This window comes from Schistocerca gregaria, chromosome 1, assembly GCF_023897955.1.
Source record: "Schistocerca gregaria isolate iqSchGreg1 chromosome 1, iqSchGreg1.2, whole genome shotgun sequence".
Taxonomy (NCBI): domain Eukaryota; kingdom Metazoa; phylum Arthropoda; class Insecta; order Orthoptera; family Acrididae; genus Schistocerca; species Schistocerca gregaria.
Genome location: NC_064920.1, coordinates 136,638,949 through 136,783,127, shown reverse-complemented (window position 1 = coordinate 136,783,127; position 144,179 = coordinate 136,638,949). Strand labels below are relative to the sequence as shown.

At 43.2% G+C, this 144,179-nt stretch overlaps 1 protein-coding gene across 1 annotated transcript; it reads right to left on the bottom strand.

Moving 5' to 3' along the window:
- Positions 1 to 42,047: 42,047 nt before the first annotated feature.
- LOC126284981 (class A basic helix-loop-helix protein 9-like) lies at positions 42,048 to 99,996 on the bottom strand. The gene is made up of 3 exons (XM_049984273.1): positions 99,363 to 99,996; positions 73,220 to 74,349; positions 42,048 to 42,561 (listed from the first exon to the last, which is right to left on the bottom strand). Exon 2 carries the CDS (start codon positions 74,247 to 74,249, stop codon positions 73,239 to 73,241), a length of 1,011 nt encoding a protein of 336 aa, XP_049840230.1. The 5' UTR covers positions 74,250 to 74,349; positions 99,363 to 99,996; the 3' UTR covers positions 42,048 to 42,561; positions 73,220 to 73,238.
- Between the last annotated feature and the right edge of the window lie 44,183 nt (positions 99,997 to 144,179).

Here is a 144,179-nt window from a genome sequence, read left to right as displayed (position 1 = left end):
TCACAGAATTCACACAAGGTTGCCGTTGGTGGCGACACCTAAAACGTGCTGACATAAGGAGAAATGCGTACGATCATGTTTCCGATTTTGATAAAGATCGGACTGTATCCTATCGCGACTGCGGTTTATCGTATCGCGACATTGCTGCTCGCGTTGGTCGAGATCCGATGACTGTTAGCAGAATATGGAATCGGTGGGTTCAGGAGGGTAATACGGAACGCCGTGCTGGATCACTAGCTGTCGATCGCGACTGCGGTTTATCGTATCGCGACATTGCTGCTCGCGTTGGTCGAGATCCGATGACTGTTAGCAGAATATGGAATCGGTGGGTTCAGAAGCGTAATACGGAACGCCGTGCTGGATCACTAGCAGTCGAGACGAGAGGCATCTTATCCGCATGGCTGTAACAGATCGTGCAGCCACGTCTCGATCCCTGAGTCAACAGATGGGGACGTTGGCAAGGCAACAGCCATCTGCACGAACAGTTCGGTCACGTTTGCAGCAGCATGGATTATTAGCTCGGAGACCATGGCTGAGGTTACCCTTGAAGCTGCATCACAGACAGGAGCGCCTGCGATGGTGTACTCAACGACGATCCTTGGTGCACGAATGGAAAAACGTCATTTTTTCGGATGAATCCAGGTTCTGTTTATAGCATCATGATGTTCGCATTCTTGTTTGGCTACATCGCGGTGAACGCCCATTGGAAGCGTGTAATCGTCATCGCCATACTAGCGTATCACCCGGTGTGATGGAATGGGGTGCCATTGGTTATACGTCTCGGTCACCTCTTGTTCGCTTTGACGGCACTTTGAACAGTGGACGTTACATTTCAGATATGTTACGCCCCTTGGCCCTACCCTTCATGTCAGCAGGATAATGCACGACCGCATGTTGCACGTCCTGTACGGGCCTCTCTCGAAACAGAAACAGAAACATACTGCTGCCTGGCCAGCACATTCTCCAGGTCTCTCACCAACTGAAAACATCTGGTGAACGGTGGCCGAACAATTGATTCGTCACAATACGCCAGTGACTTGGTGAACTGTGATATCGCCGGCCGGAGGGCCGAGCGGTTCTTGGCGTTACAGTCTGGAACCGTGCGATCGCTATGGCCGCATGTTCGAATCCTGCCTCGGGCATGGAAGTGTGTGATGTCAAATGGCTCTGAGCACTATGGGACTTAACATCTGTTGTCATCAGTCCCCTAGAACTTAGAACCACTTAAACCTAACTAACCTAAGGACATCACACACATCCATGCCCGATGCAGGATTCGAACCTGCGATCGTAGCAGTCCCACGGTTCCGGACTGAGCACCTAGAACCGCTAGACCACCGCGGTCGGCTGTGTGTGATGTCCTTAGGTTAGTTAGGTTTAAGTAGTTCTAAGTTCTAGGGGACTGACGACCTCAGCAGTCAAGTCCCATAGTGCTCAGAGCCATTTGAATCATTTGAACTGTGGTATCGTGTTGAAGCTGCATGGGCGGCTCTACCTGTACACGCCATCCGAGCTCTGTTTGACTCAATGCCCAGGCCTATCAAGGCCGTTATTAAGGCCAGAGGTGGTTGTTCTGGGCACTGATTTCACAGGATCTATGCACCCAAATTGCGTGAAAATGTAATCACAAGTCAGTTCTAGTATAATTTATTTGTCCAATGAATTCCCGTTTATCATCTGCATTTCTTCTTGGTGTAGCAATTTTAATGGCCGGTAGTGTATTAAGCAACGGGGTTTCATGAGATAACTTCACGAAATCAAAACAAAGACAAATCGTAAATGGGAAGTAAGCACATGCAACGTAAACACGATGTCTGCCAGCGAGATATCAACCGACTTAACGCGAAGACCAGACTGCCTCGTTGAGTGAGATGCAGCCACCTAAATACACGACGGGCTATGTCACTATTGGCCGCTTGGACCACGTGCTCCACAGTGGCGCCCTCACGCTAGACTCTAGGCCAGGAGCGCGCGCAGCCACACTTTACCCCGCGACTGCTGCAGTGTCCTCTAGTGGTCATCGAGTTCCATGCCATCCGGCGCGGATTCGAAACCCGTGGCGCTCTATTCCTGAGAAACCACGTCCAGACTTCGTGATGTTGCGCAAATACCGTCAACACAGATGTCGGCAGTCGTAGGGTGGGCAGATTGGTAAAACGGGACAGTTTGCGAAGTATAGCGGAACTAACGTCAGCCTTTAATGTTGGCAGAGTACAAGAGTTTCTGATCACACAATGTACTGAACCCACCTAATGACGGCCTCCGTAGCCGACGACCAATGCATATGCCAATGTTAACATCACGACATAAGCAACTACGATTGAAATGGGCAAGTGGCCATCGGAATTGGAAGTTGGCAGCGACAGATGAATCCCTATACCGTCTTCATCATGCCGATTGGAGGTGCCAATTGGTCGTCTTACAGGGGAACAGCTGCTTAACACCTATACTGCGGGACGAAGATAAGCTGGCAGCAGCAGAAATATACTCTGGGGAACATTCATGTAGTCATCCATGGGTCCAGTGGAGCTCGTGCAAGGCACTGTGATGGCCAAGGAGTAACGTACATTGGTTGCAAACCACGTAAACCTCTTCACGACGATCATGTTCCCTGAAGACAGTGGAATATTTCATCAGGATAACGCATCATGTGACAAGGCCAGGAGTCTGATGGAGTAGTTCGGGGAACGCAGAGACTATTTCCAATTGCCAATTGATGTGCTGGCCCCCCAACTCGCCAGATCTGAACCCTATCGAACACATCTGGGATGTGGTTGAATGTGGCATCAGATGGCCTCCCCCCAACTCCCTCCACCGACCAAGCAAGGTCGCTGCAGTTATCCGTGCCAAAGTTCGACATAGCGGTTATTCGGTGGTGGACGACAGTGGGAATTTTCAGGAAGGTAGTGTGAGATATCACACTGCCTAGGAGTGTGATGGAGTGGTTCGAGAAACGCAGTGGCGATTGGAGAGTCGGTGAGCTCCAATTTATATACTGGCTTCCAGCTCGTCAGATCTGGACTTGATCGAACACATCTGGGATGTGATTGATTGTAGCGTCAGAGGTCATTGCCCTTCCCCGGAATTTACATGGAATTAGATGACGTGCGTGTGTAGTTGTGGTGCCAACTCCCTCCATTGGTTCCATACCACGGCGCGTTACCGATGTTATCCAAGCCAAACGTCGATATACCAGCTTTAGGGAGGGGGTCATAATGTTCTGGCTGATTAGTGTGTATGGTCCACATTTCATCGAGCTATGTTAGTTGGCAGCGACACTTCATGCAGAAGTTAGTTTCGTGCAGTTTCTTCACTTTCTGTACGTAACTTTTCCTCGTAGAGGAACGTGTCGCGTTATAGTGTCACGGCTACTGCAAGCGCACTCGCGCCCGTGTATAACCGGTGGCGGGGTGTTGGTTGGTACGCGTGGCCGGCACCTGCCGGCTGCAGGGCGTCGCCTTATAGGGCGGCGCAGCTAATGGCCGGCGACCGCTTATCGCGCAGATATCTGGCGCGGGAACACTGCTCCCGAAGGCTGATTACATCGACGGCGATTATCCACATGATTAATGGACGGCGGCGCGCGACGCTTTTTAGTGCACGAGTGTGACCGGGCGCGCCGTTACACAATGCGTTACGATAGGACCGGCGACACAAATTACGCACCGCTGTTCGCGACAAATCGAAAACCCAACCAGATAATTACGAAAGCTCGCCGCTACAACGAACGACCGCCGCAGGAACATTCGTCTGGCTGCGGTTCCAGGGCGCTCTTGCAAGACATGGGGGACTCAGTCTCACTCGCTTTAGCTTCCAAACTGGCCACCTGGCGAGTAGGGGCAATCAAAGGATAATAGCTAAAACGAAACACGCCCCATGCTCTCTATAAAAGAAGTTGGGAGGTGGGGGGGGGGGGGGATTTTTAAATGAGCTCTTCTGCTAGGAAACAGTAAATCTCCTTCTGTATCACAATTCAGCTTAGTCAGTCTGGCAGAAGGCGACCTCGGGGATGATCAGTCTGGATTCACTAGAAATGTTGGAATAAGTGAGGCAATACTGACCCTACGAATTATCTTATAAAATAGATTAAGGAAAGGCAAACCTACACTTCTAGCATTTCTAGACTTGGAGAAAGCTTTTAACAATGTTGACTGGAATACTCTCTTTCAAATTCTGAAGGTGGCAGGGGTAAAATACAGGGAGCGAAAGGCTGTTTACAATTTGTACAGAAACCAAATGGCAGTTATAAGAGTCGAGGGGCATGAAATTGAAGCAGTGGTTGGGAAGGGAGTGAGACAGGGTTGTAGCCTATCCCCGATGTTATTCAATCTGTATATTGAGCAAGCAGTAAAGAAAACAAAAGAAAAATTCGGAGTAGGAATTAAAATCCATGGAGAAGAAATAAAAACTTTGGTGTTTGCCGATGACATTGTTATTATGTCAGAGACAGCAAAAGACCTGGAAGAGTAGCTGAACGGAATGGACAGTGTCTTGAAAGGCGGATATAAGACGAACATCAACAAAATCAAAACAAAGATAATGGAATGTAGTCGGATTAAATCGGGTGATGCTGCTCGAATTAGATTAGGAAATGAGAAGGTTAAAGTAGTAAATGAGTTTTGCAATTTGAGGGCAAAATAACTGATGATGGTCGAAGTAGAGAGGATATAAAATGTAGGCTGCCAATGGCAAGGAAAGCGTTTCTAAAGAAGAGAAATTTGTTAACGTCAAATATAGATTTAAGTGTCAGGAAGTCGTTTCTATAAGTATTTGTATAGAGTGTAGCCCTGTACGGAAGTGAAACGTGGACGAGCAATAATTTAGACAAGAAGAGAATAGAAGCTTTCGAAGTGTGGGGCTACAGAAGAATGCTGAAGATTAGTTGGTAGATCACATAACTAACAAGGAGGTTTTGAACAGAATTGGAGAGAAGAGAAATTTGTGGTACAGTTTGACTGGAAGGAGGGATCAGTTGGTATGGCATATTCTGAGGCACCAAGGGATCACCAATTTAGTATTGGAGGGCAGTGTGGAAGGTAAAAATCGTACAAGTGGAGCAAGAGATGAATACAGTAAACAGATTTCAGCAGTTACTGGGAGATGAAGAACCTTGCACTGGATAGAATAGCATGGAGAGTTGCATCAAACCATTCTCTGGACTGAAGACCACAACAACAGTCTGGCAGTGAAGAACGCGTTGTTCAGGAGATCAAAGTTTCAGCAGAGAAAGAAACAGAAAATAAGTGACAAACGTGATCCTTCCTGTTCCAACTGTACAGTGAGGCGACAAAAGTCATAGAATACCTACTAAGATCGCGCCGGACTTCCTTTTGTCCGGCGCAGTGCAGCAATTCGAAATGGCGTGGACTCGTTGGAAGTCCCCCGCAGATATGTTGAGCCATATTGCCTCTAAAGCAGTTCACAATTCCGAAAGTGTTGCCGCTGCAGGATTTTGGGAACGAACTGGCCTTTCCACTATGTTCCATAAATATTCGATGTGATTCATGTCAACGATGTGGGTGTCCCAATCATTTGCTCGAATTCTCCAGAGTGATCTACAAATAAATCGCCAACGTATGTGGGCCGGTGAATACTGCGCATTATCACTCATAAAAATTTTTCATCCTTGTTTGAGAATATAAAGTCCATTTCCAGTCAGTTATCGTTTCAGTTTGACCATAGGACCGACACCATTCTATGTAAACACAGCCCATTACGTTATGGAGCCACCACCAGCTTGCACAGTGCTTTATTGACAGCTTGGGTTCACTGCTTTTTGCGGTTTGCGTCACTCTCGAACCCTACCGTCTGCTTTTACCAACTGAAATCGGGGACTTATCTGATGTCTTTCCAGTCTTCCAGGGTCCAACTGACATGGTCACGAGCCCAGGACAGGCGCTGCATGCGATTTCGTGTTGTTAGCAAAGGCAATTGGGCCGGTCGTCTGCTACAGCTCATTAACGCTAAATTTCGCTGCACTGTCCTAACGGATGCTTTCGTTGTAAGTCCCACATTGATTTCTGCAGTTATTTCACACAGCGTTGCTGGTATGTTAGCATTGAGAACTCTACGCTGTTCACGTTCGTTAAGTGAAGGCGGTCGACTACTGAATTGTCCGTGTTGAGAGATAATGCCTGAAATTTAGTAATCAAGGCATACTCTTGATACTGTGAATCTCGGAATAATGAATTCCCGAACGAATTCCGAAATGGAATGTCCCATGTGACAAGATCCAACCTCCATCCCGCGTTCATAGTCTGTCAATTCCGTCATGTGGGCACAATCACCTCGGAAACTTTTTCGCATGAATCACGTCAGCGCAAATAACTCCACCAATGCACTGATTTTTTATCCCTAGACTTTTTGTCACCTCAGTGTACAAATTGCATGTCACAGAAAGTCGAGACCATTACTCGTATTTCTTTAGAAGTTCATTACTTTTCCAATAATATACATGATAGACAGTTTTCCACATTACCTAATAATGTGAAAATTAATTACTTTAAACTGACACTATTACAGCTAAAGTAGTAATAACACTGACATTGAAACGAAGACGAAAAATAAATTTGTATGCATGTTAAATGTCTGGTTAAATACTACGTATTTTGTCCAAGACCTTATGGTCGCAATTCCATCGTTAAACACATTCTATGTGACAGAGCTGTCCACATATTGTAGACATTCGAAACTCATAATTACAAGAGTACTCAAAGACAAAAGGATTTTCAGAAGAAATGAAAAGATGAAACATGTTATCTACACAGTCAAAAGCTGATGACTAAAGACACAATTAAATTAATCAGGATAACACAAAAATGCACAGGATAAGAGGGAAAATAGCAGTAGGACGGCGTGTTGTACCTAGGGCACAGAGTACTAAGGAAAACATGATGTATTTTGGTCGGTTCTTCAGTCAAGTGACAAATTTTAGCGTAACATGGAGGAATATGCCCTAGAGGCCGCCATAAGCCGTTTCGACACTTTCCCACACTTTTTTTTGTTTCTAGATATGAGGTTCTGTTTCGTGCAGCATTTCCAAATACTTCTAGTTATACATATTTAAGTGCTTGCTATATTTTAAAGCCGTATCGAACATATTTACGGAGTTTTATAAAAGTAAATTCCTTATATTTTAAAACTAGTTAGATAACATGGAGACGCTAAAACCATACTCGTTGGTCGTGTACTATTTTGTACGGTGAAACAGAGGTAACTTTTTGCCATTTAATATGGAATATTTGCAACTTAACTGGGTTTAATTAATGTCTTAACCGTTTTACCTGCCTCCAGAATGGAAATTCGTGTTAGTTTCCCATAGCTTCCACTCCAAGCTGTATTTAACTTGTAAAATGGTTTTTGGTAACGCTTCTGCTTAATTTGATTTCACGCACTGATTCTTGGTGTATAGTAAGTAATAATGTAACAGAAAGACGACTAAATATAGCAACAACAAGATTTTCTCGACTACAACGGTATTAAATTTCATTAGAGTGTTTGTTCATAGGGACATGACTGTTTTGTACTTTAGAACATGTTATTACATTTAGGAAAAAACTTAAACGTCCATAGTAATCTTTGTAATTTCAGAGGAAGACTGCAACATATAAAAAGGGAATGCCATGATTTAAAAATGGAATAAGAAAATATATTAAACTTCTATTACAGAACTCGCTAGAGACGAACGTCTGCATAGTGTCCCAAGGTGCAACACCCAATGCCATCATTTAAAAATGGAATAACAAAATACGTTAAACTCTCGCATTCATGTCATTTAGAAGCTAATTCTACGGAAATGTAAGGAAACAATCAGAAACGGACTTTTACTTCTAATTACAATAGAAAAACAAATTTTTGTATGTAAAACTAATCGAAGTGCAGAGAACTGAAACGATATACTCGGAAAATTAAGAGCGTAACCTGTAGAAATCCAGATCGGAGATCACTTAGTATACAGAAAATAAAGAGGGATACTGCAATTGTTGCAAGGTGGAAGAAAGTTGATCCTCATGTGGTAGAAGAAAAAAAGAAACTGACATGAAAGATATGTGTCATCTAGAACATTGGGCAAATTTTAAGAGACTGAAAAATGATTAGATTGAAAACATGACACTAGTTATTGGAAGGGTAACGATGTCGAAAATTGTCTTCGGTCTGCCTATTTTATCGGACACGAAATTCCATGTACTAGTCAGCATTATTTACAGAAACAATTACCTGCAATGAATCAGCTAACCGACTGATGAGGAAAAACTTGGATGGCACAGGACTTTCGTTCAGTAGGCGTGGAGTTCAAATACCCGCCCAGTCATCACGATGCAGTTTTTCCTCGGTTTTCCTGAGTCTATGAATGCAAACTTCGGTACGATTCAGTACGTTAAGCAGTATTATTCTTTCTTTGTTTACGCTTATCTATTATCGTGGAGCACCAGGTATTAACCTAGTGACAACGGCGACGTTCGTTAGACAGACTCAACGAGTTCCACAAGAGAAATTGTCGTTAGGCGTGACTGCCCAGCCAACACTTATATGTCAGGTTGGGTCCTCGGAGAAGTGCCCCAACTAACACTTTTCGCTTGGTGATACGCACATACGCTCAGAGGATTTGAGGTCATGTCAACTAGAGAGCCACAGAAGAACATTGTATTCAGTTTACGATAAGTACTCCAGGTCAAAAAAATAGCTCTGAGCACTATGGGAATTAACTTCTGACGTAATGAATCCCCTAGAACGTAGAACTACTTAAACCTAACTAACCTAAGGACATCACACACATCCATGCCCGAGGCAGGATTCGAACCTGCGACCGTAGCGGTCGCGCGGTTCGAGACTGTAGGGCCTAGAATCGCTCGGCAACCCCGGCCGGCATATCGTTAATTACACAATGCCGGAAAACATGCAACACCCCGAGAATGAAACCATTTTTATTGACAACTGATGTGACGTACAGTTCATCATTATAGTACTAAATATTGGGTTGGTGCATAAGTCTTACGTTTTATAGCAAGTTTAATAAACAAAACAGATACACTTAACAGAGACCTTAGTTATCGACATTATTTTCTCCTTCACTATTCACAACGGTTTGCCACCGATTGGACAACTTTTCGATTATGCTACTTGAGTGGTGACGAGCTGGCGCCAGTCTTATTTTGTTCATGCATGGCTGAAATCGACTGTGGTTGAGGTAAGCTATCGTTGCTTTTCGCGTGTCTTACCTTGCGGCTTCGCAGGCGAAGCGGGTTAGTTGTCAGCCTTCGACGGGAACCGTCGAGATCTCGCGTCATTCGCGGGGGAGACGAGTGACAACGGCTGCCGAACGAGTGTGATGACCGTTACACGTTGTGGTGTGAAACTGGTTGGGCGTTTTGCCGACATGGGCAGCTTGGAGATACAAGTTCTGTGACTTCGCTGGGAACAAAATGTGAAGGGAAGAGGCGAAGCCGTGGATCCGCTCCCTCGTATTGTGTACCTGATATGTAATAAGCCGTCGTAATTGTTTTTTCACCGTCGCACTCAGAGATTTTAAACTTTACTGGCATTATGGGAGATTTTCTTGGCCGTTATTTGAAAATTTTCTGAGAAGTTTTTACGTCTCTCTTGCAAACCAAATGATTTTATGTTGCTGTTTTTAAAGCCTGCGCTATGTTAATACAGTTGTCCATGTGCAAGTGAGTCAAAGGTTCTGCCCAGTGTTTCTACGTTTTTTAGAGTTATACGTATGTCTTTGTGATTCGGGCTGAAACTTTTAAGTGTGCCAGCGCCTTGGCGGGGAGTGAAATGCCATCCTAGGTCTAGGCATGGCAGTGTTTAAGAACCTGGCCACAATCGGAGATGGTCACATATACCCTTCCAAAGTTTAGTATTCATCTTCCTTCCGTCAAGGCGGGTTAATCTGGTAGACATATATTTTGTATGTAACCTGTTTGTATATGAACTTGCTTTCTTAAATATTACAAACTGACAACAGGCTAAACCTTAAACTGCATAGCATCCGCTGAGTTCCTTGGGCAGCTTTTACTAGTAATTTTTTATTAACACGTCTGAGTACGTAAACAGTAAATTTTTAAAGAACAATGTCTCTCTTGTAGTTTTTTTTTAATTTAGTGATTCTATCATGCTATGTAACGGCATCTTAGTTTGGCACTAGTTCTCAAGTGTTATTAAGTCACCCTTAACTGTTTCATCATATCCATTTTGAGGGAAGTCCTATATGGGAATTCGAAGTTCTCAAGTTCAAGTTTATCAGTAACCCCCTTTTCTTAGTTTGGAATTGTTTGTTAGAGTACTGAGTACGCTGGATTTCTAATTTTATTTGCAAAGTTAGATCTAGTTGCTCGTCCACAATTTGTAATAAAAAAAAAGAGAGAGAAATGGTTCAAATGGCTCTGAGCACTATGGGACTTAACATCTGATGTCATCAGCCCCCTAGAACTTACACACACATCCATGCCGAGGCAGCATTCGAACCTGAGACCGTAGCGGTCGCGCGGTCCCAGACTGTAGCGCCTAGAACCACTCGGGCACCTCGGTCGGCTTTGTAATTCCCAAATTATTTTCTTTTAAGACGTAATGCCAATAAAGTGTCTTCATTATAAAGTGTGACTACCAGCCATGATTCCATCCAGCTTCCTCTTTTATGGTATTTAACATACTGTGCAGGTGTGGTACGACGAAGGAATCACGTATCAATACTTCAGAAATCAGCTCGTTTTGAGGCGATGAACTCGTCGAACAACGGTATGAAGGCATTTTAATCCGAACGGAAGTTCCTTGAAAACTGTTCCGTTGAGAGCGGAAAAGATGAAAATATTTGCGAGCAAGGTCAAGTTAGAAAGGTGGGTACGGAATGAGTTCCCAACCCATCACCTGTATAGCGTTTTTTGTAAGTCTAGCAGAATGCGGGCGGACGTTATCATGAAGTACCACAACTTCACGCATTTTCCTGGTCTTTGCTTTTGGACTGCATCTGCAAGACGTCTCAGTTGTTGACAATAGTGTCAACACTGATGGTTACACCTCGCGGAAGCAATTCGTCGCTGTTCCACCAGATGCACAATATTATCTTTTATGAATGCCCTCAGGTCTTTATATGAGGAGTTACTGCTTTGTTTGGGGTCAACAATTCCTTCCTTTTCCTTACGTTAGTATAAAGTCACTATTTCTCGTCACGAGTAACGGTACAGAGAATAAATGGTTGGTGTTGTTCACGAACGAATGGATGATGAGCAAGCATCAGAGCTCATATGACCACCTGCTGATTTTTGTACATTTGGTTTAGAACATGCGGTACTCACACACCAGATTTTTGAACTTTTCCCATTGCATGCAAATGCCACACAATGGAGGAATGACCACAGTTCATCACATCCGCTAATTCTCGAATACACTGACGTAGATTATTGTGGATTAACGCGTTCAAACTATCTTCATCACACCTCGAAGGTCGTCCTCAACGTGAAGAGTCACAGATGTCAAAATAATCTTCCTTAACACCAGAAAACAATTTTATTCTGTCCTCTGTCCAATGGCATTATCCCAATAGACGAAGCAAACGTTTCTATCGATCTCCGCTGTTATCACCCCTCTATTGAACTCAGACAGAAGAAAATGTCGGAAATGCAACGATTTCTTCACTTAACCTCCCATTTTCTAGCGCCCACAGTTCCACTCACTATCTCCATATGGCAAAATAACAATATCTAAACTCAAATAGCACAGTAAACTACAACTAAAAAATTACAGTCGATAAATAAACCCATAGCAACGAGAATAACAACAACCAAAACGAAAAATCTACCAACTATTGCACCAACCTAATAATAACTTCAATCTACACTCCTCGAAATTGAAATAAGAACACCGTGAATTCATTGTCCCAGGAAGGGGAAACTTTATTGACACATTCCTGGGGTCAGATACATCACATGATCACACTGACAGAACCACAGGCACGTAGACACAGGCAACAGAGCATGCACAATGTCGGCACACAGATCCGGAGATCTTGCTGGCCAGGGTAGTTGACTTACACCTTCTAGAGCACGTTGGGTGGCACGGGATACATGCGGACGTGCATTGTCCTGTTGGAACAGCAAGTTCCCTTGCCGGTCTAGGAATGGTAGAACGATGGGTTCGATGACGGTTTGGCTGTACCGTGCACTATTCAGTGTCCCCTCGACGATCACCAGAGGTGTACGGCCAGTGTAGGATATCGCTCCCCACACCATGATGCCGAGTGTTGGCCCTGTGTGCCTCGGTCGTATGCAGTCCTGATTGTGGCGCTCACCTGCACGGCGCCAAACACGCATACGACCATCATTGGCACCAAGGCAGAAGCGACTCTCATCGCTGAAGACGACACGTCTCCATTCGTCCCTCCATTCACGCCTGTCGCGACACCACTGGAAGCGGGCTGCACGATGTTGGGGCGTGAGAGGAAGACGGCCTAACGGTGTGCGGGACTGTAGCCCAGCTTCATGGAGACGGTTGCGAATGGTCCTCGGCGGTACCCCAGGAGCAACAGTGTCCCTAATTTGCTGCGAAGTGGCGGTGCGGTCCCCTACGGCACTGCGTAGGATCCTACGGTCTTGGCGTGCATCCGTGCGTCGCTGCGGTCCGGTCCCAGGTCGACGGACACGTGCACCTTCCGCCGACCACTGGCGACAACATCTATGTACTGTGGAGACCTCACGCCCCACGTGTTGAGCAATTGGGCGGTACGTCCACCCGGCCTCCCGCATGCCCACTATACGCCCTCGCTCAAAGTCCGTCAACTGCACATACGGTTAACGTCCACGCTGTCGCGGCATGCTACCAGTGTTAAAGACTGCGATGGAGCTCCGTATGCCACGGCAAACTGGCTGACACTGACGGCGGCGGTGCACAAATGCTGCGCATCTAGCGCCATTCGACGGCCAACACCGCGGTTCCTGGTGTGTCCGCTGTGCCGTGCGTGTGATCATTGCTTGTACAGCCCTCTCGCAGTGTCCGGAGCAAGTATGGTGGGTCTGACACACCAGTGTCAATGTGTTCTTCTTTCCATTTCCAGGAGTGTATATGAAACACACATGTCACAGTAAAGGGTACACAACCAGTTGTATCAACACAGTGTAACTCGTCTGGCGGCAATTCAGGTCCGTATTCTCGCATGCAGACGATCGTAAAGGAGCACCTGGCACTTTTTGTTGCATTTAGGCACTGGTTCTTGGGGGCTCTGGAGAACGAGGAAGATGCTGCTTCACCACGTCCGATATGTGACCAACTGGCTAGAGATGTGGTGATCTTACTGGTCGGGCCAGTTGTTGTACAGTATGAACAGCACGTTGCGTCCAGCAGCCGTATGTGGACTTGCTTGTCCTGCTGTAAAAGCACATCACCTTCCTCTGAAAGTAAAATATAGTGTCTTCGTGATGGTGCAATGTAGTGAGCACCTGTTACTTTACCCTCCAAAAACACCAAATGACCGCGAGTTCTAGCTGATGTCCTCACACGCCATGGTGCGTGGGATGAGCGTTGTGTGTCGTGGGTGAATGCACTCGGGAACAGGCCACTTATCAGGTCCACTCCCATTACTAAAGACAACCGAGCTGCATTTCACTCTCCTGTCGACTCGTTCGGGGGTGCAGGGTACCAACACTTGAAGTTATCCCTGGCCAGAGGCACCACCGGTCTTAATCCTGCTGCATTCAAGACGTTCCCAACAGTCCCAGATGACAAAACAGATGAGACATGTGTCCAGAGTTCTTCCCTGAATGATGTTCGTCGCACTGGCCGGTGTGGCCGTGCGGTTCTAGGAGCTTCAGTTTGGAACCGCGTTATAGCTATGGTCGCAGGTTCGAATCCTACCTCAGGCATGGATGTGTGTGATACCCCTTAGGTTAGTTAGGTTTAAGTAGTTCTAAGTTCTAGGGCACTGATGACCACAGATGTTAAGTCCCATAGTGCTCAGAGCCATTTGAACCATATTTGATATTCTTCGGCTACTGCTGCTCTCTTTTCGTGCATCTGTTCTGCCCGGACGTCTATAATCTGGTCTCCAGGTATGACAATGTTACGCAGACGAGTGCTGTGAACACCGTCATACTGCCCACACTTTGTGCCCAGCATGTGTAGCAACCTGTCAGTACATCCATCCAGTTTCCCGCAAGCACATACTACGACTGTCGTCAAGTGACTGAAATTGGGCAACAAAATACACTACTGGCTATTAAAATTGCTACACCACGAAGATGACGTGCTACAGACGCGAAACTTAACCGACAGGAAGAAGATGCTGTGGTATGCAAATGATTAGCTTCTCAGAGCATTCACACAAGGTTGGCGCCGGTGGCGACACATACAACGTGCTGACATGAGGAAAGTTTCCAACCGATTTCTCATACACAAACAAAAGATGACCGGCGTTGCCTGCTTAAACGTTGTTGTGATGCCTCATGTAAGGAGGAGAAATGCTTACTATCACGTTTCCCAACTTTATAAAGGTCGGATTGTAGCCTATCGTAATTGCGGTTTATCTTAGCGCAACATTGCTGATCGCGTTGGTCGAGATCCAATGACTGTTAGCAGAATACTGAATCGGTGGGTTCAGGAGGGTAATACGGGACGCCGTGCAGTATCACAACGTATCATTGGCAGTCGAGTTGACAGGAATCTTATCCGCATGGATATAACGGTTCGTGTAGCCACGTCTCGATTCCTGAGTCAACAGACGGGGACATTTGCAAGACAACAAACAACTACACGAACAGTTTGACGACGTTTGCAGCAGCATGGACTATCATCTCGGAGACCATGGCTGCGGTTACCCTTGACGCTACATCACAGACAGGAGCGCCTGCGATGGTGTACTCAACGACGAATCTGGGTGCGCGAACGGCAGAACGTCATTTTTTTGGATGTATCCAGGTTCTGTTCACACCATCATAATGGTCGCATCCGTGTTTGGCGACATCGCGGTGAACGCACATTCGAAGCATGTATTCGTCATCGCCATACTGGCGTACCACCCTGCGTGATGGTATGGGGTGCCATTGGTTACACGTCTCGGTCACCTCCTTTTCGCATTGACAGCACTTTGAAGAGTGGACGTTACGTTTCAGATGTGTTACGACCCGTGGCTCTACCCTTCATTCGATGCCTGATAAACCCTACATTTCAGCAGGATAATGCACGACCTCATGTTGCAGGTCCTGTACGGGTCTGTCTGGATACAGAAAATGTTCGCCTACTGCCCTGGCAGGCACATTTTCCACATCTCTCAGCAACTGAAAACGTCTCGTCAATGGTGGCCGAGCAACTTGCTCGTCACAATACGCCAGTCACTACTCTTCATCAATTGTGGTATCGTGTTGAAGCTTCATGGGCAAATGTACCTGTACACACCATCCAAGCTCTGTTTGTCTCAATGCCCAGGCGTATTAAGGCCGTTATTTCGGTCAGAGATGGTTGTTCTCGGTACTGATTTCTCAGGATCTATGCACCCAAATTGCGTGAAAATGTAATCATATGTCAGTTGTAGTATAATATATTTGTCCAATGAATACCCGTTTATCATCTGCATTTCTTGTTGGTGTAGCAATTTTAGTGGACAGTGTACTAGATGGTGCGGCATGGTTGTAGCGTGGAACGAATGTCGCACACACTGTTTTAACTCACGCCTGTTACCACTTGCAGAATCAAAACAGGGGTCACAGAGACAGGCTTCCAGAGTATCAACTGATAGCCGAAGACCGTGACAAATGAATCACTTACTCAGCAACACCTCAGCAGGCATATATTATACCCACGTGCCACTGAACACAGTGTACGAGAGTATTTTCCGTCAGTGTGCACTACTCTATGAAGCATTAGTCCAATATTTATAAAACTATGGGGAGACGTTCATTATGTACCGGGTATTAAATGACCAGCGGAAAAATGCTCTTATCGGAGCAAGAAAATGCAAACATGTCCCTTTATCTTCAAAAGCCTCCTACTGAAAAGTAGGGTACCAGCTACTTCATCCTACCTTCTTCAGCTCCATTTTCCTAAATATTTTGGCATGCGAGCAATTTCGTGCCTTTTTTAACATGGAACTCACTTCAAATTTCCACAAGCTCTTTTAACTGTAACTTACACTCACTCACTAATCGATTGCTGTAAATCATTCATACCCGTTCGCTCCCAGTTGCCCTTTCTCACTCTCTCGTTCAGCCCAACTCACTGCCATTATCTTTCTGTGTCTCTCTGTCACTGTCTCCTGTGTCACAGCCACAGTCAACTTCTTTCTGTCCTACTACTACAGCGTCTTCTCACTGTCACGGGCTCCCTCTTACTCTCCCTTAATACTCATATCCCATTCCTTTCTTCTTATTGCTGCAGTCTCTTCTCTCTTTCACTATCTCTCTCTTCCTCGTTGTCACTGTCATACACTCTGTCTCTCATTGTCACTCTTTCTTATTCACTTCCACTTTCTCTTTCTCTTTATTCCTCCCCACTTGCCACTGCTTCCATCACTCTTCTGCAAGCACTGTTCTGTCACTGTCAACTATGTTGCACTGTTATTGTATCGCTGTTTTTCTCTCACACTGTCTTTGTCTCCTTCGTTCTTTTTAACACAACAAGGGTATAGCCTTTCCGTCTATTTACCCCTCCCACTGTCTTTTTATCTTTCAGAGTAAAAAACCGCTAATATATTCGCAAGCCAAAATTTTTGGGAAAATTTTTAAAGGTGCTGTAGAAGGTACAATGAGACAATTGATACCCCACTTTACAGTCAGTGTGTTTTAAATAAACAGGAACATATTCGTACTTTTTGTGCTCCATTAGGATTATTTTCCCTGATGCAGCAAGGCATGTAACTCATATGAAAACAATTCAATTGGTCAGTAAAATCCAGATAGTTTACTCATGTGAAATTGAAACAACGAAAAACTAATTTCACGCCTCATACCGGATTTTATGTACAAAAGAACTTTGCATGTGCTTCAGCACTGCAACATGGAGTTTCGAAATGATAACGGAGACATTTCACAACATACATATTTGTCCGTGCTACGTGACTTTATAAATACATCTTTGTCTCACACCAGGAATTACGCAAACAAGTAGGGTAACGTTGAACCTCTGTATCTCGGAAAAGATGAACGACATGGCGAAAATTTTCACGATTAATCTAGATGGTGAAATTGAAAACCCATATAAAAGTTACTGTCATTTGCTGCGTCCAGTCGTCTCGAAATCCGTGGCTGGGTTTTGGTACCCAAGAAACAAGCTTTTCCCGTGTTTCCCGATAACGGACAAAGATTATTCAAAACGGGCACATGGCTGGTCTACATAAATCCGAAGACAACATACCGTTAAAATTTCAGCAGTTTGCTGCAGTTATTTATTATTTAGATTTCACTAATACCGGATTTTACGTGTTGAAGTGGGGTAACTCTTAACCTCTGTATATTGGAAATGGATAAAGATATCAAGAAAATATACAAGGTTGTTCGAGACCGGGATGTCAGGAATCTATTGTAAAATTTTCAATTATTTACCGTGCATAGGCATCTTAGAATCATTGGGTGGTTTTTGGTCCGCTGGTGACGGCGAAAATATAGTACAAATACCCTTTCCTTGGTGTAACTAAATTTTCGTTGAGACATTTGAGTCTCATATTTATCTACGATAATGACTAGTAAGCAAGGAGACCCGGGTTCAAGTTCCGGCCGTGGCACCAATTTTAATTCATTTCTTCAGCTTCTGTCGTTATCTTAGATAAAATTGAGACTCAAATGTCTCAAGGAAAATGTTATCCGGGGTCCACCGTTCGTGGTCTCGCGGTAGCATGCTCGCTTCCCGAGCACGGGGTCCCGGTTTTGATTCCCGGCGGGGTCAGGGAATTTCACCTGCCCCGAGATGACTGGGTGTTGTTGCATCGTCTTCATCACCGTCGTTCATCCCCATTACGGCCGGAGGAGGGCAACGGCAAGCCACCTCCATTAGGACCCTGCCTAGCACGTCGGTGCGGGTTTCCCGTATCGTTCGCTTACGCTCTGTAAAGCAGCATGGGACTTCATTTCCATTTCCATGTAATGCGGACAGCTGGCTCAAAATGACTTACAAGTTCGTGGCGCACTCCATCAGTAATGCTGTAATTCAGTACGGTGTTGGCCCAGCTTCCACTCTCGCAGGCATACGTTCAGTCAGGTGCTGGAACGTTTCTTGGGGAATGACAGCCCACTCTTCACGGAATGCAAGACTGAGGAGAGGTATCGATGTCGGTCGGTGAGGCCTGGCATGAAGGCGGCGTTCCAAAACATCCCAAAGGTGTTGTATAGGATTCAGGTCAGGACTCTGTGCAGGCCAGTCCATTAAAGGGCTGTTACTGACGCGTAACCACTCCGCCACAGGCAGCGCATTATGAACAGGTTCTCGATCCTGTTGAAAGATGCAGTCGCCATCCTGGAATTTCTCTTCAATAGTGGGAAGCAAGAAGGTGCTTAAAACATCAATGTAGGTCTGTGCTGTAATAGTGCCACGCAAAACACTAAGAGGTGCCAGCCCCCTCCATGAAAACCACGACCACACCATAACAACACCGCTTCCGAATTTTCCTGTTGGCACTACGTACGTTGGCAGATGACGTGTACCGGGCATTCACCACACCCACACCCTGCCATTAGATCGCTAAATTGTGTACCGTGATTCGCCACTTGGCACACAATGGTTTTCAACTGTTCAATCGTCCAATGTTTACGCTCCTTACATCAAGCGAGGCGTCGTTTGGCATTTACTGGTGTGATGTCGCTTATGAGCAGCCGCTCGACCATGAAATCCAAGTTTTCTCACCTCCCGCCTACATGTCCACTTGCAGTTGATTCTGATGCAGTTTGGAATTCCTGTGTGATAGTCCGGATAGATGTCTGCCTAATACACATTACGACTCTCTTAAACTGGTGGCGGTTTCTATCAGTCAACACTCGAGGTCGGCCAGTAAGCTTCTGTGCTGTACGTGTCCCTTCACGTTTCCACTTCACTATCACATCGGAAACAGTGGGCATAGGGATGTTTAGGAATTTGGAAATCTTGCGTACAGACTTACGACCCAAGTGATACGCAATCAGCTGACCACGTTCGAAGAGCTTGAGTTCTGCGGAGCGTCATATTCTGTTCTCTCACGATGTCTAATGACTACTGAGTTCGCTGATATGGAGTACCTGACAGTAGGTGGCAGCACAATGCACCTAATGCGAAGGATGTCTGTTTCTGGAGGTGTCCGGATACTTTTGATCGCATAGTGTATATCAGATCTATAGATCACCTGCGCCTGAGATAAACACAGGATTTCCGTATTATGTCCAACACTGGGGTTCTATTCCAGTACTGGACAGCATCGGCAATAATGAGGATGTAACGCGGAGATAAACTGAAGACGTGAATCAAAGTATGTGCTATGGATAGCACTGGACTAGGGTCGTCCACGCAGGTATATTAGCTAGTTTGCTGCAGTAGCTTAATGGCTAGCACATGTGTGTAGTAAGCAAGAACATATGTGTTCAACTCTTGACTGTGGCACAAATTTTAATTCATTTCTTCAGTTTCTGTTCTTTTCTTAGCGTTTTCCGAGGACCGCCCATGAACTAGTGGTGGCTCCGTAAGTCCCACCAAGACACATCAAATACAAAAAGATGAAACCAGTGTGCTATATTTGCCTAAGCAGGAGGAAGTGTACAATATTTACAGTTTGACCCTGTACTGTAGGATATTGATACTAGGATGATCCTTCTGCCGGGTACTCAAATGATCCCTAGCCCAAGAGCTATCCAGAACACTTGACTCTACATTTTTGTCACCAACAGAACCCTAGGTATGAGCACCGGAAAATCCCGATTTTATATACGGTGTTTTGAAACATACACTGTCGGAATAAATTAATACGCCCTTTCAGAGGTTTTCGATTCACTCAAAAATTATGAAATGATTACGTTTACAGATCGATAGCTCAGGTTTTTCTGAGGTACCATGTATCGACCCATGTTGAAATACCCATATTAGAACGTGGTGTAGCCCACACTGACGGCAATGATCCTCTGTAACGTCTTTGGATGACATTTCCGGACGTGGGTTCCTATTAAAACTATTATTTACTCACTCCGCTCTACAAGTAACGGAAATTTCCGAGCACACTTATGCTACGTAGCGTGGGATGTGCGGGTATATACGCACCTACATGTGTCCCAAAAAGAATGACCCGATTTTAACTTGTAATCACACTAAGACAAATGCCACTAGGTAACTGAAACAGCCATAGATGTAATCGGCATTGTCTAGAGTTTCAGAAAAAATCCGCTAGATGTCGCTACGAGCACTGACCTGGAGCGTGCAGCCAGTCTCGCGCAATATGGCGTCCGCGCAAGAGAAGGCGTATTGTGTTATTGAATTTAGTCGTACTCAATCAGTGATCGCAGTTCAACAGGCGCTTCATATTCGATTTCGTGCAAAACCACCGTCACCAAAGAGCATTTGACGGTGGTATACACAGTTTCAAGAAACGGGGTGCCTCCGTAAAGGCAAAAGTCCTGGCAGGCCACTCGTTCCTCAACAAAGAGGGGAAGAAATTCGATGAGCATTTCAGCGGAGCCCCCGCCAGTCTACGCGTCGTGCTAGCCGAGAACTTCCGTTACCGCACTTGACAGTGTGGAGTGTGTTATGGCGTCGTTTAGGTCTCAAACCATACTGATTACAACTGGTACAAACTCTTCGAGATGCTGACAAAGTGAAGCGAGTGGACTTTAGCAATGCTATTCTACAGACACGGTTGATATTCAGCGATGAGGCAACTTTCCATATTAGCATGAGGTTCACCATCATAATGTGCGTATATGTGGGCTCGAAAATCCTCATGAAACAATTGAACACGCACGAGATTCACCAAAACTGATTTTTTTTGTGCTGTTTCGCAAAGAAGGTTTATGGACCCTACCTTTTTGAGGAAGAAACTATAACAGGACAATCATGTCTTGTAATTCTACGAAACTGGTTATTCCCACAACTTGACTCTGGCTATTCCATCTGTCAGCAAGATGGAGCACCACCGCACTGGTACAACAAAGTGCGCAGTTTCCTCAGTGCCAACGTGACTCAATGTTGGATAGGGCGTACAGGACAGTGAGACCAAGCTTTACACTCTTCTCCTACTAAGTCCCATGACTTAATACCATGTGATTTCTTCCTGTGGGGATATGTTAAACAATGTGTTAAGCACTGTGTTCCTCCCTTAACTCGTGACCTTGGTGAACTAAAACCCAGAATATCAGCTACTGTACCTTTAGTGACAGATGACACCTTACGCTCAATTTGAGATGAATTCGGCTATCAGCTAGATGTCGTCCGTTCAGCCAATGATGGATTTTTATAATCTTCTGTATTTAGTATGCAATTTGTTGGTGTTAAGCCCTTCTTCCTAATAAGTAATTGTATTTAAAATCTTGTCATTCTTTTTGGGACACCCTGTAGTGTGGCATTTTTGTCTTCCAGATACATGTGCAGTAAATGCGGAAATGCGAACTGTGGAGACGCTACCACCAAAAGCGTCCAAATATTACCAATGTGCTGGTATTCGTTTGTTGGCTACCGAAGGAAAATCACCGGCTGACATCCATTGGACAATGAAGGATGTTTAAGAGGCAGAATGTCTGCCTAAAACCAGGAAAACGGAGCCAAGAGGTGCCGCTGGTTAGTGATAACGCACATCCCCATATCACAAGTGTCGTAACGCAGAAATTACTCAAATTCAAGTGGCAGACACTCCAGCGGCTGCCCCTATAGTCGTGGTCTTTCCCCAAGCGATAATTGCGCCTTCAGTAACTTAACAACGTCCTTGAAGGGTCGACAATTCCTGTCGGACGATAATGTGCAGCAGCCAGTAACGGACTTCTTCAGGCATCAGGACACTGTGTTTTACCAGTCAGGTACCTCCAACATGGGTGTTGGTGAGATTATTTCCTCAATGCTCACGGCGATTTTGCCTGACAGGCATACCGATTGTAGGCTGTACGTTCTTCGAACAGAAACCTTTTGACCTCCCTTCTCACATTTGGGTGTATGTGTATTCTGTCTGTAAAGTGTGTAGCTAATAGAGTTATTTGTAAAGCAGCAACAAATTGAACTGTTATTTCTGAGCCGGCCGCGGTGGTCTCGCGGTTCTAGGGGCGCAGTCCGGAACCGTGCGACTGCTACTGTCGCAGGTTCGAATCCTGCCTCGGGCATGGATGTGTGTGATGTCCTTAGGTTAGTTAGGTTTAAGTAGTTCTAAGTTATAGGGGACTGGTGACCTGAGAAGTTAAGTACCATAGTGCTCAGAGCCATTTGAACCATTTGTTATTTTTGATGCTGAAGTTTTATTGCATGAACAGGGAAAATGTAGTAAGCAACAAACTTTGGTTCTTTTCATTATGTTACGGAGGGTTTTTAGCGAGCAAAAGTTAGGAAAAGTTTTGAACTAATGTGTTCTCATTATTTGAAGTTACTGAGTGCTCTCATTTTCAAATAATGCAAGAATATAGTGAGGTACTTTGAGTGCCATCAGTTTCGTTACGCCGAGAGACGTGCAATTTATAACTTTTATACTTGACTGACTGTTTCAAACCTTTACTGTAAGATTATACGTATTAATATTGTATTAAGGCTGCACTCTAAATTTTTAAATCCAGTCAATAATTATGTGAAATAACAAAAATCACAGTTTTGTTTGTCCTGGAAGTCGTCAGATAGGCAACTTGTCAATTGTGTCAGGGGAATGTTTTAGCCGATTAGTAATACAGATTACCCTCGTCAGGATACGAATCACCACAGGGATAGGTCGAACAGTTCACCAAATCAGCATTTCAGTAATACACTCCTGGAAATTGAAATAAGAACACCGTGAATTCATTGTCCCAGGAAGGGGAAACTTTATTGACACATTCCTGGGGTCACATACATCACATGATCACACTGACATAACCACAGGCACATAGACACAGGCAACAGAGCATGCACAATGTCGGCACTAGTACAGTGTATATCCACCTTTCGCAGCAATGCAGGCTGCTATTCACCCATAGAGACGATCGTAGAGATGCTGGATGTAGTCCTGTGGAACGGCTTGCCATGCCATTTCCACCTGGCGCCTCATTTGGACCAGCGTTCGTGCTGGACACGCAGACCGCGTGAGACGACGCTTCATCCAGTCCCAAACATGCTGAATGGGAGACAGATCCGGAGATCTTGCTTGCCAGGGTAGTTGACTTACACCTTCTAGAGCACGTTGGGTGGCACGGGATACATGCGAACGTGCATTGTCCTGTTGGAACAGCAAGTTCCCTTGCCGGTCTAGGAATGGTAGAACGATGGGTTCGATGACGGTTTGGATGTACCGTGAACTATTCAGTGTGCCCTCGACGATCACCAGAGGTGTACGGCCAGTGTAGGAGATCGCTCCCCACACCATGATGCCGGGTGTTGGCCCTGTGTGCCTCGTTCGTATGCAGTCCTGATTGTTGCGCTCACCTGCACGGCGCCAAACACGCATACGACCATCATTGGCACCAAGGCAGAAGCGACTCTCATCGCTGAAGACGACACGTCTCCATTCATCCCTCCATTCACGCCTGTCGCGACACCACTGGAGTCGGGCTGCACGATGTTGGGGCGTGAGCGGAAGACGGCCTAACGGTGTGCGGGACCGTAGCCCAGCTTCATGGAGACGGTTGCGAATGGTCCTCGCCGATACCCCAGGAGCAACAGTGTCCCTAATTTGCTGGGAAGTGGCGGTGCGGTCCCCTACGGCACTGCGTAGGATCCTACGGTCTTGGCGTGCATCCGTGCGTCGCTGCGGTGCGGTCCCAGGTCGACGGGCACGTGCACCTTCCGCCGACCACTGGCGACAACATCGATGTACTGTGGAGACCTCACGCCCCACGTGTTGAGCAATTCGGCGGTACGTCCAGCCGGCCTCCCGCATGCCCACTATACGCGCTCGCTCAAAGTCCGTCAACTGCACATACGGTCCACGTCCACGCTGTCGCGGCATGCTACCAGTGTTAAAGAGTGCGATGGAGCTCCGTATGCCACGGCAAACTGGCTGACACTGACGGCGGCGGTGCACAAATGCTGCGCAGCTAGCGCCATTCGACGGCCAACACCGCGGTTCCTGGTTTGTCCGCTATGCCGTGCGTGTGATCATTGCTTGTACAGCCCTCTCGCAGTGTCCGGAACAAGTATGGTGGGTCTGACAAACCGGTGTCAATGTGTTCTTTTTTCCATTTCCACGAGTGTAGTTTTGTTTAGGCCGCAGTTCTTATTCTATGATCATCGCTCTATGCATTTCGAACTAACCGTTTTCTTGTCAAGTGGCAACAGTGGAGGAGGAGGATCTTAGTGTTTAACGTCCCGTCGACAACGAGGTCATTAGAGACGGAGCGCAAGCTCGGGTGAGGGAAGGATGGGGAAGGAAATCGGCCGTGCCCTTTCAAAGGAACCATCCCGGCATTTGTCTGAAGCGATTTAGGGAAATCACGGAAAACCTAAATCAGGATGGCCGGAGACGGGATTGAAATGTCGTCCTCCCGAATGCGAGTCCAGTGTGCTAACCACTGCGCCACTTCGCTCGGTGGCAACAGTGAACAACGTACATATAGGAGTGTAAAATGTACAGACACAATTTTTAAACAACTTACGGGAATTTAGCCAGTTAATATTTACAGCGAACGCCGATATTTCGGCGGGAGTACACCCCGCCATTTTCAAGGCAGCTTTAGCCGACTGAATTCCACTAAGTTGTTTGAAAATTGTACATGCCAGGAGAAACTCAAGTCTCACACTGTGCAGATACACCATACACAACGTTCATCACGAATTACACTCTGCAGACATCACATCAGAAGTGTTCTAATTCGACAGTGAATTGACAACTTAATTAAATACAGATAATGATATAACAGCCCACATATTTGAAGCTTTTTAGAGAAAAATCACAGTCTAGCTTTGTTATACTTGTGATCTCGTACTGCAATAAGATATACGAAGTCTGATACTTTTACACTTTGTTCACTGATCAACTCACTGGTCTTAATTTCTACTGTTTTACGTATAAAAGCGTAAAGAACGACATGATTATGCAACTGGGGAATCTATTTTCTCTGTAAACCTTTCATTTTTTCATCAGTCTTTCGACTGTTCTGTCGCCTTATCCGAGAAGTTAATCGCTCCCCAGAAACGCCATCAAGTTTACGCAAAACCTGGCGCGATTAGTCTTCAACGTGATATCGCCAGTAATACACACACAACGAATATTTTTGCATCACCCCTGTTCCCAGAACTCCTGAAGATAGACGTTGACTGTTGATACTGTATCACAGACACAGTCCCTTTGACTGTTCAGAGACGTCACTAAACCCGCCCAAAGATGTAAGTAAACATACAGAAGCAGCGCCTGTTAGACGGAGGGGTCCGATAGCAGATCGCTTCCAGTTATTCGACCAGGAAGGAGGTACACGGCTCGTATTGTCAATAGTTCAACCATGACTAGATGGTCAATACCGCGGTTCGATCGCGTCCGCATTGTTACATTGTGCCAATAAGGGCTCCCAACAAGAAAGTGTCGAGGCGTCTCTGAGTTTAAAAAAATGACTCTGAGCACTATGCGACTTATCATCTGAGGTCATCAGTCCCCTAGAACTTAGAACTACTTAAACCTAAGGACATCACACACATCCATGCCCGAGGCAGGATTCGAACCTGCGACCGTAGCGGTCGCGCGGTTCCAGACTGAAGCGCATAGAACCGCTCCTCCACACCAGCTGGCTCTCGGAGTTAACCAAAGCGATGTTGTTCGAACATGGAGGAGATACAGAGAGACAAGAACAGCCAATGACACGCCTCACTCAGGCCGACCAAGGGCTATTAGTACAGTGGATGACAGCTACCTACGGGTTATGGCTCGGAGGAACCCTAACAGCAACGGCACCGTGTTGAATAATGCTTTTCGTGCAGCCACAGGACATCGTGTTACGACTCAAACTGTGCGCAATAGGCTGCATGATTCGCAACTTCTCTTACGACGTCCATGGCGAGGTCCATCTTTGCAACCACGACATAATACTGCGCGTTACAGATGGGCCAACAACATGCCGAATGGACCGCTCAGGATTGGCATCACGTTCTCGTCACCGATGGGTGTCCCATATGCCTTCAACCAGACAATCGTCAGAGACGTGTTTGGAGGCAACCCGGTCAGCCTTAGACACACAGTCCGGAGAGTGCAGCAAGGTGGAGGTTCCCTGATGTTTTGGAGTGGCGTTATATGGGGCCGACGTACGCCACTGGTGGTCATGGAAGGCGCTGTAATGGCTGTACGCTACGTGAATGCTATCCTCCGACCGACAGTGAAATTACATCGGCACCACATTGGCGAGGCGTTCGTCTTCGTGGACAACAATTCACGCCCCCATCGTGCACATCTTGTGAATGACTTCCTTCAGGATAACGACATCGCTCGATTAGAATGGCCAACATGTTCTCCAGACATCAACCTATTGATCATGCCAGGTATAGATTGAAAAGGGCTGTTTATGGACGACGTGACCCACCAACCACCCTGAGGGATGTACGCCGAATCGCTGTTGATTGGGAAAATCTAGACCAACAGCGCGTTGATGAACTTGTGGATAGTATGCCACGACGAATACGGGCATGCATCAATGCAAGAGGACGTGCTACTGGGTATTAGAGGTACCGGTGTGTACAGCGATCTGGACCACCATCTCTGAAGGTCTTGTTGTAATGGTGGTGCAACATGCAATGTGTGCTTTTCATGAGCAATAAAAATGACGTAAGTGATCTTTATATTGATTTTTATTCCAATTTTCTGTTCAGGTTCCAGAACTCTCTGAAACGAGGTGATGCAAAACATTTTTGATGTGTGTGTTTCTGTAGTCCTGTGCACATGTCAACTTCTTCGTTTTAAACTGAAACAGTTCGTAGTTTTATAAAATCCCAATGGATGCTGCGTAACTCCACAAATTGATGATCGTCTCCTGTTATATACGGCATGTCCGATACAGAGTCGCGACAGGTCCCCACCTAGACCCAGAGGACGTTTCACAACCTAAGGATTACCGTCCCTTTTTTATTCCAGAACCATTTATCTTTGCATTTGTGCTTTTCTATATATGTTTTTGCACTAAAATTCTCCAAACGATTGTGAAATTGCAGTGCTGACAACAAGAACTTTTTTACTGGTTAGTAAAACTTCGGCTTTGTTTGAAATCTGTAATGCAACACGCCATGTTTTCGTAGTAGCTATCTATCATTGCTATCCAATCATGGCAAGACTTTTGTTATTCAGACAAAAATTCACATAATAACTTTTTTCCATTTTTCAATACCTTACTCACAATGTATTTATTTATAGGGTGCCAAACAATACAGCTGATTTTATACCTTAAATTTTGCATATTCCCGTCTTCAATTCTGGATGTCGGTTACAGGTCATGTCAGGGCTACTGAACAGAAATTTTTCCCACCTGTGTATCAACTTTGTGAACACCATTAATCAATAATTCCATAACAGCCATAGGGTAATTGATTGTCTGTTCTGTGTATACTGAATAGAACAGTTCGCTTCCTTGCCAGGAGATATACATACCACTTAAAAACAGGTGTGGTATGTCACTAGCACCCCTGGAAGATTTCGTGAAGAGAATTTTAAATCAACGTCACAGGAATGCTCGGGACATCAACTATCCTAGTAAACAAAGTGTTGAAAAAGCATTTTACATTACTTACGTATATGTTCATGGCAGACAAGAAAAGAGAGACTATACCTTATCGAATTAAAAAAGTAACTCGAATGTGGAGTATACTACATGACCAAAAAAAATGAAGTACAGAGAGAATATGGTCAAATGTCAACGTAGCTTCGTACACGCACACATCGTGCGCGGTTATGTAAATGAATGAAGCTGCAATTCTCTGTGTAGAACGGACACCAGTGTGCATTAAAGTTAATTATTTCTAGTGTTATTGCCAGGCTTGGTGCGATGTACGAGGGGAATCCCAAAAGTAAGGTCACCTATTTTTTTTATAAGTACATAGACCTGTTTATTTCTACACTGATTTACAGCAGTTTACAGCTTGAATATTTAGCTATTTTTCGACATAATCACGATTTCTGTTGATGCATTTTTGTAGACGCGGTGCCAATTTTGATGTCCATGTCATACCAGCTCTCCGCCAGCTACGCGGCAGCCGGCCGGTGTGGCCGAGCGGGTCTAGACGCTTCAGTCTGGAACCGCGCGACCTCTACGGTCGCAGGTTCGAATCCTGCCTCGGGCATGGATGTGTGTGATGTCCTTAGTTAGGTTTAAGTAGTTCTAAGTTCTAGGGGACTGATGACCTGTTTCATAGTGGTCAGAGCCATTAGAACCACTAGCTCCGCGGATTTGGCGAAGAAGGATGCCCCCACTGACGTGATTGTTGCTTGGTCTCAGGTGTACAGAGGTATGCTCAGATTTCGTCACCCGTGACAGGAAGTTGTCCTGTTCGGGTGCAAGGCGGTGAAGAAATGCGCGGGAAGCATCAACTCGTTGTCGCATGTGGTCCTCGGTAAGCATGCATGGTACCCATCTTGCGCACCCCTTCCAGTAGTTCAATGTTTCCGTTAAAATTCTGTGAGTGGTGTTTCGTGAAACCTCAGGAACCAACGTGCAGAGATCATCCAGGGTGATCCGCCGATCTTCACGCATGCTTTGCTCAACCTTCAACACTGTCTCCTCAGAAACTGATGGTCTCCCGCTCCTTTGTTCGTCATGAATTTCGGTCCGACCAGCTGCAAATTCTCTACACCACTTACGAAAATTTTTGACATCCATGCACGACTCACCATACACGTCCGTCAATTGGCGATGGATTTCAATCGGCGCTGTGCCCTTTGCGTTCAAAAACCGAATAACTGCGGGCAATTCGCACTTGGTGGTAACATCCAACGGGAGCTCCACTCTCAACGGCTGCCAAGTCAAGACAGCGCCTCAGTGTGGCGTGCGCATGTTTACACTCTGCGCGTGAAACACTCTCCATAACAGTGTAGCCAACTGCCACACAAAGTTCTGTACTTATAAGAAAATGGGAGACCTTACTTTTGGGATTACCCTCATAGTAGGATATATAGGGGCGGGAACAGCGTCAGATTATCACTTTGTAGGATACAGAAATGGACTGTACTCATGTGACACAGCGTTATCAGAAACACTTACAGAATTGGTGGGACTTCATTGTGGATCTCAATTTGGATGGATGATCGAATCGTGCAATGCTTAGATTTGTGGAGCATTCGTATGTGACAGTGGCTCGATGTAGCCTACACGGAAACCTGCAGGCAGATACACTCATTGTCGAAGATCTGTTTGGCCACTTCATCACCATATTACGCAACAACCCTCTTCACATCAGCGCCTGTCATTCCAGAGGAAGTAATGGACTCATTGCAATGTTCTCTATCAACCTACACCATTGGCTAGAGACTAGCAGTAGGAGTTATTGCCCTTTGGGTAGGTCGCCATTAAAACCACAAACTGCTTGCCACGACCGTGGCGCACAGACTGATGATGAATGGCGTCGCATCGTCTTCAGTGATGAATCGCAATCTCTCACGAGTTCAGTGGTCATATGCCGGGGGTGGGGGGGCATCCTTCCGAAGTTTGGTGTGGGGCGCCTTCATATATGTCGCAAGTACGTTCAGCGTCCTTATGTTTTACCTCTCAATACAACACTACTGTGGTGACATATTTCAAAAGGGTAATGCTCGTCTGTACGTGGCAAGCATCTCTGTGAACTGTCTGTGTGACGTTGAGGTATTCTCATGGCCAGCTACGTCCCGAATCTGTCCTCACCATATCACACTCTTCATAACCGAATCAGTGCACGCACACAGGCCATAGCGGGCACAACATCATACTGCCAAGTTGTTAGTGAATTTAACTCTACTTTGTAATCACTGAGTTAGCATCACACAACTTCGCCACACATAAATTACATTTTGTTTCCTCCATCCCTTCTGGTCGTATTATTTTTCTTGTCAGTCAAAATGGTTCAAATGGCTCTGAGCACTATGGGACTTAAAATTTGAGGTCATCAGTCCCCTAGAACTTAGAACTACTTAAACCTAACTAACCTAAGGACATTTCACACATCCATGCCCGAGGCAGGATTCGAACCTGCGACCGTACCGATTCCGCGGTTCCAGACTGAAGCGCCTAGAACCTCTCGGCCGCACCGGCCGGCTCTTGTCTGTCAGTGTAGTAACAAAATAATATATTAAACAGAGAAAATCTATGCACCTCCGTGTCATGAAAATCTATTGCTCGGAAACATTCAATATCCTATTGTTCAATCCCGTTGAGACATGAAATACTAGGAAGCTTCACACAAACTGTCCACGCAGAGGCAGAGACGTTATTGTGCAATGCTGTTCCATTCCTCAACGGCCACTCTTATTTGTCCCTTACAGTATGTGTAAGTGGTATCAGTCAGATTTGGTCTTCTGGCTGTCAGTAGATATCGCAAGCCGTTCCATTCTTCTGGAGGAAGGCGTTATACATAAATAACCTTGTGGATGACATCGGAAGTTCACTGAGGCTTTATGCGGATGATGCTGTGGTATATCTAGAGGTTGTAACAATGGAAAATTGTACTGATATGCAGGAGGATTTGCAGCAAATTGACGCATGGTGCAGGGAATTGCAATTGAATTTCAATGTAGACAAGTGTAATGTGCTGCGAATACATAGAAAGATAGATCCCTTATCATTTAGCTACAAAATAGCAGGTCAGCAACTGGAAGCAGTTAATTCCATAAATTATCTGGGAGTACGCATTAGGAGTGATTTAAAATGGAATGATCATATAAAGTTGATCGTCGGTAAAGCAGATGCCAGACTGAGATTCATTGGAAGAATCCTAAGGAAATGCAATCCGGAAACAAAGGAAGTAGGTTACAGTACGCTTGTTCGCCCACTGCTTGAATACTGCTCAGCAGTGTGGTATCCGTACCAGATAGGGTTGATAGAAAAGATAGAGAAGATCCAACGGAGAGCAGCGCGCTTCGTTACAGGATCATTTAGTAATCGCGAAAGCGTTACGGAGATGATAGATAAACTCCAGTGGAAGACTCTGCAGGAGAGACGCTCAGTAGCTCGGTACGGGCTTTTGTTGAAGTTTCGAGAACATGCCTTCACCGAGGAGTCAAGCAGTTTATTGCTCAAAAAAATGGCTCTGAGCACTATGGGACTCAACTGCTGTGGTCATCAGTCCCCTAGAACTTAGAACTACTTAAACCTAACTAACCTAAGGACATCACACACATCCATGCCCGAGGCAGGATTCGAACCTGCGACCGTAGCAGTCGCACGGTTCCGGACTGCGCGCCTAGAACCGCGAGACCACCGCGGCCGGCGTTTATTGCTCCCTCCTACGTATATCTCGCGAAGAGACCATGAGGATAAAAACAGAGAGATTAGAGCCCACACAAAGGCATACCGACAATCCTTCTTTCCACGAACAATGCGAGACGGGAGTAGAAGGGAGAACCGATAGAGGTACTCAAGGTACCCTCCGCCACACACCGTCAGGTGGCTTGCAGAGTATGGATGTAGATGTAGATGTAGATGTAGATGTATAAAGCGTTCTTGGGCTGCCGCGATGTGCTCGAGCACTGTCGTCTTAAAAGACGAATCCATCGCCGAGGCATGACTGTAGGACTATCGCTTGGTGGATTCTCTCCTGACACTTCACATCCCTCTAAATGCCTTCGACCGCCATGACAGGCGTCCAACATCTCTGCGTGACACCGTCGTAAAATGTAGATGGCCGACCTTCCTGCCCTAAACCTGTAACTAATTGGGAGTCGTCCAATCGTATTTGGGCATCTTCACACACTTCTTCGACTTTAGTGAGCCATCAGATAAATCTTGAACCAGGCGAAGAAGAGAACGTGATGCCAAGGATACAGCTGACGCATCTCCTTCGCGTACCATGGTGCTCGGGAGGGATTTGAGGTGTTACACCTAATGGATACCAGAGACCCAATGGATTGTGTGCATACGGCTGTGTGCTGTCTACGTCGATACAGCCCTCACAGTTCTTGCAGAAAGGCAGAGCAAACTTATGTTGCATTGAAGACCTGAGACGTTTCTGCTATGTATGATTTACTTCCATACGTGGAGAATATCTGCGGCAGTATAGTCAAGTCCCCTATAAAGGAAGAATATCTATTTAGTAGACTAATAATGTTTTAAATTACAGGCTCATACAGCAGGCGAAATTACGATTCCCACGACAGTATCAACAAGCTATTTACGTTAGTACTGAATCAGTAAGAAAACGTAATAGGCAAGTATCGATAATATAATCAGCTATGTTAGAATCATTTTACTTTTGTGTGGAACTACAGGCATGTAAAACATTGTGAACGAAATAAATGTTATTCGATTGTATAACAGATTTTATTCCACAATCTAGATTTCGGCCCTAGCCAATTATTACGTATTACAAACATTACAACTCATTGTACTTAAGTAGAACACAAGTCATCGTCGAAGCATCTATCTTCGGATATATAAATCAATTCTGTCAAAATTAAATGCGAAAACATTTGTGTAATAGGCTAATTTACTGGCAGTTAGCATGACTTCTTCACTTAATACGATTATAGAATGAAATAGATGACCAAATCAGAAGTTTAAAACTTTGCTACACAGTGCAGCAAAGTTTAAAACTTGTGATTTGGTCATCTGTTGTATTCCACAATGACATGTTTTGACAATGAGTTGTGTTCTCCTCAAATCTAATGATTTTTAGTGTTTGTAACACTTCATAATGGCCTAAGGCCGAAATCAAGATTGTGGAATAAAACCTGTTGTACTGTCAAATGGTGGTTACATCTTTCAAAAGTTATCTTTGACCTTGTAAGCTCACCAGTGCAATGCCTAGATCCTGGACCACTGGTAGGAGCGATCCAGTTTTAATATCAGCCGAATAATTAAACTGAACAAGTGAGAAGATGGTGTAAATTGGGTAAAGATGAAGCCGTTGCATTCAAAGTCGTTATGCAGACACAATAATGTAGAAGCAGATCGCCCTATCACGGGAGTAACCCACCTGGTGCTATTGCAGAAAGGCAAACTTTAACGCCAGTGAGTCTTCGCCACCCCTCCGGTCAAAATGTGTTGGAATGGTCAGCGCTACCTCCCCAGAAAGGTTTGCTAAAGGGAATAGTTTTGTTCAGGAGTTCAGAAGTAGGCACTCTACTGTGTTTGCCCCGAGATAATAAAATCTTGGTGACCTGCTCTCCCAGCTCACTCTTAGACAGACTTCGGACGGAGTCTGTTCATTTTGTAGATACACGACGGTGTTGTTTATTCATAAGCATGGACGTCGCCGCCATCTATAGTTAACATGAAATAGTTTCTGCTTCACTGGAATCAGTCATGTGTAAAATCAGGTATCTCCTTGCGTCGCGGGGTATGTACAAACTTACCTCACCTGAAGAAATCACGATCGCTCGCTTCTTACCTTCTGAAATTGCTGGACATGACTCATTGATGCTGAGAGGATAAGAGTTGTCTCACTCATTGCTCTTTGTATCCAGATCTCTCGTCCCAATTGTCAGTCACAATTTCTACAGTGTTTCTAACAATGGTTTATCAGGTTTCACTCTTTAGAAATTTCCAGGGACCGAACGTATTTTTATTTTTTGTTCTGTTGTTTTCTCCAATTACTATTCAATTCTCCAGAGGACGGTTAGTCGACTATTCGACGAATAATCCAGACCTGTGCATTAATGTCGTTCCATTTCTCACATTTAAATTTATTTTCGGAAGATTTAAACAATAAGGTCATGGGGTAGCAATAGACACATATACAGAAGACGGTAGTATCGATCTCACAAGGTACGAGTATAAAAGGGCAGTGCACTGGCAGAGCTGTCATTTGTTTTCAGGTGATTCATGCTAAAAGGTTTCCGATGTTATTACGGCTGCTCGACGGCAGTTAACGCGGAATCGCAGTTTGAGCCAAACAGTTGGGTAACTACAGTGCTAACATACAAGCAGCACAGCGTGGAATAACCGCAGAAACCAATGTTGGCGGTATTATGAACGTATCCGTTAGGCAAGTGTGGCGGACTTTGGTGGTAATGGGTTCTTGCAGAAGACGGCCGAAGCCAGTGCCTTTGGTAACAGCACGACATCGCCTGCAGCGCCTCTCGTGCGCTCGTGACCCTGTCGGTAGGACCCTAGATGACTGGAAGACCGTGACCTGGTCAGACAAGTTCCTATTTCAGTTGTTAAGAGCTGATAGCAGGGTTCGAGTGAGGTACAGACCCTACGCAACAGCCGAGCTGTCTCAGGCGCTGCAGTCATGGACTGTGCGGCTGGTTCCGGCGGAGGTTCCAGTCCTCCCTCGGGCATGGGTTTGTGAGTTTGTCCTTCGGATAATTTAGGTTAAGTAGTGTGAAGCTTAGGGACTGATGACCTTTTGCAGTTAAGTCCCATAATATTTCACACACGTTTGAACATTTGATTTTTTTGAACCCTACGCATCCATGGACTCAAGTTGCCAACAAAGCACCGTGTAAACTGGTGGTTGCATCATAATCGTCTGGGCTGCGTTTATATGGAATGGACAGGGTCTTCTGGACATTCGGCCAGTTGGAAACCATTTGCAAACACTCATGGACGTAATGTTCTCAAACAGTGATGGAATATTTATGAATAGCAATGTGCCATGTCACTTGTTCGCGATTGGTTTGGAGAACGAACTCGACGAAAGATCCGTACCCAAAGACTGGAAATTTGCACAGGTCACTCCAGTAAATTACAGTCCCATATCGGTAACGTCGATATGCACCAGTATTTTGGAACATATATTGTGTTTGAACAATATGCATTACCTCGAAGGAAACGGTCTATTGACACACATCGTTCCTGTGAAACACAACTAGCTCTTTGTTCACATAAAGTGTTGAGTGATATTGACAAGGGATTTCAGATCGATTCCGTATTTCTGGATTTCCAGAAGACTTTTGACACTGTACCACACAAGCAGCTCGTAGTGAAACTGCTTGCTTATGGAATAGCGTCTCAGTTATGTGACTGGATTTGTGATTTCCTGTCATAGAGGTCACAGTTCATAGTAACTGACGGAAAGTCATCGAGTAAAACAGAAGTGATTTCTCGAGTTCATCAAGGTAGTGTTATAGGCCCTTTGCTGTTCCTTATCTATATAAACGATTTGGGAGACAATCTGAGCAGCCGTCTTCGGTTGTTTGCAGATGACGGTGTCGTTTATCGACTTATGAAGTCATCAGAAGATCAAAATAAACTGCAAAACGATTTAGAAAAGATATCTGAATGGTGCTAAAAGTGGCAGTTGACCCTAAATAACGAAAAGTGAGAGGACATCCACATGAGTGCTTAAAGGAACTCGTTAAACTTCGGTCACACAATAAATCAGTCTAATCTAAAAGCCGTCAATTCAACTAAATACCTAGGTATTACAATTACGAACAACTTAAATTGGAAGGAAGGCATAGAAAATGTTGTGGGGAAGGCTAACCAGAGACTGTGTTTTATTGGCAGGACACTTAGAAAACGTAGCAGACCTACTAAGGAGGCTGCCTACACTACGCTTGTCCGTCCTCTTTTAGAATACTGCTGCGCGGTGTGGTAACCTTACCAGATATGACTGACGCAGTACATCGAAAAATTTCAAAGAAAGACAGCACGTTTTGTATTATCGCGAAATATGGGAGAGAGTGTCAGAAACGATACAGGATTTGGGCTGGACATCATAAAAAGAAAGGCGTTTTTCGTTGCGTCGGAATTATCTCACGAAATTCCAATCACCAACTTTCTAATGCAAATACGAAAATATTTTGTTGAGACCGACCTACATACGGAGGAACGATCACCACAATAAAATAAGGGAAATCAGAGCTCGTACGGAAAGATTTAGGTGTTCATTCTTTCCGCGCGCTATACGAGATTGGAATAAAAGAGAATTGTGAAGGTGGTTCGATGCCAGGCACTTAATGTAACTTGCTGAGTATCCGTGTAGATGTAGATGAACATTCTGGACAGTCCGAGCGAATGGTTTGGCCACCCAGATAGCCGGACAGGAATATCATCGAATATTTCTAGGACATAATACGTCCTCTTGGGTAAAATATTCCGGAGGTAAAATAGTCCCCCATTCGGATCTCCGGGCGGGGACTACTCAAGAGGATGTCGTTATCAGGAGAAAGAAAACTGGCCTTCTACGGATCGGAGCGTGGAATGTCAGATCCCTTAATCGGGCAGGTAGGTTAGAAAATTTAAAAAGGGAAATGGATAGGTTACAGTTAGACATAGTGGGAATTACTGAAGTTCGGTGGCAGGAGGAACAAGACTTCTGGTCAGGTGATTACAGGGTTATAAACACAAAATCAAATAGGGGTAATGCAGGAGTAGGTTTAATAATGAATAGGAAAATAGGAATGCGGGTAAGCTACTACAAACAGCATAGTGAACGCATTATTGTAGCCAAGATAGATATGAAGCCCACACCTACTACAGTAGTACAAGTTTATATGCCAACTAGCTCTGCAGATGACGAAGAAATTGAAGAAATGTATGATGAAATAAAAGAAATTATTCAGATAGTAAAGGGTGATGAAAATTTAATAGTCATGGGTGACTGGAATTCGGCAGTAGGAAAAGGGAGAGAAGGAAACGTAGTAGGTAAATATGGATTGGGGCTAAGAAATGAAAGAGGAACCCGCCTGGTAGAATTTTGCACGGAGCACAACTTAATCATAGCTAATACTTGGTTTAAGAATCATGAAAGAAGGTTGTATACATGGAAGAACCCTGGAGATACTAAAAGGTATCAGATAGATTATATAATGGTAAGACAGAGATTTAGGAACCAGGTTTTAAATTGTAAGACATTTCCAGGGGCAGATGTGGACTCTGACCATAATCTATTGGTTATGACCTGTAGATTAAAACTGAAGAAACTGCAAAAAGGAGGGAACTTAAGGAGATATGATCTGGATAAACTGAAAGAACCAGAGGTTGTACAGTGTTTCAGGGAGAGCATAAGGGAACTATTGACAGGAATGGGGGAAACAAATACAGTAGAAGAAGAATGGGTAGCTTTGAGGGATGAAGTAGTGAAGACAGCAGATAATCAAGTAGGTAAAAAGACGAGGGCTAGTAGAAATCCTTGGGTAACAGAAGAAATATTGAATTTAATTTATGAAAGGAGAAAATATAAAAATGCAGTAAATGAAGCAGGCAAAAAGGAATACAAACGTCTCAAAAATGAGATCTACAGGAAGTGCTAAATGGCTAAGCAGGGATGGCTAGAGGACAAATGTCAGAATGTAGAGGCTTATCTGACTACGGGTAAGATAGATACTGCCTACAGGAAAATTAAAGAGACCTTTGGAGATAAGAGAACCACTTGTATGAACATCAAGAGTTCAGATGGAAACCCAGTTCTAAGCAAAGAAGGGAAAGCAGAGAGGTGGAAGGAGTATATAGAGGGTCTATACAAGGGCGATGTGCTTGAGGACAATATTATGGAAATGGAAGAGGATGAGGATGAAGATGAAATGGTAGATACGATACTGCGTGAAGAATTTGACAGAGCACTGAAAGACCAGAGTCGAAACAAGGCCCCCGGAGTAGACAACATTTCATTGGAACTACTGACAGCCTTGGGAGAGCCAGTCCTGACAAAACTCTACCATCTGGTGAACAAGATGTATGAAACAGGCGAAATACCCGCAGGCTTCTAGAAGAATATAATAATTCCAATCCCAAAGAAAGCAGGTGTTGACAGATGTGAAAATTACCAAACAATCAGTTTAATAAGCCACAGCTGCAAAATACTAACACGAATTCCTTACAGACGAATGGAAAAGCTGGTAGAAGCTGACGTCGGGGAAGATCAGTTTGGATTCCGTAGAAATGTTGGAACACGTGAGACAATACTGACCTTACGACTTATCTCCGAAGAAAGATTGAGGAAAGGCAAACCTACGTTTCTAGCATTCGTAGACTTAGAGAAAGCTTTTGACAATGTTGACCGGAATACTCTCTTTCAAATTCTAAAGGTGGCAGGGGTAAAATACAGGGAGCGAAAGGCTATTTGCAATTTGTACAGAAACCAGATGGCAGTTATAAGAGTCGAGGGACATGAAAGGGAAGCAGTTGTTGGGAAGGGAGTAAGACAGGGTTGTAGCCTCTCCCCGATGTTATTCAATCTGTATATTGAGCAAGCAGTAAAGGAAACGAAAGAAAAATTCGGGGTAGGTATTAAAATCCATGGAGAAGAAATAAAAACTTTGAGGTTCACCGATGACATCGTAATTCTGTCAGAGACAGCAATGGACTTGGAAGAGCAGTTGAATGGAATGGATAGTGTCTTGAAAGGAGGATATAAGATGAAGATCTACAAAAGAAAAACGAGGATAATGGAATGTAGTCGAATTAAGTCGGGTGCTGCTGAGGGTATTAGATTAGGAAATGAGACACTTGAAGTAGTAAAGGGGTTTTGCTATTTGGGGAGCAAAATAACTGATGATGGTCGAATTTGAGAGGATATAAAATGTAGACTGGCAATGGCAAGGAAAGCGTTTCTGAAGAAGAGAAATTTGTTAACATTGAGTATAGATTTTAGTGTCAGGAAGTCATTTCTGAAAGTATTTGTGTGGAGTGTAGCTATGTATGGAAGTGAAACATGGACGATAAATAGTTTGGACTAGAAGAGAATAGAAGCTTTCGAAATGTGGTGCTACAGAAGACTGCTGAAGATTAGATGGGTAGATCACGTAACTAATGAGGAAGTATTGAATAGGATTGGGGAGAAGAGAAGTTTGTGGCACAACTTGACCAGAAGATGGGATCGGTTTTTTAGGACATGTTCTGAGGCATCAAGGGATGACCAATTTAGTATTGGAGGGCAGTGTGGAGGGTAAAAATCTTAGAGGGAGACCAAGAGATGAATAGACTAAGCAGATTCAGAAGGATGTAGGTTGCAGTAGGTACTGGGAGATGAAGAAGCTTGCACAGGATAGAGTAGCATGGAGAGCTGCATCAAACCAGTCTCAGGACTGAAGACCACAACAACAACAATATAGAGGTCTGTTAGTGCACAAAATTCAGCACCGGTAAAACTTTCACAGTTATCGATGGCTATAATAGAGGGTGCATGGTTCAATATTTGTGCAGGGGACTGCCAAAAAATTGTTTAGTCCATGGCACGTCGAGTTGCTGCGCAACACCCGACAATAGGAGGTACTACACAATATAATAGCTATCTATGACTTCTGTCACCTTAGTGTGTATTTCCACTGGTATACCCTTACTATGTAATGTCTTTTTTGCTGAAAACACCTCGTAAAGAGACGAACTCCGATGATGGCACGGTTTTTTGCACAGTAGACTGCTGGTAAGTCCGTTTTACTTGCTGGTAGGCAACTGAATCACATTAATTCTTTACACCTCGATTTGGTCAAAAAAATTCGCATACGCTACAGAATTCTCCTCAGGGTACCAACGAAGCAGTGTTTGCAAATAGCGGTCGTCATTTGGTGTTGTTGACGGTGGGCGGCCACCACGAAGTAGATGTGCAGTGTTTTTCAATCATAATAGTGGCTGAATGTTTGAATGACGTCACTGTGGTGTACGCAGGGAACTTCCATTGCCACTAAACCTTCATGCGCTCGGTATAAGCTCCATCCGACGCACCGAGAAAAGTAGACAGACTGGACAATATACACAAGCCACACTGTACCATCCACAATTGGAGAAACAGTACGCTCTGTCATCTGCCTTGAGAAAATAGTTTGATTTCCGACTCTACGACACATATTACTTTACGTTCTACAGTTAAATAGTACTAAGAGAGAGGTTTACCATTAGTAAACCATAGGCAGATCACGAAGCCACAGAAAAACCGTTTTTCCTTTTATTTTGAGCAATTTTCGAGTTCATCGGTTCTAAATATATCCAGTTTCAGCTTTTACTATCGTTTATTTATTTATTTATTTATTGTTCCGTGGGACAACATTAAGGAGAAGTCTCCATGGTCATGGAACGAGTCAATACATGAAATTGTAACACGATTGTAGAAACAGATAAAATGAAATATAAGAAACATATTCAGTTGTAGATTGTACAAACAGATAAAATGAAATATAAGAAACATATTCAGGCGACAAGTCGTTAGTTTAAATAAAGAAAATCAAGAATGTAACACTGGAATTTGCTTAATTTTTTAGATCTTCCAGGAGCTCCTCGACAGAATAGAAGGAGTGAGCCATGAGGAAACTCTTTAGTTTACACTTAAAAGTGTTTGGGCTACTGCTAAGATTTTTGAGTTGTCGTAGCTTATTGAAAATGGATGCAGCAGAATACTGCACACCTTTCTGCACAAGAGTCAAGGAAGTGCATTCCACATGCAGATTTGATTTCTGCCTAGTATTAACTGAGTGAAAGCTGCTAACTCTTGAGAATAAGCTAATATTGCGAACAACAAACGACATTAAAGAAAATATATACTGTGAGGGCAATGTCAGTTATTCATATAGCTGCACTCTCAATGCAATGGAGCAGCACGCAATACATGTGCCTGTTTCGTTGGGAAAATAACAGAAAGAAGATATAAAATTATGAAAACAGAAGAGCGAAAATCTCCAAGACATATTTCTCAAAACTTTAATGCAGCAGTGTAACAACAGTCTTTAAAATAGTATCGAATGAGTAACGAACGGGATTTCAAATGACGTCGTTCTGGATTTAAATAAAAATCGAAATACTTAGAGAAAAAGTTGGGGAGTCAAAAATTCAGGTTTTCATCTACATCTACATGACCACACTGCAGTTCACTCTTAGGTGCCTGGCAGAGCGTCTTGCAAACCATCTGCGGACTATTTCTCTGCTGCTCCGCTCTCTAGTAGCGAGTGGAAAAAATTGAACACTTAAATCTTTCTGTACCAGGTCTGATTTCTCTTAGTTTACAACGACGGTCATTTCTCCCTATATTGGGCAAAATATAATATTTTTATATTCAGCGGAGAATCTTTGTGATTGAAATTTCGTGAAATGATCTCGCCGCAACGAATAACGCCTTTGTTTAACAGTTGTCACGCAAGTTCCCATAACTTATGCGTGACACTCACTCACCTCTTTCGCGATAATACAAAACGTGCTGCCTTCCTCTGGAAGTTTCCGGTGTCCTCCGTCAATCCTATATGGTAAGCATCCCATGGCGCCCTGCAGTACTCTAGCAGACGACCGAAATACGTAGTGTAGGTAGTCTCTTTAGTGAAACTGGCTTGCCTTCCCCACAACATAATCTATGTGAGCTTTCCAATTTAAGTTGCTCGTAATTCTAATTCCTACATATTTAGCTGAATTGACAGCCTATAAATTTGTGTGATTTATTGTGTGACCAAAATTTAACGGATTCGTTTTCGAACTTACGTGGACAACGTCACACTTTTCATTACCTGCAGTGAACTGCCAGTTTCACACAGTACAGCTATTTCATTTAATCATTTTGCAGATGGTTTTCATTTAGTACTGACTTTACTCTACAGTAAATGTCATCAACATCTGCAAACAATCTGAGAGTACTATTAAATCACTAAATCACTGATTTAGATTAGGAACGGCAGAGGGTCTATAAGATTTCCTTATGGAATATCGGATATAAATTCCGTTTTATCTGACGATTTTTCGTCGATTGCTATGTACTGTAACATTTCTCACATTAAATCACGAATCCGGTTGCACACTAAGGCGATACTCTACAGTCACGCAGTATGATTAGAAGTCTCTTGGAACGAACGATGTGAAAGTATTGTGGAAATCCAGAAATATGGTACCAATTTGACACTCCTGACGATTGCGGTCATTACTTCAACATTACTGAAAGTTCTACAAAACAGTAGTTTCATTCTTGAAAAAGAAATACAGTGAAGAGCATAGTATGGAATAGCACTGTCATTTTATTGTTGTAACTGTTATCTGAGAAGAAGGAATGGCTTACTACATACTATGTAAGTCACGTGTGAAACATGTATTGTACTTTTTTCAGTAGTTAAATCCATGCAAAATAACTTAGTCAGCTTTACTTCAACACTTTAACCTCGCACAGTCTTATGAGCTACAAAACAGTATAAGAATAGAGTACGTTTCATAAGCTTACAGTTTATTGTTTCGAGTTCTCGTAATTCTATTGAGTATGAGTGCAGTAGAATCTTAAATAATCTCAAAAGGCTCGATTGCAGGAAACGTCACTTTGTACTGAGCAATGTCTGTGTAGCTATTCAGCACACGCACTAGACACGGCGAACGCAGTGCCATGTTCAGGCGAAGCACGCGGACCGCAGCACTCTGGTGACGTCACTGGCTCCCCTGCTGACTGTGACGTCATCCGCACGCCGCGGTCGCTGCTGCGGGACGAACTGGTTCTCGTGGCGCAGTTACTCGCATCACGGCTCTGCAAGAGACAAAAACACCAGAGCATTACGTGGAGGCATTTGTGTAACGGCAACTGTCCTGCCGAATACCTTGCTAAATTGTTCACAATTAGGTAATACAGCGAAGAAAAAATGATGGAATTTTCGGATTGAACCGCACGGTACTTCACCTGCTATGTCATTCAGCTGTTTAAGGTGAAAAAACTGATATTATGCGACGGAATCACAATCCTTGTAGAATGGCATGATTCGTTTGTATCCTACATTAGTAATAAAATTTGTTTTAAATTTATGAAAAAATTTCTAATATTTTTTCTTTACTGCCAAGTCAAAAATGGTTCAAATGGCTCTGAGCACTATGGGACTTAACATCTATGGTCATCAGTCCGCTAGAACTTAGAACTACTTAAACCTAACTAACCTAAGGACAGCACACAACACCCAGCCATCACAAGGCAGAGAAAATCCCTGACCCCGCCGGGAATAAAACCCGGGAACCCGGGCATAGGAAGCGAGAACGCTACCGCACGATCACGAGATGCGGGCCACTGCCAAGTCAGTTATATAATCTTAGAGACATTGTCGTTATACAACAGAGGGTAGCAAATAGTAATCCAGGTGTTCTCTCTAAAAATGTATTGAACTTGAACGGAAAGAACGAGAAAAGACAACTGAAGATTGGTCAGTTATACGAAGTAATGTTGGTTTACAGCTCTTTTCCACAAACTGCAGATGTCGCTTAAGTTTTATTGAGAAAATGATAAATATTTTACCTAAGTTTACAGCTTCCAACCTGACACTGTTCAACCTGTCTGCCATTGCGTTATTGTTTGTTACATGACCTGTAGCGTGAGAATTACGAGGAAGAGAAAGTTCTCCTTGCGAAATTTTATCGCGTACACACACAGACATACACACTTAAATCACACAACCCTCTCACACACACACACACACACATACATACACATACACAAAAATGTGCGCGGGTGTCTGGGGCACTGGATAACTCTGTCCCAAAAACAAATTTAAAATATTTCTTTGTCCAGTAGCCGGCCGAGGTGGCCGAGCGGTTCTAGGCGCTACAGTCTGGAACCGCGTGACTGCTACGTTCGCAGGTTCTAATCCTGTCTCGGGCATGGGTGTGTGTGATGTCCTTAGGTTAGTTAGGTTTAAGTAGTTCTAAGTTCCAGGGGACTGATGACCTCAGCAGTTAAGTCCCATAGTGCTTAGAGCCATTTGTCTAGTACATGCGTTATATTGGAAACATGCCATTCTTAAACGTTCATGGTAAATAGGAATAAATGACAGCTCCATCTGAATAAAATACGTTTTCTACGGCGACTCGTTTCGACATTTAGAACATTCACAGGTTGATAAGGACTGTTGAACAGAAAGTGTATCCACGAAGTCTAGGAGTGTTTACACTTTCCTGCCTAAAGACGCCATTTGATTCCGTTTTTAGGATACATCCCTAGGGCAGACAGGGATCCAAATCTCCAGGTGTGAATGCATTACAAAGTACCGTCCTCGTCCGAAAACGTCTGCCTGAGATCGGTATGATGTCGACCAAGTGCAACACTGTTACTTGACGTTAGCTGCACACCGACATCTCCAAGATAACATTGTCTGCAGCGCTAACAATAGCCGCAGTTCCTGCAAATTTCGTACATACTGCAAAGTGAGGCTCAGAGAAAACTGACTGGGATGTCAAGCATCTAGCATAAATTCACTCGCTCCTGAAAGTGAATAGTCGGGCTCGATTATCGTGCTTATAATACCAGTAGCGGCTGCTGTGTAAGAGGACGAGGGGATGTGAACACCCTAACTTTCGACCCCTTGTACAGCCAGCCCTTGTCACTCAACTAGAGTTTTACGTCAGTGCCTCCAGATCGTAACACACTGCGGCACAATTTTATCCCCGTTCGCTCAGCACAAATCCAGCTACACGAGAGCACTCTCCTGTGATATGCTAAGTCACTCACTATATACTGTAGTAAAATTAGATCGGACATCAGTATATGTTAAAGTTGTGCTGACAGTAAAATTATTTTGTGGGTTTCCGAATGAATTCTAGCATATTAAGCTATGAATTTAATCATTCCCATTTCAGGCGCTAAAAATCATAAGGGCCTAAAGCACATCACGTCGATTGTGAGACTATAAAAAATGATTCAAATGGCTCTAAGCATTATGGGACTTAACTTCTGAGGTCGTCAGTCCCCTAGAACTTAAAACTACTTAAACCTAACTAACCTAAGGACATCACACACATCCATGCCAAAGGCAGGATTCGAACCTGCGACCGTAGCGGACGCGCGGTTCCAGACTGTAGCGCCTATAATCGCTTTTTTTTTTAATCTCATTGTGTTCGCTTGTGTTCGTTGTACGTGCTCTGGGCGGACGCCGTAAGACATCCGTTGAAGTTCGCTGTTGATCGATCAACTCAGTTTTTTTTTATGACAGAGGCCATCTAACCCTCTGGCCGAACACACTGAGCTACCGTGGCGCCATTCGGCCACCCCGGCCAGCGTGAGACTGTAGCACTTATTCATACTTCTGAAATCTGTTGATATTACGCTGTGTCAGGTTTACCTGTGCTGTACGCCCACATTCTATATAATTTACGAAAAGCTGTATCAACTGGTTTCTCTGATATTCACTTAAATGTGGGATCGTCGGTGGCGTGCTTTTGGCCCTTATGGATCTCAGAGCCTCGTTTGTGTTCTAATCAAGTGACCAAGTTGGTAGACGTTACTACTTGAGTTTAATCATTTCCACAAACAGCAGTTTGGGTTTGAAGTTGTCTGTTTACTGTGCGGGGATGGGCTTTCTTGTGCAGTGTAAACATGAACTATGTTGAATCTCGTTAGTTAAAACATCAAGACTGAGATGCCGAACTCGATCTGTAAAACTTCATCTTCTCTAACAGACGAATTATTACTATATAGCAAAGGAAGCGACACCCGTGGCTTGTGAAGGAGAATGGCAGAGAATGAGCCCACCGGGACAATGGCTGTCTTTGTAGTAAACACTTGGCTGCACTTCCGTGACCTTTTCAAATGGAGCAGAAGATGGTAGGTAGTTGGTAGCCGCAATGGAGATTGCACAAACGTAAAATTTGCATCGAGGTGAACAACTGCTTCACTGTGAAAGTTAAATAACTCATATGTGCAGTTTTCAACACGTCAACATACATAAACCAGGGAAATGTATCGGATGGCAACAACAAGTAAAGATCTTGTAGTAGCTACACACTACTAAAACTACTCAAAATTACCAAGGAAAAATCATTAAAAATCAAGAAACATGCACGTTATGTTAGAAATCAATAACTCCGACAGCAGACTTAAGACTGAATGGAATGAAACACAACGAGAGACAGGACAAGAAGCGACACAAAAGGATAACATCATTATTAATATAAATGAAAGGATTATAAACGATCGTCACAGGCAGCAGATATGTTTAATAATCATTTCTTAAGTGTAGTAGAAAATTTTACAATGAAAAATCAGAAGAAAAGTCAGAAGATTGTGTTGAAATAGTAGCTTACATAAAATTAAATCTTATAGATGTCGCACCAACTGCTCCTTCTTGAATGAGGAAAAGCATTGTGGTCTCTCGAAGATAAAAGCTCATCTAGATATGAGGTGTTCCCAACAGACTATTAAAGACTTGTTTCCGAACAATAAGCACTGCTTTTCAGAAATATGTAATGCTTCACTAACTCAGGAAAATTTACACACAGACGACACGTCTCACTACTGTTATCATACCCAAAAGTTTTTAGAAGATCATGTGTTTAAGAATAATATCCCATCTCAGTACGAAAAAATCCTCATATATGATATGGAAATGTGATTCTGCCATCGACAGACATATACATAGTCTTGACTTAATACCGGAACAGGTTTCGGAGAAGGTTCTCATCTTAAGTCGGTTGAGTCATCTTGAGTTGACAAAAGTTATGGGATACCTCCTAATATCGTGTCGGACCTACTTCTGCCTGGCGCAGTGTAGCTGCTCGACATGGCATGGACCCAACAAGTCGATGGAAGTTCCCTTCAGAAATACTGAGCCATGCTGCCTCTATAGCAGTCCATAATTGCAAATGCGTTACTGGCGAAATATTGTATACACGAACTGACCTCTAGATTATGTTCCATGAATGTTCGATGAGGTTCATGTCGGGCGATCATTGCGGCCGGATCATTCGCTCGAGCTCTCCAGAGAATTCTTCAAACAAATCGCGATAAATTGTGGCCCGCTGACATGGCGCATTGTTATCCACAAAAATTCCGTCGGTTTTTGGGAACAGGAAGTCCATGAATGGTTGCAGATGGTCTCCATGTAGCCCTAACATAGACATTTCCAGTCAGTGATCGGTTATGTTGGCCCAGAGGACACAGTCAGTAACCTATAAACACAACCCAAAACATTATGGCTTGCGCAGTGGCTTATTCATAACTTTGATCCATGGCTTCGGGGATCTGCGCCACACTGGAAACCGAAACTCATCTGACCAGAAAACGGTTTTCCAGTACTCCAGGGGCTGTTAGCAAAATCACTCGCGTCGGTAGTCTGCTGCCATATCTGATCAACGCCAAATTTGGGCGCAGTGTCCAAGTGAGTATCTTTGTCGTACATCCCACATTGATTTCTCCCGTTATTTCACGCAACGTTTCTTGTCTGTTAGCATTGACAACTCTATGCAAACATTGCTGCTCTCAGTCGTTAAGTGAAGGCCGTGGGCCACTGCGTTGTCCGTGGTGAGAAGCAATGCCTGAAATTTGGTGTTCTCGGCCCACTCCTGACACAGTGGAGATCACAATATTGAATTCTATAATGATTTCTGAAACTAAATGTCATATGCGTCTAGCTCCAACTACCATCCCGGTTCAGATTGTATAATGACCTTTTTCAGAAGATCCTCCTTAAAACGCAAGGAAATTTCCGTATTCTGCCTGAAAAAAGCCTGTAGATTATTGAATAGCTTACGCGAGTTCTTGTAAGTTCGAACGCTGAATAATTAAATATTTGGTGTGTGATACGTCCCTTTTCTGCCGAGTGTTCTGACATCGATGGCGAAGACGAACAATATGAATTTCGCGCAGATTACGGTCCACAAGAAATTTCTGTTGTCTCGGTGTTGGTTTAATTTAGTAGGATCTACAATAACAGTCTGCTCTTTGATCAGAAGTAGTGGCACATTTGTTTCCACAACCTTAAATACATAATGGTAGGAAAATGTTACACTAGAGAAGTCAAGTGGACGACTTTGTTCCTCTATGGCAGCTAAACTAGACTTATATCTAGCTAGTAACATGGACGAGACACGTTGATTGTAGCTTTTTCATAACCTGTTGCCCGTCGTTGGCTGGAAAGTTGTGAAATAACTCGTCATTCTGTTTAGTGTTAAACAAGCGCTCTCTGATTCATAACTATTACGCTGCTCGAAAGACATTTCTGATGAAATTGTATCTTTATTAATAAGAAACTTGTCGCGTTGTTAATTTACAGCCGCTTGGAAATATACTAACCTCTCTTTCACATACTAACTGGATACCGATACGTAATTGCGCTTGCGAATGCTGTGGTGTATATCTTGTCCGCGGTGGTAAAAGAGAACCACCTTTGCAGAATGTAAAACGTGCAACAGAGGGAAGCATGCGCGCATAATGCAGCCCCTTGTGACGTTTACGATGGCCGTTAGTTATATCTGCCCTTCCTGTTCGACTGGAAGAGTGCGAAGGGAACAAAAATCAACGAAGTCGTGTTTGCAACTAGTGCATTACAAAAACACTAGAAACCTGAAGAATGTTACGAGAAAATATTGAAAATATAAGATAATAATTTTGTACGACTGCTGTGGCGAAAATTTTATTTTTGAAGATATACTGCATCATTTTTTCATAGTGTTGACACTTAATGTAGTGGCAGATCCTTCCTCGTGGTCACAAAACAGAAGAACGCGTTAGTTCTACAACACTTCTCTCTTCAGCTTGCCTTTGCGGGCACGTTCTCTCATCTCTCCGCCTCCTAACCTTGCTCAACTTGTGATTTAATGGCTCCGCTTACGTCGCATCGTTTATTCAGAGAATGATGGTGAAAGACTGTCTTATGGTTTACGGGGGAGGTATTGCAAGTATTCATAAATACGCTAGATAGAGGAAAAGGCAGAAATCATTAAATTTCGACTACAGTTTTATGGAGTAAGTCCGCTGAAAACTTCATAGCACATGGATGAATTGGGACTGAACATTCAACAAGAGTGTTGTGGCTTATGTGCATAAAGAACCATGACAACTGACGTGATAGTTTTCTAGTAAAAGTGAAGATCGGTAAGTGAGGTAGGTTTCCATAAACCTTGCTTTTTTCACTGATAACGTATAATCAACGATAAGGTTAAATCTAATTGAACAGTGACATGGCCTCATCGTAATAGCATATAAGGTGAGTCAAAAATGACTTTAAAACTTTGAAATTATACAGAAATTTATTGAGATAACATATAGAATCGGGAGATGTGTGATTTTTAGCAAACAACGTGAAGTTTCATTCACGTAGTGAATCATAACAACCAGCGTTAGCGCACAGTTGAAACGCCTCCTTTCACTGGAGCGGAGCGTGCTCGCAGTGTGACTGAATACCACTAGATTTCTTTCTCTGGACTTTCATTGCAGACTGTGTGTTTGTTCCTCCTCTGCCAAACAATTTAGCCGGCCTGCAAAATTGAAGCCGTTGCACAAGTTACGCCCGATTTGCTGCGACGAGTGTGGAAGATAAGTGCAGATATAGCAATGGAAAAAACATCTCTATTCAAATAACAGTGGCGCAAGCAGAGCTACTATGAAGATACAAATCAGGGTTGCTTTAAATACACACTGTAACGGTCGAGAGTTAGTTACCTTTGGGTGGGCGTGATGGGTTGATGTTAGTCAAGAATGCCTTTAAGGTACAAAGACCTCATTATCTACATCTCACTGAGTTTGATGAACGTTGTGTCGTAAGTATACCGGGTTCCGGATGGCAACGTGGCACTGTCGAGACGGAAGACCAGCGTGTTGGCGTATGGCTCGGGTGCACAGTACTGCACCTGCAGCAGTAAGTTGAACAGCTGTTGGCACCACAGTGACACAACGAACAGCTACGCATCGGTTACCTCAAGGACAGCTCCTATCCAGTCGGCCTGTAACGTGCATTCCACGGACCCCAAACCACCGCAACTCGAGACTTCTTTGGTGTCAAGCGATACCTCATTGGGCGGCAGGGTGTCGGTCTGTTTTCAGGTGAAAGCTGGTTTCTTTCTGGGGCCAGTGATGGCCATGTGTTGTTGGTTATAAGGCCGTGCTAGACACACTGGAGCTACACTTGGAGTTATGGTCTGGAATTCGATGTGGTATAACAGAAGGAAGACTCTTGTGGTTGTCAGACGCACCCTCACTGCAAAGTTTTACGTCAGTCTGGTGATTCGACATGTTGCGCTGCCTTTCAAGAACAGCATTCCAGGGAGTGTTTTCCAACAGAATAACGCTCGCCAGCGTACCGCTGATGTAAGCCATCGTTGTTCAGAGTGTCGACATGTTCCCCTGTATACTCGATCACCAGATCTACCTGTATCTGCAATCGAGCTCATATGGGTCACCATCGGACTACAACTCCAGAGTCATCCACAAACACAATGCTCCATCCACGTATCGACCGACTGAAGTCAACAGGCATGGAACTCCCTCTTAGAAACTGACATATGGCACCTGTACAACACAATACATGTACGTTTGCATGCTTGGAGTCAACATTCTGGCGGTTGCTTGGGTTATTAATGTACAAGCATTTCACATTTGCAATGGCTTATCTCTCTCTCACATTAACTTGTAACCTTGCAATGCTGACCACTTAAATACTTTACCTAGGCGAATGTATTTTGGAAATTTCATTACTATATATTAATTAATTTTTGTTTTTGCGATTTTTTTGCGTCAGTGTCTTTTTAAACATGGAAACAGAAAATATTGTAACAACTACAGAGGTATATCTTTAATTAGCGTTGTGGGTAAAATCTTCTCAGGTAATGTTGAAAGGAAAGTGCGAGTATTAGTTGAGGACCAATTGGATGAAAATCAGTGTGGGTTTAGGCCTCTTAGAGATTGTCAGGACCAGATCTCTAGCTTACGGCAAATAATCGAGAAGTGTTATGAGTGGAAAAGGGAACTGTATCTATGCTTTATAGATCTAGAAAAGGCATATGACCGGGTTCCTAGGAGGAAGTTATTGTCTGTTCTACGAGATTATGGAATAGGAGGCAAACTTTTGCAAGCAATTAAAAGTCTTTACATGGATAGTCACGCAGCAGTTAGAGATGACGGTAAATTGAGTTCATGGCTCAGAGTAGTTTCAGGGGTAAGACAAGGCTGCAACCTGTCTCCACTGTTGTTCATATTATTTATGGATCATATGTTGAAAACAATAGACTGGCTGGGTGAGATCAAGATGTGTGAACACAAAATAAGCAGTCTTGCATACGCGGATGACTTAGTCTTGATGCCAGATTCGATTGAAAGTTTGCAAAGTAATATTTCAGAGCTAAATCAGAAATGTAAGGACTATGGTATGAATATTAGCATCTCCAAAACGAAAGTAATGTCAGTGGGAAAGAAATATAAACGGATTGAGTGCCAAATAGGAGGAACAAAGTTAGAACAGGTGGACGGTTTCAAGTACTTAGGGTGCATATTCTCACAGGATGGCAACATAGTGAAAGAACTGGAAGCGAGTTGTAGCAAAGCTAATGCACTGAGCGCTCAGCTACGATCTACTCTCTTCTGCAAGAAGGAAGTCAGTACCAGGCTAAGTTATCTGTGCACCGTTCAATCTTTCGACCAACTTTGTTGTATGGGAGCGAAAGCTGGTTGGATTCAGGTTACCTTATCTACAAGGTTGAGGTTACGGATATGAAAGTAGCTAGGATTATTGCAGGTACTAGTAGATGGGAACAATGGCAGGAGGGTGCCCACAATGAGGAAATCAAAGAAAAAGTGGGAATGAACTCTGTAGATGTAGCAGTCAGGATGAACAGGCTTAGATGGTGGGGTCATGTTACACGCATGGGAGAAGCAAGGTTACCCAACAGACTCATGGGTTCAGCAGTAGAGGGTAGGAGGAGTCGGGGCAGACCAAGGAGAAGTTACCTGGATTCGGTTAAGAATGATTTTGAAGTAATAGGTTTAACATCAGAAGAGGCACCAATGTTAGCACTGAATAGGGGATCATGGAGGAATTTTATAAGGGGGCTGTGCTCCAGACTGAACGCTGAAAGGCATAATCAGTCTTAAATGATGATGATGATGAGTGTCTTTTTGTTGGCGACTAAGGACAGCGTACTTAGCAGAATTAAGCCGGTATTTACTTAACTTTCAAATATAATATAGCTATCAGGGGCAGTATCTTTTAGACTGGTTCATACCTCCGGGTACAGTAAAGCTGCAAAGTATTTTGTAGCTAAACTAGTAGGTTGGTAGGCGTTTATTTTATACGAAGAATCAAATCAAGCCAGCTGTTCAGACTGAAGATGGCTTGGCTACGTCGTGAGTCCTTGTATTGGTTGCTGAGTGCGGGTAAGCATGGAATCTAGCCATAAAAAGTATTTCCAAGAGGCTCATAAATATTTTGTAGAATGAGAAGGCTGTAAGAAACTTAAATACAAACAAATATAATTCTAATATATTAATTCACTTACAGCATACCTAAAACTACAGATAATTTAGTAGATTTCATAAGAACTGTCCTAACAGGCGTGAGTCGAGGCCGAACTCAGTCTTTCGTTGTGCTGGTGTTTGGCACCCCACAACAGCTTTTGAGTATCTGGACACAGCTGTGATAAAAAAAAGTGGGGGGGGGGGGGGGAGGGACGATAGAGAACACTGCCCGAAGTGGTCGCCCTCGGAAAACCACCCAAAATGAAGATAAGATCATCCGTAGGCAGTCGATGGCTGATCCCAAGAAATAGGCTCGGGCAACACGTGACGATGTACAGGTAAAACACTTAGTGGAGGTTAATGTTTCGATAATTATACATCGCTTAGCAGCTACAGATCTGAATGGCAGTCGACCTTCTCGAAAAACTACGACAAGAACGAGAAAGGCCAGACTACAGTTTGCTAAGAAGTGTGCGTTATGAACCACTGAAAATTGGAGTGATAAAAGGAAGTTTAATTTCTTATCCTGAGATGGGTCACTGTACGTTCGATGGCCGAGAAACATGAGAAAGGACAGGGAGTACCAAGTACCCACCATTACGCACGTAGGACGAAGTACCATGGTGTCGGGCTGTTTCTCACGAAGGACCTCGCGGAAGATGAAATATGCCTCGCAATTGGCAATTCTAGCTTGACAAAGGTGCGAAGCACACTTCTGGCTATTTGAAGACAGTTCTGAAAGAATACAAAGTAAAGGTATTCGAATGACCAGGCCAAGGTCCATACTTAAACCCCATAGCACATCTTGGGAGCGTGCTAGATAGACGAGTTCGCCAGTGAAACTGCACCAATAAGGAGGATTTCTGCAAAGAGTAGCGTGAGCAATAGAAGAAGAATCCTCAGGTGCGATTGGTCAAACTCGTGGATTCTATGCCATGCAAGTGTGATACAGTAATACACCCAAAGGACGATACAATCAAGTGTTAAGCCAAGAACATCATGGATCAAGTCTCCAGTATTGATTTTCTTCTGCTTGGTTTTAACAAAATACTTTTGAGCCTATGTAAGTTGTTCATTTGTGTTTGATTATTCATGCAAAGGTTAGAACTGTGTAACGTATGTAAGAAAATATATAGTAAACATTACAAATATTTGGTAATTTAGTTATTTCATTTTAATTTTCTCCTAAAGATTTTGACTTTCGAGTTTATTGTCTCTACATATTACTTTTGAGCGATACTGTATATGTGAAAAGAGCAAGCCATTAATTTTTATTTTCCCCTCGGCAGCAGGTCAGGTGATACACAATAGGGACGCATGGACGAAAAACGGTTAGTCTACACTGACAGACATAGTCTACTTAGTGGTGCAGTTACAACCACGCAAAATATTTTAGATAGTAAACTACGTGACGCGTTTGCGGGAAGACTGTTGGATACACAGAAAAAAACAATCAACACATTGACATGGGAATATATTAAGGCACCAATGATCACAACATCTCCAATTATATCCATAACACCCTGTTTATATAAGTCTTTGACTATATCGTCATCTAACTGGGCCTCAGATTGCATCTCTGATTCATGCTTGGGAGATGTGGTACAAGCACGACAAGCCAATATGGCATATTTTGCGCCAATGGGATGCCAGATTGATACTTTAGAAATGCCTGTACCCTGGCCTCCAAGATCTGGATTTTTCTTTCTGGGGCCATCTCAGGAGTTAAGTGCACAGAACTCCTGCTGACACTTTTAAAGAATTTAGCCACGAGTCATATAGTTATCATAAAATTCACAAGATCATTCTGGGTAGCTCATGGCATAGGCGAGTGCAGTATTGCATCCAAATATGGTAACAAAACGTGGAACACCTTCTTTAACCGTTCCTCACAAGCGTCTTCTAACCAAACTGAGTGCCTACGGAGTATCGCCTCAGTTGTGCGACTGGATTCGTGATTTCCTGTCAGAAAGGTCATAGTTCGTAGCAATAGACGGAAACCCATCGAGTAAAACAGAAGTAATATCCGGCGTTCCTCAAGGAAGTGTTATAGGCCCTCTATTGTTCCTGATCTATATTAACAACATAGGAGACAATCTGAGAAGCCGTCTCAGATTGTTTGCAGATGATGCTGTTATTTACCGTCTCGTAAAGTGATCAGATGATCAAAACGACTTGCAAAATGATTTAGATAAGATATATCTATGGTGCGAAATGAGGCAATTGACCCTGAATAAAGAAAAGTGTGAGGTTATTCACATGAGTACAAAAAGAAATCAGCTAAATTTCGATTACGCGATAAATCTCACAAGTCTGAGGGCTGTAAATTCAACTAAATACTTAGGGATTACAATTACAAATAATCTAAATTGGAACGATCACATAGATAATATTGTGGGTAGAGCAAATCAAAGACTGCGTTTCACTGGCAGAACACTTAGAACGTGCAACAGGTCTACTAAAGAGACTGCTTACTCTACGCTTGTCCGCCCTATTCTGGAGTATTGCTGTGCGGTGTGGGATCCGCATCAGGTTGGACCGACGGAGATAGTGTCACAGACATGATACGTGAATTGGATTGGCAACCATTAAGACAAGGCGTTTTTCGTTGCGATGGGATCTTCTCATGAAATTTCAATAACCAGTTTTCTCCTCCGATTGCGAAAACATTCTGTTGGCACCCACCTATTGAGGGAGAAATGATCATCACGATAAAATAAGAGAAATCGGGGCTTTCACAGAAAAATTTAAATGTTCTTTTTTCCCGAGTGCCGTTCGAGAGAGGAATGGTAGAGAGACAGCATGAAGGTGGTTCACTGAAACCTCTGCACAGGGACTTTATTGTGAACAACAGAGTAATCACGTAGATGCAGATGTAGATGTATAAACGGCTGACGAGTGTACAGCAAATTGTAACATAAACGTGTTGAAGGATTGTTGGATTTCTTGTCAGTGGAGGTTGTGGAAGAAATTTGAGCTCAATTAGATGGAGAGTCAACAGAAAAATCTACAATTAGACCACTTTTGTAGTCACAACTCAAACTCCTCCCGGAGACCCTTAGAAAAGTCCACGGATATCGAACGACCGGAGTGTCACCGTCAGCTGATAGGCGTCACTGGATGCGGTTATGGAAGGGCATGTGTTCGGCACACCACTCACCCAGCCTCGTCAGTTTTTCATGGCCAGGGCCGCTACCTCAGAGCCAAGTAGGTCCTCAATTGGTTTCACAAGGGCTGAGTGCACCTCACTTACCAACAGCATTTCGCAGATCGAGACAGTCAGCCATCCAAACACTAGCCAAGCCCGACTGTCCGTAACTACGGTGATCTCAAGGTAACTAGTGTTACCACTGCAGCAAGGCCTCTCTTGTACTAAATATATTAATATTTCATATGGATGTCAGTGGGGGTGTGTAACCAACACAATCGCTATTATATTTCTTCCACGCACTGAAGTGTATGTCTGCGTATATATAAATATATATAGCATATGGATGAAAAGACCTACCAACGAGTTATACCAACACACTGACAGATGGTCAGAAAACGCAGACTAAATTTCCATGGACACTTACAGAGAATGGACAACACCAGAATTCATATATATATAATATGTCGTTTCACAGTAAAACAGCAGCAATGCCATGGTTATAGTAAAAGTGTCACAGAAGGTGCCCATGTCAGAACTGACCAAAAGCCCAGTACATTAGTACACCAGGGGTACTAATGCACTGCTCAATGTCCACATAGGACTCCGAGCCAGGGGACAGTGACTCAGTATCTCTGATGCAGCACAAAAATGGGACCACTGTAGCATTGCCAAGCTAGATACTACACTTCAGTGCTACGTGGTTGGAAGAAGTGCTTCCGCATGAGTAGTAGCATCTCAGTCTGGCAGCACCATCTACGAGGGGACATCTACACTTGGAGACGAGGTGACAAGGTTCTGCGAGCTGCCACATTTGAACTTTGCCTCCAGCAACGACAACCCTATTGCTAGTTCTGTCTCCACCAACGCGGACTTTGCGCCTTCTAGCTGGTGGGCCACCTGCGGGCTCACACTACCCCACAGCCAGACTTCTGCCCCGGATGGCAGCCATTCGAGTTCCAGGTCTGTGCATCTACTTTATCACCTTCACCTCCAATGATGCTGTACTCCCCTGCAACATAAAAACGGGCAGCACTGCTGACAGCTGACTTCCTCTACCAGAGCAACGGTGGTCTACACGGAGCTGTGGAGCGATGATGAGTGGGTGAACGTGCTGCCACGGACTCCACGCGTCAGCATTCCTGCCCAGCCACCAGTGTCGAACTGGCCACTGGCTGCATGTTGCTTCAGCGCCGCCATGACCGCTACTGTCAGCACAGGCCCATCGGGACGTTGCCACTGCAGAATCTCGCCACGAGTATTGCAGTTTGTTTGCTAATAAAATGCATGCCTAGTATTGATTTTTCCTTCAGCCCACCGCGTCGATTCAACCCTTCAACCACGGAGGTCATCCCTCCCAGACCACTATATTTTGATGTCAGATGTGGAATCGACGTCTGCAGCTGGACCGGCAATCTCGCCTCTAGCGGTAACTGGAAAGGTCAACATGCACTTGGTTGAATACAGTGCTTTTTATTTGCTTTTATTTTTTCCTATTTACCTATTAGGACGAGGTACAACTTCAATTCCTCTTCTTTCCTAGTAGTTTTATGTTTTTCTAGTACGTCTTCATTTCTCCCAATGTTGTCTTATCCTTTTTCTGTCATTATTGTTCATAATTTCTTATTTCTTCTGCATTGACAATTTCTAAATTTAGGTTTGTTCTTAAAAAGGTTCCTGTCTGCTTTTTCCGATTCTTTGATGTTGTTTCTTTCTAGTTCTTTCCTTATTTCTGTAAACCACGCAACTGTCGGTTTGTCCTTCCAGATATACCGGAATACTTCTTTCGTGATCCTCATCTCATTTATTGGATGAAGGTGCCCAGAAAAGATTACTCTTGTTTCAGCCATTACTTCTGATATTTTCTCTATACTTTTGTAGTTCTCCTTTTCCAACCGGCTTACAGATCATCACTAGGCGTTCACATTCCCATAAACATTCTGGTCACACCACGGTGTTCTAGTTTTGTTTTGTAGATATGCATTTCTTGTTGTAAATATTCTTTCTCAAACCATACATTCTTTCCCTTTCATTAACTCTTACATCTACTGCAAATTTTCTAGTCCATTCTGTTGTATAGTTTCTCCAAGATATTTAAATTTACTTACTCGCGCTGTTTTACTTGTTTGTATTTCTGTGCACTTTGGTACATATTTTACATTTGTCACGAAATTTATTTTTTCAGCTGAAATTTTGAGAGCAGTGCTATTTGCTATTTGTTTCAAAAGATTTATGTGAAAAACTGCACCTGTCAGACTTTCTGGAAGTATTGCAGAATCGTCTGCAAAAGGCAGGTTTTCTTAATTTTATTATTTTACCATCCTGTAATTATTGGCGCAATTTTGCGATTTTTTAGCTCCAAATTCCAGATTGGTAAATTTTTTTTCTGTCCGCAGCTCGTGGTCTTCGGCTAGCGTTCTAGCTTCCCGTGCAAGGGGTCCAGGGTTCGATTCCCCGCGGGGTCAGGGATTTTCCCTTCCTCGAGATGGCTGGGTGTTGTTGTGTCGTCTTCATCATCATCATTCATCCCCATTACGGTCTGACGAAGTCAATGGCAAACCACCTCCGTTAGGACCTTACCTTGTGCGTCGGTGCGGGTTTGCCGCATCGGCCCCTACGCTCCTGGGACTATGGGACCTCACCATCACAATTTTTTCTAGAACGCAGCTGAACAACAAATGTTTTAAACCATCCCCTTGTCTATCACCAGTTTTTATTTAAAATAGCTCGGATAGCTCTCCCATAAACTTAACTTTAAATATTATTTCTTAACTTTATTTATTTAACTTCAGATGAAGGGCTTATTTCAATTGTGGTGCAAGTCCATTACCTCCACTACTCTGTCTATAATGGTTCTGAAATTAATGAGCCAAACAAACAGAAAGAAAGGATCATCTCTAGCACCAAGCCATGTGCTTGAATATTTCTGGTATCTCAACTGCAGATTTTTCAGCGCTCATTTAACTTTAGGACTCTGTATCTCAATATCAACAAAAACGGACTTGTACCACTATTGAAACAAGCCTTTCAGACGTCACTTATGTATTAATTTTTTGCTAGAGTGCAAGTGGCACGGAAAGTCAATGGGTCTTTTTCCAGACATAAAATTGTATTTTTAGGTGCAGTATGTGGAAAGTAAACTCAGGCGCATTAGGTGGACGTGTGAAGACAAATATTAGTTGATGTGGACAGTATGTCTTATGGTGGGCAAAAAACAATTAATCAGGCAACGCCGAGTAATCTGCTAGTGCAGTAGTAAATGGCCTGGAGTGCTGCTTCATAGTGGTCCTAAACTTCACACAACGTTAATAAATAAATTCGTTATGGTAGCGCATGATGTTCATCTTCATCTACGTCTAAAATAGCTCCATTCAATAAACGCGTTTGAAAACGAAATATTTACAAGAATCACGTCCACTTACAGTTGTAAGCTAATAAAAATTTACCACAGTTTCTTAGAAATTTACGAGATCTGTCACTATACTTTTATAATGATAGTAGAATTACTAGACGAAATGAGAAGTACAATATGATTTGGTTTGTAATCGTTTTATGTATCCTGGCAGCTAGTATATTATTCACTATAACCTGATAAAGAAGTTGTTGTTTCAGATTAACTTTCTTTCTGTTCTGGACTTTCTTTCTTTCCGCCCAAAGAGAACCACTGCCGAAATTTTGCCGATTATATTTTTATTGTAAGTTTATAAATCATTAATTGTTTCCCATTCGCACCAATTTTAATCAGCTTGTACAACAATAGTCGCGTATCCCTAGGAATTCCTGTTGTGACACGAGTAGCGTGTTACAAGCGTAACGCAGTAACCTCAAAACAATCCATCAGCTACAAATAGCCCTTCTCTGTGTATACTGAGCTAGCTGGTTCATGCTGCTCGAGCGACCGACTTTTGCGGTCGGTTGAGAGATGCCATTACGAGAAGCCTCATGCCGCCATCTAATTTCGCGAAATTGCACGGTTTTTGCTGTACTAGTTCCTTCACGTATTGCTTCATTTTCTCAGGGCACCTATTTCATAAACGTGTTTGAACATAGACAGTTGTAGCTCAAATATTTCCTCTAACAGGCGATATTGCAGGCTCGTTTACGTCAAACGGTTCGTATCATTTGTTTTATTTTTGTCCGTTCTATGTATAGCATTGCAGTGAAATGAGATTAATGGATACGTACATGACATGTGCTGTTCAAAGCAGGGCTGAAGCCATTCTACAGATGCAAGTCTTCAGTTTTTTGCTGCTGGAAAATAACAGCTGTTACTAGAAGCTTGCGTAATATTTCTCCCGTCGAATTACTCTTGATTTGTATGCTTCCTTCACGTTCATTATTAACTCTTGCATGCATTGGCGGCAGATGTTAAAAGGCGCCGCGCGTTGAAAGGCTGAGTGGTGGAAACACTCCCAGCTGACTCGCAAAACCCAGTGACCGCATTCCGATGTATCAAGAAGGTGCTCAGGCAAAGTTAGTCTACTGCCTCCACTCCTCTCTCTCTGCCGATGCTGCGTCCAGGAAAGCGAAGTGAAAATATTTAGTGCTCTATACAAAACGAAATTTTATGTCGTCGACGTTTATGAAGCACAATATTGCCCAAAATTGCTGATATTTTGTGCTAGGATGTTGATAGTTTCAGCGCTGAAACTGCTAACCTTCCGAATTAAAATTTTTTAAGTTTTTTTTTTTAATTTTCGTACTGATCAATTAGTATCACATAACAACTTCAGTCCCTCTTCTTTCCTAGTTGTTTCCCATTTTTTCTAGTACTGCTTAATCTTCTCCTCATGTTGTCGTTTCCTTTCTCCATTCCATATTGTTCCCGACTGCCTATTTACTCTGCACCGACAGCCTTCGAAATTTAGTTTTTATATTATTAAAATGTTTCTGTCTGTTATACCCGATTCCTTGACGTTGTTTCTTTGCAGTTCTTTCTTTACTTCTGTAATCTGTGCTACTACCGACTCCTTCTTACAGAAATATGGGAACATTTGTTTCGTGAGCCTGTTCTCATTCATTAGCTGGGGGCGTCCAAAAAAAGATGAATCTTGTTCTACCCATTAATTTTGGTATCTTCTTTGTATTTATGTAGATCTCATTACGTCTCATTTTCCAGCCATCTGTAGTTTGTATTGCGCCCGTTATTTTTCTGACAGTGCGTGTTTCAAGTGCCTCCGTTCTGTCCAGCTCGGCTTTCACATCCACACAATCGTTCTGGTCGTACCACGGTGGTACAGTGTTCTAGTTTTGTTTTCTACATTTGCATTTTTGTTTCATGTATTCTTTGTGAAATCATATGCTCTCTAAATTTTGTTAGGTCGTACGTCTACTGTAAATTTTTATAGTTCATTCTGTTGTGTTGTTTCTAGATGATATTTTAATTTCACATAAACGCTATGTTTTACCTGTTTCTGTGGCTATGAATTTTGAGGCCTTTTTATATTTTTGTCGTCAATATTGGATTTTCTGCTTAAATTTTGAGACCAGTTCTATTTGATGTATCTTCCAGAAGACTTATTTGGATAAGTAAGTCTGATTTTTTGAAAGCACTCCAAAATCGTCTCGAAAAATTAGGTAGTTTACCTTAACTCCATTGTTTTCCTTCTTGGAATATTGGTTCAAGTTTATGATTTTCTTAGATCCAAATTCCATATCCTTACAATTATTTCTACAACGCAATTAAACGTCATATTTTCTACACCAGTTTTGGTTTCAAATAGCTGAAATATTCCACCCATAAATTTAACATTAGGTTTAGTATTTGTTACAGTTTCATGAATTATATTTTCTAATTTTGCTTTAAAACCAAGTTCTCTAATGTTTTTATCTATTATTTCTGTGTCTACCGAAATGCCTTTGTGATATCAGTAGCTGATACCGCTTTATTATGAATTTTTATTTATTGGAGACGTGAGCATTTTACAAATCAAATGCTTTCATTCACGCCAATTGAGAAGGTACTATGTGGATAACTCTGGTCAGACTAGAAGAAATTATGTCTTGGTTTTAGAATCAATGCAAGGAGAAAAACTTACTGTTTCTAAGCTGCTAAACGTGGAGAAATGTAGAAAACCTATCATCGTTATTCATCATCTTACTTGTAAGGAAATAATTGCCCCGTAAGTCACAACGGAATTCTTCCGCAAGTCCTGTAGAAGAAATTTTCCTGTCGTTCAAGATCTCTTGAGGACCCCCAGAAGGATTAGATCGAGTGATTTTTAGAAACATCTGCAGTTCCAAATCTGTATTCTCGGTAGCCAATATCAGTTTAGTATTGGTTGAAGTCGACATGTGCCTCCATGCACACATAAGGATTTTTATAACACACGTTACTGTTTTAACATCCCTCCGCCTTTAATGACTTTTTCCTCGACGGGACACAGATACTTCCCCCCGTTTTAACAAAAATCGTGTCAAATATCGCAATGTTAAAACACACAGCATAGTCCACGCTATTACTTGGAAAAAAGCAAAATACTTAGGATCTAGCTGAAAATATTTCTATGAGAATTACAATTATACTGGTGCCGGAGAAAGTAAAGCGAAAAACGTGTGCAGTTGGTTAGACGATCTTAAGAAAAGTACAGCGGTGTTTTCATGACATAGTGCAAGTGATCACAATCATTTCATGTTTCTCTGCTAGTTGCGAAATGCTGCCACTAAAAATTACCTGGCGAAAGTCGTGAGCCAATTTAGCAAGTTTGTTTCTACTTTTTGCCGCTGTCACAGTTGACGTTAAGTGATGACTCACTGAGCGGACAAAAGAAAACGAGATACGATTGCGAGAGATCCGGGACGAAAGCCGGATGCGACTGAACCTCTCGGCCTGCAGTTTGAAGCTTTCAATGCGATGTATAAAACTCGAGAGTGCCGTCCTGTCCGCTGTAAACCAGGGGCGCTTCCTGTTCCTGGCTTTACTTGCACTTCCGAACATCTCTTTGTAGGCCCGGTTGATAATTACATCATTTCTTTGCAGACTAAGCGAAGCATTCACATTATTACACACATTCTGACACGCCGTGGATTACATCAACTTCCTTATCAGCAGACTTTGTGCAAATGTTCTGGAATAAATCCCAAACTTTTCGTGCACTGAGGACAGACCACACTGCTTAAAGTGATGAATTCGTCGAATGAAGACGTTGAGGGGGGGGGGGGACGTTCATGAAAAACGTACACTCTTTAATAGATGAGCCAAATACACAATTTTGAAAATACGGCAATGAAACTTTGTATCAAGCTTTAGATGAAATTAACACATGTACAGTTAGTTTCCTTGGATTAATTATATGGAACTTAAAAATTACATTTCAAAAAATTATACAGGGTGGTCCATTGATCGTAACCGGGCCAAATATCTCACGAAATAAGCGTCAAACGGAAAAACTACAAAGAACGAAACTCGTCTAGCTTGAAGGGGGAAACCAGATGGCTCTGTGGTTAGCCCGCTAGATGGGGTTGCCGTAGGTCAAACGAATATCAACTGGGTTTTTTTTTAAAAATAGGAACCCCCATTTTTATTACAGATTCGTGTAGTACGTAATGAAATATGAATGTTTTAGTTGGACAACTTTTTTCGCTTTGTGATAGCGGCGCTGTAATAGTCACAAACATATGGCTCACAATTTTACACGAACAGTTGGTAACAGGTAGGTTTTTAAAATTAAAATACAGAACGTAGGTACGTTTGAACATTTTATTTCGGTTGTTCCAATGTCTACATGTACCTTTGTGAACTTATCATTTCTGAGAACCCATGCTGTTACAGCGTGATTACCTGTAAATACCACATTAATGCAATAGATGCTCAAAATGATGTCCGTCATTTGGCAATACGTGTAACGACATTCCTCTCAACAGCGAGTAGTTCGCCTTCCGTAATGTTCGCACATGTATTGACAATGCGCTGACGCATGTTGTCAGGCGTTGTCGGTGGATCACGGTAGCAAATATCCTTCAACTTTCCCCACAGAAAGAAATCTGGGGACGTCAGATCCGGTGAACGTGCGGGCCATGGTATGGTGCTTCAACGACCAATCCACCTGTCATGAAATATGCTATTCAATACCTCTTCAACCACAACTGAGCTATGTGCCAGACATTCATCGTGTTGGAAGTACATCGCCATTCTGTCATACAGGGAACATCTTATAGTAACATCGTTAGAACATTAGTAGGAAATCAGCAAACATTGCACCATTTACATTGGGGGTGTTTTATCCTTCCTCCCATAATACCGCACCATACATTAATCCGCCAAGGCCGCTGATGTTCCATTGTCGCAGCCATCGTGGATTTTCCGTTGCCCAATAATGCATATTATGCCGGTTTACGTTACCGCTATTGGTGAATGACGTTACGTCGCTAATCTGTCGCTAATCTGTCATCGTCCCGTAATTTCTCTTTTGCCCAGTGGCAGAACTGTACACGACGTTCAAAGTCGTCGCCATACAATTCCTGGTCCACAGCAATATGGTACGGGTGCAATCGATATTGATGTAGCCTTCTCAACGCCAACGTTTTTTAGATTCCCGATTCTCGCGCAATTTGTTTGCTACTGATGTGTGGATTAGCCGAGACAGCAGCTTAAACACCTACTTGGGCGTCATCATTTCTTGCAGGTCGTGGTTGATGTCTCACATACGGCTGAACACTTCCTGTTTCCTTAAATAACGTAACTATCCGGCAAACGAACCGGACACTTGGATGATGTCGGTCAGGATACCGAGCAGCAAAAATAGCACACCCCCGTTGGGCATTTTGATCACATTAGTCACACATCAACATGAAATAGAACTTTTCGGCAATTGGTAAACGCTCCATTTTAACACAGGTAATGTATAACGAAGCAATTACCGTCCGCACTGGCGGAATGTTACGTGATACCACGTACTTACACGTTTGTGACTATTACAGCGCCATCTATCACAAAGCGAAGAAAGTGGTCCAATTAAAACATTCATATTTCTTTACGTACTACACGAATATGTAATAAAAATGGGGGTTCATATAAAAAAAACCGCAGCTGATATCCGTTTGACCTATGGCAGCGCCATCTAGCGGGCTAACCATAGCGCCATCTGGTTTCCCCCTTAAAGATAGACGAGTTTTGTAGTTTTTTCGTTTGATACTTACTTCGTGAGATATTTGTGCCGGTCACGATCAATAGACCACCCTGTATATCGATCTTTTCCTCAGAAACAATTCAAGAGACTACTACAAAATTTTCTGTGTTTAATCTCTTTGCACATAGTAAGCTTCCATCATGATATTTTTCTATATAGCGAATAGGAGAATTTTAATATTTTTTTAGGAATAACTCTGAAAGCTTAACATCAATTTCTTTTACAAAGTTCCAAGTACTTTGGCAACATTTCTCAGCTTACACTCAAAATTTCGTCTTGAGACAATATTTATTGGTTCTATATTCAATTATGACCGCACATCGTGGTCAATATCCGGTGACGTCAGGGATTTTTCACCTGCCCCCAGATGACTGCGTATTTTTGTGTCGTCTCCATCATCATCATGCATTCTCATTACGGTAGGAGAAAGGCAAACAACCTCCATTTAGATCTTGTCTAGTACGGCAGTTCGGGTATCTCACATCGTTCCCCTATGCTCTGTCAACAAGAATGGGACTTCATTTCCATTTCCATATTCCAACTTAATTGTCTAAAGGAGTGTGAATGTAATGTTTGTTTTACACTACAGTAGTGAAGCCGTAGTCACAGTACACAAAATTTTTCTTTAAAAAAGGGATTACATTACCGGTTTCAACCAACTACGTCGTCATTTTCAAATGTAAAACATCAGTTGGGGAATATATAATGGGAACTGTGACCATATAACTGAAAAAAAATTGCGATAAGTAATGCGATCAGGTAGCCGAAGCAATGGGGGCACAACTAAGTCACTACAAGAATGAGATTTTCACTCTGCAGCGGAGTGTGCGCTGATATGAAACTTCCTGGCAGATTAAAACTGTGTGTCCGACCGAGATTCGAACTTGCCCGCGAAAGGCAAAGGTCCCGAGTTTGAGTCTCAGTCGGGCACACAGTTTTAATCTGCCAGGAAGTTTGAAGTCACTACAAGCTATGCGCAAGCTTGCCCAATCGTTCATTCTACGTCTTGGAGAAGAATAGATAAAATCTACACAAGGGCAAAAATTGCCTATTTGCAATGTGTCCTGCTGTGACACAACGATAGTATGGCACTACTGAAGTGTCAAATAAACAATATTTACTGGGTTTATAGAAATAAGTGTATAAATCTTCACAGTTACAGTTCTCATAGATAATGAAGGAAAATACATAATCCTTAAGAAACATAATTTTCTGGAGAAGCAGTTTAAAGTACAACTTAGTGCTTTTTATTTTCCATCTCTTGAGAAGGTACCGGGTTTGAACTGGGGTCTTCTTTCCCTTAAAGGATTTTCTTTTGGTTCCATGTTTTTTGGCTTCTTTTCTTTGTCAGGTCATCAACTGATTTTTCAGCTACAGCGAGCTATTTTTCTCAAGATGTCTTGAGTGAAATTTCCTATCTTAATTCTAGTTCTTTCTAATGCCTTCATCCTCTCTCCGTTCTCATCATTAAATATAAGAACTCCATCGTAAGTTTCAATTCTGATAATTGCAGCAGATGAAAATGTGGTTTGAGGGAGCGTTTCCATATGAGTGAAATTGGAGACTAATTCGTATTCTACGTTTTACCACGAACACACCTTTTCAGAAGTTCGGGAAACTCCAGAAACCCGTAAGCGGTCCTCATAACATCCAGGATACAATTTGGAAGGCTCTCCTTTTGAACGTGGATGTTGTTATACAGCTGTGCCTGTAGATATTGAAATGTAGCTCCAAAAAGTGGGCGTGGCAGGAAGGTCGTTCATACATTTAATTATTTATCAGGCACTTTGTATGAGATTTCACCATTTGAACTTGGCGAATCCTCCCCCCCCCCCTCCTTCCCCTTAAGTTCGACGACCTCTTGTTTGCCATTAGAGAGGAGCGCACTATCTGCCGTACTTACAAGGGGACCGCGTCTACCTGAGTCACCGATTTCATCCAAATTTGTGGTATATGCAGGACTTGGCCAGAAGTGAAGGTGACGAAGTAGGAACTTCAGAGGGCCAAAGATTTAGAAAAATATAGTACTTTTGTCGACGATCGCGCGAGGCGAGGACCATTTATGTTGGCTTGGTTTCCAGAGAGCTGTTGGCGCAGAAGAAAGATTAAGGTAAAGGTTGTTGAGTTGACGCGCGAAGGAGAGGACTTTACCTTTACCTTTTCACCAGTCTGTTAGTAACCATTTAGTAGTTTTTGAGGACAGGCGTGTTGCAAATTTTGTAGAAATTATGAACCTAGTCCCAAGTTTCAGGAGTAAATTTTCTCACCTATTGGCCGTGCTATGCGTCTGAAATTTCACGAACATAGTGCAATATTTTTATACGAGAAAAATGGTTCAAATGGCTCTAGTACTATGGGACTCAACTGCTGTGGTCATCAGTCCCCTAGAACTTAGAACTACTTAAACCTAACTAACCTAAGGACATCACACACATCCATGCCCGAGGCAGGATTCGAACCTGCCACCGTAGCAGTCGCACTTTTTATACGAGGGTCGTCCACAAAGTAAGTTCCGTTTCTATTTCTATCCGTGGCAGCGCTACGATCGCAGTTCCGAGCATGCGCGGCAGTTACTCTGAATCAATGGGAAGACATTTGCGCCATTTTCAGATCGCTGCTGGCGACGTGTGCTTTGTAGTGCTTCTTTATAGTGTCAGCCGTAATTGGAAATGCCGCTGCGTGTGGAATCAGATCTGTGATTCGTTTTATAAATGCAAAGCAAGTTAAAGCAGAGGAAATTCATCGGCAAATCTGCAAGGTTTACGGACAAAATGTAGTGAGTGATTCAATGGGTAGAAGATGGGTCAGACTGTTCAATGAAGGACGTGATCAAGTGCACGATGAGTGTGACCAAACAACTCTTACAGGAATTTCACTGGGACGCGTTTGATCATCCTACGTACAGTCCGGACCTCGCTCCTAGCGACTTTCATCTCTCCTTACACCTAAAATCTGTCCTTGGTGGTCAACACTTCAACGACGATGACCAGCTGAAACAACATGTTACCACATGGTGGAACACACAGGTGGCATCCTTCTGTGAAGAAGGCATACAAAACCTTGTGCCACGCTATGACAAGTGCCTACAAAATTTCGGAAGGTATGTAGAACAGTAGCTTAACAGATGCAGATTTTTGTACAATAAATACTTTTTCTGTATCTGTACACGTTCGTTTTATATAACCAAACGGAACTTAGTTTGTAGAAATACCTCATATAATGGACATGCAAAGAGGGATTAACAAAAAGCCGAATGATGCAAGCCATAGGTAGCTTAATGATAATGGCGTGTGGCGTGTTGAATGCTAGTCAAACGTTTTTGCGCCGGAGACGCAAGGTGCGTCTTCTTCACTACCGCTTTAGGCCAGTTGACGCATCAAAGCAGTAGAAGAGACGCAGACCTAAAACGGGTATCAATTTAATGTGCGCTAATATCGCGCTGATAGTGTAATGTAATTTCTTTAAATCGCTTGTGTTGTACTCGCGCATTAAATACATCGTGCCGAATACCTATAACCGGGCAACGAATCGAGCACCTTGGACAGAAAATGATTTCAGACATGCGGCCAAAGCTGTAATGGCTCAGAGGCATTCAATGAAGATGAATGTGTTGAATGTCTGGAACTTTACTCTGAAATCCGATCTAAAGGTTACTGGTTGCGACTTGAAGTGTCTGAACGGTGGTTACATGGAGACTGTTCGAACATGTGTACCCTTTCTGGAAGAAATGAAAAAAAGAAACGGTCAACACTACAGTTACACAGAAGTTGAATAATACTCATTATCTTGTAATTAACTATTTATGAACAATTGAATTCAATTTTTATGTTTGTATTAGTTACTACAAGCATTTATGAGAGTTATGCGTTATTCTGACTCTGTCCTTATTTCCATTGGCTTAGAATTATAATAAGAGCTTCTTAAATCAGTTGTTAACAAGTAGGCTTGACTTGTCTTTATAACTAAATGAACCAGTCCCAATGTACAATCACGAGGCACCTCTCCTACCCACAGTCCAATACCTTACCTATCATACGAGGAGAGATGGAAACATGCAGTCTTATTATATACTGTTTAAAATTCTAGTTTCGTTGCTCTATTTACCGAAGCGATCTTTTTCTCGAATGCGAGAAACTTGTGTCAAATACTTGGCAAGCATTTATACTTTTACATGTCCACTTTCACGGGATTTAGACAATGTTTACGAAATATGCGCCATCTCTCCTCGCTGTACCGAACAGAAACATAATCTGGAGGTCGAAGAGTCTTGTCACTGTACGGAAACATTTATCTCTACTTTTATTTTCAATTTTTAAGTTACCTAGACTGCAAATAAACCGAAACAAAAGTCAATGTATTGTATTTATTAATATCTTCCTAAAAGGCATGAAAAGGAAAGACTAAGAAAAATTTGGAACTGCAGATAAATTTGAGCGAAAGGACTACAGTTACAATGTCAACGGGGGCTTTGCAAATAACTTTCCAAGAAGGGATTTTAATCGAAGTGTACAGGACTTCGTATTGCGTTAGTTTGTGTTTGACTTTCAAGCTGCCCTAGACAGCAGCACCAGAATACTAAGTTCCCGGTGCAAGATACCGTGAAAACTACTGCTTCCCCTGTTTCTACGATGAATATCACATGGCGTGTGTTAATCATCAGCTGTGCAATCATAGAAGTATCTAATTTTATGTACGAAGTTCACATGTGCACCTTACAATTCATTCCCTGAAACAGATTTGCAATCCCAAATTCATCTTTGACTTTCCTCTTCTTGACTCTTACGACAATATTAATAATTACACAAATGAAATATGTTTAGCAGTATTTCAGTTTATTTTCAATTATGTAACTAATGTAAAAATTTAAGAGAGAAGAAATGTAACAAAATTTCATATAGGGACTCGACTGCACAACCCCTGGATTAACGTGCCATACTCTTTCCTCTGCGCCAACAGCTTACCCCTCACCCGACCCGACCCGAATGAAAAGATTTTTTTTTTCTCTAAGTACTTGACCATCTGGAGCTTCAAACTATGTCGCTGTCATTTCTGGCCAAGCCCTAAATAGGCCATTAATTGGGACGAGTTAGCTTTGTCCTCTCGTAACCTCACACAGTAACACCCAAAACACATCATACTTTTCAAGCGCGTATCGCAGACATCAAGAAGACACATGTATTCTCTTGACATTTCGTAACAGCTCGGATGAAGACAACGGCTGAACCACCTCTACTATGAACTAGGCCAGAAACGTGATACAGAGTTTCAGGCGTCAGCTGCCAACGTTCATTTCCAGAGTATAGAGTAAATTTCAGCTTTTTCATATCCGTTGTGACCTCTGCTATCCATATTACAATATGATGCACTTGAACATTTCAGCGTTCTCTGCCGCAATAAGAGTTCTCACTTATACAAAGTTCAGAAACACGGGTGTCAAATGATGTCTTTGATATCTCCGAAGCTATTCTCGTCCGTTGTAAAACGAACTCAGTGGGGTCGACATTTTTTATACCATCATCGCTGTGCAAATTTCCTGCTTCTTTTCTTGCTCTTCATAAACAACGAGGAGTGTAACACCAAGCGTCATGCCAATCAGAAATAGAATCACTCACCCGAAATCTTCCAAACTGTGCTATTATCTGCCAACCTGGAATTAGTGACGCATCATAAGTACAGCGATCAAGTATTTGCTTGAAACTAATGAACAGTTTCTTTACCTATGGTAGTGAAAGTCAGACAACTATATATCATATAAATATTTTTTATTTACTGTAATTGTGTCTTTGCTTATTTGAAGTCCATTGTATCATCGACTTTCAAATAGTTCCGCTTATCTGACATTACACTGCCGCTAAGAATATTGCATGATGGTGTGAGTAAGAAGAGGAAGAGAATTCAGACTGCATTCCATGAGCAGTGACGGATTACGAACTGAGAATATTAAAGCATATCGCTTATCGTCATAAAGATCTCAAATACATTACAATGTAAACATCACGGTTCAGGTTGTGGGATACAGCATCATATCGAAACAGTCACTGACCCATACTGTTAATATCGATCAAACGAATACCCTGTGCCTGCTGATTGCTGTAAGCAGCATAGATCTGGGTTTAGAACATTGAACGCTGTTTCAACTAAAATTATGTTTATTAACCTCGGTTGCCTAAGATTCTAGGGTAAACATTTCTAAATGGTTCAGTTATCGGAATCTGTAAGTGATACTTTTTAGGGTACGTGACTGTGGTGAAGATATGAAGAGTGTTGTGTTGTTCAAAATCATCAGAGAAAAAGAAGAGAGTGAAATCCCGTGTTGGCGCATTGGTTACTCCTCTAGAACGGTAGGAATAGATTTCAAGGGCTGGACAGCTGGATACGAGTGATGGAACTTCGTCAGCAGTATGACACGCCCTCACTCTGCGAAACACTTTGGAGATGTTTGCGTGGTACAGTGAAGGGTACACTTACGAAATTGTCTCTCCTCTCATTGCTACCACGTCGAACGTTTGTTGTCCTAGAACATGTGCAAGGCGTATGCGGGTCGAGTTCGGGTTCCATTGAACAGTTAGCACCTCGTGCTGTTGTGGTTAGCCGGCCGGTGTGGCAGAGCGGTTCTAGGCGCTTCAGTCTGGAACCGCGCGGCTGCTACTGTCGCAGGTTCGAATCCTGCCTTGGGCATGGATGTGTGTGATGTCCTTCAGTTAGTTAGGTTTAAGCAGTCGTAAGATCTAGGGGACTGATGACCTCAGATGTTAAGTCCCATAGTGCTCAGAGCCCATTTGAACAAAATGACTGTCGCTCGCGGGACCCCAGCTGCCATTCCCGGGCGGGTGGTGTCTGTAGTAGAGGACACATGGCAGCCCCTAGTGGTTTGCACCTGTGTTGCATTTTATTTTAATTCTAACTTTCTCACGCTGTCTGGTATGAGCGCAGCTTGCGTATTTTTTGGTACGTTATGCTGTAACATTTAATTTTAATTTTGTCTCAAGAAGGTGTCCCTTGTGACACCTAAACCAAGGGTACAAATTAATTGTGTTCGCGACTGAGGGATGTGTTTTTCAAAATTTTGTATTATACAACAGTCGCTGATTGACAGCCACGTTAAAAACCTCATTAATTTAGCATTTTATTATTCCGATTTCGGCTTCCCCTTGTTGTCCAACAAAGTTGTTGTCTACTCCCGCCTGCTTTTATTTGTTGTTCCCCATTCACGTACGCAACAGATCGTTCTATTCTGCTACCACTCGTAGTAGTTAGCACACTGGACTCGCATTCGGGAGGATGACGGTTCAGTCCCGCGTCCGGCCATCTTGATTTAGGTTTTTCGTGATTTCCCTAAATCTCTCCAGGCAAATGCTGGGATGGTTCGTTTGAAAGGCCACGGCCGACTTCCTCCCCCGTCCTTCCCTAATCCGATGAGACCGATGCCCTCGCTGTCTGGTCTCCTCCCCCACAACAACCCAATCCAATTTCTGCTACCACTGATCACATCTTGGTGCGGTTCTAACAAGAGAACCTCCCCATTGCACCCCCCTCAGATTTAGTTATAAATTGGCACAGTGGATAGGACTTGAAAAACTGAACACAGATCAATCGAGAAAACAGGGGTGGTGTGGAACTGTGAAAAAAAAAAAACAAGCAAAATATACAAACTGAATAGTCCATGCGCAAGACAGGCAACATCAAGGAGAATGTAAACTCCGGAGCGCCGTGGTCCGGTGGTTAGCGTGAGCAGCTGCGGAACGAGAGGTCCTTGGTTCAAGTCTTCCCTCGAGTGAAATATTTACTTTCTTTATTTTCTCAAAGTTATGATCTGTCCGTTCGTTCATTGACGTCTCTGTTCATTGTAATAAGTTTAGTGTCTGTGTTTTGCGACAGCTCGGCAAAACCGTGCGATTGGTAGATGAAAGGACGTGCCTCTTCAACAATGTGGACCGAAAACATTTGATCGCAAGGTCATAGGTCAACCGATTCCTCCACATGAAAACACGTCTGATATATTCTATACGACACTGGTGACGGCATGCGCGTCACATGACAGGAGTATGATGTCGACCCATCTAACTTCTACACTTGGCGAATGGGTAAAAAGATTTAGGTTTTCCTGTGGATGTGACAGTCACTCCCAAAAAAGTGATGAAAACAAATGAGTTTGTCACATGACCTGCAACAAATGAATGCAACAGTTTCACAGTCGCACAGTTATCCCTGTGCTCTGTCAAATCATATGTTTTTAACGTTTTAAAATTTTTCCGTGTGTAGACCGTCAAATCCTGCATATGTCCAAGTAAGTCTGAACATGTCCTGGAATTTTGGAGAGCAAAGTTGATCTTGTGTGAGTGCTTGAACTTTGATAATTGTCTGAAAATAAAGAAAGTAAAAATTCCACTCGATGGAAGACTTGAACCGAGGACCTCTCGTTCCGCAGATGCTCACGCTAACCACCGGAACACGGCGCTCCTGAGATCAGACATCCTTGATGTTGCCTATCTTGCAAATGGACTACTCAGTTTGTATATTTTGCTTACTTTTTTCAGAGTTCCACATAACTTCTTCCTGATTTCTCCATTGATCTGTGTTCAGCTTTTCAAGGCCTGTGCCAGCTTATAACTAAATCTGAGGGGGATGCGATGGGGAGGTTCCCTTGTCAGCATTCGAGGTCACGTTCTTCCTATTATGTGATGTTTACTACTCCACTCACACTCACCAAGTGTGTACAGCCGTTGTCACCGGGGCGCCAGGAACGCGTCATCCAGCAGCGGTGGCGGCGTCAGGCAGAGGTCCGGGGGCGGCCACGCGTCGTCTAGAGCGGGCGCCACGCAGTCCGCCCCCAGCGACGACGACGGCGTCAGCGACGGGGGCGGCGTCAGCAGCTGCTCGCAGCCCGCCGCCGCGTCGCCGGCAAAGAAGCCGCCGCAGGGCGCGCCCTGCGGCAGGATCAGCGTCGACACCGGGGGCAGCGACACCGCCGCCGACACCCCCAGCTGCAGCGCCGCCGCCTCGCCGACAGTCTGCTGCTGCTGCTGCTGCGGCGGCGGCGGCTGCGGCGGCAGCTGCTGGGTGTGCAGCGCCGAGTAGGGCACGGAGAAGACCTCCGGCTGCTGGCTGCACGGCCCCGGCAGCAGCGCGGGCGACGGCGGCGAGTACGACACCGTCTCGAGCGCGCGCGTCAGCTCGGTGATGTAGCGGATGGCGAGGCGCAGCGTGGCCACCTTGGTCACCTTCTCGCCGGCGCGCTGCTGCTCCTCGGACGCGTCGTCGTCGTCGGACTCGGGGGCGGCGGGGGCGGCCAGCGGCGGCAGCGCGCGCCGCAGCGCCTCGAACGCGGCGTTGATCTCGCGCATGCGCTCGCGCTCCCGGGCGTTGGCCGTCCTGCGCCGGTACCTGCTGAGCGGCTGCGGCTGGCGGCGCCGGGCCCTCCGGCCGCCGCCCCCGGTCCGCCGGCGCGCGCCGCCCCCGCCGCCCATGCCCTCGGCCGCCGGCGACGCCTCCCCCGAGCACTTGCCGCCGTCCTCGTCCTCCGTCGAATCCTCCTGCGAGCGCTGCCGCCTCTGCGTCCGCGGCCTCAGAGAGTACTTGCTCGCCCCCGACTCGGCGGCGGGCGCCGCCTCTGCTTCTCGCTCCGCGTTTTCCTTGGAGCTGCCGTTCGCAGCAGCGCAGCCATCTTCGGTAACCTCGGGCGTATTATTATTCGAGTCGAAGATCGGCAGGGAGTTTAGGTACAGCAATCCGTCCATCTTACTGCTGGCTGGAGCAGGGGTTACTGGTGTGCCAGCACTTGATAGCAATCTTCCTGTTTTCAGTCATTCCCCGTCAGACTGCAGACCTCGGATGAATCTGTAAAATATTTTTAAAATGTGTATTGATACTAAGAGGCATTCTAAATTAAACATGTGACAGCGCACAAACGCCAGAAATCAGTAAAATAGGTAAATAAGACAACGAATTTTTCTCCTTGCACACGAAATAGAGAGGACAAAGGGGAAAAATTTGTGACGTAAAATTACAGTTCCGATTAGAAAGTTAGGCCGGCCGCAGTGGCCATGCGGTTCTAGGCGCTACATTCTGGAGCCGAGCGACCTCTACGGCCTCAGGTTTGACTCCTGCCTCGAGCGTAGATGTGTGTGATGTCCTTAAGTTAGTTAGGTTAAATTAGTTCTAAGTTCTAGGCGACTGATGACCTCAGAAGTGCTCAGAGACATTTGAACCATTTGATTAGAAAGTTATATATCATTCTCAAAAACGTCTCCGACTTGGGAAATGTGTGCGCGTAATGCTCAAAAGCATGAAGAACCAACATCGTAGGTAAGATCTCAGCTACGGAGGTCACTCATCTTGGGTTCGTTGTAGTGAAGTCGATCGAGAAAGCAAAATACAGTATCTTACAAAATCGGAAAGAGAACTATCGGAAAACTGTGTACCTCAATCAAAAACTAAGCTTGGTGTAGCTATGTGTACGATATAACGTAAATAGAGGCTGATAGGCATTCATACAATTTTTCAAAAAAAAACATAATTTCTGATAGGATAGCAGCAATCAGTGATTTTACAATGTTACTTATAATCCATCTTGATTGCGAAATTTTTATTCATATGACCGGTTTCGGTTAATCTAGAACCACTTTCACATGCTGCGTCATGTGATGCAGCATGTGAAAGTTGCAGGATATGGACGGGTTACTCTTGTAACCGAAATATCACATCTGAAGATGGTTCTAGATGAACCGAAACTACACATTATTTGTTGTTCTCCATCCCCGGAAGCAACAGATTGTCTATTCTGCTATCACTTATCACAATATCCTTTCTTCCAGGAATGCTAGTTCTGCAAGGTTCGCAGAAGAACTTCTGTGAAGATGGAAGGTAGGATGCGTCATGTGATGCAGCATGTGAAAGTTACTGGATTTGGACGGGTTACTCCTGTAACCGAAATATCAGATACGAAGTTGGATCTAGATGAACCGAAGCCGATCATTTAAATAAAAGTTTTGCAATCAAGACGGATTATATGTAATATTCCTACAATTTGCTGAGGGACCAAAGTCTTGTGATACCTTCAAATATCGCGTCAGATCTTCATTCGCCCGGCTTAGTGCAGCATCTCGACGTGGCGAGGACTCAGTAAGTCGTTGGAAACCTGATACAGAAATACTGAGCCATGCTGTCTCTATAATCGTCCACAATTGCGGAAGTGTTGCTGGTGCAGCATTTTCTGCACGAACCGACCTGTCTGTTATGTCCCATAAACGTTCGATGGTATTCATGTTCGGCGATCTGGGTGGCCAAATCATACGATCGACCTGTCTAGACTGTTTTGTTTTCACAAGTCCGTCTTGATCACATTGATTTCTTTACACTTTATGAGCGGTTTTGGCTTATCGCCGCCGGCTTAAGTGGCCGTGCGGTTCTAGGCGCTACAGTCTGGAACCGGGCGACCGCTACGGTCGCAGTTTCGAATCGTGCCTCGGGCATGGATGTGTATGATGTCCTTAGGTTAGTTAGGTTTAATTGGTTCTAAGTACCTCCAGAGCGCTACGCACTGCTTGTGGTTCCACGCTCGAAGAACTAGACGAGCAGATGAAGCATTCTGTTGGTTCAAATTACTCTGAGCACTATGGGACTTATCTTCTGAGGTCATCAGTCCCCTAGAACTTAGAACTACTTAAACCTAACTAACCTAAGGACATTACACACATCCATGCTCGAGGCAGGATTCGAACCTGCGACCGTAGCGGTCGCACGGTTCCAGACTGTAGCGCCTAGAACCGCTCGGCCACTTCGGTCACCTGAAAGTCTCCCTGTGTGGTGGTACAACATGCAATGCGTGGCTCCCATCAGCATTAAATAGGGTGGAAATGATGTTTATGTTTATCTCTATTCCAATTTTCTGTACAGTTTCTGGAAGTCTCGGAACGAAGGTGATGCAAAACTATTTTAGTTGTGTATATTTGACTACTGACCAACATGTTTATTAGAAACAGAAATATTAGTGAGACGTAGTATCCCAAATTATGTCAGTTATTAATGAAGATTGTAAAATATTATTGAATGTCTTATGCAAACAGTCTTCGTGGCTTTCTCTTCGAATCTACAGAGTTGGCGATACGTGCAGCTTCAACAGCGGGCATCTGTCACACGAAGTCGTGTACATAACGCCTGTAGAATGCTGGTACATTACAATACAAGTAATCAACGACCCTGGAATACATCGAAATTAATACGCAGCGTCCTTGTACGTTCGTCTGGCTGCAAGGACACACGATCACAGAGAATCCCAAAAACGGCTTAAAAAGTTGTGTGTTGGATTTTTTTGGTATAGCCGTGCTGCCTCTCGACCGTCCCCATCCGCTTGACCGTACAATAACAACATATCGGCTTGTTCCCGACATGAATACCGAACCATTCTGCTGGTTACAGTATGCTGCATCAATCCCACAGTCTGCACGGCCCGTGATCAGAGAAAATGTCATTCGTCAGCGCCATCTACCACGGCAGCGATGCATTTCCGGACACATCTTCATAGGACATTTCTTTCCTCCATTTACACTCAGGAATCTGTCCCTGCAATTTGTCTGTTTTATTAGTGTTCAACCTGTTCAAGGGGCAGTTAACTGAAACCACCAGTCTCAATGGGATCATGGAATGTTTCCGTTCAAAATTAACCACCACACGTGTTAAGACATTTATGCCAGTGAGAGACGAGATGGAAACAGACGTCAACTCTTGTATTTCTTCAGTTCGCCGAAGACGTGATAAGTCACACAGTGAAAGATCCGGGCTGTGAGAGGTGGCTGGTCGTCTCCATAAACGCCGTCATCGAGGTGAACGGCAGCTCAGAGAGGTGCAATGCGCCACGGGCGCAGGGTGGTTGGAGCAGTATTATGCTATGGGAGACATTCTCCTGAGCTTGAGTAGGACCTGTGACACGAATCGAAGCTGCGAACCATCTGCAACCCTTCATACATGATGTCTTCCACGACGGCGTTGTCGTCTTTCAACAGTATATTTGTCCGTGTCTGGGAGGCAGAACCGTTCTACAGTGTGGCATTGTAGAGAACTCACTTTGATGTCTTGGGGAAAAGATTCGCCTCATGTAAAACGTGTGGAACCCTCTGAGTCGCTATCTGGCGCCTTCAGCGCGTACGCAAATCAGTGGCCCGTTATGTAAGCGAATTACATGACCTTTTTGTAGACATCTAATATCATACACACTACAGGCCATTAAAATTGCTACACCACGAAGATGACGTGCTACAGACGCGAAATTTAACCGACAGGAAGAAGATGCTGTGATATGCAAATGATTAGCTTTTCAGAGCATTCACACAAGGTTGGCGCCGGTGTCGACACCTACAACGTGCTGACACGAGGAAAGTTTCCAACCGATTTCTCATACACAAACAGCAGTTGATCGGGCGTTGCCTGGTGAAAGGAGGAGAAATGCGTACCATCACGTTTCCGACTTTGATAAAGGTCGGATTGCAGCCTATCGCGATTGCGGTTTATCGTATCGCGACATTGCTGCTCGCGTTGGTCGAGATCCAATAACTATTAGCAAAATATGGAATCGGTGGGATCAGGAGGGTAATAGGTGCCGCCGTACTGGATCCCAACGGCTTCGTATCACTAGCAGTCGACATGACAGACATCTTATCCGCATGGCTGTAACGGATCGTGCAGCCACGTTTCGATCCCTGAGTCAACAGATGGGGACGTTTGCAGGACAACAAACATCTGCACGAACAGTTCGACGACGTTTGCAGCAGCATGTACTATCAGCTCGGAGACTATGGCTGCAGTTACCCTTGACGCTGCATCATAGACAGGAGCGCCTGCGATGGTGTACTCAACGACGAACCTGGGTGCACGAATGGCAAAACGTTATTTCTTCGGATGAATCCAGTTTGTGTTTTCAGCATCATGATGGTCGCATCCGTGTTTGGCGACATCGCGGTGAACGCACTTTGGAAGCGTGTATTCGTCATCGCCACATTGGCGTGTCACCCGGCGTGATTGTATGGAATGGCATTGGTTACACGTCTCGTTCACCTCTTGTTCGCATTGACGGCACTTTGAACAGTGGACGCTACATTTCAGATGTGTTACGACCCGTCGCTCACCGTACATTCGATCCCTGCGAAACCCTACATTTCAGCAGGATGATGCACGACCGCATGTCGCAGGTCCTGTACGGGCCTTTCTGGATACAACAAATGTTCAACTGCTGCCTTGGCCAGCACATTCTCCAGATCTCTCACCAATTGAAAACGTCTGGTCAATGGTGGCCGAGCAACTGGCTCGTCACAATGCGCCAGTCACTACTCTTGATGAACTGTGGTATCGTGTTGAAGCTGAATGGGCAGCTGTAGCTGTACACGCCATCCAAGCACTGTTTGACTCAATGCCCAGGCGTATCAAGGCCAATATTACGGCCAGAGGTGGTTGTTCTGGGTACTGATTTCTCAGGATCTACGCACCTAAATTGCGTGAAAATGTAATCACGTGTCAGTCCTAGCATAATATATTTGTCCAATGACTACCCGTTTATCATCTGCATTTCTTCTTGGTGTAGCAATTTTAATGGCCAGTAGTGTACCTTCACAAACCAACGAATAAACAGTCTGATCCCTGATACGCGGAATCATTGGTGTATTTCGTTCCAAACATGGACAAGCAGGCTATTAGACAGATGGTTACTATGTTTTCGCTCATTAGTGTATTCTTTCAGGGTTTAATTTCGTAAACGGACTGATAAACTGTCAACCAACTGTTAACCAATGTCTCAACCAGAGGCGTTCGCGCAGGAGCGTGCCGGATGGCAGATTCAGGGTGCCAGACTGCGCCGCCCCACAGGTGCGGACCCGCCTGTCCGCTGTCGCCGGCGGCTGAGTCTGCGGGAGAAAGTTCCGTTTTCCTTCCGCCTCCAGCGGCTACTGGCTGCCTCGCAAGTGGCCGGCGGCTCAGTTCTACCATACATGGAGATGGAACTCTTCCTGTTCTCTTCCTTACGGTTTATTACCCATGTTATCTTTTTTTTCCTCGTGAAGGAATTCATCTAGAGATGTTCCTTTCTTGTCAACGACTCCGTCAAGGAAGTGAATTTTCCGGTATTCCTCTTGTTTTGAAAACAGAGTAAAAGTGATTTTCATATACAAAAGAGCGTTAGGGAAAACGAAGTACTGGAAGCCCCAAACAAGCTGCTAGCTATCCGGCATGAGAGGCCGAGCGGTTCTAGGCGCTACAGTCTGAAACCGCGCAACCACTACGGTCGCAAGTTCGAATCCTGCCTCGCGCATGGATGTCCTTAGGTTAGTTCGGTTTAAGTCGTTCTAAGTTCTAGGGGACTGTTGACCTCAGAAATTTAGTCCCATAGTGCTCAGGGCCGTTTTGAAGCTGCTAGCTGTCAACAGCGGTCACTACCTGGAAGTGCGTTTGTACGATGGACCAATATGGAATGTGATTAATGGATCATAAGGAAAAGCTTACTGTCTAGACAGAAGTCACGCCTGCCACATACGGCCACAGGGAGAAAGATTAGCCACCACACAATAACTACCTCAAACACAGGTCATATTAGGCGACTGTTGCCGTTTGGAGTTGTGAGATGGACAGTGAATGCCACCATGGCGGGGCGTCAAAGTGCTATTGCAGGACCAGTCTATGTTTTCGCCAGCAGTAGTAATGCATGTAATTTGTAGTACTGAGGTGCTCCGCCGGCCGGGGTGGCCTACCGGTTCTAGGCGCTACAGTCTGGAACCGCGCGAACGCTACGGTCGCAGGTTTGAATCCTGCCTCGGACATGGATATGTATGATGTCCTTAGATGACCAGAATGAGATTTTCACTCTGCAGCGGAGTGTGCGCTGATATGAAACTTCCTGGCAGATTAAAACTGTGTGCCCGACCGAGACTCGAAATCGGGACCTTTGCCTTTCGTCGGCAAGTGCTCTACCATCTGAGCAACCGAAACACGACTCACGCCCGGTACTCACAGCTTTTGGAAGGTAGGAGACGAGATACTGGCAGAAGTAAAGCTATGAGTACCGGGCGTGAGTCGTGCTTCAGTAGCTCAGATGGTAGAGCACTTGCCCACGAAAGGCAAAGGTCCCGAGTTCGAGTCTCGGTCGGGCACACAGTTTTAATCTGCCAGGAAGTTTTGTCCTTAGGTTAGTTAGGTTGAAGTAGTTATAAGTTCTAGGGGACTGATGACCTCAGAAGTTAAGTCCCATAGTGCTCAGAGGCATTTTTTTTTTTTTTTTGAGGAGCAACTTAAAAAAGAAATGTAACCTGCCCTGCCATAACGCAGGGAAGCCTTCCAAGTAAGCCTTTCGTGAAGATAGAGAGAGAGAGAGAGAGAGAGAGAGAGAAATTGTAGTTATTAGTTTGGGAAAAGAAGGCATTGCGGAAAGATTACAAAATTTCTCGTTAAATAATTTGTCGTTAAATAGAAGCGTGGCCACTCTCGCCGGAGGTTATAGTCCATCCGCGGGTGTGTGTGTGTGTGTGTGTGTGTGTGTGTGTGTGTGTGTGTGTGTGTGTGTGTGTGTGTGTTGTTCTTATCATAAGTTAGTTTAAATAGTGTGTAAGTCGATGGACCGATGACTTCAGCAGTTTAGTCCCTTGGGAATTCACACATCTTTGAACATCTGAACATTTGGGGAGTTGAAAAACACGAGCTGGCAAATCAGACCACGACCACTGAAATCCTTACAAAACGCCAGGGGAGAAGTCATCGCAGTGTGTGCACTCTAACATCTTTAATGAGGAGCACCTATCAACGTCTCGAAGAACGCTCTAGGCTTTACTTCTGGGAGCAACGGCACCACGTACAAGTAGCTACTGCTAACACCCAACATCCACTACGTTCCAGCTCTGGCTGTGGCCAAGAAACTTGCAAGAGCTGCCGTCCGAGATTTGCTGCCAAAGGGCTGCCGCCGCCACGAGTACGACGTTAACTATTCGCCACGCACCGCCGCCTAAATGAAGCGCACGACAGCACTCCAGTGGCAGACCACCTGTCAGTTCCCTCTTCTCTTACAGCAAGTAATAAAAACACTTTTATGACTTGAGATGATTTCTTAATGCAATAGCAGTGATGGAAATGTATCCAGATTTTTATAACGTGCAACTAAAGCCAGTAGTCGTGGATCAAGCACAACGCTTTTTGAAAACACTCAGTTGTGCTACATTCTGTTCACATTCTTGCAGCTGACTCTCCAAACGCCTAATTCATTAGCAATCTATAAAATTCGCACGCAAGTGCGCTTACGAAACAAATGCTTCAAATGGCTCTAAGCACTATGGGACTTATCACCTGAGGTCATCAGTCCCCTAGACTTAGAACTATTTAAACCGAACTGACCTAAGGACATCACACACTTCCATGCCCGAGGCTGGATTCGAACCTGCGACCGTAGCAGCAGCGCGCTGCGGACTGAAGCGCATAGAACCACTCGGTCACCGCGGCCGGCGCTGACGAGAGGTGTTGAAAGAGTAATGCAACATAATTCTCTCTCGGACTATTTCGGTTGGAAAAAAATGCAGAATTTGTTGTCGGACATCGTGGAATATTCCCGCTTCACCCCCTACGGTTTCACGAATTGCCGATAGGTGGCGGCGTTATTAGTCGCCTTCAAAATAGCATCTGTGACGGAGGTGCGTATCAAGCAGAGAGCTACCATTGAGTTTCGTTTGGCGGAAAAACCAGACCACTCGCAGAATATTTACGGCGACCTGGCAGTGAACAAAGAACGGTGATTTGTTGTTCGAGGCTATCATCGTCGCAGCAAGGACGCCCCAAACCTGTTCCATTTCCCGCATGCAGTGCGGCCGCACACAGCTGTGACTCCTGCATCGTTGGAACGCGCAGACTCTCGCATTCTAGGTGATCGACGGTTCAGAACCAAACCACCTCGCTGCTCAACTGGACGTCTCTGTTGGTAGTGCTGACACACTCGCCCACTATTTGGGGAACACAAAGGTGTGCGATCACAGAATTCTTCGCCACCTAACAAAAGATCATAAAGAACAACGAAAGACCATCAGTGCGGAAATGGTAGCACAATACGAGGCTGATCGCGGCAATTTTTGTCGAACATCACCTAAGGTGATGGAACATGGTTTATCATTTCGAACTCGAAATAAAACGGCGATCCATGAAGTTGCGCGACACCACTTCTCCTACGAAGAAAACTTCCAAAGCGACACCAACAGCCGGTAAAGTCATGGCGACGATCCCTCCGGGCTCTGAAGGGGTTATGCCTCATTCTGCAACAATTGGCTTGTATTGTTCTAACCTCAGGAAATCGAAGAAATGCGTGTTCGTCGCTACAATGATGCAAACAACTCTCCTTCGCCTGAAACGCAGGGTCTCACACAAGTCTGCGAACACGAGAGAAGCTTACAAAACTTTCATTGGACTGTTCTTCCGCATCCACCCTAAACTCCGGATCTCGCACCTTCCTATTTCCATCAGTCTGGCCCAATGGAGGACGCCCTCCGCGAGAAGCGGTACATGGATGGTGGGTAGGTTATAGATGCAACGAGACGTTGACCCCGACGTCAACCAGTGGAGTGCTGATATGCCCTCATGTCATCCCTATAGGGGCGTGAGGCCGTCAAATTGAACGGAGATTATGTTGCAAAATAGGGTTTTGTAGCCTAGAGTGTCGGGAAGAATATGGTTAACTGGAATCCTGAGTAAAACGAACCTGCCCCCATGACAAAATACGTTTCCTTACTTACTGAATTATCGTCGTATATTATAATTAATACAAGTAACTTTGAAAAATTCCATCACTATATAATTTGCGTGACACGTGCGACCGTAACTGTAAATAAATTTCAAAGCCCACTTTCGCCGCGGAATCGTGTGAGGAAATGTGCATTAAGATATCATTATGAACAGGTAATGAACATTTTTAATTCGACTAAATGATAGTTTATCGTTGGAGAATATTCTCCTTAGCGAACATTTACACAGACATGAAGCAATGTGTACCATACGCCAGATTGTAAACCGAGCTCCATCTGCTTTATCTTTCTTCTCACTTTTATCGTATATAGAAGGATTTTAACGCAAGGAAGATAGTTTCAAACCCGAGGCAACTTTTTACAGTGCTAATGAAATGGGAAATTGTAATTAATGTTGCCAACTGATGTATACGAAGCCATTTCTATAATCCTCTGAGCCATTACTTTTCTATTTTACTCTTGTCGTGTCTTATGACAAGGTGGTAAAGCGTATACCTGGAAACAGCAAGATTGTAAAATCCATTCTCGGTGTAGCCATGAAGTATTTAAACCTGCATTCAACCTGTTTCGAGCTCTTAATGATGTAAATACTGGCCAGGAACAACATGTTGTTTGGATTCAACATCAAATCTTCCATCGTTTCTTCCCAGAAAAGTTACTGGGGTAGGTTAGGGAAATGAAAATCCCCGAAGTTAAGTCCAATTGAAAGTCTTATATCAGGTAGTTGAAAGACATGGAATTATTATTATTATTATTATGTGCCTGTGTCCACTATGCACCATTTTGCCACTAGAAAAGATAGGTTTCATAAAATCTTTTTTGGATCAATCACATATCCTGCACCAATCACAGTGAACATTATATATGTTATAACTATGCGTGGTTTTCAGAAAACAAAGTAAGTCACGGAGTTCTTCACTCTGTCAAGTGTAGCTATTCTACTTCATGTATTTGTGAACTGTCTTAAAAGTGTGGGTAAATGATACTACTGCCCCTAACGCCGCAATAAGCACCGTTGTTCACGTGTTTTTCATATAACTTCCGGTGTGTGCTACGATTAATTTGTACCCGTAAATCAGTTAACCGCTTGAAATGAAAATTAAAACACCTGCAGCCGTCTCTTTTGCTTTTAATTTGTGCACGCATTTAGTTTCGGTGCAAAAATGGTTCAGATGGCTCTGAGCACTATGGGACTTAACACCAATGGTCATCAGTCCCCTAGGACTTAGAACTACTTAAACCTAACTAACCTAAGGACATCACACAACACCCAGCCATCACGAGGCATAGAAAATCCCTTACCCCGCCGGGAAGCGAGAACGCTACCGCACGACCACGAAATGCGGGCTCTAGTTTCGGTGTTCGGTTACAGTATTCAGATCCATCGATCAATGTAAATTGGGAGCAATCCAATCTCGTAAACAGTCACAAGAGGAGCCAATATTAAACGACCAATGTCCACAGATGTCTGGTTTACACGACACTGTCCCTTGGTGCACCAACCGACGACTCCCTGTCCAGTCAGCGATTATTCCCCGTCCAGTCGTCAGTCGATGAACGAAGCGATAGTATCGTTTAAACCAGAGAATTCTACGGACACTGATTATTTAACATTGGCTCCTGTTCTGACTGCATACGAGACTGGATGCTACCCAGTTTACGTTGATCAAGGGGTCTGAAGATCGTGTAACGGAACACCGAATCTGGTTATGAAAATAAATTCTATGAAAAAGTGATGGCTGCAGATGTTTTAACTTTCATTCTATATTTAACAGCCATAGTCCTTGTAATTATCTGTTACAAAGATTAACATACAAAGAATGAACTGCCTCATTTTTCCCTTATAATACGTTGCATAAAATAAGTGTCTATTGCTCCATGTCGTATTCTCTTAATATTGTAGTCAGATGATGTTATTATATTAATTCGTGCGTTTTAACTTTGTATTTGAGAGGGAATTTCAATTTACGGCATATTTCGAACTTTCTCTCGTAGGTAATCCGTTTTCAAAACTGTCTAGGGAGGTCACAGTATTCCATATGCTTCAATATTTTTAGACTGAAACTGCAGGATAAATATGACGTTTCAGAATTCAAACTAGGTGCTACCAAAAATACTTTACTATGTGTAATGATATCATCTACGTACTTGCTTACCGAAATATACCCCGGTGGGAACAGGTCACAGCGTAATGTTACACAGTATGGACGATTATACACTACTGGCCATTAAAATTGCTACACCTCGAAGATGACGTGCTACAGACGCGAAGTTTAACCGACAGGAAGAAGATGCTGTGATATGCAAATGATTAGCTTTTCAGAGCATTCACACAAGGTTGGCGCCGTGGCGACACCTACAACGAGCTGACATGAGGAATGTTTCCAAACGATTTCACATACACAAACAGCAGTTGACCGGCGTTACCTGGTGAAACGTTGTTGTGATGCCTCGTGTAAGAAAGAGAAAAGCGTACCATCACGTTTCCAACTTTGATAAAGGTCGGATTGTAGCCTATCGCGATTGAGGTTTATCGTATCGCGACATTGCTGATCGCGTTGGTCGAGATCCAATGACTCTTAGCAGAATATGGAATCGGTGGGTTCAGGAGGGTAATACGGATCGCCGTGCTGGATCCCAACGGCCTCGTATCACTAGCAGTCGAGATGACAGGCATCTTATCCGCATGGCTGTAACGGATCGTGCAGCCACGTCTCGATCCCTGAGCCAACAGATGGGGACGTTTGCAAGACAACAACCCTCTGGATGAACAGTTCGACGACGTCTGCAGCAGCATGGACTGTCAGCTCGGAGACCTTGGCTATGGTTACCCTTGACGGTACATCACCGACGGGAGCGCCTGCGATGGTGTACTCAACGACGAACCTGGGTGCACGAATGGCAAAACGTCATTTTTTTTCGGATTAATCCAGGTTCCGTTTACAGCATCATGATGATCGCATCCGTGTTTGGGGACATCGCGGTGAAAGCACTTTGGTAGCGTGTATTCGTTATCGCCATACTGACGTATCAGCCGGCGTGATGGTATTGGGTGCCACTGGTTACACGTCTCGGTCACCTCTTGTTACGACCCATGGCTCCACCCTTCATACGATCCCTGCGAAACCCTACATTTCAGCAGAATAATGCACGACCGCTAGCTGCAGGTCCTGTACGGACCTTTCTGGATGCAGAAAGTGTTCGACTGCTGCCCTGGTCAGCACATTCTCCAGATCTCTCACCAATTGAAAAGCTGGTCAATGGTGGCCGACCAACTGGCTCGTCACAATACGCCAGTCACTATTCTTGATGAACTGTGGTATCGTGTTGAAGCTGCATGGGCAGCCATCCAACTTTGTTCGTCTCAATGCCCAGGCGTATCAAGGCCGTTATTACAGCCAGAGGTGGTTGTTCTGGGTAGTGATTTCTATGGACCTATGCACCCAAATGGCGTGAAAATGTAATCACATGTCAGTTCTAGTATAATATATTTGTACAATGAATACCCGTTTATCATCTGGATTTTTTCGTGGTGCAGCAATTTTAATGGCCAGTAGTATACGTCTGCGCCAAGTGCCACGTCCGACGTGTGCTGCGAGGCTGCCACAAAATGTCAGGAGTCGCGTTCCCCTGATCTGCGTGCAGCGCGGCGCAGTGGCGTGCAGTGCAGTGCCCCTTGCAGGTGAATGCACCGGCAGGGTGCCTCTGAATGGCGGTACACCCACCACACCCACAGCAGCCAGCGGAGCGTGAAGGCCGCTACACTACTGTACACCGATACTCAGCTACGCCGCGTTCACGAGGTGCCCGCAACACACCTCTGCTGCGAACCGCTGCATACTCCCCAGGCGACGCCCGGCGCTCTCCGCTCACTGAGACAGGGAAGCAGCAGAAAGGGAGATTCGACCGCTTGTAACATTTTTGTTTCGATTTTCTACACGGAAATTATTTCCCTTTCGCAACGGTGATGAAACTTCTTTTTGTTTGTCATATATAAATGACCTAGTAGGTAAAGTCGGAACTTCGATGAGGATCTTCATGAATGATGCTGTTGTACACACAGTAGTCACAACGCCATAAAATTATAATGAACCGCAGGAAGACCATCCGAGGATCGATGCTTGGTGCAGGAGCCGGTAGTCGACCATCAGTATAAACAAACGTAACGTATTATAAATATTTAAGCAGAAAGATTCGTTATCGTAAGATTACACTATTAAAGAAAAATCGCTGAAAACAGTCAACAACCATTAATACGTACAGATCGGCTACAAGTGGAATGACCGCATAAAATAATGACATGTAAGGTAGATGCCAGACTGAAAGTGACTCGAAGAACCGTCCCAGGGAGGAGGTTTCTTACAAATCCTCGCTTGACCAACGCTTGAATACTGTATGTGAGCAGTAGCATATGGAATAGATAGAGGGAGAAAATCCAAAGAAGAGCAGTGCAAGCAGGTAGGTTTAGGAAGCATCACGGGAATGCTCGTCCAATTCTAGCGTCAGACGCTGCAAGAAAGGCGTTGCGCATCACTGTATGGCCTGCTGTTAAAATTCCTTAATCATATGTGTGCAGAAAGAGCGAGCAGTATATTTACATATTCCTGACACTGTCAGTCTGGTGGTCATCTGCAGCGTATGTTAAGTGAGGGAAACTTCACATTCCAGCATCGCTGAAAAAGCATTTTATAGGATGACCGGTTTCGACAAAGCTATGCTGTCATCATCGGAACTTATGGTTTAAAATTTTTGCATCATATTGTCCATCAGTATTGCAACTCGCTTCACATTGCATGTGCACTTCCCACTACCGTGAAGATCACTCCACATTCACATGTCAACTGTAAAAGTATTTTGTACAAATTAACATAACCATATTGCGCTGATTACAAATGTTCTTGTTCATCACCAGTTGTCAACTGGCAAAAGGAACAGGTAAAGGGGGAAGAACAGTAGTACGCAAAGAACCCTCCGTGAAGCACCTTAAAGAGGTCTACTGAGAACGGATATATATATATATATATATATATGCTTCATTAGACTGGCCCATCATAGCTGATAAGTGGTGATTTGCAAATGTTGTTTGCCTCATTTTGATTACAGTGCATATCAGACATTGTGATGTTGCACACTTATCCCTGTCTGCCCATACAGATATATGCTTTCTGTAACTTCTCTAAATTGGAGGATGGTTCCTGTAAAAGGGCAAAAGCAGTTGGTATTCCCAATATGAGCTTATGCTCCATTTGTATGATCATAAGATAAATGGGGCATTGAACCCTAATCTTTCTTCCTTTATTGTATATGACTCAGGGTGTCAGACTAGCTTGGTACAGGCAGCTGAATGCAAGCAACTGCCTATATTTTAATTAATACTTAATCAATTAGTATAGCCACATTAAAACATTAATTACATTATGAACATTCATATATTAATTCCACGAATGACATTTATACGCTAAGTGCAAGAGTATAATACACACCAGCAAATTATTTTGGCAGCTTTAGATTTTCGAATGTAGTGATAAAGTGAATTTATTAAACAAACAACAAAAGAGCAAACATCCCTATGATACAGTAACATTGGCACACTGGATAGAGGTGTTAGTACCTTAATCTTTTATCCTTTTATCTGCAGGCTGCTATTCCTCACAAATGTTAGCTGGTGCAATGCTAGCTAAATAGTGCAGTTTCATCAGTAGTAGTGTAGGATGTAACAACGTTATCAGTTATTTACCGGTGAACTACATCGTATCTTTTTCTAACTTTTTCAGCTTTGTGTCAAACATACTGCTCTATTTTCTCTGTGTGTCTCCTTCTAGTACCAATATAATTATTGCTTGATGATTTAACTCGTGTCAAACCTGTCGTTTCTGAGTTTCCTTACCTGTGGACATGTCTTTATTTCACAGTAGCAGCTACACCCAAAACCCATAATAATTTTTTTTAAAGTGTTCGGTCTCTGTGTCCCTTACAAATTTAACGTCAAATCGCTGTCTCTAGTATGATGCAAGTTATTTCCTGATGTGTTACCACATGCCTTTCATCGAGCACTTTGTTCTAGTTACTGTTTTCCGTATCTCGCTTTCTACCTCAGATAAAGGCCTCTCTGATAGTAGTCGGCATAGTTTGGAGAGGAATTCTCCTCTACCTGTGATAGCCTGCTTCTTACACCCCTTGTTTCAGCCGTCACGTATTTTTCTTCCAAGATTGAAGAATTAGTTCCCTACGTAATTCTTAATTTTTGTGTCAAGTTTATCGCCAATCTCATCTCTGCTACACAAAACTACAGTCTTTATTTGGTTAGCCTCCAGCCATATTCTGTGCTCAGTGATTATTCACGGTACGCAACAGATCCTGTAGTTCACCCCACTTTAATAGAAGGTATCAGTGTCATCATATAATATTAATATTGAGATGATTTCGTCCAGAATTTTAATGCCATTTATTGATTTCTCTTTAATTCTTCGTTTTACTTTTTTCTTACTTTGTTATTTCTTTTATATACTTTCACCCGAGCCGTTGTTTCTGGTTCTTCTGTACTTGTTATTCTCTCTTGGTAGCTAAATAGGGTGGCCAAAACAATTGTGGCCAGTATAATATTTGTAAGGTTGATATGGAATTGACCCCTTATTAACTAAGAGAACTGATGATCGCAGGAGTCGCTGTAAGCCGTGGACCAATCGGCTGTTGGTATATGTCTGCGCATATGCATCTCCTGCAAGCTGTGCACCGAGTACTTCACTGTGTCACCACATTTCACCTATGTCTGGAACTACATGAGTACTCGTTCACAATGAATGCCTCAAAGACAGTTCATCGAATCACCTTCAAGCAATTTCTCTGCATTTTCGCTTTCAAGCAGCGTTGCGGGAAAGCCAATACTTACATTTTTCCGCGCGATGTTTGATTTCTCTCACTCTATTACAATGAACATTTTACCCTATGTAGATGGGTGCCAAAAAACACTTTTAACTTCAGGGGACAAAAATGGTGAGTGAAATTTCGTAAAAAGATCGCGCCGCAGCGTAAAGCACGTTTGTTTTAATGACTGCCGTTCCAAATCGCTCTCCCTTTTATTTCACGATAATACAAAACGACTTGCCCTTTTTTGAATTTTTTCGATATCCTTCATCCATCCTATCTGCTGCGGATTCCACACTGCAGAAGTCCTCCAGAAGAGAACGGACAAGCTTAGTGTACGCAGTCTCTTGCTTCTTCTACGTGTTCTGCCGTAAATCTAGGTCTATGGTTAGCTTTCGTCATTTCATGATCTAAGCGATCGTTCCAGTTTAAGTTATTTGTAATTGTAATTCCTGCGTATTCCTACTTCTTCACATTCTTCGTCATTAAGAGTCAACAGCCACTTTTCGCGTCATGCCGATTTCTTGTTTAAACAATTTTGCAATTGGTTTCGATCATCTTAAGTCTTTACGAAACGGTAAATGACAGCATCATCTGCAAACAATCTAAGAAGCTGCTGTGATTGACTCTTACGTCGTTTATACATCTACATCGATATCTACTTTACAAATGACACCTATATGTCTGGTAGGCGGTTGATCGAACCACCTTCACGCTAATTCTATAGTATTCGATTCTCGAACAGCGATCGGAAAAGACTACTATTCATATCTTTCCATGCGAGCTCTTATATCCCGTATTTTATTATGATGACACTTTTCTCCCTCTGAAGGTCGGCGTTAACAAAATATTCGCATTTGGAGGAGAAAGTTGGCGATTGAAATTTCGTGAGAAGATATGCAGGAACGAAACACGCCTTTGTTTCAATGATTTCCATCCTAATTCCTGTATCATGTCTGTGACATTCTGTACCCTATTTCGTGATAATACAATACATGCTACCCTTGTTTGAACTTTCTCGATGAACTCCGTTAATCCTATCTGGTAAGGATCCCACACTGCTCAGCAGTTTTCCAAATGACGACGGACAACCATAGTGTAGGCAGTCTCTTTAGCAGATCCGTTGCAACTTCTAAGGGTTCTGGTAATAAAACCCGTCTTTGGTTCGCCTTATCGACAACATTTTCTATGTGTTGTTTCCAATTTACATAGTTCGTATCTGTAATCCCAACGTAGCTAGTCGAACTTATAGCCTTTACATTTGATTGATTTATCGTGTAACCGAAGTTAAGCGGATTTCTTTTAGCACTCATGTGGATCAAATCACTCTTTCCATTATTTAGGATATATTGCCAATTTTTAAAACATACATTTATCTTATTAAACCGTTTTGCAATTTGTTTTGATCTGACGACTTTACTACACGATAAACGACAACATAAGATGGCTGCTCAGACTCATTCCTAAATAGGTTATATAGAAAAGGAACATATAACACTGGCTTGGGGAACGCTAGAAATCACTTCTGTCTTACTCGACGACTTTCCATCGATTATTACAAACTGTGACCTCTCTGATAACAAATCGCATGAATCAGACATATTCCACAAGCATGCAATCTACAAGCCGCTTGTGAGGTATGTGTCAAAAGCCTCCTGTAAATCTAGAAGTACAGGGTCAGTCTGAACTGCCTTGTCGATAGCACATAGCACTTCGTGTGAGTAAAGTGCTAGTTGTATTTCACAAGAGTGATGTTGCCTAATCCATTCTATGTGTCAACAGACTGTTGCTTCCAGGCAATTCATAATGTCCGAACACAGTGTAAGTTCCTAAATCCTGCTAAAAATCTAAGTTAGCAATATTGATCTGTAATTCGACGGACTACTCTTATTTACTTTCTTGAGCATTGGTGTGACATGTGCAACTTTCCAGTCATTAAGTACTGATTTTCGTCGAGAGTGCAGCTGTACATGCCTGCTAAGCATAGAGCTGTTGTATTACCATAGAATGAAAGAAACCTAGTTGGTATACAGTCAGGACCGGAGAACTTTCCTTTATGAAGTGAATTAAGTAGATTCGCTACACATAGGATATCTGCTTCTAACTTACTAATGTTGGCAGTGTTTGCGCGAAAGGAACTGAGTTGTGAACTCACACAACGTGCACCATTATACATCAGAAAATCCGCAGCAATATTCTAAATACTCGTTGCGTAATCTCACTATGGGTGTTTGGTGTGCAATGTCTGCAGTCCTCTTCGTAACACACTTTCAAACAGTTAATGCTAACCGGTATGTGCAAAAATGTGTAATCTGTATGTGGATCAACTCACGGAAGATGGACGACTCTACGAATATTTTCAACAATTTGGAGCAATAGCAAACGACCAATTTGAAAACTATGTCACAAGTGGATAAGGTATCTGGACAATCATCAGATACAGTGCAGTCGTTACCCACTTCGATTAGCTGAGCTTTCTCTCCTTGTGAATTTCACCTGTGGGGAACATTGAAGGGTCAGATGTTCTCAAATAATCCTCAGACACTGGAAGAGCCAGAGCATAAGACTGGAAACGGTACTGCATAACCCTGGAAACGAAACTGATGCTATCCCTCTTGCAGAATTGTTAACGCGTGTCTCGCAGCTTTATAAATCGAATACAGAGGCCGCATCGACGCCAACATACGCAATTTCCAGCATCTTCTGTGACGTTCATTAACAAGGATCAATCCCGCGTACTGTAAATATTTTCCTACCGAGTTTCATTTTTCCGCCCGTACATACAGTACATTATCCTCCCTTTCGTATAGCGTGTAGTTTACCTATCTTTCTAAGGATTTTCAAGAATTTGCAACACTGGACACTGCCCAAGCCTGTTTTAGGCCTACAAGCCCTATAAAAGTCTCTTCATTTTTCAAAACCTTCGTTTCTTTTACCAAGCGTGAAGTCGGAACTGAATATGTGATGCTTCCAACTTTCTTGTTCTGTATTTAAGACTATGTTCGGGCCTCGAACTTAGGGTGTTTGCAGTTACGGTCCGTCCGAACAAGTCAGCGAGGAATATCGGGAAGTGCACTTCGCAATACACTGCTGATGGAAGGTAGGCCCCTGTTAGGAAAGCACTGCCACTTCTGCGAGAGTTTGTCATTTTGTACTTAATTTACTATCTTTCCCCTGTTTTCCCACAGTATACGTTTTATTTTCATGTAATGCCGTGCTCTCTACTCTGTAAGATGTATCTATAGTCCAAGAAATTTCTTCTTCATTTTAAAATTCAACACCAAGAAGTCATCCTTTCACATACGTCAATAAGCACCATCGCTTTCACCGTACTGCGTGTTCATATTCCCTTGGTGGAAGAGCTCTATCACTTTCCTCACTGTTTTCCGCCGTTTTGTTTCTTATCGAGACTTGGTAGTGCTCTTCGTCACTATAATCACTTTCTTTTGCTATTTTTAGACCACATTAACTACTATTTTACCCACTCATTTTACATCTTACAGTTTTGATTCTTCCTTCATGTCCACCGAAACGATCACGTCGTGGGTGAATATGAGCATTGTTATCGATTCTTCTTGCAAAATTTTTTTCTGTCCTAATATTTTCTTTAACTTTGCTCGGTACTCCTTCAAGATAGCAGACGGGATATCTTGATATTGGCCTTTAGCCATAATCTTGCACAAACACACAAAATGTTTCCGTCTTGGCTACACATTATTATTTTGATTACGCGTTTTGGCTGACGGCCATCATAGTATCGAAAATTTTAAAATATCGATACAAAATATACCATCAAACAGTGCATACCAGTACTAGGTGTAGATGCACCTTCACCTCTTACGAGTGCTTACTATTTGACGATATACATTGTATAGACCCAGAATGTGATTTTCTCTCTGCAGCGGAGTGTGCGCTGATATGAAACTTCCTGGCAGATTAAAACTGTGTGCCGCACCGAGACTCGAACTCGGGAACTTTGCCTTTCGCGGGCAAGTGCTCTATCATCTGAGCTACCCATGCATGACCCACGCCCCATCCTTACAGCTTAACTTCCGCCAGTGCCTGGTCTGTTACCTTCCAAACTTCACAGAAGTTGTCCTGCAAACCTGCACAACAGGCTGTGGCTAAGCCATGTCTCCGCAGTATCCTTTCTTTCAGGAGTGCTAGTTCTGCAGGTTCGCAGGAGAGCTTCTGTGATGGTCGGAAGGTAGGAGACGAGGTACTGGCGGAAGTTAAGCTGCGAGTCGTGCTTGGGTGGCCAAGACGAGAGCGCACTTGCCCGCGAGAGGCAATGGTCCCAAGTTCGAGTCTCGCTTCGGCACACAGGTTTAATCTGCCAGGAAGTTTCATTGATGGATGTTTTAAAGTATTCTATCCGCTGATGGCCGTAAGCCGAAACGCGTCATAAATATAAGAAAAAGGAATGTATGACCCTCACTAAAATTTTGTGTGTTTTTAGTTCTTTGACACAAAAAATTAAAACAGTCTAAAGCGACAACCGTGCCTTACAGCATTTGTTAACAGTCATATTCACATCTTCATTTTCTATTTTCATCGTTTCAGCTTATTATATTTTATACATCACATATTTAGACTACCTTATTTGAGGACCTATAAGTCCCGAATTGAAGGAATGTGCCCAACACCGTGTTTATTATTCCTGGCGTTACTGATAGCAGTGTTAAAATTGTTGCGAGAGATGTTCACTTTTTTTCTGAACCTAAACTGAGTCTCGTCAATAGCTTCTCCAGTTTCTCTTTCTTTTCATCCCTGTGTGCGTGTAGTCATCAAGCGAATATTTAGACTAAACGTCGCATACATTTGAAATCTCTGGAATGTCTTACATTCGCTATTCAAATACTGCACGTGACATGTAACATCTTCGATTCGTGTTTGCCTACCCTGAGATCCTTATTTAACAGATATTCACAATGAAAATGTTGCTTCTGATGCTTTGATAAGATTTGGAGGAATATTTATCTTCTGAACAAATGACACTGGATACTGGAACTTGTGCAGAAAAAATGACATTAGATAGCTGTGTACCGCTGAAATCACAAATAAGCATAAATGAGAGGAACTCTCAGTTTCTCGCTCTTTTCATTCTTCCATTAAACAGGAGACACGGATTTGATAAAAGTTTAAATTCTTTTAATAGCTTTGGTTGAGACCAAGCGCTGCAAAATTGTCGCACTTAACGGAAAGCCGATCACGTAGCACCATTGCCAATACGTTGATTATTCTGTTTCTGAATATATTACAAACTATTTTAGATGCAATAATACTGTTAAATTTCCAAGTAACTGCTTTAATTACTTCTTCAGTAAATTTCACTGCAGTGTAGTTTGTAAATGATAGTAACCAAACTTATCTGCCGTTAGGGCAGATGGTGATCTTGTTATACGAAAGGCAGATCGTAGTAGGAATAAGCAGCGGATGCATTCGCACTCATTGGTCACTCTCAAAAATATAACAACAGGAACAACAATGTAGATCCGCTCTTCATATGTTGAAGCATTCCTGTGTGATGACAGATTCTAAAACTTTTAACTCAGATAGAATCGACATTCAAGCTTTACATTAACCAATATTTTCTGTCACTCACACATAAACAATTCTCGCAAAATTCGGGCTCGGTTCTAGGAATTCTATTATGCGAACATACAATAAATAAATAACTTCTAAATTATTTAGAAACTTAACGACCCAACTTAATATTTCAGAAACAGTTTTAGAACAACCAGAGAGCAAGTGGTAAGTCCATATTTTCTTCCGAATGCCGACTCTCTCAGGAGATATAAAAAATCCCCATAAAAAGATCGACGAATTGTGGAACTAACTATGAGACATAATTTCGTGTGGTAGTACAAAACATGTATTCAATTGTTTTTGTAAAAAGTAAGCTATAAATCGCCAGGATAATGAATGGAACACGTCATGGTAGTTGTAATAAGATGAATAATCGCTTTGTTTTCTTGAATATGATATGGATGCTAATCAAAGGAATATATGTTAGTGTTAATATGAAGCGTAATGGATTTTTCTTTATGATTATGATGTAGAAAAAAATACTATAATTAACAGAGATTCATATTCCTGAACGCATATATTGAAAAGAAATAGTAATATCGAAAGGCCGTATTGCCACGCTCGCTTTTGTCGATCAATTGGACAAAACAGTTGACGATATAGACAATGAGAAGAGAGGCTGAAGTTATATGAAACTTCAGTAACGGCTGAACGCTGAAATGAATATAATGTAATCGAATAACATTGTTGCGGCATTCCACACTAGATGAGGAAAAAGTATCTTGATCCAATGAACCTACAATCTACACATCAGTACAAAATTGGTAATACTCAAATGTGAACACGCAGTAATACAGCATTCCATTTTTTAGACGAGATTCGTGTAAAGTAGGACGCAAAAGAGTAGCAGGAAAGTAAACAGCTGTAACACCATAAGGGACATATAGGTTTTCCAAGACCATGAGTAGAATAGAAGTACCTACAAAGTGACCTTTACAGACTAAATCACCACACAGAATAACGGAAATTATCACCAAATAAAAGTGAAGAAGTGCGCTTAGACAAATAAAACTTGGTCGGTCTCTAGTCACTCTACGATCTGAATTCCATTTAAGAGTCGTTGAAGGACGTCCAAAGTAGTTAAGAAGAAATTTTTTGCGTGATTTCCTTTCTGGTGAAATTTTCACACTAGTTGCCTTTGTACACTTACGAATACGGATATTAACCTCCACATGCCTAAGATTTAGTTATTCTTTAAAGTTATCAACGGCAAATGTTTGAGGATAATGAATGTCTCCTCACATGTGACTATACAACTGTCATGAGAACTCTGAGGGAGTAAAAGCTAGACACAGCAGAACAGAAGCAATACAGATATGGAGACGGGTGAAAGTGTGCTGTGTTTCGCAGTATAATGTCAGCTGTCGATGTGAAGCACTGTCCAAAGGAGAACCACTGACCGCAAAACAGCTGACTATTATGGATAGTGCACATTCAACCGTAAATGAGTTCGGCAACAGACCTTTGGACGACCTTACTCGTATTACGAGGAGTGTTTTTGTAACTCGAGAAAGCTGAAAGTAACTTCCTGACAATTCTTCTTCAGACCACTACCACTTGATATTCGACGCTGTAAAACAGATGGTATGAGGCACTACGTATCTCGTAGTTTCTTGATAATTGTAGTTTTGTTGATTTAATTTATGTATTCCTTTTGGGTTACCATTATTCATAAAGGTATAGACCAATGATTTCCCATAAAATCACTGTTGAAAGGGATTAATCATGGTTTTTATTCCTGACGTACTGTCTTATGACTCGTTATTTTTTTAAGTATAACTCAATTATCATTTACTTTTCCGAACTAATTTCTTTTACACCCTCTATAAATGTTTATCTATTGCTACAACCCTACCACACATTTTTCTCGCTTACTAGCTTTGACTCAATGGTACTTTTTACGAAAGGTTCTAGAAACAATTCCGTTTTGCGAACATTACCCTCCAACTAATGATAAACAGGTACCTGTCTGATAGTTTTAGGAGCACCCCTCCCTCGTTTCCATTTGATTGTTCGTAAATGGTTTGCATATAACTTCTTGTAATATTCTAGAAGAGAATGGTTTTAGAAAAAGGTGCACGAACGACGCGCATTCTTCGTCGCTGGCATGGACACAACGAAAGTGCTAAAAACTTATGATGGTAGTTAAGGCATGAAATTTCCAGATGTCATTGCGCTTAGATATACCTCTTAAGTAGACACCGTGTCAGGTTCTGTTACTTCTTTTCATGCTTTCATCGAAAATCAGTAACGTTTCTTACTCTATTCAGCAGTCTTCTCTTCACTTAAGATATAGGGCAGTATCAACGAGCGAAGAGATCTCCAATCTAGAAAAAATGTCGTATAGAAGAGTATGGAGGGGGCATTAAGAAGCTCGAAACATAATTGTTAATCAGTTAATCGACTGAATGGGCTTCAATCTCCAAGAGGGGTATGTCAATTTATGAGGTGATTATTCACCTGGTATTACTGAAAATGGAGATCGATAGTATTTTTTAGAAAGTAGTAAGCACTACTATTTCATTTTCAGCGACTTTCTATTTGCTTCTGTCTATTGTTTCAGACTACGTAATTATTCGTCGAATGGAACCTAATGCTTAGTCCATGTTTTAGCCTTCTGACTGATTTTGCAATTAGGATGCAACAACAACAACAACAACAGGCGTGCAATATATTTTTCAGTCATAAATTCGATACAAAACAGTAATTCACAATTAATTTATCACAATAACCAGTTGAAATCTCTCCGAAGTTTCCAAAGACATCTTTCTTCACAGTTAGTTATACAGAGCGTTCAGTTACTTTCTAGGTATAATTTAAACACTTTCTTCGCGTATGAATACCTGCCCTGTAATCAGAGCAATGCGCAGACTTTCAGAGACTCAGCGCTTGAACGAATTAACATTTTCAGTAAAGCGTTTCTTTTGCAATCCACCATTTCTTCCAATTCAACGGTAGTTACTATGAATTTTCCTCCTTCTGATGAAGTGACTTTGATTGTACACAAAACCATCGTGGAGAGAACAACTCTCAGTTTTACACCAAAAAATTCGGAGAAATATATATTAACGGTCTCAGCAATCGATATACTTCCTGCAAACAACAAAATCTAGCAATAAATTGCCTCTACTACAATTCGATCGGTTCCCTCCAGCGTAATAGTGTCATAAATGAACGTTTGTCGTGTTTAGTGGTGTATTTTAGTCACAATCCGCCGAAGCTTGTGAAACTTTAGTAAATTATATCCGAAGACGAAATATTTTCAGATCTTTTCAGGCTGTTATAACGGAATATTCGTTGCTGAGGACAAATGAAACTTTCTCGAAGAGATTCAATAGAAATAGAGCTAGTAAAATGTAATAGTTCATAATCCGTAAGTGGTGTGCTACTGAATACCACTTTCGGTTTCTCAATGAAGGGAGCGTCACAACTTACCTAACAAGTAAACTGTATCATGGCCAACTTTTAGATTTACAGTGATCTAGAGGTCAGTTGGTACTTACGAATGTCAATAACGCTGTCTCTCACTTATGCCACGTGGTAGAGCAATCGTTGAGTTAATGTAGATATTATTCAACGTTTTTTAATAACATGACCTGAGTATTATACGATCTAGGCACTAAGATTGAGGACTGAAGTACTTACCTCCGCTAAGAGCATATCATCATAGCTGTCGTGGAAAACTCCCCTTCGACGGTTATTATGTCCTTTGCTCAATTCGTGACTTCTAAATAAACAGCGATAAATTCACACGCATTTTTCGATCTAGGAGTACTATAGAGTTCGTTTGTCTGTTTGATCGAGGTGTGCTAACAGATCACAAGAGTGCATAGGGAGTTGAGGAGACTGTGTCAGTGTATCTACAGTTTATCAGTTAACACTCTTAAGAATTTGAGCTATCGGTTGTTTCACTAGCACAGATGATGGATATCGACTCCTTTGCACTACTTCGTTTGACTGTGAATTGGCGTACTGGGTTAGAAGCGATTATGACTGGGAGTTAGTAGCTTGTGGCGCCTAGCGGTGCACCACATCCCACAAGGCATGCTGACACGGAGACCTCTTCTGGTGTTGGCGACCCTACGGACGGAGCTGGGAAGACGTGAACGCTGCGGCGGCTCCAGCGGGTGAGCAGCGGACGGATGCAGGGAGGTGCTGCCGCGGTGGCTGCCGGGGCGGCACTGGAGCCTGCTGGAGGCGGCTGGAGCCCACTGGAGGCGGGTGGCGCCGCGGCGGCACGCGCGCAGCCCGCGGAGCGGACCGGTCCGCCCCTCCAGCGCTCCAGCGGGCCGGGCTCCAGCGGCAAAGTGAATCACTGTGCCGGGCTACCGGCGCACGTGCCTCTCCGCTGCTCCAGCGGCGGCGGCGGCGGCGGCGCCTCGTCGCGCTGGAAAACGCGACCGGCACGACCGCCCAGATTAAAGATGTCACGCGCAATTTGTGGTTCGCCGCCTCTCCCTCTGATGGGTAATCGACCCGGCCAGACGTCCGGCCGCAAATGTTCCGCCGTTCGGTCTCCCAGCTCTGGCGTGGGTGGCCGAATAGTGTCAAGGACGCTCGGCAGGCGCTGGAGCGCTGCGGCTTCTTCCAGCGAGAGCATCGCTTGCAGCAATCTTCTGAGTCGGCGGACAGCGAAGCGCCTCGCCATGTTAGGACGAATATGGTACGGCCGATGACGCAAGCAGGCAACGAGTATTGTAGTGGGGAAAATGGGTAAAGAATAAATTACGGTGAAACAAAGGTTACGCGTGAGGTGCTATTCGCAATCTCGGTACCTGAGGTTACACCGCATTACAGTTGTCGTGAAGTGCGACTTATCTAACTAAACTGTGGCGACCTCAAATTATAAAGTCGATCTTACCCCATTACATCATAGCGAACATTTTTCTCTTTATTCTCTTAAGTATTTCGACTGCCTTGGTGTAGTCTTGCATTAACGCTATGTAAAGTCCCCTAACCGCAAAATTTTTATCCATGCATAGGTATTGTAAAAATGTCTGTATGGAATGTGTGTGTGTGTGTGTGTGTGTGTGTGTGTGTGTGTGTGTGAGTGCGTATGTGTGTGTTCGTTCCATATCTTCTCCTACACCACTTTTCAACGAAACTTGGTAGACCTATGGTTCAAATGGCTCTGAGCACTATGAGACTTAACATCTGAGGTAATCTGTCCCCTAGAACTTAGAACTACATAAACCTAACCAACCTAAGTACATCACACACATCCATGCCCGAGGCAAGATTCGAATCTGCGACCGTTGCAGTCGCGCTATTCCAGACTGAAGCGCGTAGAACCGCTCGGCCATAGCAGCCGGCGGTAGCTATATCCCTTACGGTCTGGCAACAATCGCTGTCGAGGTAAGAACTACCTACCCATCTTAGCTCAGGAGATATGTCATAAACAATGAGATTCGTGAGGAACTGCCGCCTCATGTATCACGTAAACATTTATTATTTCGAGGGTACAATACCTTTCCCCAAGTTTTAGGCTGGATGCTCTTGGACACAACTTAATGTTTGGCTCTTCAGGCCTGACCCTTAGAATTTTTTTTCGCTTTATATTGGAAATATGGGACTTACCATATTTTTAAAATACTTTACCAGGCGTATGCATTGTAGAAAACGATAAATGTATTCAACTTTGCACAAAGAATGACACAGTAAATCCAACATCACTCAGATTCCAGTAAACAGCACAAAACTCGTTTACACAGATCTGCTGCCTTCTATACCGCAATGCTCGGACCACGAAATTGCTCCCCAGCCTTCTATACAACACTGCTGTGTTGTATACACAAAATCGGAGCCTTCTAAAGCTGTATTTTCTAAATTCATAGGAACAATTTCGCAGACAGTATCGACATACACAGCTAAATCCATCTACAAAATTATATCATCGTACTACACATAATTCAGGAGATATGACGACGCAAACACAGAGAGTCGTAAAAAACTGGCACATTGTTTGTGGCGTTAAATTTATTACATCTTTGCTGCTAACTCTATTTGGAATACATCTGCAGAGAGTATCCTGTTATGCCGCTGAATATACCTACACAAGTTTGTCATGGTGCGAGATATAGATCAAGAGACATGAAGCCATAAACAGTGAGATGCGAGATTTTTAAGACAATGTCCACATATGCCGCTCAATGTAGCTACAGGAATATACACTGAAGCGTCAAAGAAACTGGTATAGGCATGCGTATTCAAATACAGACATATGTAAAGAGGCAGAATACGGCGTTGAGCTCGGCAACGCCGATATAAGACAAGTGTATGACGCAGTTGTTAGATAGGTTACTACTGCTACAAAGGGGAGGCGGGTTATCAAAATTTGAGTGAGTCTGAACGTGGTGTTACAGTTGGTGCACGAGCCAAGAGACACACTTCACGAGTACACCGTGAGTATCAAATCTACGACATCATTGCGGAAAAAGATTATGCAAGAACAGAACCAACGACTACTGAAGAGAATCATTCAACGTGACAGAAGCGCAACACTTGCGCAAATTGCAGCAGATTTCGGTGCTGGACCATCAACAAGTGTCAGAGTGCGAACCATTCAACGAAACATCATCGGTATGGGCTTTCGGAGCCAAAGGCTCACTCGTGTACCCTTGATGATTGCACGACACAAAGCTTTACATCTCGTCTGGGCCCGTTAACACCGACATTCAGCTGTTGATGACCGGAAACATGTTGCCTCGGTGAGAGAGTTTCGCATTCATGGACTCTGCATGTCGTCTGGGGACTGTTAAAGCTGGTGGAGGCTCTGTAATTGCGTGGGGCGTTTGCAATTGGAGTGATATGGAACCACTGATATGACTAGGTGCCACTCTGACAGGTGACACGCATTCTGTCTGATCACCTACATCCACTCATCTCCATTGTGTATTCCGACGGCCTTGGAAATTCCAACAGGACAATGCGACACCTCACGTGTTCATAATTGCTATAGAGTGTATCCAGGAACACTCTTCTGAGTTTAAACACGTCCGGTGACCACCAAACTCCCCAGACATGAACATTATTGAGTACATCTTGGATGCCTTGCAACGTGCTGTTCAGAATAGATCTCTGCTCGTACTCTTACGGATTTATGTACAGCCCTGCAGGATTCATAGTGTCAGTTCCCTGCAGCACTACTTCAGACACTAGTCGAGTCATTGTACAACATATACTTGAAAAGATGTGATTTCACAAACACTGAGATGCGTGAAGAAAATGAAGCACGATGCATGAGGTTTTAATACGAGTTCACTTGCTCTTTACTCCTAAGGCACTCGTACAGTTAAGTCAGCTTAAGGGAATCCCTGACACCTGGCAACACTTTCTACAGCTTTCAACTGTGAAGTGCAAACGGCTGTAGGCGGTAACAATAGCCGTCTATAGAGCTTTGAAGAGTCGTAGCCATTGAGTTGCTTACAAAATCGCGCTATAGCTTCTGGACACGTCAATAAATTTTGGCTACAATCAGGTTCTAAGTTAAATGAACATTACAGAAAATTAGTATTTTTCATACTATGTTTCTTAATTTGGATACCGACTTATACATGTATGCCTTGTTCATATTTATTTGCACTTCTGTCTCATAATTTCGAAGGTGTTTTAACGAATACATGAAAATGAAATTTTTTCGGTGTTACATTACAAACATAGTTCATTTCCTTTTTTTCATTTCTGAACCGTTACGAAATGTCATGGTGGGTTCTCTGCGTTTCCTCCCTTGCAAGAGGCCGCTGAGGAGTTGATGCGGCCGGCTGCCTGCCGTGTTAGCGAGAGAGCGTCGGTCTGGCGGAGGAACCGTAATTGCGGACGTGTGGGGACGTACAGGAGGCCACGCCGTTTGTTGATGTTTGGCGTGACTCTTGTCGGATGTGATGCATCGTTAAGGCCGTGATAGCAGCAGATGTTACTGTCTTGGTTGCAGACGGATCAAAGGGAATGAGGCCTGATTGTTCATTGAAACTCCTGTCCTAGGGATGTCGTTGAACTTAAAGTAAGACGTTTTAACCATTATTTTGCGTTTTTTTGCAAGCAACTGGGTATTCCGGCACCTGCATTAATTCGGCGAAGATTATTTGTTTCGTCGGTGTGTAAATGACTGAACAAGGAGCAGTTTATTTAATGTTTACGTTATGCTCGTGTTCCGCGTGTGTTGTGTGCGAGTGTAAACTTGACTCTCACCTTTGCCTGTTGATTTTCAGCGCATCGTCAAATACTGGATGCAAGTAGTGACTTTCAATTAACTAGCTGTATTATTACTTTTCCTCGTCACGACGCGTATTAAATAGCAAAGTAGAGCTGTAGTCCTTAACTTGCTACCTTACTTGCGTGGCTTCAATAACAGAGCCTAACCTGTTAACCAATCAAGGCTTGTGGTAAACAAAGGTATTTAAGTATGCTGTCAATTTCCAATTTATTTTTTACCAATTTTTATTTGTGCTTATGCACGTATATGTATTTATATATGTATATGGGTGGAATCTAAATTTTATGTTGCTATTGAGCTGTACTTACTGTCATATTGTGATGAAAGGAACTTATTGGAGGTTAACTGTTTCCGTAAGGTATTGTGAACGGTGCACTTTCGTGTAATTCATTTTAATGTTCTAGCCAATGCGTAAACTTGCTAATTATTTTCTCTTTACATGGAGTGTGCCTACCTTGATGTTATAAGTGACTGATAGGGGAACATACAGTACAATGTGTACTCGACAACCTAATGTCACCACCAACGCCTCGGTTGACAATGGTTTCCTAAGGAAACCGATGTAGCTAGTTCTTTAGTTTCATCTTTTCATTCCTAAATGAATTTTAATAGAAAATAATACTGTTGTTTATGGTTTCCTCATTTTACTCTGGAATATTGGTCTAGACGTTTTCAAAATTTATGTGTATGTTTTACCGTACAGATCGAAGCAAAGACAAACTAAATTACCTATGTTCATGGCACTCTCAACATCATGTTTTGGAGCTGTTGATTGAAAACCTTAACATTGGAAACACGTCTAGGAATCACAAGAAGTACATCAACACAAAAAAATTATTTTCCCAGACGACTTGATTCGTTTGAAGCTGGATGAAAATGTTTCCGTATACTGTATGCTTGTGGATGATTTCTCATGGTATTTGTCTAGAATTGATCTTCACGTATAAGTCTGATATTGGTAGCCTTTACAACAATTGCGGTCCACCAAGCGGTCCATGTACTTCCAAAGCGATAGGATACTCTAATAGAGGAATAAGTTAAGTCATTGTGGTATGACTGCTCAAACTAGGTTTTATGGATCTATGGACGGCTACCGACAGCAGATGGTTCAGCATGCCTCTTGAGGATACTTTACTGGGCCTTTGCTCCATCGAGCCGCTGGCTACCGTTACGTTTTAGGGTATCAATTCTTTCCTGCCTTCGGCTAGCTAATGTTGACAACATTGTACTGTCAACGCTTTTTCTAAAGGACTAGGTTCTCTCCACCCAACAACACATCATGTACCAGCAGAGAGAAGCGATGTTGAAATTGCAGATGATAGTGCACCAATTAAAATTCATCTCGCATCTCGATTTCATGATTGTCTTATTTATAGTAATATGCATTCTCGGTCGCAATACCAGTTTCTGTAAATGCATATGCGGTACGTGCATTCACAAAACAATACGCTCTCTGTTCGTATTTGTTAGAGTTAGTATTCCTGTCTTTATTTACTTATTTATTTTTTATTTCAACGTTCTGGAGATATTTCTGCGGTACATATCTCCTGTAATGAAGATTTGTTTCGGCATTCTAAAAGGGGCGAACAATTCCAATTGTCTCACATTCCAAAGCCTAGTAAGGTCTTGTTCGCCAGATGATCTGAAGGAAGAAGCATCACGTTTATCGTCCCTTCATTATCGAGGTGCTTAGACTAGCTCAGTTTCACAAGGATGGCGGATGAAATCGATCGTGAGTTATTCGAAGTAACTATGCCAGCATTCTCTTGAAATGAATACGGACACCCAATACTAAATTTGATGCCGTCCAGCACAGATGCTAATTATCTATTTCATTACCATTAAAAGTTTAGATTTCTGGTGCAATATATCAAAACATGTTGACTTATAGAAAGCTGTTGACAATGTTGACTGGAATACTCTCTTTCAAATTCTGAAGGTAACAGGGGTAAAATACAGAGAGCGAAGCGCTATTTATAATTTGTACAGAAACCAGTTGGCAGTTGTAAGAGTTGAGGGGTATGAAAGGAAAGCAGTACTTGGGAAGGGAGTGAGACAGGGTTGTAGCCTCTCCCCGATGTTATTCAATCTGTATATTGAGCAAGCAGTAAAGGAAACAAAAGAAAAATTCGGAGTAGGAATTAAAATCCATGGCGAAAAAATTAAAACTTTGAGGTTCGCCGATGACACTCTAATTCTGTCAGACAGCAAAGGACCTGGAAGAGCAGCTGAACTTAATGGAAAGTGTCTTGAAAGGGGGATATAAGATGAAAACCAACAAAAGCAAGACGATGATAACGGAATGTAGTCAAATTAAATCGGGTGATGCTGAGGATATTAGATTAGGAAATGGGACGCTTAAAGTAGTAAATTAGTTTTGCTACTTGCCGGCCGGAGTGGCCGTGCGGTTCTAGGCGCTACAGTCTGGAGCCGCGTGACCACTACGGTGGCAGGCCCGAATCCTGACTCGGGCATGGATGTGTGTGATGTCCTTAGGTTAGTTAGGTTTAAGTAGTTCTATGTTCTAGGAGGCTGATGACCACAGCTGTTATGTCCCATAGTGCTCAGAGTCATTTAGTTTGGCTATTTTTGAGGGGCAAAATAACTGATGATGGTCGAAGTTGAGAGGATATAAAATGTCGACTGGCAATGGCAAGGAAAGCGTTTCTGAAGAAGAGAAATTTGTTAACATCGAGTATAGATTTAAGTGTCAGGAAGTCTTTTATGAAAGTATTTGTATAGAGTGTGATCATGTATGGAAGTGAAACGTGAACGATAACTAGTTTGGACAAGAAGAGAATAGAAGCTTTCGAAATGTGGTGCTACACAAGAATGCTGAAGATTAGATGGGTAGATCACGTAACTAATGAGGAGGTATTGAATAGGATTGAGGAGAAGAGAGGTTTGTGGCAGAACTTGACTAGAAGAAGGGATCGGTTGGTAGGACATCTTCTGCGGCATCAAGGGATCACCAATTTGGTGTTGGCGGGCAGCGTGGAGGGTAAAAATCGTAGAGGGAGACCAAGAGATGTATACAGTAAGCAGAATCAGAGGGATGTAGGTTGCAGTAGGTACTGGGAGATGAAGGAACTTGCACAGGATAGAATAACATGGAGAGCTGCATCAAACCGGTCTTAGGACTGAAGACCACAACAACAACAACTCATATGTACCCCTGACTAACGCAATGAACTCTTCCGTTTACGGTGTTCACTCTGATACCTTCTCTTAAGGCTTGGAAAGGGAAAGGTAAGCTTCGGAGCTGGTCAAGCTAGAGCACAACGCTTCTGTTGTGGTGAGCGGCTTAACACAGTAGCTGAAGATATATTGGTTTACTTAGTTTACACAGGCGTACACAGGTATACAGAAAACTCATAGTTTTCTTAAAACAGTAAAAGAAATGATCCTTGAAACATGAACTTGCAATTTTTTGAACGTAAAATCTTTCAAAGGTAATTACTGAAATTCTAAATCAGCCAAAATTTTCTTTCCGTTTAACACTACAACCAACAACCTTAAGCAAATATTACAATGATGCGATGTACTTGGAGTAATGAAAGAAGTTGTAGGTTGTCCAAGCTTCATTTTCCTTTAAACATTCAAACACATAACTTTAAAAATTTAGAATCATCCACGGCATTCTTCCTACACCAAATAAGCTTAAGTACAGAAACTCTTTGACATTAGTGTATCACAACTGGCCATAGGTGTGCCGACATGTGAATGACTTAAGCGCCAGTTCAGCCAATTCGATCGTGAGAAAGTCAACATTAAGGTAGTCACAGAAGAACCAATAACAACATTTAATTACGATTCATTGAAGCATAATATGCGATAATGCAGCGACACACAAGCCAGCCTTTCATCTACATCAGTACATGGCTCACTGCACTACAGTCCAACTGACTGCGGCCCGCTTCTGCGAGAAGCTTCAAGATCAGCGATCTGAATAGAAGCGTGAAAGATCATTACTTTGCTCGTACATTATATGTAGCTCAAAAGTGGAATTGTTATACTGGAGAGATTTCTTGTTTCGTCTGTCGGCCTTTGCTTGCGACACATCAGTTTAACAAAAAGTATTGTATTTTTTTCCTTTCGTAATACAACTCATTAATATGATTTGCTTGGCTTGTTGTCTAGCGACTCCAGAAAGCAGGTTTCCTCGGCATCTCATGTTCGACGTCTAGGAGGGATTCAACACTGTCAGTCTTAACCACATTTACGTTCGCCCTGCCTCTTGAACATGAGGCAATTTGAAACAATACATTCAAACCTTGATGGGATTAGTTGACGACTTTGTGACCACAGAAATTAACTCCCTCACAGGTAAATTTCGGCTGGTGGAACCTGAGAACGTGTACCTACAATCACGAAGTTCCCTGAAGTTGACACTCCTTCTCTAGAATGTCATGCACGCAATTCCACATGGTCCACACATACCGGAAGGTCTACAACAGCAAAGCAAGCAGTTAGCCGCACTTGATTGGAAATGCGCAGAACTTTTCTACAGTACAATTTAGTGACACTACAGTCCATCTCGCTCTTCGGCGCTACATACAGTGTGATGGGTCCCAGAGGAAATAGGAAAAACGCTCCCGAGGCTTGCTAACCGGAAACAGTTATATTACAGGATGAGCCTGCACGCGATCGGAGTCGATCACAGACGGAAGAATTACTGCTCCAGCCAAGGCGAATAACGGAGTTCTAACTCCAAAGAGAATTCCGACGCTCACCAAAATCAGTGCGAGTGCAAGAGACTAGTTCCGATGTGATGCGCTCCCAGCCATCCGCCGACTAAACAGCAATCACTTGGGCGCTGACCCGTCACTCGGATCACGCTGAGGCACTTGCACTCCACAGCCAGCGTGCGCCAGGCTCTCGCTACAAGGCTTACTCCGCCCTCTGCCGGCCAGTACCGCAACCACCACAGGCTCGCCCGGCGCGCGCTTCATACTGCTTCCCACGCCTGGGATCTCTAACCAGAGCACAATTCTTCTTTGCGTAAAGGCGCTCTGGCGCCAGAAATCGGTACTGTCACATGTAGGCATCGCAGAAGTACGAACCTAAAATCATACGACCGTATCAGGCTCGGCGGTTTTGCAGCATGACTGGTATGATGCTGTCTCAGTCCATAGTTCGTCGCTAGACGCTGCATGCTGTGCAGGTGACAGTAACGACATTCCGTCTATTTCCGTTGTATATTGGAACAAATAAGCCCTCGGTGGCAAATATTAGGTCAAAATTGGCCAGGTTTCGACGCTACTATGAGCGTCGTCTTCAGAATTAAATTAACTGTTCTAGAACATAATAGGTATATAAGACATTAATAAGCTAAAGTCTGTACTGAGTTGAAAGAGATGCAGTACTTACAAGTCACATTCTAAAAAAATCTAAGCCGGAAAGGTGACGTCATGAAAAGTTGTAAATAAGATAAGATGGTGAGCAACTAAGGGCTGCTTGTACCTGAGTGAACACGGGTTGCAACAAAACTGAGGAGGCCACGTTAGAAAGTGTGGGCAAGTAAACATGGTGTTACTACGAGCGCCATCTAGTAGCCGCAGAAACAAGATTTGTTGCAACCCGTGTTCACTCAGGTACGCCCAGCCCTTAGCGGCTCGCCATCTTATCTCATTTACAAGTTTTCATGACGTCGCCTTTCCGGCTTAGATTTTTTTAGAATGTGAGTTGGAAGTACTGCGTCTCTTTCCAGTCAGTACACACTTCAGTTTCTTAATGTCTTCTGTACCTATTATGTTTTAGAACAATTTAAAACCTGTTCTAAAACATAATAGGTAAATAAGACATTAATAAACTTACAGGTTTTAAATTGTAAGACATTTCCAGGGGCAAATGTTGAATCTGACCACAATCTATTGGTTATAAACTGTAGATTAAAACTGAAGAAACTTCAAAAATGTGGGAATTTAAGGAGATGAGACCTAGATAAACTGACTAAACCAAAGGTTGTACAGAGTTTCAGCGACAGCGTAAGGGAACAAATGGCAGGAATGGAGGAAAGAAATACAGTAGAAGAAGAATGGGTAGCTTTGAAGGATGAAGTAGTGAAGGCAGCAGAGGACCAAGTAGGTAAAAAGACGAGGGCTAGTAGAAATCCTTGGGTAACAGAAGAAATATTGAATTTAATTGATGAAAGGAGAAAATATAAAAATGTAGTAAATGAAGCAGGCAAAAAGGAATACAAACGTCTCAAAAATGAGATCGACAGGAAGTGCAAAATGGTTAAGCAGGCATGGCTAGAGAACAAATGTAAGGATGTAGAGTCTTATCTCACTAGGGGTAAGATAGATACCGCATACAGGAAAATTAAAGATACCTTTGGAGAAACGAGAACCACTTGTATGAATATTAAGAGCTCAGATGGAAACCCAGTTCTAAGCAAAGAAGGGAAAGCAGAAAGGTGGAAGGAGTACATAGAGGGTCTATACAAGGGCGATGTACTTGAGGACAATATTATGGAAATGGAAGAGGATGTAGATGAAAATGAAATGGGAGATATGATACTGTGTGAAGAGTTTGACAGAGCACTGAAAGACCTGAGTCGAAACAAGGCCCCGAGAATAGACAACATGCCAGTCCTGAGAAAACTCTACCATCTGGTGAGCAAGTTGTATGAGACAGGCGAAATACACTCAGACTTCAACAAGAATATAATAATTCCAATCTCAAAGAAAGCAGGTGTTGACAGTTGGGAAAATTAACAAGCTATGAGTTTAATAAGTCACAGCTGCAAAATACTAATGCAAATTCCTTACAGACGAATGGAAAAACTAGTAGAAGTCGACCTTGGGGAAGAGCAGTTTGGATTTCGTAAAAATATTGTAACTCGTGAGGCAATACAGACACTACGACTTATCTTAGAAGCTAGATTAAGGAAAGGCAAACCTACGTTTCTAGCATTTGTAGACATCGAGAAAGCTTTTAACAATGTTGACTGGAATACTCTCTTTCAAATTCTGAAGGTGGCAGGGGTAAAATACAGCGAGAGAAAGGCTATTTACACTTTGTATAAAGACCAAATGGCAGTTATAAGAGTTGAGGGGCATGAAAGGGAAGCAGTGGTTGAGAAGGGAGTGAGACAGGGTTGTAGCCTCTCCCCGATGTTATTCAATCTGTATATTGAACAAGCAGTGAAGGAAACAAAAGAAAAATTCGGAGTAGGTTTTAAAATCCACGGAGAAGAAATAAAAACTTAGAGGTTCGCCGATGATATTGTAATTCTGTCAGAGACAGCAAAGAACTTGGAAGAGCAGTTGAACGGAATGGATAGTGTCTTGAAAGGGGGATATAAGATGAACATCAACAAAAGCAAAACGAGGATAATGGAATGTAGTTGAATTAAGTCTGGTGATGCTGAGGGTACTAGATTAGGAAATGAGACACTTAAAGTAGTAAAGGAGTATTGCTATTTGGGGAGCAAAATAACTGATGATGGTCGAAGTAGAGAGGATTTAAAATTCAGACTGGCAATGGGAAGGAAAGCGTTTCTGAAGAAGAGAAATTTGTTAAAATCGAGTATAGATTTAAGTGTCAGGAAGTCATTTCAGAAAGTTGTTTGGAGTGTAGCCATGTATGGAAGTGAAACATGGACGATAAATACTTTAGACGAGAAGAGAGTAGAAGCTTTCGAAATGTGATGCTGCAGAAGAATGCTGAAGATTAGATGGGTAGATCACATAACTAATGAGGAGTTGTTGAATAGGACTGGGGAGAACAGAAGTTTGTGGCACAACTTGAGTAGAAGAAGGGATCGGTTGGTAGATCATGTTCTGAGGCATCAAGGAATCACCAATTTAGTACTGGAGGGGAGCGTGGTGGGTAAAAATCGTACAGGGAGACCAAGAGATGAATACATCAAGCAGATTCAGAAGGACGTAGGCTCCAGTAGGTACTGGGAGACCAACAGATGAATACACTACATAGATTCAGAAGGATATAGGTTGCAGTGGGTACTGGGAGATGAAGCAGCTTCCACGGGCTACAGTAGCATGGAGAGCTGCATCAAACCAGTCTCAGGACTGAAGACCACAACAACAACAACATGTTTTAGAACAGTTAAGTTTAATTCTGAAGACGACTCACATAGTAGCGTCGAAATCTGGTGAATTTTGATTTAATATTTGTGACCGAGGGCTTGTTTGTTCGAATATAATTTTGACACGGTCACTGAACCTTAGCAGCTATGCTCAAAGTTTTAACTTCCGTTGTCTCTGAACGCATAGGTCACGTCGTGTGTCTTCTGCAACGAATCTGCCATCTGTTCTGCAGCGATGGAAAAATATGTGTTAATCGCTACCGTCCTGACACCAGTCTTGCAACTTAAGTTGTTGTGCAGTATATCGATTAAACACCGAGCCTGACCCAGTGGCTATAACACGCCATCTCGACCCCAAACTAGGGCAACGCGATTATTAATAAAACTAAGGCGAGCATCACGACTCTTATCTAGTCGGAAAGTTGAGTCTAAGCTCTGACTGCTGAGCAGTGACTTGCCTGTTTGGCGTGTTTGGCATAAATAAGTTACTCCCTCTCCACCCGCCCCCCTCTCCCAACATTTATGCCGTGAACCTAATTAGCCCAAACTTTTCGTTTGATCTTATGATTTTCAGCGTTAAGTTTACATCCGCGAAGGATCTGTATCAGGATTCCAAGTAAGCAGAAAGTGTAACAAAACAATATGTAAATATATCTTCTCATGACAATAAAACACAAATCTCAGTATACAAATTTACAACATAAAATTTGAGGTTGGCTGTCACGAATGATATACCAATCGTGTTTACAGTCTCCTACATCGTAGGTTCTAAAAAAATATGCACAGACCAGCAGAATGTCTGCGGAATATAATAGTCTCAATGTTTCAGAATATTATCTATTATGTGTAAGGAAACACAGTTACTAACGTCAGATATTGTTGAAACAGTGGTGATGGTAATCTGACTGCACGTGTTTCAAAAACAGACGCACTGAGGCAACTGTAAATGCGTAATGTCTCACATCATTGCTCACAAACCACTATATACATATGGCCAATGATTCGCGCTATTTTTCTCCAAATTTTAAACCAACTCACTTGACGGCAGCACCAAAAAGATATGGGACACATTCGCGGCAACGCTCAAACTATAAATTAGTTTATTGGTATGAGTTTTCAGTCTCTCGCCTTACTCTGGATGAATGGCATTTTATAATACTGCGAGTCCAAAGTCTGTGTTTTCATTTTTCTTGTTCGCCTACAGGCCACAAGGTGTCATACATGTAGAAGATCAGAACAATATTCTACGTATTTTCTTCTTTTGTGTGCGCATTTAAGCTGCTACACGAAAAGGAAAGCGTTGCCAGTAAATTAATTCTTCTGCATTTAAATATTCCGTTTACCACCAGTGTCCACCGTGGAAAAAGGCGTTGATTTTCTTATCTATTCGTTAATGAAGTAGATGATAATTACTTCTACAAGATGAAAAACAGACCACCACTAGGATGTAATTTTTATCGTTATCTGATTCTTTCGATGGAAAAATTCATGATTAAATTTCATTTTCACCCCGAATCTTTATACTACCGCTTAGATGCGTATCATCGATTTACTCTTATGGATTTTCAGATCAGAGTTGCTATACAATAAAGAGATTATAGGAAATCAGTGAGTACAGAAGAATGATATAAACATGCATTGCAATGTTTTTAATACAAGTAAATTCAACTGATATTGACCAAATGGAAAAAGACGACATGTATGTAAACTTTCGGAACTTTGCTTACACAATACAATATAATGCAATGAAATAGGTGGTATGCATCCAGCTAACAGGTTTCTAAAAGTATGATCTTAGTTTATTTAGTTATACTAAGCATTTGAGAGACTAAGTCACTGGAAATGTGGCCTTAGTCTTAAATAGATGAGCAATTGTATAAGCAACTGTAATTAAAGCCGCTGTTAAAGTTTAACAACGGATGCATTGCAAATGCTTGAAGGTGAACAAGCTTTCTCTGTAGGTTGTACGGTAGTTAAGCTTACTTGACAGTAGATATGGTTTTAGGGTGATGCGGGAATCCTGATTTTCTAAGCCTGAATGTGAAACGCAAATACCCTCTACCGCCGGTACCAAGTAGATAAAGGTGTGGGTTCACAACCCCATATTTGCGTTATTGCGTTTTGGTTTCCTTATCAGTTAAGTCGAATTCCAGAATCATTTCATTTATTAGCACACGACCACGTCCCTTCCTTATCTCTGGTTAGTCCAAACTTACGCTCTGTTTTAATGAGTTATATGTCGACGGGACAATATACCGTAATCTTCTTACACTGATTCCGGTATACATCGACACCCCATCGCCATTGTGAAGACTTTTTTTTTTCTTCGAAGCGTTTCGCGTAGCTGGTAAAATTACGTGGTGGTTCCTGTTATAGTATTTACATAGGCAAGTGATTAGAAGATTCTCGCATGAGAAGGTGACAATACGGCATTTAGGAATAACGATTACCTTTCAAAGTTACTCTCCAAAGTCAAGAGTTACTCTCCACTTAACTGAAATGACAAACTTTGTTGCCGCCCCGCACAGGTGTTTGTTTATGGTGCAGAAAACGATAGCATGTAACTACAGTTCTGTGGAATGTAACGCATCTACGCACCACAAGTGAAGCTGCAAACACGTAGAGCATTACGATATACTCAAATATGCAGGCGCTAAGGCGAGATTTCTCAATCAGATTATGCTAATAAATTCTGCACGCTAAGTGAGAGTAATATGTAGATGCCGTTCACCCACACTGATTCTCGTCAGAGCACTTGTTTCTACAGCAGTTATTAATCTGGTTATCTTTTAATTAATGCCATCCTCTCATGTGCAACATGTCACTATCGGAAACGTGTGATCAGTCTCTCTGTCATCACCATTTCCGTTTGAATCGTAATGGATGCAAACCGCCTAGATATAAGACCCAGACAAACTGATTTTCTGTGTACAGTAAGAAACTGCTACATCACGCATTCTCATCTTTTAAATTGTAAGGCTCAATATTTCTGCTTGCATTGTAGGGATATAGTAGTTAATGTGGTCTTATGTTTTATCTTGTCTGAACTGGATCATGAATAAAATTTTTACACGTCTGTAATGCTTAAGGAAAAAGATTTTGATAACTTTGAACTATTTTATGCTGAAAGTAAATGACTTCAACAAGTAAATAATGATAGTAATTCGGTGTAGAAGCTTAACGTCATTTTAAAAAGCATAATAATGAAGACCGAATGGGAAACTTGACAGTCCTAGCCTGTCACTGGGAATCAAGCCAGCATTCATCTACATTTAGTTGTGATAAACAAGAAAAACCAGAAGAAACATGAAATAAAAATGAAAACGACAGCAGCCATCTCTTTTGCACTCCAGTTCATACACGCATCTAGTTTGAGTTGTATTACACCAACTTCAGGCCCGTATGTTTAAAACGACGATGGTAACGTACTCAAGGTAACAAACATATTCGTGAAAGGTCAGCACTATAATTGAGGGATCATGAATAGCCAAGAGAATTTATAGAAAATATTTGCCAGCAGCCAAACGGTTCATGACGTTATGTCAATGGTAGTGAACATTCCAAAAATAAAAAGAGAGCAGTTATAAAATTGTATGAATGTTATCTGAGAAACATCTATTCGGTCATCCCTTTACCCGTAGACTATCCACTTAGTGATCTTATTTTAGTTTTACCTGTCTCTCATATTATTGAAGGATGTGTGGAACTATGTTCTGTCTTTCTATCTAAATGAAAGTTTGTTTTTTGTCATACGTGTTTCACTTCTTTTATTTATGAAGCATCTTTAGTGGCTTGTAATTTTTTTTTGCATTTGTAATAAACGCATTATTTATAAGTTGCAAGTGTGTCACCATGATTCGTTTTCTCATGTTGTGTTTTTCTTTTTCACGTTAGTAACAGCTTTTGCAGCCCAAATTACCTGAGGTCAAATTATCGTTTCGTGTAGCTTACTATTTCCAATGTTGCTAGTCTATGTGTGTGGTTAATACTATTTGCAAATTGGTAGTTCGTTATGGATGTTATTTTATTTTTACATTGGTCATGGTATCTGCACACTCCAGATCCAAAGCCACGCGCCTCCTCGTGTTCATCAGTTAATAATGCATGGTAGCGGAAATAGACTCTAAGACAAAAAAAAATCAATGTAAGAGTAGGACTGACGCACCAAAGGTTCCGTACAATTAATTATGTAAGTCGACAGTTCATCTGTCCCGAGTATCAAGAATTTGGACGATTTTTGCCATTTATCGATATCGATAAAGGCAAGGTATAAATGGCTGTATATTCTCATTGGATCGTCATAGAAGCTTAAATTTTCCACACTGGAAAGGGGCGGTTACTTTAGTATGCGATGAATTTCAAGTTTAAACGTCTACCTGTTCCTAACAATAAACGATGTTAGCAGTTGGACAAACAGGCGGATAACAAGTGAGGAGAAAAATATTTTTTTCTTGTGGTATAATTACAAATTGTCAATTTTTAGAAATTTTTCCATTAGTTTCGCTGTTAATGCTTACTGCTTGCCAAATTTAATGGTTCTAGATCAACAGGAAGTACTCTATAGATTTTCGGTTAGTGAGTATAAAAATGTGTCTTATAAATGACTGTACATTTTGATTACAGAGACTTGCGTTTGTAAGGCGTCTTCAGTGGCTTGGAATAAGTACATATTTTTGTTTATACTATTTAGTTTAGAGTTTGGGGCGATGTAAATATAATTTATAAGCACCTCTGGTAGTTTGTTTTATATAATGTAGCAATAATTTAAAGTACTACTTACAGATTTCGTGCATTTTGTTCTACACGCTGTGTTTTGTTTCATTTCTGGGGCTGTTCTTTTTATAACTGCCATTTGAAATTTTGTTTTTCAGCCTTCTCAGCACTAGGAACATAACACTAGATTTGATAATATATTCTGGTTAGTGTTTCTAACTGCCGATAGTTACTGCCAAAGATTGGATGTTGCCAACTATCGAGTGTATCTCCGTGATATCTGTCATCTATTTGTGTGTGTGTGTGTGTGTGTGTGTGTGTGTGTGTGTGTCAAATAGTATTTTGTTTAGATATGACTGGGTGACATACACTTTTCTTAAAATATTGTTCAATTGTCCCAAGATGTACACTAACTTGTATGAACAAAAATATGTACATATTCCAGGACACTGAAGATGCCTTGGAAAGAAAGCAGCCGAAACGCATAGAGGACGAAAACTGTGTTTTACTCAGTTGTAATTAGACGATCCAAAGGCAACAATTGTCAACATACCGTAATACTAAAAGCAACTGACGACCACAGTTCTACAAAAGTGATAGTGAGTTTGAGTGTCAAAACAATATGGCATAAATGACCGTATGTTTTGACTGCATTGACTGAAAAGCTCAGTCTTTCTTCGCCGCCGAGAGACTATGTACCTTGTCATGTGGCGTAAAATTCAAGTTGGTATGTGTGCCAGTCATTGAGAAAAAGGATTTTTAACAGTCTGTTTGACAGATAAACAGACTAAAGGACAAAAAAAGGTTAGAAACGTTAAAAATTACGCATCATCAATCAGTAATCCGGAAGCGATGGAAATCACTAGCTGTAACGCACGTGAGGAGACAAACAAGTGGCTACAATTTCAAAAACTCTGGGTGATTTACTCAAGAGAAATAACTTCACAATGTAAGATGTCATGGTCTCTTGACCTTCACTGCTTACATACTCCGCCCTCACAACATATTCCGCACATCAAGACGCTTCATTCGAACCCAAACTCGATAAGAAAAAGTCAATATTGTATGAATTCATCTAAACGATATGCAAATAACGAGTGTCCACCGGGTTGAAATACTCGAGGCTGGCATACACACATACATTCCAGACACGACGGTCACAGGAGCTTTTAATTCGAGAGAGGCAGACCACACACCGCGGGGCTGGTCCCTTCAGAGGACGAGTCAACCTTGGCCGCCCGTGGAGCTGACAGTGTGTGCCCGAGTGAAAGGGGAAACAACTCCATGTTTGGCTTAAAAGCAAATTCCGCTACATTGTGTGGGAGCACCCAACCTACGCATTCTTTACGCATAGCACGCAGTTTCAGAGATTTTCACAGGGAGACAACAAATGCCAAATGCTGATACTACAGATTTCCGGATTGGTCACCTTAAACGAAACGTCATTCTCCTGCTTTAGAAGAGCAATGCTGATTGGCAGAAGATATTTCTGACGCCTTGAGCTGAAGGAGTAATGGAAGAGACCGAAAGATATACCCCTTCAGTCTGGCGTGGAGAGGCGCCGTTCCGTTGTCGCTCTTGGAGTGAGGAACAAGTCTCTCCTCAGTACTTCACTGGGAGAGCACATCTGTCGAGAGCGAATCGAAGTGCGACTCTGTATTGAGTACTTGCGATTAAGTGTTGTTCACTGTGTTGGACGACACACTTATTGTGCAGTGTGAACGGACAGAGTTATAGTTAAACACCTGCGATCGAATTTTGAGTGACATTGTGGTGGACTGGTTATCTGACCGGTGCACCACGCTAATAGTTAGACTAGGGGCGAATAGGAATCCTTGAATTCGTCAAGGCATAGGGAGAGTTTGATTGGCGAAGGTCAATCCAGATAGAACAAGAGTTATCTTATTTGTCAGCAGCGAGCAGCGCAGACAGAAGTCATCACAGGTTACGGTACTGTGCGCTACAGCTATTGCGAGCCCCATATTTCCTCCACAACAGTACACTCCACTGCATTTCACACGTGACAGCCTCGACCGTACCTAGAACATTCTAAAGGATAATTATTCAAGTTGAGTAGGCGCGCCTCTCAGCCATTCTGCCAAGTCAATAACAATCTTAAACTCTGTATAGAAATTTCATTAGAGAATCCTATCCTTGAGAGGTAACTTCACATTCCGAAAAGAACCAGGATATAACTTGTTCAAATTCATAACTAAAAGTTGAATTGTCATTTCTCAGAATTTTTTCAAAATGAATAATAATTTTTGTTAGTTTCATGTTTTTCTTACACTAAGTAGCACTACTGAAGTACCAAAGTATCCCACTAGTTAAGTAAAAAATTTTGAGAATTTTTGTGTCATTTCCTTACAGTGGACGACTCCAGAAGATATTTATTGCTGTAAGTTTTTCAGGCATTTCTCTTTAGAATGTTATGAGTGTCTGACTTCTGTAGTAGTGTGGGGGTGGAAATTGCATCTTGCAGGAGCCACAGTGTAAAGGGTACATCTCAGCATAATCCGTTGCTCAGAATAACAGAATAGCAGATCAACCCCACGCTCACAACAAACCAAGCAAATCCATAAGACGTTGTTCCGCCACTGGCCCTTATGCAGGCAGTCCTTCGGATTGGTATCGATTGATGGAGTTGTTGCATGTCCTCCTGAGGAATATCGTTACAAATTCTGCCCAACTGGCGCGTTATATGGTCAAAACCCTGAGCTGATTGGATAGCACCGACCGTAATGTTTCCAAGTTCTGCACTATGGAGAGACCCGGCAACCACTCTCACCAAGATCGGGTTTGGCAAGCACGAAGGCAATCAGAAGAAACACTTGCCGTGTGCGGATGGGCTTTATTTTGCTGAAGTCTAAGTTCAGGATGGCTTGCCATGAAGGGCAACAAAACGAGGCGTGGTATATCGTCGACGTACCGCTGTGCTTCAAGGCTGCCGCTAATGACAAAGGGCGACAATTAGGTTGGCATCCCACCGCAGTCTGGGGGCGTGTCCAGTCTCGTTTTCGACCTGGAATCTCACTGACCACAGTAGAATCGTCTTCAGTGATATTTCTCGCTTCGAACTGAGCCCTGATGACCAGCCAAGACGCGTTGGATGCCAATGGTGGGATGCCGAGCTGACTGTCGCCCGCCGTTTGTGAAGCTATTTGTCTTGACTGTATCTTTTCAGTTTTGCTGAAATTATAATCATTTGATCGTCTGTACATGGAGATGACATTACCGATTCCCCGATTTCGCCCCATTCGGATAACTCCTTCGTGTGCGTCGATTTTTTTTACTCCTTAAGAGTTTGCGGCCATACAGTCTCGTAAATTAGCGTTTTCGTATACTCCGTGTCGATATAGAACACATAATTAGTTAGGAGGAGTGCAAGAGGAAGGTAATTAATGTAACAAAACTAGGAAAATACATGTATTACAGTCCTTCTTATGTACATTTTTCTGATGTTCGTCGCTAGAGATTCAGTTTTGCCTGAGATGAGTGGAAAAGTAGCCTAGAATTGAGGCACCTGTTCATTTTCTACATAGATCATTCATATACATCTAATCTGGTAGATCTAAAATTGTAAACATAATTTATAGGCCAGTTGATGAAGATTCAGTAAAAATATTGAGTCATCACAGTTATTGTAAAAATGATAATACCGTACCTTCACAAATAACTTATGAATTTATATTAAACTAAATTAGTCACATACGTTCTTATGAAGCGAGACGGCAAAACACTTCACTGACCACACAGTGCGTCTACACTAGTTTTGAGCTTATCATTTCCTCATCATCGGCGCTATGACCGTTCGTGCATACCACCTCATCATTGGCATATTCCATCTCACTCTCCCCTCTCTTCCGTTAAGGTCTTTTATGGGTGTATTTCTGTGTCTAATACCTACTCTCAACTTCTTTGGTTCATTCATACGTATATTGATTGTGACTATGATTAGTAACTTCAATGTGTCGCATTCCCATAGAGGGAGCTCATCTCGCACAGGGAGGGGGTTGGGGGGGGGGGGTCCAGATCTCCAACCTTACAGTTGGAACGGATAGGTTCAGGGGATCATAAATGACCACAGTCACAAGATGCTGACGGTGTCTTTCCTGTTCTAAGCAGGTTTTCGCGGTAACACCATGTCCTGTCATAAAATGGACCACACCTCAAAAGTATACATATGGAGTATAAGTAGGCTGTTTAGGCTTTTATATTGGTAACGCCTCGTAGCGCTGTATATGAAAATCACTGGCTGTGCTGTGTGCAGTCTGTGGCTAGTGTGCATTGTTGTCTACCATTGTAGTGTTGGGCAGCTGGATGTGAACAGCACGTAGCTTTGCGCAGTTGGAGGGGAGCCGCCAGCGGTAGTGGATGTGGGGAGAGAGATGGCGGAGTTTTGAAATTTATAAGACTGGATGTCATGAACTGCTATATACATTCTGACTTTTGAACACTATTGAGGTAAATACATCGTTTGTTCTCTATCAAAATCTTTCATTTGCTAACTATGCCTATCAGTAGTTAGTGCCTTCAGTAGCTTGAATCTTTTATTTAGCTGGCAGTAGTGGCGCTCGCTTTATTGCAGTAGCTCGAGTAACGAAGATTTTTGTGAGGTAAGTGATTTGTGATAGGTATAGCTTAATGTTAATCAGTGCCATTCTTTTTTAGGGATTATTGAAAGTCAGACTGCATTGCGCTAAAAAAATATTGTGTGTCAGTTTAAGCACAGTCATGCACAATTTTTCTAAGGGGAAGTTTCAGGAGTCTTAAATTCACTCGCACAATCACGCTATCTTTCGTCAAGTTTCCAATCTCGATGATCTAACTTACTAGTTATTAACATTAACCGAATTTTCCATCGGTGTTTGGCGAACACCATAATAACATAAAATAGAAGACCGTTCCTAATATTCTTCAAAACTATATTTATTTGGTCAAGAACAGGCATGTATCTACATAAACAAATTTGTTTCCCTTTTTAGTTGGTGTATGTATTTCTACGTAACAAGTAAGGTACTGTCTTCTGATATCATTTTTCTATTTTCTGTATCAGTAATGTCTAAGTCTGTTTAGTTAGCATGTCATTTTATCGGTATTTGCGACAGTCAGTTATCAGCTGAGCGGGGCCTAAGAAGCGGAAAGCTGGTTCGTGACTAAATAAACATGACGCTGCAGAAAGTTAGGAATTTTTTCAAATTTAATATTATTGGTTATGGAACCTTATACTTTACCTGTGTTATCCCGCCGAAACCAATATGTTACGGAAACTTATCGTATTGTGTTGTCAGGAGGCCATATACCCAGAGTGACGAGAAGAAACTCTGTATGTACACTGAGGTGACAAGAGGAATGGGATACTTTCTAATATCGTGTGGGACCTCCTATTTCTCGGCGTAGTGCAATAACTCGACCTCGCATGGACTGAACAAGTCGTTGGAAGTCCCCTGCGTCAATACTGAGCCATGCTGCTCTATAGCCATTGTGAAAGTATTGCCGACGCACGATTCTGTGCACGAACTGACCTCTGGATCATGCTCCATAAATCTTCGATGGGTTACATGTTGGGCGATCTGGGTGGCCAGATCATTCGCTCGAATTGTCCACAACGTTCTTCAAACAAATGACGAACAGTTGCGGCCCGTTGACATGGTGTATTGACGTCCATAAAAATTCCATCTTTTGTTTGGGAATAAAAAGTCCATGAATGGCTACTAATCGTCTGCAAGTAGCCGAACATATACATTTTTAGTCAACGAACTGTTCAGTAGGACCAGGGCACCCAGTGCATTCCATGTAAACATAGCCCACGCCATTATGGACCCACCACCAGCTTTCAGAGAGCCTTGCTGACAACGTGGCTCCATGGTTTCTTGAGGTCTGCACCACACTCGAATCCTATACTGAGCTCTTACCAACTGAAATTGGGACTTATCTGAGCAGCCCACTGTTTTCCGGTCATCTATGGTCCAACCGAATTTGTCCCGAGCTTAGGAGAGGTGCTGCCGGCGATGCCATGCTGTTACCAAAGGCACTATCCGCCCCCGGTAGCTGAGTGGTCAGCGCGACAGACTGTCAATCCTAAGCGCCCGGGTTCAATTCCCGGCTGGTTAGGAGATTTTCTCCGCTCAGGGACTGGGTGCTGTGTTGCCCTAATCATAATCATTTCATCCTCATCGACGCGCAAGTCTCCAAAGTGGCGGCAAAGACTTGCACCAGGTGAGCGGTCCACCCGATGGGAGGCCCTCGTCACACGACACTATTATTATAATGTGTCGGTCGTCTGCTGCCATAGCCCATGAATGCCCAATTTGGCAGCACTGCCCTGATGGATAAGCTCATCGTACGTCCCATACTGATATCTTCTGTTATTTGAAGCAGTTGTGCTTGTCTGTTAGTACTGACAACTCTACGCAAACGCCGCTGCTCTCGGTTAGTATGTGAAGTTTGTCGACCACTGCGCTGTCCATCTAGGTAATGCTTGAAATTTGGTACTCTCGGCACACTCTTGACACTGGAACTCTAGATAGTGAATTGCGTAACGATTTACGGAACAGAATGTAGCATCCATGGTAGCTCCTACTACCATTCCGCGTTCAAAGTCCGTTAATTCTTGTCGTGAGGCAACGTCGGAAACCTTTTCACATGTATCACCTGACTACAAATGACAGGCAGAAAATCCTAAGAAATTTTGGTCCTATGTCAAAGCGTTAGGTGGATCAAAACAAAAAGTCCAGACACTCTGTGACCAAAATGGTACTGAAACAGAGGATGAAAGACTAAAGGCCGAAATACTAAATGTCTTCTTCCAAAGCTGTTTCACAGAGGAAGACTGCACTGTAGTTCCTTCTCTAGATTGTCGCACAGATGACAAAATGGTAGATATCGAAATAGACGACAGAGGGATAGAGAAACAATTAAAATCGCTCAAAAGAGGAAAGGCCGCTGGACCTGATGGGATCTCAGCTCGATTTTAAACAGAGTACGCGAAGGGACTTACCCCCTTCTTGCAGCGGTGAACCGTAGGTCTCTAGAAGAGCGAAGCGTTCCAAAGGATTGGAAAAGGGCACAGGTCTTCCCCGTTTTCACGAAGGGACGTCGAACAGATGTGCAGAACTATAGACCTATATCTCTAACGTCCATCAGTTGTAGAATTTTGGAACACGGATTATGTTCGAGTATAATGACTTTTCTGGAGACTAGAAATCTAGTCTGTAGGAATCAGCATGGGTTTCGAAAAAGATGATCGTGTGAAACCCAGCTCGCGCAACTCGTCCACGAGACTCAGACGGCCATAGACACGGGTTCACAGGTAGATGCCGTGTTTCTTGACTTCCGCAAGGCGTTTGACACAGTTCCCCAGAGTCGCTTAATGAACAAAGTAAGAGCATACGGACTATCAGACCAATTGTGTGATTGGATTGAAGAGTTCCTAGATAACAGAACGCAGCATGTCATTCTCAATGGAGAGAAGCCTTCCGAAGTAAGAGTGATTTCAGGTATGCCGCAGGGAGGTGTCATAGGACCGTTGCTATTCACAATATACATAAATGACCTGGTGGATGACATCGGAAGTTCACTGAGGCTTTTTGCGGATGACGCTGTGGTGTATCGAGAGGTTGTAACAATGGAAAATTGTACTGATATGCAGGAGGATCTACAGCGAATTGACGCATGGTGCACGGAATGGCAATTGAATCTCAATGTAGACAAGTGTAATGTGCTGCGAATACATAGAAAGATAGATCCCTTATCATTCAGCTACAAAATAGCAGGTCAGCAACTGGAAGCAGTTAATTCCATAAGTTATCTGTGAGTACGCATTAGGAGTGATTTAAAATGGAATGATCATGTAAAGTTGATCGTCGGTAAAGCAGATGCCAGACTGAGATTCATTGGAAGAATCCTAAGGAAATGCAATCCGAAAACAAAGGAAGTAGGTTACAGTACGCTTGTTCGCCGACTGCTTGAATACTGCTCAGCAGTGTGGGATCCGTACCAGATAGGGTTGATAGAAGAGATAGAGAAGACCCAACGGTGAGCAGCGCGCTTCGTTACAAGATCATTTAGTAATCGCGAAATCGTTACGGAGATGATAGATAAACTCCAGTGGAAGACTCTGCAGGAGAGACGCTCAGTAGCTCCGTACGGGCTTCTGTTGAAGTTTCGAGAACATACCTTCACCGAAGAGTCAAGCAGTATATTGCTCCCTCCTATGTATATCTCGCGAAGAGACCATGAGGATAAAATCAGAGAGATTAGAGCCCACGCAGAAGCATACCGACAATCATTCTTTCCACGAACAATACAAGACTGGAATAGAAGGGAGAACCGATAGAGGTACTCAGAGTACCCTCCGCCACACACCGGCAGGTGGCTTGCGGAATATGGATGTAGATATAGATGTAGGTCTGCCAAAGTACTGCCATTTTATACCTTGTGTATGTGTCCCATGACTGCCGTCACCTCAGTGTACAGTACTGCAATACGTTAAGATCACTCCATTGATGTGTTTACGGTATGGTTTCCGTAAATGTTTCCACGAGAACACGGACAGTACCGGGAGAAAGGCCAGCAAGGCAGAACTCGGCCACCCCTGTGACACTGGCGGAGAGTGCTTTCGCACGTGTGGCCGGGTGGTCGGCGGGACACCATCCCCCCTCATTAACTCGTGCCGCGGGCCTTCACGCACGAGAGCCCGCCTAACGAACCGTGGCGCAGCGATTGTAGTGCGCGATCGGAGATGGCTCTAATTGAAAGTTCCGCGCCGATACCCGATAAGTGGCGAGCGTACGTACCACGTGGTCTCGGCGCGCCGCCACGTTGCACCTGAGCCGACATGGCGTGGGAGTCACACGGACAGCGTAGACTGACCGACAAGGAAATAAAGTCTGGACTTTCTAACAGCGCTGCCCCTACCATCATCAATGTGAAATAAAGCCAGCAAAAAGAAGACAGTCTGGACCGCGAAGGTTATTTTATTAAAATGATCGGTTTCGGCCTACTCTTAGGCCATCTTCAGCACTCACCATCGGTTGACGTTGACGACATCTAGAACAGTCACTGAAACTGCTAATAAAATAAGCATTGCGATCTAGAATGTTTTTTCACTGATTTTATAGAGATTACAAGACCACTGTTTCCCAAAATCGTTATCAAAGATGATTGTAAAATCTCTAGCTTCGTGATGTTATGTCAACATATTCCACGAGCAACAATTTTTCCCCAAGTCTGAAAGCCTTCTGTTAGAAACGCCTTTCAGATTATGTATCTATACGCGAGTTCCCAGTCATTGACGTGGTTCATTTATTTGTATGGCTAGGGCTCCCCGTCGGCCAGACCGTTCGCCAGGTGCCGGTATTTCAATTTGACGCCACTTCGGTGACCTCCAGTCGATGAGAATGATAGAATGATGATGATAGCACAACACCCATTCGCTGGGCAAAGAAAATTCTCCGACCCAGCCGGTAATCGAACCCAGGCCCAGAGGACTGACAATCCGTCACGCTGTTAAACGTGGTTCAGAGAGTATCTATTAGACTGGTTCATATTTTCGTAGCATTCTTCCAAAGATTAATACACACTACAGATAAGAATTAAGTAATCAATAGTACAATCTCTTTCACTATTTGCAGCAGGTTTCCAACTCTGGGGTAACTTCACAATTTCGCGACTGTAGAAATCACGTGGTTTTGAGGGGAATAACTCGTCGAGCCATGTTCAGAGCGCATTTTTGTCCGGAAAGTATAAGTTTCTTGAAGACTGTTACACAGAGAGCGGAAAAGGTGAAAATCTGAGGGCGCAAAATCTGGTAAATATGGCGGCTGCAGAATGACTTCTCAACCCAGCTACTTGTAGTGTTTTTGTCGGTCTAGCACAATGGGGGCGCGTGTTACCGTGGAAAAAAATCACGTCACGGAGTCTTCCTGGTCATGGTTTGAGTCTGCAAGATTTCACAGTTGTTGACAATAAATAACAGCAATGATGTTTACTCCATGGGGAAGTAATTCGTGATATATCACACTGTCGTTGTTCCACCAGACACTTAACGTAATCTTTGGTGGATACTCACAGGTCTACCAGCCGCGGTAGCTTAGCGCAACCGCGCGACTGCTAGGGTCGCAGGTTCGAATCCTGTCTCAGGGATGTATGTGTGTCTCCTTAGGTTAGTTAGGTTTAAGTAGTTCTAAGTCTAGGGGACTGATGACCTCAGATGTTAAGTCCCATAGGGCTCAGAGCCATTTGAACCATTTTTGGAGCGCACAGGTCTTTCTACGGGAGAGTAGCTGCTTTGTTTGTATGCTAGCACAAAGACATCATCTCTCGTCTGCAATAGCGTTACAGGGTGGGAGTGGTCGGTGATGCTCACGATCCAACTGATGACTAGCAAGCAGAGATGCATATATGGCCAGTAGCTGATTTTCATGGTGTTTCCTTAGGACATGTGGTACCCATACACTCGGTTTTTGAACCATCCCCACTGTATGCAAATGTTGCGCGATGATAGAATGATAACATTTCATCACATCTGCCAGTTCTCAAGTACAATGACGTGGATACTTGTGGAATAATGCGTTTAAACACTCTCCATCAAACCCTGCGGAGGTGGGGAGTCACTAATGTCTAACGAATCCTCCTTAAAACGAGAAAACGATTTTTTCGTCGTGCCCTGTCCAGCGGCATTATCTACATACGTGGCGCAAGTGTTTCTGGCTGTCTCCGCTGAACTCAAACAGAAGAATATGCCGGAAATGTTCAAATTTCCCCATTTGGCATCACACTTTCTACCGTCTGTAGCTCCACTGAATATCTACAAATGACAAAACTGTAAACTCAGACAGTAGCAGTGGAGTACAAATAAAAAAATGAAAATCGATCAATAAACTCATAGCAGCCAGAAGATCAACATATAAACTTCCACACCAGTCTAATATCAATGCTCTGTCACATATACATGTAGTCCTTTGAATGGGGCTAGGCGGCTACGTTCAGGTCGATTAAGGCCATATGCTAAGCACTTTCGTATGCTTCGCCTCATCCCGTGGTAGGTGTCTGCAGTAGCCGACATCGTTCACTTTTTAAGTACAGACGTTGTTATCTTGTGCGTCACTGAGATGGGCATTTCTAAGCTATTGTATTCAGAATATATTGTGAGAGCGTTGCTTGCTAGCGTAGCATTGGCATAATTCTGTATTACATGATTTTTCAGCTTTTTGTAGATGCCTTCTCACTGTGAGTAAAGTTAGATCTTGGTTCGGTAAGTGTCTGTGTCTGATGTAGTGAAGATTAGCATCTACTTTTGTTTGAGCCATCTGCACATATTAGCTATTTTTCATTTCTCTTACTTAATGACAAATGGTTCAAATGGCTCTGAGCACTATGGGACTTAACATCTGAGGTCATCAGTCCCCCAGAGCTTAGAACTAATTAAACCTAACTAACCAAGGACATCACACACATCCGCGCCCGAGGCAGGATTCGAAACTGCGACCGTAACTGTCACTCGGTTCCAGACTGTAGCGCCCAGAACTGCACGGCCACTCCTTCCGGCTCCTAATGACTCCGTGGTTTTATAGATGGAAGTGATGTCTGTTCAGTCGCACACCAGTCATATCCAAGAGGGACGTTCAGCAAGCAATGCTGGCATTCCAATAAAACACTCTTTTGGCTTACTCCACATTGTTGGGAGGGCCTGTACGCCCGCATAGTACCAGTCTACTGGTCAGTGTCGGAGCCAACTGCTCGCTGCATCAGTGACCACCCAATCATCTTTGTACTACTTGCAGCGGTGTGGATCCTTCATTGGGCCAAACAAATGGAAGTTAGAAGGTGCGAGATCCGGAATGTAGAGTGGACGAGGAAGAACAGTCCAGTGAAGATTTTTTAAGCTAGTTCACGTGTGCTCGGACTTGTGTGAGGCCTTGCGTTGTCATGGAGAAGGAGAAGTTTCTTTGGATCTTTGTGGCGACGAACACGCTGAAGTCGTGTCTTCAGTTTCCTGATGGTAACACAGTACACCTTCGAGATTATCGTTCTACCATGACGGAGAACATCAGCCAGAATAACCTCTTCAGAGTCCCAGAAGACCGCCAGTATGATTTTACCGGCTGAGAAGCAGCCTTGTACTTTCTATTTGGAAGCGAGGTGGTGTGAAGTGCCGTTTTGTTTCCAAACGATGCACCCTGGTTTCATCATGGACTTTCGTTACACGGTGAGGAACCCAAGAGGCACACACCTCTGCGTACCCCAACAGGTAGAAGAGTGAGTCTGTGCTCAACAGGTGGACGAGTGAGTCTGTGCTCAACAGGTGGACGAGTGAGCCTGTGCTCAACAGGTGGACGAGTGACTCTGTGCTCAAAAGGTGGACGAGTGAGTCTGTGCTCAACAGGTGGACGAGTGAGTCTGTGTTACCAACAGAGACATCGAGTTGTTCAGCGTGGTGTTTAACTGTTATCGGCCTGTCACCTCGAATGAGAGTGTCCACACTTTCCAACAATGCAGGAGTCTCGGCCTTGTGCAGCCGGCCGGTGCGAGGCAGGTCGAACAAGTTTGCGCGATTTCGTGATGATGATTACAGACGCCTCTACTGACTCACTGTGTTTTTGTTCACTGCCAAATCCCTGTAGACATTCTGCGAGCTGCTACGAATGTTTAAGATACTCTAGTTTCCCGCCAGAAGAAACTCAATGACAGCTCTGTGACTGAACGCACCTCCGTTACAGACGCCATTTTGAAGGCTAGGTATAGCGCCGGCACCACCTGTCGGAACTTCATGAAACTACAGCTGCTGATGCGAGAGAATTCCAAGGTTCCCACAAGAAATTCCATTTATTTTTTTTTTCAACCGAAATTTGGCGTGAGAAGGTAATGTGTGTAATTACGTATTGATTGCTCCTCGTATAATTATATGGGCAAGACGACAGCTCAATGAAAAATATCTGTGCAGTTGCACAACCAACGTCCGAACTCGTATGGGATCATAAATTTGCGAGAAGGCGTTAATAGGCGGCGGTCGTTGCAATCTCTGCCCATGACCTACCCCTGCGCCTTACTCATCTCCTGTCCCTCCAGCTTAACTCCGGTCGACCTGCCATTTTTGTCTCCACCTTGAAAAGGCCTAAGACGTGTCTGGCATCCCAGTCTCCTGTTTAAACTCCTGACCTACGCCCTTCCTGTCAACTATATTTGTGTGATCGCCTCCTTCATCTCCAGCCACCCCTCCTGTGTTACCATCCATAAAGCCAATTCGCACACCTTCTACCTCTCCATGGGTGTGCCCCAGGGCTCTGTTCTCTCCCCTCTCCTCTACCTCCTCTACACTGCAGATATGCCCCCCCCCCCCCCCCACCATGTACACCTCATTCAGTATGCCGACGATACAGCCTTCCTTGCCCTTGCTCCTACCCTTCAACGGTTCCAACGCCTTCTCCAGAATCACCTCGACCTTTTTGCCACATGGTGTAACCAGTGGCTACTGAAAATCAATCCTTCCAATACCCAGGTAATCATTGTAGGTCGTATAACTCGCTCCTTCCGGCTTCTTGATTTCTCCCTTACCATCTGTGCCCATCCTGTCCACTTCTCCCCCACCCTCACCTACCTCAGCCTCACCACTGGTTGTCACCTCACCTGGATCCCTCTTCTCTACTCTATCCAATCCAAATCCCACAATCGCCTCTGACTCCTCAAACTCCTCTCTGGCTTGACATGGGGGTTGAACCCCTCTACCATCCCCCACACCTACAAATCCTTAATCTATCACACCCTCTGTTATGCCAGTCCCAACTGGGTATCAGCCTCCCTCCCCCAAATTCTGTAAGGCCCTCCAGATGGTAGAGTGCCACCTATTCCACCTCACCTTCTGTACACCCCTGCTGTCCCTCTCACAGATTCTCTACGGCCTGATTCCTTTCCCCCATCTGCTCCTTTTCCTCAAATATATCTGCATCCTCTACACATCCCACCACCTTGATCCCCTCATCCCCTGGTTGCTCCTCTTATCTCCAACCCCTGCCCTCTGCCATGCCTTCACTGGATGATGCCCTCTCTCCCTCTGTTTATGCCTCCTATCATATCTGATCCCCACATCCCCCTCCCTTCCTCTGCCCTTTCCCCGAGCTCCTTCTTCCCCCTTCCATCCTGTTTTTCCCTACCTGCCCTCTCTTTGCCTTCCTTCTCTCCCCCAGTCCGTTTTGATCTTCCCTCCACTACCTTTCCCACTCTGTCTCGGATTCACCCAGCCCTCATTTTTCTATATCCCCTCACTCCGTCGGCTCTCCGGTTTTTCCTTTCCTCTCCTCCCCACCATTTTTCCCTCTCATCGATCCGAGTCCTCGCCCCTCCCCCCCTTCTGCCGCTGTGTTGCCTGTACAGTGCTATTATAAGTGAGTCTTCAGTGTTGTGCGTCCCCTGTCAGTGCTGTGAACAGCCACCATATTCTCACTAGCTGTGTTTTTCTATCTCTTACTAACAGAAACCAGACTTTCACCGTGTGTTTTTTTAATCGTACCTGTTTGTTTAGTATGTGCTGTAGTCAGCTTTGCCGACCGTTTTGCTTTTATATTTTCTTCGTATCTTTTTCTCCATGTTTGAGTTTTTAACAGTCAACGTTTTATCGCCTGCTTTTGTTTGTTTTTGATATCTCCAGATACTGCTTTTAACTTTTCTGTAGGATACAGAAAGGCGTATTGTGCTGCTGCCAGCCCAACCTCGTCTGGAGGGAATCGAAATCCAATTGAAAAAAAAAAAAAGTCGTTGCAGTGTCGCAAGAGGGATGTTGGGAATGTAGGTCTGAAAGAAGGCATGTCTAGATGACTTAGTCGGTTAAGTCTGAGAAGCAGAGCATCCCTGTCCGATAAAAATATTCAGTTATCGCCGTTGCATCGCCGCAGTGCCCTGTGCGCTGGAAATCATTATTTCCCTCCTATTTCTTTACCATCGCGTTTCCTTTACATTCCTTTCACACCAATTAATCACGTACCGTGCTTTTAGCCAGCAGCGAATATTAACTTAAGAGTTCCTAGCGAAAGTGAAGGGCATTAGTCTATCGTATGGATTAGACATCAATCTCAGCAAGAACAAACTCAGGATACTTGAACAGGAGCACCGATCCATCTCACAGGGCAATTAAAGATCTACATCTACATCTACATCCATACTCCGCAAGCCACCTGACGGTGTGTGGCGGAGGGTACCCTGAGTACCTCTATCGGTTCTCCCTTCTATTCCAGTTTCGTATTGTACGTGGACAGAAGGATTGTCGGTATGCTTCTGTGTGGGCTCTAATCTCTCTGATTTTATCCTCATGGTCTCTTCGCGAGATATACGTAGGAGGGAGCAATATACTGCTTGACTCTTCGGTGAACGTATGTTCTCGAAACTTTAACAAAAGCCCGTACCGAGCTACTGAGCGTCTCTCCTGCAGAGTCTTCCACTGGAGTTTATCTACCATCTCCGTAACGCTTTCGCAATTACTAAATGATCCTGTAACGAAGCGCGCTGCTCTCCGTTGGATCTTCTCTATCTCTTCTATCAACCCTACCTGGTGCGGATCCCACACTGCTGAGCAGTATTCAAGCATTGGGCGAACAAGCGTACTGTAACCTACTTCCTTTGTTGTCGGATTGCATTTCCTTAGGATTCTTCCAATGAATCTCAGTCTGGCATCTGCTTTACCGACGATCAACTTTATATGATCATTCCATTTTAAATCACTCCTAATGAGTACTCCCAGATAATTTATGGAATTAACTGCTTCCAGTTGCTGACCTGCTATTTTGTAGCTAAATGATAAGGGACCTATCTTTCTATGTGTTCGCATCACATTACACTTGTCTACATTGAGATTCAATTGCCATTCCGTGCACCATGCGTCAATTCGCTGCAGATCCTCCTGCATTTCAGTACAATTTTCCATTGTTGCAACCTCTCGATACACCACAGCATAATCTGCAAAAAGCCTCAGTGAACTTCCGATGTCATCCACCAGGTCATTTATGTATATTGTGAATAGCAACGGTGCTATGACACTCCCCTGCGTCACACCTGAAATCACTCTCACTTCGGAAGACTTCTCTCCATGGAGAATGACATGCTGCATTCTGTTATCTAGGAACTCCTCAATCCAATCACACAATTGGTCTGATAGTCCGTATGCTCTTACTTTGTTCATTAAACGACTGTGGGGAACTGTGTCAAACGCCTTGCGGAAGTCAAGAAACACGGCATCTACCTGTGAACCCGTGTCGATGGCCCTCTGAGTCTCGTGGACGAATAGCGCGAGCTGGGTTTCACACGACCGTCTTTTTCGAAACCCATGCTGATTCCTACAGAGTAGATTTCTAGTCTCCGGAAAAGACATTATACTCGAACATAATACGTGTTCCAAAATTCTACAACTGATCGACGTTAGAGATATAGGTCTATAGTTCTGCACATCTGTTCGACGTCCCTTCTTGAAAACGGGGATGACCTGTGCCCTTTTCCAATCCTCTGGAACGCTTCGCTCTTCTAGAGACCTACGGTACACCGCTGCAAGAAGGGGGGCAAGTTCCTTCGCGTACCCTGTGTAAAATCGAACTGGTATTCCATCAGGACCAGCGGCCTTTCCTCTTTTGAGCGATTTTAATTGTTTCTCTATCCGTCTGTCGTCTACTTCGATATCTACCATTTTGTCAACTGTGCGACAATCTAGAGAAGGAAGCACAGTGCAGTCTTCCTCTGTGAAACAGCTTTGGAAGAAGACATTTAGTAATTCGGCCTTTAGTCTGTCATCCTCTGTTTCAGTACCATTTTGGTCACAGAGTGTCTGGACATTTTGTTTTGATCCACCTACCGCTTTGACATAGGACCAAAATTTCTTAGGATTTTCTGCCAAGTCAGTACATACAACTTTACTTTCGAATTCATTGAAAGCCTCTCGCATAGCCCTCCTCACACTGCATTTCGCTTCGCGTAATTTTTGTTTGTCTGCAAGGCTTTGGCTATGTTTATGTTTGCTGTGATTTTCCCTTTGCTTCCGCAGCAGTTTTCTAACTCGGTTGTTGTACCACGGTGGCTCTTTCCCATCTCTTACGATCTTGCTTGGCACATACTCATCTAACGTATATTGTACCATGGTATTGAACTTGGTCCACTGATCCTCAAGACTGTCTGTACTTGAGACAAAACTTTTGTGTTGAGCCACCATGTACTCTGAAATCTGCTTTTTGTCACTTTTGCTAAACAGATAATGGAAGTCGTACATTCTTGCATCATTCTTGGGTCAACAATCTGTGACACGGTGAGTAGAGGGGCTTAGAAGGGAAGACGGATCACGCTAGTGCCAATGGATATGAAGAAACTCATCAAGAAAGAGCAGAATAGAGTGATGACGAACGGATGGACCCTAAGTCCAGAGACAAGAAACGTATTGATTGATTTTAGCTTTTGTGCCAGCGCAGGATGCTGCATGTAAATTTACCGAAAGCAGGACAAATATGTCCATTATTGAGTAACTCGACATCTCCACGTGCCTTTCGTCTCGTATCAGCCAAAAGTTTCTTCAGTTCTTTGGCCATATTGTGAGAAGAGGTAGCGAAAATGTAGGGAAAACAGTCTTGGAAGGATAGATCGAGTGCATGATATCGAGATGGAGGGCAGTGAGCAGATGAATGGTTCGAATTAAGAAGATCTCTGGTCTAGCTCTTCAGCAAGCTGTAAGACAGTGCTCCACAGACCGCGGCTCGGGGGCCACATGCGGCATTTTTGAACCCGCATACCTTATGTAGTCACCGTGAGAGATTTGCGGCCCTCAGCGCTAAGAAGTCTGTACACCTCTGCTCTAAGAAAAGGTGGTAACCATCGGTGATGGAGGAAGTGGTCCATGGAGTAATGATACTCAGCAATGAGCATGACTTGTGATGACGATTTTCACGAGGTCCCGTGGAGGAAATCTCTCTCTCTCTCTCTCTCTCTCTCTCTCACTCCCTCTCTCTACTGTTCGTGAAACTATATGCTTATTCGTTGAACAATCGGTTAAATTAATCTCAGGTTCCTCCTTAACTAATTTCCTCTTCAGTTAATTTCTAAATTTCTTTCTTAGATTCAATCTAAATGTGCTCATTTGTACTTTATTCACGTCAGTTGCTGCCACGAGCACTACTTGTTAGCGACAAGCTGTCGTCAGCAAAATTAATTGTATTATAAACTGCTTTCAGTAGACAGAAAATTTTCTTTTTTCCTTGTAAATTTTTTCCGGTATGAGATAGATTCGAGATGCTGGGAACTTCGAGACAGTTCTGAATACTTCGGGAGCTGTCTCTTTTTGTAATTCGTGCGCCATGCTGTTTGGAGCTAGCCAATACCAGGCGGGGTTTACATCTGCATTGCACTCTTTTTCTCAGCAGGAGGAGATAGAGCTATACTCCAGATACTGATAAAATGGTTTGACGACTTGGTCAATATTTTACATTTCCTTGACACACATTAAAGACCACTTCGTACATTCCGTTGCGTTATGAAACTGTGCTTACTGCGTAATATTTCATTAACAGTAGTTATATTGCGTTGCTTTTCATTCATGAGTGAAAATTTTGTACAAGGAAGGGAATGTTTTCAGGTCATTAAGACCAGAGTCACAAATGCTATATACTCAGGTGAAAACCTAAATGGCAGTAACCATTTTTCAAGGTGATCGAATAAGAGAAAGTAACAAAAACACAATCTGACGACTGTATACTTCGAAAAAGCTTTCGTTAGTCATCCAACAACTAAAACTAGGTCTGCGATGGAAAAGGCGTGATTTTCCATTCAGGTATTTTTAGCGCTTCCCAATCTATGTCGACATTCTTAGACGTAAAGAGTCTTCTATGAGAAAGAACAACAACAACTCACAACTGAATAAGAAAACGTTAGTACTCGTATTTACGTTTCCGACCACTTCATAAACGTAAGGGTACAAACTGTATACTATTTGAAGACGTGTCGTTAATTGAGACGTGTGTTTATGTTTGCGCATCTGACTACGGCTTAAATATCATGTTATTCTACTTATCCGTTAATGTTATGTATGTCTATCTTCATTACTGATATATTATGTGGGTAAATGCTCTCCAGACCTTAAGAGTGAATGTGGTGTTCTCTTTTCTGCTATAACAAATAACAACTACTCTTGTTAGGAAACCTCCTTTCCTTAGAATGATATCAGGTACCGCATTTTTCCTAAAAGGTAAATAAAAAGAAGATGAATAAATACTTACATCAATTTACAAAATGGAAAGTGGAGTATCACAAGTGTGACCGTTACGGAGAAATACACAAGTCGAAAGATAGAGGTGACTGCGTTAAAGTTAAATGTTGCCTTGTACCGCAGTGAAACGGGAGACGGAATAAGACGTGAGCTCAGGTAACACAACTCGTAATTAAGTTTGAGTTGTTGGACAGTTAATGAATACCGAAGTAGAATCTTAGAAGAGTCATTACTGCGGAGAAACTTGAAAGTATATATACATATAGGTAGAGAGAGAGAGAGACGATAGTATGTGTGGTAGGGTTCAGGGGAGCACAATTAGAAGAGATTTATGACAAGGAAATTGAAATATTATGACTACTCTGACTGAGTACCAGATGATGAAGTCATGAACGGCTTAGAAGGTAGTACTTACTGTGAGAAACACAATGACGGCTTTATACTTTTCAGAATTGAAAGTAAAACCGTTACCTACGTGGTAATTCATAGTCTCCAGTGTCTACATCACTGACCTCAGTGCTGAAAATACAAGAAAATATGTCAGTAATGTATTAAAATATATAAAAGAGCCATGTCCGACGCAATAAGTTAGAATAATGGAGAGAATAGGCAACAAATGTATAACGAATGGTACAGTGTATTTCTGTGAGAAGTATCAAGTAGATAGCACATGAGCACTCTTACAAGACGACAAAACTGTGTTATTTGTGTGATAAACAGGCTATGGAAGGCAAGTACTAGTTGAGAGTGGTGTGTGGGATAGGGCTGTAGCCAACTCCCAAACTTATTCAGTCTGCACGTTGAGCACGCTGTACACGAAACTAACGACAACTTTGGAGAATGAATTAGTCTAGGGAGAATAAACAAAAACATCTAAGTTTCAAATGAACATTTCCATTCTGTCAGAAGTCAAAGCAACTGGGAGACACCGTACAACTGAATGAAAGTGTCTTGACAAAAGCTCATTCATAAATACTAGAAATAACAAAATAAAGCTAATGGAATATTGTGTAATCAAAGTAGGAGTTAGTGACTGAATTGGATTAGGAAATAAGATAATAAAAAAGTAACTTGGGTGGCTAAGGCAGTATTAGAGAGGATTTAGAATTCTGGCTGCCAATTGCAAGAAAAACATCTCTGAACAGGAGAAATTTATAAACACTGAGCGTAAATCGTAGTATCAGGTAGTCTCTTCTGAACGAATTCTTCTGGAGTGTAGCATTGGACGGAAGCGAAACGTTGGTAAACAGTCCAGGGAAGATGAAAATTGAAGTTTACGAGATGTGGTGCCTCGTAAGAAAACTGAAGTTTAGGTGAGTAGTCCAGCTAATTACTGAGGAGTTATTGAATCGATTAGAGGGAAAGAAATTTGATACAACTATCACACGTTAGTGAAGAGGTATAACCTATTAGCCATTTTTTTCACTTTTTTGACTTGTTCGATGCGACTCGCCGCTGTTTCCTCTTCTCTGGCGAGGTTGTATTTACGTCCTACATCTTCAATTGTCAATCTCTCTTTGCCCTATATATATATTTTTGGTCTAAGAGTTCCTCTAGTACCATCGGAGATATTGTATATGCCTTTACGCATGTCTCACCATCCTCTTCAATCTTCTTATTGTTTCCCGCATAATCCTTTCCGCGCTGATTTTGCGGAGGCTGTTGTACTTTATTATGTTTTATTTTCACATAATTTTCAGCATCCTTCTATTACACCACGTTTCTAACGCTTCGATTCTCTTCTTTTGCTTCCTTCTTTTACTGCCGCACGATGCTGGACTCCAACAGTACGCTTTCAGATGTCCCTTGAACAAAACGTTCTCCGTTAATATGCCACGTCAAACTCGGATAAATTCTAAGCTTTCGATGACAGCTTCCATTCATCGTCATTAGCGGCTGAGACTAAATACTTTGAAACGGACGAGGACCCAAAATGTTTGCCCGGAGAACAGCATACCACTAGTTACATTACGTCACGAAGATGGCGCATGCTGAGATGGCGCCCTCTATATCAATAGATGACGTTTGCGCTAGCTGCCCGACATTGTTTTCAGTGCTTTCTCGTACATGAAGCAGTTAACTATGAGAAGTCGTCCTCCGTGCTCCTTTTTTATCACGTAATAGCTTCCATGCATTGCTAAGTACGGGAACTGGACAAAAATATGGAAACGACGCGAGAGATGCAGGCTTGAACATAAATGCACATCAAACCAAGCCTGCAGGTTGTACTTTAGTATTTGACCAAGAAAGGCACCTGTGCAACGTCCGCAATACGATAAAAGTGTAGATCGTGGTCAGAATAGTGTGAAGCAGTAAGTGCATTATGTCAGAGCAAGTGAATTCGAACGTGGGAAAACTCCTGGTGTTATTAAAGTGGGTGTTTCCGTAACTAAGGGAGCCCAAGTCATTGGTATTTTAAGAGGCACCATATCGATGATGTACACTGATTGGCCACAATATTATGACCACCACCTAATAACCGCTATGTCGAATCTTGGCTCGGATAACAGCAGCGACGAGTCGTGGCATGGAAGCAGTGAGACTTTGGTAGGTCCTTGCAGGAAGCTGGAACCAAATCTGCACACACAAGTCACCTAATTGCCGTAATTATTTTTCTTGGCGGGACGATGGCTCTGACGCCACAATCAATCACATAGCAGATGTGTTCGATAGGGTTCAGATCTGGCGAGTTAGGGAGCCTGCACATCAATCTGTGTTCCTCGAACTACTCCATCTCACACCTGGCCTTGTGACATGATGCGTTATCTTGATGAAAAACGCCACTGTCGTCAGGAAGCATGATCGTCGTGAAAGGGTGTACGTGGTCTGAAACCAGCATACGGTACTCCTTGGCCGTCATAGTGCCTTGCACGAGCACCACTGGACCCATGGATGTCCACGAGAATGTTTCCCAGAGCATAATGGAGCCGCCGCCATCTTGTACCGATCCTACAGTACTGGTGTCAAGGAGCTTGTAATGGTACTTGAATTACGTAACCATTGCGGCACCTCACCTCAACCTCTCGATACCAGCAATATTCTACTGTGTTTCTGTAAAATAGTTAACATATTTCTGAGACAACATTCAGATTTGATTTCATTAATGTAGAGGTACTTTGATACATCGATATGTTTATATTGCAATGATATTATTCTTATGTGAATTCTTTGTTTTGTCACTATGATCTTTGTCGTACTTGTAACTCTGATTTTTTGGGCGCGTAGGTCTTGGTCGTCATGTTGGAAAGACGCAAATTATAGTCAGTTTATAAAATGTGAACTTTAACAGTGAGGAAGATATTTTCAAGTATGTTTTATATTGTGATGTTTTGTGAGTTAAGTGATATTACAACAAAAGTAATGAAAAAGAAGTGTAACTTAAATTCGGAGTGCTGATTACTTTTTTAGATCACCATTGTGGTAACTTGCAAAAGTTTAATCTTCAAGAATGGTTGTGAAACACTTCTGTAAGACTTTTGAATATCGCAGAATAACACCTAGGCCTCTTTGCATCCGAGCTTGGAATCACCACCTAGATTTTCGACGATCGAACCGTGAGTTCACAACGAGACGAGCGTGGGAAACACGAAAAGATGAGTGCCTAGTTTATCCATTATTTCATGAAATGACTTTATTAACTGTGCTCTAATGACACCTGCCACATAATATAACGTTGTTATTGGCCGAAAATGCAATATTTAGTAGCGTGAGCAACACTACAGTCATAATTAATTTTTGGCCTTTGTTGTGGTAGGGTTGTTAGAAGCTGTTACTCTGGAAGACGACGGATTTACACCATCCCATTGACATGATGAAGAAGGTGTCGGAATTGAACAGACCACGCCACGCTCTGGCACTACCCCAACGTCCAGGGCCGATATTCAGGTGCCCATTTCAGTAGTAGTTGCCGATGTTGTGATGTTAAGATTGCCACTCGCATGGATCGTCTTCTTTGGAGTTCCATCGTTAGGAGTGTTCGGTGCACTGTGCGTTCAGCTACTCTTGTACGCTGGCCAGAAATAAGACTAATGTTAGTTACGCCACAGTACGCCACCTGTCCTGTTTCACCAGTCTGCCCAGCCTACGACGTACGACATCTGTAATGTCGGGTGGCCGTCCAACGCCACGACGTCTGGACGTGGTCTCACCTTGGTTTCGTCATGTTTTGAAGACACTCACCACAGCAGTCCTCGAACACCCGACAAGACGTGAAGTTTCGGAAATGTCCGTGTCGGGCCTCCGAGACATCACAATCTGCCTTCCCTATTCTACAAAGGGGCAGCATGCTCACTAATACCACATGCACACTGCATGTGTCTGACTAGCTGTCATTCCCTGCCAGGCGATGCTGCTATTGCCTGGACGGGTTCATGTCGATAGTAAGTCGGTGGTCATAATATTCTGGCTGACCAGTGTATACCGCACACAGTGAAAGCGGAAAAACCTCATCCTCTCAGTTACAGCGCTGACGCAACTGTACGTTGAGCGATAGTGACTGTTAGTCATTGAAGAGGATCATGACGAAAAATACGAGCACAACAGGTGCAAAACCACTGCAGAGTTCAGTATCACACTCGCGAACCCTGTCAGCAACAAAGCAACAAAAACTGATCTCCATAACCACGGAATAGCAAAGCGGGCTACAATTCCAGAACCACTCTCCAGTGGCGCAAATGCTCATAAGAGGAAAACATTGTGCCGAAGCCATCGAAATATGGACTATGGAGCAGTAGCAGAAAGTCATTTGGTCGGATGAGCCTTGCTACATACTGTTACCAACTTCTGATCGAGTGGATGGGTGGAGAGATAGTTTGGATATTCCGTGGTATTCCCTGTGGTCTATGGATGTTCTGTGTGCTGGCATTACAGCTAAGGATTATGTGATCCTTTCGGGTGATCAGATGCATGTCATGATATAATCTGTTCGCCAGTAGTGATGGTGTGTTCCAAAATGGTGAGGCTCCTATTCACAAGGTTCGCATCGTACAGAAGTGGTTTTTTGAGCAGCAGGATTAATTGTTGCATTTCCCCTGGCTATCACGATCACCGGATCTCAGTATTATTGAGACTTTGTGGTCTACTTTGAAGAGAAGACTCCGTGATCGCTATCGACCATCATCGTCGTTCCCTGAACGTGCCACCATTTTGCAGGACGAACCGCATAAAATTTCCTTCATGCAGGATCCGTATTTATCCGTTCGGACGCCTCTGGAAGCTGTTTTGATTTCCAGAAGGTTTCCAACATCATATTAGGTATGGTAATGTGTTTTGGTTTTTCCATGTTTTTCTTCATCTGATATACAAAGCCGGTCTTCATTGACGTTCATACCACTAGTCTAAATTAAACTATATCCTTAAACACATATCCAATAGTCAGATCGTGTACTTAAATAACAGATTGTATTCGGCCGCAGATGATTATTCACAGTTCCTCGATTAAGGTGACATTAAGATCGACAGAACAATCGACCGAAGACTGGCCGCACTCGCAAGAAATATTACAAATCTGTGGAATCCTAAGGAGGAGACTGTCTTTAACATATCTCAACACTTCTTTTGGTTTCATGCTTAATGAGAGTAGTAGTCTGATACTTTGTCTGCTTAGGATTCTACCTACCTTTCCAGCTGTTGTACCGCAGAATGCAAGCCGCTCTGTGTGTTTGCTCTCCTAGCTCGGTTGAACGACGTTGCGCCTTGGTTTCCTCGACATCGTTGAGCTAAAATCATGGACAGGATACCCTTTCGCTTTCAAGAACGTCGTCACAAGATAAATCTTTTGTTAACGTATTTACGTGTTCAGCTTAGCTCTCTTTGCAACTGGCTGAATAAAACTACACCAGTTGAGATATGGGTCCCATGCGTCTGATTTTGATATACAGAATGATGAGTTGTCAGTCTGCTTTCGTTTCGATTAACACATTTGAGAAAGACAAGTTTACATCTCACTCGTAAAACTTTATTTTATTTTATTTTATTTTTTATTATTATTTTTAATTTTATTTATTTTTTTTTTTTTTTTTGAACCGTCAGTCTTCTAACTGGTTTGGTGAGGTCCACTGCGAATTCCTCTACTGTGCCAACCTTTTCACTTCAGAGCAGCAATTGCAACCTACATCCTCAATTATTTGCTGGACGTATTTAAATTGTTGTCTTTCTCTACAACGTTTATCTTCTGAAATTCCCTCTACTAACATGAAAGTTTCTTCTGTATATCTTCAGATATGTCCTGTCCCCCTGTCCCTTCTTCTTGTCAGTATTTTCCATATATTACTTTCCTCGCCGATTCTGTGGAGAATCTTCTCATTCCTTACCTTATAAATCCACCCAATTTTCAACATTCGTCTGTAGCACCACATCTCAGATTCTTCGATTCACTTCTCTTGCAGTTTTTCTTCAGTCCATGTTTCACTACCAAGCAGCGCTCTGCTCCAAACGTACACTTTCAGGAATTTCTTCTTCAAATTAGGGCGTATATTTGTTAGTAGTAGACTTCTCTTGCCCATTCTGCTAGTGCTAGCCTACGTTTTATGTTCTCTCGCACCGTCCTTCGTGCGTTATTTTGGTACGTAGAAAGGACCTAGAAAGGGTAATTCCTTATCTTCGTCCACTTCGTCATCTCCAATCCCGATATTAAGTTTCTTGCTGTTCCCTTTTCTGCTACTTCTCATTACTTTAGTCTTTCTTAGATTTACTCTGTTCTGTGTACTCATTAGACCGTTCGTCCCATTCAACAGATGAGGATGGCAATGTCATCAGCGAATCTTATCACTGAGAAACTCGCACCTAGAATTTTAATCCTAATCTTGAACTTTTTTTTATTTTCGTTATTGCTTCTTTGATGTATAGAGTGAACATTCCAAATGGTCACATGATGTGTGTTACATGGGTCCTTTCAACTTGCTCCTCGGTATCCTTGCAATGGCGAGTGAATCATAGACTGCTTAGCTTCTCTGTGGGAAATCTAAGCTCTGACCTTCACGTGGCGGGCATCGCTTTTCACCGATATAACTGGGTGATTTTCGGGCTTGGGGCCTACCTCGCCCGACGTCGTATGGTTCAGCTGGTACAGCAACAAGAAAACCGTTGGCTTTAAGCTATACACATATGAGCAGATATCGTTGTCATCCTTCCATTTCCCTTCACTGACACCCAACATATGTAGATCCAGCATTAACATTTCTCATTTCGAATTTTTAGCTCCCCTACGATGTTCACATTTGCGACAGTCCACGCTCCGACTCGCAGACGTTATCCTTTCCATCTATCCATCTACGTGATTACTCCGCTATTCACAATAATGTGCCTGGAAAAGGGTTCAATGAACCACCTTCAAGCTGTCTCTCTACCGTTCCACTCTCGAACGGCACCCGGTAAAAACGAACGCTTAAATTTTTCTGTGCGAGCCCTGAGTTCTCTTATTTTATCGTGATGATCATTTCTCCCTATGTAGGTGGGTGCCAACAGAATGTTTTCGCAATCGGAGGAGAAAACTGGTGATTGAAATTTCGTGAGATGATCTCGTCGCAACGAAAAACGCCTTCGTTTTAATGATTGCCACTCCAATTTACGTATCATGTCTGTGACACAATCCCTCCTATTTCGCGATAATACAAAACGAGCTGCCCTTCTTTGTACTTTTTCGATGTCATCCGTCAGTCCCACCTGATGCGGATCCCACAACGCACAGCAATACTCCGTCGGTTATCCAGTAACTTCCTCATGGTCACCTCCGTTTGGCAGCTCACCCCCGAAGAACCGAATGAGGGACTAGTAAAGAATCTTTTGCCAATGGCACTCTAACAATAGCAAGCTACATGTTATGTGGATAAACATTGTGTTTTTAATGCACTGACTTTCATTGCCTTCAGAATCCTCATAACGTTGATCATTGCTGATTCCTCCGCCTTTTAGCGGCAGTTTTCCACCCCAAGGACAAGAGAGTGCCCTGAACCTTTGTCCGCACCTGCACCTTTTCTGCCAAGGCCATTGGCAGGATGATGGTGACTTGTTATGCCGGAAGTCTCCGGCTGCCATTCCTGGTGATTTTTATTCGAAATTTAAGTGATGGTATGGTTCGAACCATCGATCCATTACGTTTTAATAAATAGTAAAAGACGCCATGCCATTTTTTCTATCAAATACTCTACCCTATCCTTTTTGCTTGGGAGTAGAAAAGGGGAGTCAAGAAAACAATTTGCCACCGCCACTTTTGTCCCTAGTGGAAAGAAGCACCAGTTCACGCGTTGGCCCCTTTCT

Excerpts from the sequence above, each read along its gene's own strand:
- LOC126284981 (XM_049984273.1), bottom strand. The coding sequence starts at position 74,249 with ATGGACGGATTGCTGTACCTAAACTCCCTGCCGATCTTCGACTCGAAT.